This window comes from Suncus etruscus, chromosome 14 (assembly GCF_024139225.1).
Source record: "Suncus etruscus isolate mSunEtr1 chromosome 14, mSunEtr1.pri.cur, whole genome shotgun sequence".
NCBI classification, from domain to species: domain Eukaryota; kingdom Metazoa; phylum Chordata; class Mammalia; order Eulipotyphla; family Soricidae; genus Suncus; species Suncus etruscus.
The window spans coordinates 30,797,038-30,910,181 of record NC_064861.1 but is presented as its reverse complement, the minus strand read 5'-3'; the positions used below and the strand labels follow the sequence as shown (position 1 = coordinate 30,910,181).

The 113,144-nt window shown below is 42.9% G+C and overlaps 2 protein-coding genes and 1 non-coding gene across 5 annotated transcripts in view; 1 reads left to right on the top strand and 2 right to left on the bottom strand.

The window, feature by feature from the left end:
- Window positions 1-21,781, bottom strand: part of SAR1B (secretion associated Ras related GTPase 1B) — a 38,510-nt gene extending 16,729 nt beyond the window's left edge. The window contains exons 1-3 of one of the 2 annotated variants that reach the window (XM_049786787.1): window positions 21,678-21,781; window positions 1,850-1,925; window positions 293-412 (exon numbers count right to left, since the gene is read on the bottom strand). In XM_049786787.1, the coding sequence (XP_049642744.1) occupies window positions 293-412; window positions 1,850-1,907 (178 nt within the window). In that variant the 5' untranslated portion in view covers window positions 1,908-1,925; window positions 21,678-21,781. Of the gene's footprint in view, window positions 1-292; window positions 413-1,849; window positions 1,926-21,364; window positions 21,401-21,677 lie in introns of those variants that run through there. The other variant, XM_049786788.1, reaches the window with a different exon arrangement.
- On the bottom strand, window positions 7,785-7,891 carry LOC126029031 (U6 spliceosomal RNA). Its single transcript, XR_007502691.1, has one exon. It is a non-coding gene; the product is annotated as a U6 spliceosomal RNA (small nuclear RNA).
- Window positions 21,782-45,470: 23,689 nt separating the features above from the next.
- On the top strand, window positions 45,471-111,448 carry SEC24A (SEC24 homolog A, COPII coat complex component). Of its 2 annotated transcripts, XM_049786712.1 has the most exons (23): window positions 45,471-45,796; window positions 57,373-57,864; window positions 65,551-65,721; window positions 66,861-66,938; window positions 71,513-71,673; window positions 73,050-73,222; window positions 75,659-75,761; window positions 78,399-78,525; window positions 80,526-80,635; window positions 81,531-81,643; window positions 86,325-86,443; window positions 87,567-87,622; window positions 88,686-88,892; window positions 91,972-92,092; window positions 92,381-92,539; window positions 95,421-95,594; window positions 98,655-98,765; window positions 101,118-101,293; window positions 104,373-104,510; window positions 106,968-107,072; window positions 107,342-107,434; window positions 109,623-109,726; window positions 110,996-111,448. In XM_049786712.1, exons 1-23 carry the CDS (start codon window positions 45,697-45,699, stop codon window positions 111,108-111,110), a joined length of 3,306 nt encoding a protein of 1,101 aa, XP_049642669.1. In that variant the 5' UTR covers window positions 45,471-45,696; the 3' UTR covers window positions 111,111-111,448. The 2 variants fall into 2 exon arrangements, with proteins under 2 accessions (XP_049642669.1, XP_049642670.1); XM_049786713.1 differs by lacking the exons at window positions 88,686-88,892; window positions 91,972-92,092; window positions 92,381-92,539; ... (6 more) ...; window positions 109,623-109,726; window positions 110,996-111,448 and adding an exon at window positions 87,977-88,174.
- The last annotated feature ends 1,696 nt before the right edge of the window (window positions 111,449-113,144 follow it).

Genomic DNA, 113,144 nt, shown 5'->3' with positions numbered 1-113,144 from the left:
GCGATTTCTGAGTGTAGGTAGAGCCAGGAGTAACTCCTGAGCGCTGCTGGGTGTGACCCAACACCCCCCTCAAAAAGTGTTTTGAGTAGGGGTTGAGATTTGACTCAGCATAGAATATACCTGACATGGCCAGATTCTGGTTTTGACCCCATTGCAAAAATAGGCTATATGTTACTTATAAATTATATGTTAGGACATATATATATATACACCTATCTACTACTTGGGAGCTAGGCCACCTATTATTTTACCATTACTATTTTAGAAATGTTATATGAAGAAACATACTTACTAGGATGTAATGTTGGGACATGTTGTCCAAGTCTGTCATCTTTCAGCATGTGTAGCAATGTTGTTTTTCCTGCATTATCCAATCCAAGAAATACCAATTTACCAGTTTTCTTATATAATCCTGCAGAGTAAATTATAATTTGTCAAAATAGTATCTAGGGCCCGGAGAGATAGCAAAGTGGTGTTTGCCTTGCAAGCAGCCGACCAGGACCAAAGGTGGTTGGTTCGAATCCCGGTGTCCCATATGGTCCCCCGTGCCTGCCAGGAGCTATTTCTGAGCAGACAGCCAGGAGTAACCCCTGAGCACCGCCGGGTGTGGCCCAAAAACCAAAAAAAAAAAAAAAAAAATAATAATAATAATAATATCTAAAAGATTATCCAAATAAATGAGGGATTAGTGTTTTGGGGTCATACCCAGAGATGCCCAGAAGTGACCCCGATGATGTTCAGGAGGCCATATAGGTTTCCTTAGACTGAACCAGGGCGTTTGCCTCGCATACAGAAGGATGGTGGTTCGAATCCCGGCATCCCATATGGTCCCCCGAGCCTGCCAGGAGCAATTTCTGAGCATAGAGCTAGGAGAAACCCTGAGTACTGCTGGGTGTAACCCAAAAACAAAAAACAAAAACAAAAAAAACTTGAGGCTGGAGCAATAGCACAGTGGTAAGGCGTTTGCCTTGCAAGTGGCCTACCCAGGATTAATGGTAGTTTGAATCCTGGCATTCCATATGGTCCCTCATGCCTGTCAGGAGTGACTTCTGAGTGCAGAGCCAGGAGTAACCCCTGAGCACCGCCGGGTATGGCCCAAAACCAAAAACCAAACCAAAACAAAAAAAAAAAAAACCTCCAGTTGCTGAGTAAGCAAGTCTCTTTTAGCAGATTATAAGTGGCCATTTATGCTATTCACAGTGCTTTATGGGTGTCAAGAGAGACAGCACAATGGCTAAGTACGTGTTTTATATGGGAGAGGTCCAGATTTGATCCACAGTACTCTAGGGGCTCCTGAGCACAGATAAACATAATCTCAAGCACTAATGGTTGTGGTCCACAAAACAAAACAAAAGTATTTTTTAGAAGGGCCCAAAGTGAGATAGTACAACAGATAGGGAGCTTGCCTTACAGCTGACTTAGATTTGATCCCTGGAATTCCATATGGTCCCCTGTGCACTGCCAGGAGTAACTCGTGAACAATGCTAATAAGCATGGTCCCAAAACAAAAACAAACATAAAAATAAAACATTAAAAGTGTTTGTTTGATTTCAAAGCACATACGTGTGATTAATAACATGCTTTGGAAAAATAAATATTTCTATAAAAATCGAACTAATGTTGGGACATGACAGTTAGCAAAGCGGTAGGGCGTTTGCCTTGCATGCAGCCTATCCAGGACAGACAGACGGTGGTTCAAATTCCATCATACCTTATGGTCCCCCATGCCTGCCAGGAACGATTTCTAAGTACAGAGCCAGGAGTAACCCCTGAGCTCTGTCAGGTATGACCCAAAAACCTATGTATATAATTAATGTTATAACAACAGAGAACAAACTACCCAAATTACCTAAAAACTGTAGCACGCTGCTGAAACCACTGTAAATCCAGTCAAATATGAAGGACATATCCAAATCTTATGGGGTCTGGAAAAAAAAAGTGTTTTGAATTTAGTAACAACTCTGAGTAAATAAACCAATGAACAATTTTACTACACAGATTTAAACATTTTTATCCAGGGTGTGTTAACTTGAACTATATTTTTGCATGACAATAAAGCCATAAAAATACACTAAGTAGGGGCTGGAGAGATAGTATGGAGGTAAAGCGTTTGCCTTGCATGCAGAAGGTCGGTGGTTCAAATCCCAGCATCCCATATGGTCCCCCAAGCCTGCCAGGAGCGATTTCTGAGCGTGGAGCCAGGAGAGACCCCAAAGCACTGCTGGGTGTGACCCCCCCAAAAAAAAACAGTAAGTAGAGACTCATCTTTGTCCATAAAAGTAGCACACAAGAATTATGAGAGTCAGATCTAGAAAACATTGGTGAAAGAGGCACTGTATGGCAGTAAAATTAGCACCAATATTTTTTTTTTTTTTTTTTTGGTTTTTGGGCCACACCCGGTGACGCTCAGGGGTTACTCCTGGCTATGCGCTCAGAGGTCACTCCTGGCTTGGGGGACCATATGGGACGCCGGGGGATCGAACCGCGGTCCGTCCTAGGCTAGCGCAGGCAAGGCAGGCACCTTACCTCCGGCCCCAACACCAATATTTTTGTTTTGTTTTGTTTTTGGGTCACAAACCCGGCAGCGCTCCAGGGTAACTCCTGGCTCTATGCTCAGAAATCACTCCTGGAAGGCTTGGGGGACCATATGGCATGCTGGGATTTGAATAACCATCCTTCTGCACACAGGCAAACATGTTACCTCCATGCTATCTCTCCAGCCCAGCACAAATATTTTTTCATTGTGTCTTTTGTTTTGTTTTGTTTTGTTTTGTTTTGGGCCACACCCGGCGGTGCTCAGGGGTTACTCCTGGCTGTCTGCTCAGAAATAGCTCCTGGCAGGCACGGGGGACCATATGGGACACCGGGATTCGAACCAACCACCATTGGTCCTGGATCAGCTGCTTGCAAGGCAAACACCGCTGTGCTATCTCTCCGGGCCCACAAATATTTTTTAAATCTATATTATAAAAACCTATCTGTTAGGGCTAGAGAGACAGCATGGAGGTAGGGCGTTTGACTTGCATGAAGAAGGACAGCGGCTCGAATCCTGGCATCCCATGTTCTCCCAAGCCTGCCAGGAGCGATTTCTGAGTGTAGAGTCAGGAGTACACCCTGAGCACTGCCTGGTATGACCCCCCCCAAAAAAAGCAAAAAACAGGGCTGGGCGGTGGCGCTAGAGGTAAGGTGCCTGCCTTGCCTGCACTAGCCTTGGACGGACCGCGGTTCGATCCCCTGGCGTCCCATATGGTCCCCCAAGCCAGGAGCAACTTCTGAGCGCATAGCCAGGAGTAACCCCTGAGCGTCACCGGGTGTGGCCCAAAAACCAAAAAAAAAAAAAAAAAAAACAAACACACACACACACACAAAAAAAAAACAAAAAACAAACAAAAAAAAAAACAAAAACAAAAAAAACAAAACAAAATAACAACCTGTTAGGGCCTGAGAGATAGCATGGAGGTAGGGTGTTTGCCTTGCATGCAGAGGAACAATAGTTCGAATCCCGGCATCCCAGATGGTCCCTCAAGTCTGTCAGGAGCAATTTCTGAGCACAGAGCCAGGAATAACCCCTAAGTGCTGCCGGGTGTGACCCAAAAACAAAAAACAAACAAAAAAAACCCTATCTATTAAGCTGAAGTGAAAATGTAGCAAATCCAGATTCGATCTCCAGCATCACATGGCATATGGTCCCCAAGCATTAGTAGAAGTAATTCCCAGGTTTAGAATAACCCATAAGCATGACCCAAAACAAACAAATATGTTAGCATTTAAATAAAGAATTCTGCTTTTTTGATGTTGTTGTTGTTGTTTTTGTTTTTGGGTTGCACCTGGCAGCACTCAGGGGTTCCTCCTAGCTCTACACTCAGAAATCTCTCCTGGCAGGCTCGGGGGACCATATGGGATGCTGGGATTTGAACCACCGTCCTTCTGCATGCAAAGCAAAAGCCCTACCACCATGCTTTCTCCGGCCCCAAGAATTCTGATTTTTAAAAACTTCCTGGCTTTCTCTTTAAGCCTGTGTGCATCTTGTTTGCATTTCTCTATGTCTCTTTGCTTGTTTAACCTTCCCTTTCAGAGCTCATGTTCTCTTTTGTTTCTATTTTGTTGTTTTGTTTTTGGCCCCACTGGGAAGTGATCAGAGTTTACTTCTTTTCTCTGCATTTAAGAATCACTCCTGGTGGGACTTGAGGGATTAAACCTAGTACAGCCATGTACAAGGCAAATGCATTACCTGTTATACAATTTCTCTAGCCCCCCCCCCTCATGTTCTCTCTTGAACTATTCAAGTTCCTTCTCCTCTCCCCCTTCATACAGTGGGTATGGTGCCTGCCTTGCATGCAGCTGACCAGAGTTTGATCCCTAGCATCCCATATGGTCCCCTAAGCACAACTGGGTGTGCCACTCCCAAATAAATCAAAACAAAACTTGTCTTGCTTTATTAAGAAAAGATAACAAGGTGCTGAAGAAATAACACAGCACTAGGGTGTTGGCCTTGCACACCCAAGTTCAATCCCCAGCATCCCATATGGTCACCCCAGTCTGCCAGGAGAGATTTCTAAGTACTGAGCCAAGAGTAACCCGTGAGGAATGAGGCGTGAACCCAAAATGAAAAAAGTCATGTGTCAGAAACTATATAATTCAGGTTTGTGTCATCACATTCTCTGTCATTTCCAGTGATGAAAGTGAATTGCCTGATGAATTCTCAGAACAAATTTCTGTGGTTTGGTGACATATAAATATCGTTCAATTCAACACTGACATAATTTGTGTTTACTAAAGGAAAACAAAGCCTTTTATTTTTTTTAAACAAAACCTCTTGAGAAAAAATGACTACATACACAAAAGCACTTTTAAATAGGGGCCAGAGTGATAGCACACCGTTAGGGTGTTTGCCTTGCACGCAGAATGATCCAGGATGGATGGTGATTCGAATCCCAGAGTCCCATATGGTCTTTCAAGCCATGAGCAATTTCTGAGTGTAGAGCCAGGAGTAACCCTTGAGTGTCACCGGGTGTGGCCCAAAAACCAAACCAAACAAACAAAAAACCACACTTCTAAATAGTTTTGCTTTGTTTTTGTTTTGGGGGTCACATCAGCTGGTGCTCAGGGGTCACTCCTGGCTCTGCACTCAGGAACTACTCCTGGTGATGTTAAAGCAACATATGGATGCAGAAATCAAAGCCAGGTAAGGTGCAAGGCAAATGCTCAACCTGCTGGGTTATGGCTCTAGCACCAGCCCTGGATTTCTCTTCATCCTAGCAAATCTCTGTTTTGGGGCCATACTTGGCAGTGCTTAGGGCTTACTCCTAGCTCTGTGCTTAGGAATGTCCCCTCACTAGAAGTCAGGGCTTAAGGAACCATATACAGTGTTGGAAACTGAATCTGGATCCACTGTATGGAAGGCAAGTGCCCTAAATGCTGTACTATCTTTCTATTCCATAAAAGTAAAAACAAACAAAACCCACACACAAACTGCAAAGTTCATACCTTATACACATACACCAATACCAAATTATGAAATTATAACAGCATTTCCTTTCACTTTGGGGCCCTAATTTAGGTGATAGTGTTACCCCCTGTTTCAACTTCCACCTATCTCTTCGGGCTGGGAGGGGTCTGTGGTTGCTAATAAAGGGGGGTGCCTCAGGTGTAAGAGGAGATTCAGAGGTAGGGCATTTGCCTTGCATACAGAAGGAGGGTGCTTCGAATCCTGGCATGCTATATGGTCCCCTGAGCCTGCCAGGAGCTATTTCTGAGCATAGAGCCAGGAGTAACCCCTGACCACTGCCAGATGTGACCCAAAAACAAACAAAAAACAAAACAAAACAAATACCCAATTTACCATGAGAGGGGAGAGGGAGGAAGAGAGAGAGGGAGGGGGGGAGAGAAAGAAAGAGAAAGAGAGGGGGAGGGAAAGAGAGAGAAGTACCTATCCAGTGAACTGTAACATATCAAAGGAAGTTTAAGGAAGGGGAAAATTGGGGAACACCTTTGTTTTGGATTAATAGCTGGGTGTCATTTTACACGCCAGCACTTTGAACTATCTCCCTCATGTCCCATTGGAGCTTTCCAAACTAAAAAACAATTCAAACTCCTAGTCCTTTATTCCAGCACTTCCACTATTTAGGTCTTTCACATCAAAACCTCTGCCCAAGAGCCAGAGTGGTAGCACAGCAGAAGGGCATTTGCCTTGCACGCAGCTGACCCAGGACGAACCTCGGTTTGATTCCTGGTGTCCCGTATGGTCCCCAAGCCAGGAGAGGTTTCTGAGTGCATAGCCAGGAGTAACCCGAGTGTCACCGGGTGCGGTCAAAAAATCAAAAATCAAAAAAACAAAAACAAAACAAAACAAAAAACACCTCTGCCCAGGGGTCTGAGGGGAGGGTGCTTGCCTTGCATATGGCCAACCCAGATCCAATCCCTGACACCCTATATAGTGTCCCACCAGAAACATTCCCTGAGTACTATTGGATATAGCCCCAAAACTAAAAACAAACACTCACATAAACAAAATCTCTGCCCAGAGATAGAAAGTACTTTCATAAGGTGCTTGTCTTGCATGCAGCCAACCAGGGTTTATCCCTGGCATTCCATATGGTTGGTTCCCCAAGGCTCACCAGGTATGGCTTTAAGTGCAAAGCCAGGAGTAAAACCTAAGGGTTTACTTAGTAAATACCAGGTGTGGCCCCCAAACCAAAAAGTAATGATATTAATAAAACAGTGCCTTTTCTTTCTTCAAATAACACTTTTCTCCCACTATAGCTGTCTAAAAGGTTGCATTAAGCACTTGCCAGATGCTATAGAGAAATAAATTGTTTGTCTGGTTTTTGGTGCTACGGGCCTAACTCAAGGCCATCTTATATGCAAAGTGTGGCACAGTAACTCTAAGCTTCACACTCAACCCCAAGAAATGAGTTCTTACTTGAAATAGTCTGTAAAGGATAGATGAGGTGAAAGAACCATGGGGAGCCTAGAGAAGAGCATAGGGTATCAGAGCACAAGTCTTAGCCTTGCAAGTGTAAGGTCATGAGGCAAATTCTCCTGTCCCCATTTCACTAAGAAGGATCCTGGCAGCTGTGCTGTCTGTAGTCCTGGTGATGTAAGTGATTTCTGGCTATAGCCATGTGTAAGTAAATACCACAAAAAGGGATGCATCACTTATGGAGATTCCTTCACAAACTGGAAATTGAGCTTCCATGCGATCCAGCTATACCACTCCTAGGAATATACCCAAGGAACACAAAAATACAATACAAAAATCCCTTCCTTACACCTATATTCATTGCAGTGCTATTTACAATAGCCAGACTCTGGAAACAACCAAGATGCCCTTCAACAGATGAGTGGCTAAAGAAACTGTGGTACATATACACAATGGAATACTATGCAGCCATCAGGAGAGAAGAAGTCATGAAATTTTCCTATACATGGATGTACATGGAATCTATTATGCTGAGTGAAGTAAGTCAGAGGGAGAGAGAAAGATGCAGAATGGTTTCACTCATCTATGAGCTTTAAGAAAAATGAAAGACATTCTTAACAGTATCTCAGAGACAAGAGAAATAAGGGCTGGTAGGTGCAGCTCATGACATGAAGCTCATCACATAGAGTGATGAGTGCAGTTAGAGTGATGACTACACTGAAAACTATTATAACAATGTGAATGAATGAGGGAAGTAGAACGCCTGTCTCAAGTACAGGGGTGGGGGGGTGGGGAGGAGGGAGATCTGGGAAATTGGTGGTGGGAATGTTGCACTGGTGAAGGGGGTGTTCTTTTTTTTTTTTTTAATATGGAACACTTCACGAATTTGCATGTCATCCTTGCGCAGGGGCCATGCTAATCTTCTCTGTATCGTTCCAATTTTAGTATATGTGCTGCCGAAGCGAGCACGAAGGAGGTGTTCTTTACATGACTGTAATCAGACAACTATAATCATATTTGTAATCACAGTGTTTAAATAAAGATAATTATAAAAAAAAAAGATGCATCACTGATAACACCACAAGTAGAAAGATGTACAAGCGCTAGAAAGTACAACCTCTGGCAAGTATGTGTGTGATCACCACAGCAACCCTTGACAAGCACCACAACTACCAACTGTGGGTCTCAAGTAAGAGTGCTTGTCCAGGGGACAGAGTAAGAGCTCAACATGCTCTGCAGGTAGGAGGCCTAGGTTTGATCCTCAGCATGGCATGAACCCATGCACAAAGCTGGGAGTAACTCCTATACAAGAGGATGCACACACAGCACATGTGACTCACAAAAACAAACATAAAAGAGTGTGAGTACAGGTGAGCACTGGAACTAAAGGATGGAAAACCTGGAGGAGTACTGTGGCCGAGTGTGAGTGGCTGACCCCAGTGAGCACCATGGCCAGGAGAGTTTGCATTCCCAGTCCATCACTACAATCAATACCAACACCAACAAGGGAAAGGGAAAAAGGAGAATTTTAGAAAAGAACCAATGGAGGGGCCAGAGCAATAGCTTTGCATGCAGCTGACCCAGGACGAACCTGGGATCAATCCCTGGTATCCTATATGTCTCCTAAAGCCAGAAGCAGTTTCTGAGCACAGTCAGGAGTAACCCCTGAGCGTCACCAGATGTGACTCCAAAATAAAACAAAAGGGCTGGAGAGATAGCATGGAGGTAAGGCAGTATGCCTTTCATGCAGAAATTCATTGGTTTGAATCCTGGCATCCCATATGGTCCCCTGAGCTTGCCAGGAGCAATTTCTGAGCCTGGAGCCAGGAGTAAACCCTGAGCATTGCTGGGTGTGATCCAAAAACAAACAAACAAACAAAAAAACAAAAAAAAACCCAAAAAATAACAAAACAAAAAGAACCAATGGAATCTAGACTTCATAATGGAATCTAGGACTAGAAATAGCAGTGACAAATGAGAATTAAGAAAAAGAAGCCACCACATCAAAGAGTTGCAGAAATGTCAGGGTCGGCTTTGATGACAGGAGATAATTTAGAGCAATGGATGAGTAGTACAGAAAAGCCTTTAGTCAGTACTTAAAACACAGCAGAGCCAATCTCCACAATTCATTAACTATGTGACCTCGAATAGGCAACAGAAGTTTCTTCTCAAAAGTTTCACTACTTTGTAGAAATCAAAGGCACAAAGTGGAACTGAGGTTATGACTTATTGACAGAGCTTTATACCTCAAGTGTGTGAGGCGAGGCCCTCGGCTCGATCCTAGCACATAAATAAGTACATACATAAATTAATTATACCATTTAAGTAATAGTACCTGGTGTTCTTATTGTTACTGAAAAGTGAATGGAAAAGGATTTTAATAGGTAGGGGAAGTAAGAGCAGGTTCCACTTTCATACGTTTGAAAAGGGGGCCAGAGCAATAGCAAAGCAGGTAGGGTGCTTGCCTTGCACACAACCACCTCAGGTTTAATCCCTACCACCTCAAATGTTCCCCTGAGCATCCTCAGGAATAATTCCTAAACAGAACCATGGCCAGATATGGCCCAAAACAAAACAAAAAGTTTGAAATGAGAAATTTTCTTAAGAAAAGAAGGAGCTAGGGGCCGGGAAGGTGGCGCTAGCGGTAAGGTGTCTGCCTTGCAAGCACTAGCGTAGGACGGACCGCGGTTCGATCCCCTGGTGTCCCATATGGTCCCCCCAAGCCAGGGGCGATTTCTGAGCGCATAGCCAGGAGTAATCTCTGAGCGTCAAACGGGTGTGGCCCAAGAACAAAAAAAAAAAAAAAGACACCTAACTGTTGGGGCCGGGCGGTGGCGCTGGAGGTAAGGTGCCTGCCTTGCCTGCGCTGGCCTAGGACAGACCGCGGTTCGATTCCCCCGGCATCCCATATGGTCCCCCAAGCCAGGAGCGACTTCTGAGTGCATAGCCAGGAGTAACCCCTGAGCATCACCGGGTGTGGCCCAAAAAACAAAAAAAAAAAAAAAAAAGAAAAGAAAAGAAGGAGCTAAAAAAAAAAAAAGGAGGAGCTGAATAGTGTTGATAAGCTGAAGGGAAGGGTAAATGCTAATGGGGAGATAAAAAATAATAGAGAGAGGGCCCGGAGAGATAGCACAGCAGTGTTTGCCTTGCAAGCAGCTGATCCAGGACCTAAGGTGGTTGGTTCGAATCCCGGTGTCCCATATGGTCCCCCGTGCCTGCCAGGAGCTATTTCTGAGCAGACAGCCAGGAGTAACCCCTGAGCACTGCCAGGTGTAGCCCAAAAACAAAAACAAAAAAAAAAGAATTAGAAGAAATAAATCCAAAAGGGCAAAGTCTCGAAAGGAGTCTGGGGGAGGGGGGGGCTGGAGAGAAAGCATGGAGGTAAGGCATTTGCCTTTCATGCAGAAGGGCAGTGGTTCGAATCCTGGCATCCCATATGGTCCCCTGTGCCTGCCAGGGGCGATTTCTTTTCTTTCTTTTTTTTTTTTTTTTTTTTTGGTTTTTTTGGTTTTTGGGCCACACCTGGCAGTGCTCAGGGGTTACTCCTGGTTATCTGCTCAGAAATAGCTCCTGGTAGGCATGGGGGACCATATGGGACACCGGGATTTGAACCAACCACCTTAGGTCCTGGGGTCGGCTGCTTGCAAGGCAAACACTGCTGTGCTATCTCTCTGGCCCCAAGCGGCGATTTTTGAATGCAGAGCCAGGAGTAACCCCTGAGCAACTCAGGGTGTGGCCCAGAAACCAATCAATCAATAAAGTTTAAAAATAAATAAAGTTATTTTAAAAATAAATAAAATAAGGCCTGGAGAGATAGCACAGCGGTGTTTGCCTTGCAAGCAGCCGATCCAGGACCAAAGGTGGTTGGTTCGAATCCCGGTGTCCCATATGGTCCCCCATGCCTGCCAGGAGCTATTTCTGAGCAGACAGCCAGGAGTAATGCCTGAGCACCGTTGGGTGTGGCCCAAAAAACAAAAATAAATAAATAAATAAATAAATAAAACAGGATAGAAAATACAGCAGGTAGGGCACTTACCTTGCAAATGAATGACACAGGTTTGATCCCCAGCGACCCATATGGTCCTCAAGGCCCTGCCAGGAATGATCCCTGAGCACAGAGTCAAGAATAAGCCCTGGGGCCGGGTAGGTGGCGCTGGAGGTAAGGTGTCTGCCTTGCAAGCGCTAGCCAAGGAAGGACCGCGGTTCGATCCCCCGGCGTCCCATATGGTCCCCCCAAGCCAGGGGCGATTTCTGAGCACATAGCCAGGAGTAACCCCTGAGCGTCAAACGGGTGTGGCCCAAAAAAAAAAAAAAACCAAAAAAAAAAAAAAAAAAAAAAGAATAAGCCCTGATGACTGCTAGGTGTAGCACAAAACAAAAACAATTGATAACCAAAATAAATAAATGATAAAAAAAGGAGTAGTCCTCCCCTCCCAAAAATAAACAAAAAAGTATGCGAAGTATGTACTCATGTCCTTTGAACAATATCCCCCCACTAAGTGTATAGATTTCCAAAAAGTTGGCCAGTGAGAGTACAAAAGGTAAGGCACTTTGCCTTGCATGTGGGTGCAATGACCCTGATTCAAATCCCTGGCAACACCTGGGCTACTTCTGAGTACAGAATCAGGAATAGCTGCTGAGCATCCAGGGGTGTGACCCAAAACATCTCTTGCCTCCTAAAATGAGCGGTATAGTGTATATAGTACAGGGCTTAGTCCTGGCTCAGTCACTAGTGTCATACATAATCCCCCAAGAATTATCAGAAATGATTGCTGAACACAATCAATACTTCTGGGTTTTTGTTTTTTCTGTTTGTTTGTTTGTTTGTTTGTTTTGGACTATAACTAGTAATATTTAGTCATGAGTTACTCCTGGCTCTACTATCTGGAATCACTCCTAGCACTGCTCAGGAGACCATATAGGAGATCATATAGTACCCACAGTACTCCAACCCACAAAAGCAATTCTTTTTTTTTTTTTTTTTTGTTTTGTTTTTCGGGCCACACCCATTTGATGCTCAGGGGTTACTCCTGGCTAAGCACTCAGAAATTGCCCCGGCTTGGGGGAACCATATGGGATGCCGGGGATTGAAATGCGGTCCTTCCTTGGCTAGCGCTTGCAAGGCAAACACCTTACCTCTAGCACCACTTCGCCAGCTCCACAATTCTTTTTTTTTTTAATTTGTTTTTTGGACCACATTCAGTTGCACGCAGAGATTACTACTGGCTCTGTGCTCAGAAATCGGTCCTGGTGGGGCCGGAGAGATAGCATGGAGGTAGGGCGTTTGACTTTCATGCAGAAGGTCATCGGTTCAAATCCCGACATCCCATATTGTCCCCCATGCCTGCCAGGAGCAATTTCTGAGCATGGAGCCAGGAGTAACCCCTGAGCACTGCTGGGTGTGACCCAAACCCCCCCCCCAAAAAAAGAAATCGCTCCTGACTTTCATGCACAAGGTCATTGGTTCAAATCCTGGAGTCCCATATTGGTCCCGTCCCCCCCCCCCCAACCCCCCCCTCCCGTGCCTGCCGGGAGCAATTTCTGAGCATGGAGCCAGGACTAACCCCTGAGCACTGCCGGGTATGATCCAAAACCTCCTGGCAAAATAGGGGGACCATATGGGATTTCCAACCCAGGTTGGCTGCATGCAAGGCAAATACCCTACCTCTGCACTGTCACTCCAGCCCCTCAGGAGCAATTCTTGAATATAGCTGAGTGTGGCCCCAAAAACAAAACATAAAAAATAAAAATAATATAAATATTTACAAAACGTACCAAGTGGGGGCCAAAGTGGTGGCGCAAGTGCTAGGGCATCTGCTTTGCACTTGCTAACCTAGCACGGACCATGGTTCGACCCCCCACCCCCCCACCCCACCCCCGGCATGAGGAGTAACCCCTGAGTATCACCAGTTTGGCCCAAAAACAAAACACAACAAAAATGTACAGACCAGAATGGTGGCACAAGCAGTAAGTGCCTTGCACTCGCTAGCCTAGGACAAACCTTGGTTAGATCCCCCAGCGTCCCATATGGTCCCCAAGCCAGACAGCCAGGAGTAACCCCTGAGCATCACCAGGTGTGGCCCAAACCAATAAAACAAACAAAACCAAGTGCTCTGCTGAGATTGCAAAGCACCAGTCTACACTAACTGAAGTGAATGGAATTAAAGACACAATAGGATCTGGGGGAAAAAAAGATAAGGATAACAGAAATCTGAGAGTAAGAGACTGATAAGAAAGGCTGATGAAATCGGATCAGAACTTCAGGCTGAGTGGATAAAGCAGAGAAAGAGACAGTGTATGGAGCAGAGTGGGATCAAAAAGAACTGAGAAAATAGGGAAAAGGTCTTAGTAATAATGCAGGTGTGGATGCAGCAAAAATGTGAGAGAAGTGAAAGATGGGCTAAAGATGCCAGCAAAGTATAGAAAAACGTGGGAATTCAAAAATACAAGAAATGGGGCCAGAAGATAATCCAACAGACTGAGCACATGTTTTGCATAGTACTCAAGACCCAGAATAATTCTCAGATACCACGTGATCCTCTGAACACTGCTAAGGGCAAAACTGATCACAGAACTGTAAATAGAAGAAAAAAAAAAGAACTGTAAATAGCCCTCAGGCACTGCTTCAAGAAAGGATCAGGGAAGGCAAACTCTGAGGCCTGGCTCTGAAGTAAAGCTGAAGACAATTAGAAGTAGCTGTTAATATACACCATACACAGTAATATGGAGGTAATGAGGGCTGGAGAGAACAATGGGTAGGAACTTGTCTGACTTGAGTTTGATCACTGGCATCACATATGACACCAAGCACTGCCAGCAGAGATCTCCTAGCAGAGCCAAGAATAAGTGTCTCTTCTGCCCCCTCCCCCCAAAGAACACAGTATGGCTAGAATAAGTAATGGCAAAGTAAATGGCAAAGTCCTTGATAGGGAAGACATGGTAGATGAAAACTATGAGAATTAATAAAAGTAGAATGGAACAAGCCATGAAATTCCTGCATAAGGAGAATATAGTATGTGGAGGAAACTATTCTTTAGGAGACAATAAAATAGGGGCCAGCTGGGCCCGGAGAGATAGCACAGCGGTGTTTGCCTTGCAAGCAGCCGATCCAGGACCAAAGGTGGTTGGTTCGAATCCCGGTGTCCCATATGGTCCCCCGTGCCTGCCAGGAGCTATTTCTGAGCAGACAGCCAGGAGTAACCCCTGAGCACCACCAGGCGTGGTCCAAAAACCAAAAAAAAAAAAAAATAGGGGCCGTCGTGGTGGCATTAGAGGTAAGGTGTCTGCCTTGCCAGTGCTAGCCTAGGATAGACCGTGGTTCAATCCCTCGGCGTCCCATATGGTCCCCCAAGCCAGGAGCGACTTCTGAGCACATAGCCAGGAGTAACCCCTGAGCATTACCGGGTGTGGCCCAAAAATAAAAACAAAAACAAAAAAAAAGAAGAAGAAGACAATAAAATAATTACTTGGGGGGTTGGGCTACAGCTGGCAGCGCTCAGGGCTACTCTTGTCTCAGTGCTCAGAAATTGCTCCTGGCAGGCTCAGGGGACCATATGGGTTGCCAGTGATCGAATCCAGGGATCATACCCGGGTCTGCCCCAGGTTGGCCTTGTGCAAGGCAAACACCCTACCACTGTGCTATCACTCTGGCTCCAAAATAATTACATTTCTTTAAAATTCTAGTTTCTAAAACTCTAAGACATGCTACTAGTTGTAAGGTATTTTAAAGTCGGGGCCGGGAAGGTGGCACTAGAGGTAAGGTGTCTGCCTTGCAAGCGCTAGCATAGGACGGACCGCGGTTCGATCCCCGGTGTCCCATATGGTCCCCCAAGCCAGGGGCGATTTCTGAGCACATAGCTAGGAGTAACCCATGAGCTTCAAATGGGTGTGGCCCAAAAACCAAAAAAAAAAAAAGGTATTTTAAAGTCAAAACAAAAATGCCCAACCTAGGGGCCAGAGAGATAGCATGGAGGTAAGGCATTTGCCTTTCATGCAGAAGGACGGTGATTCAAATCTCGGCATCCCATATGGTCCCCTGTGCCTGCCAGGCATGATTTCTGAGCATAGAGCCAGAAGTAACCCCTGAGCGCTACTGGGTGTGACCCAAAAGAAAAAAAAATGCCCAACCTAAAAGTTATTTAACCACAAACAGATACCTGAGAATAGATTACACAACACCATGAACACACTATTAAGACATGTGAAGAGCAAAGGTCAAGAACAAGAAACCTATACACGTCAGCAGATTTATTTATTACATGAACAGCTAGCAGGAAAAGTCCAAATGAAGATTTACAGATTAGAAAAGTGATCTCTCAACATGAAAATCAGCACAGAGGGTATAATGGAACAGGACCTCTGCGATTACAATTAATTCTTAAAGCCTTGATTTATTTATAGGAAATGTTCAGAAAAGCAAAACTTTTAGTAGATTTAATAGGATGGATAGGGAGAACTGGGTATTTCTTTTTTGGGGTAATAAAAAATGCTCTGGAATTAGATGCATAACATTGCAAACATATTAAAAACACTAAATTACAAGTTTTATGAGGGTAATGTAATTAGTAAATTATTGTTCAATAAAGCTGCTATAAAAATTAAAGGTAAAGGGGCCAGAGAGATAGCACAGCAGTAAGGCGTTTGCCTTGTATGTAGCCAACCAAGGACAGACGGTAGTTTGAACCCCAACATCACAGATGGGTCCCCCCAGCCAGCCAGGAGTGATTTCTGAGCGCAGAGCCAGAAGTAACCCCTGAGCACTACCAGGTGTGGACCCCCCCCCAAAAAAAAAAGAATTAAAGGTAAAATTGAAAATATTATATAGGTGTCACTAATTTTTAAGTAATCAAGCACAACCATTTTGGTATGGCCTTTTAAAAGTGCACCTCAGGACAGGGAAATGGCTCAAGGACTTGAGCACATGCTTTGTATGCTGAAGGCCTTAGTTTGATCTGCTGCTGAACCTGGCAGTAGTTCCCCAGCACTGCTTAGTGTGTCCTTCCCACCAAGTAAGTTAAAAAAAAATAATTTAAGTGTACTTAAGGGCAAAAGAGACACATAGATGAAAAATATGGGCCGGAGAAAACTGGACGGAGAGATAGCACAGCAGTAGGGTGTTTGCTTTGCATGCAGCAGTTCTGGGACGAACCAGGGTTTGATCCCCAGCATCCCATATGATCTCCCAAGCCTGCTAAGGTGTGAGATATTTTTTTTGGGGGGGGGGGAGTTGGGTCACAGCCAGAGGCACTTGGGGGTTACACCTGGCTCTGTGCTCAGAAATCACTCCAGGCAGGCTCAGGAGACTATATGGAATGCGGGATTCAAACTAGGGTCCGTCCTGTGTTGGTCATGTGCAATGCAAACGCCTTACCACTGTGCTATTGCTCCTGCCCCAGGTGTGTGCCACTAGGTGTGGCCCCAAAACAAAAACCAGATAAACAAAAACCTTCAAATTAATAAATTTTAACATAAAAATTGTTTTGGTTTTCTCCACGACTGATGACACTCAGGGGTTCTCCTGGCTATGTGCTCAGAAATAGTTCCTGGCTTGGGGGACCATATGGGATGCCTAGGGATTGAACGTGGTCTGTCCTAAGATAGCTCGGGAAAGGCAGATACCTTACTACTTGAGCCACTGCTCTGACCCCTAACATAAAAATATTTTTTAATTTTTTGGTGAGCTATTAGAATTTTCATTTTAGGAAGTTTTTTCTTTGGAGGGGACACACTGCTAGTGCTCATAGTTTACTCCAGTCTCTGTGCTCAGGGCTCTAGAGCTGGAGGGTTTGTGAGACAATAAAGGATGCCAAAGATCAAATCCAGACTGGCTACTTATAAGACAAGCTCCTTCCTTACCTGTTGTACTATCTCTTTGGCTCCTGATATAATTTTGAGGGGCTTTTTTTTTTTTTTTTTTGGTTTTTGGGTCACACCCGGCAGTGCTCAGGGGTTACTCCTGGCTCTATGCTCAGAAATCGCTCCTGGCAAGCTCAGGGGACTATATGGGATGCCAGGATTCGAACCACGACCTTCTGCATGAAAAGCAAACGCCTTACCTCCATGCTATCTCTCTGGCCCTGTGATATAATTTTAAATATTAAGAACACCATCACTGTCAACTGAAAAGGCACTAGCATAACTTCTATAATTTCAGGTAAAGAAATGTCACTAGAGGGCTGGAATGATAGAAAGCGGGTAGGGTATTTGCCTTGCACACGGTCAACCCAGGTTTGATTCCTGGCATCCCATATGGGCCCATCCCAGTCGGCCTGGAGCGATTTCTTTTGGGTTTTTTTTTTTTGTTTGTTTGTTTGTTTTGGTTACACCTGGTGCTCTCAGAGGTTACTCCTGGCTCTGCACTCAGAAATCGCTCCTGGCAAGCAAGAAGTGAGGGCAGAGCCAGGAGTAACCTTGAGCACTGCCAGGTATGGCTCAAGAAGATAAAAAGAAGATGGGGCTGAAGAGATAACATGGAGGTAGGGCATTTTCCTTGCATGCAGAAGGACGGTGGCTCAAATCTCAGCATCCCATGTGATTCCCCCGAGCCTGCCAGGAGTGATTTCTGAGTGTAGAGCCAGGAGTAACACCTGAGCGATGCCAGGTGTGACCCAAAAACCAAAAAATAAAAAAAAAAGAAGAGGCCGGAGTGGTGGCACAAGTGGTAGGGTGTAGGGTAGGGGTATCAAACTCGAGGCCCGTGGGCCATTTGCGGCCCTCCGTACAACATTTTGTGGCCCGCGCCGGCCTTCAAATATCGCAGTAGTCGCGATTATTCGCTTACCGAATAACCTTGCACGCTAGCCTACGACGGGCCGTGGTTTGATCCGCAGTGTCCTATCTGGTCCTCCAAACCAGGAGTGATTTTGAGCATATACCAGGTGTGTCTCAAAAACAGAAAACCAAAAAAGAAAAGGAAAGGAGGGGCCCGAGAGATAGCATGGAGGTAAGGCGTTTGCCTTTTATGCAGGATGGTGTTTCAAATCCAGCATCCCATATGGTCCCGTGTCTGCCAGGGGTGATTTCTGAGCAAAAAGCAAGGAGTAACCCGAGTGCAGCCGGGTGTGACCCAAAAACAAAAAAACAAAAAAAAACAAAAGAAAAGGAAAGGAAAGGAAAAAGTCACTAGAAAAAAATTAATTCATTAAATTAAATTCATTATATTAAAACATGTATAAAAATTAGGAATTAAGTCTCTTCATGTCTTACAGAATCTCAAAAAGACCAATTAAGTATCTTTCTCTCTCTCTCTCTCTCTCTCTCTCTCTCTCTCTCTCTCTCTCTCTCTCTCTCTCACCCCCCTCTCCTCTCCATGTCTTACAAAATCTCAACAAGATCCTGTGCTTGACAATAATGTTACAGGCTTCAAACCAATGCTGCTTCCCTCTTTTTTATTTTTATTTTTTTTGGTTTTTGGCCCACACCCGGTGACGCTCAGAAGTTGCTCCTGGCTTGGGGGACCATATGGGAAGCCGGGGGATGGAACCGAAGTCCGTCCTAGGCTAGCGCTGGCAAGGCAGACACCTTACCTCTAGCGCCACCGCACAGGCCCCGCTGCTTCACTCTTAATATGGTTAAGACTTTCTTTCTTTCTTTTTTTTTTTTTTGGTTTTTGGGCCACACCCAGTAACGCTCAGGGGTTACTCCTGGCTATGAGCTCAGAAGTTGCTCCTGGCTTGGGGGACCATATGGGACACCGGGGGATCGAACCGCGGTCCGTCCAAGGCTAGTGCAGGGAAGGCAGGCACCTTACCTTTAGCGCCACCGCCCGGCCCCGGTTAAGACTTTCTAACCATAGACTTCTAACTTTTGAAACAATGCTATTAAAAAAAGAATAAAGAAAAAAGTGCTACAACTTAAAAAAATAAACAAAACATTATGCCCTAAATCAAAGCAATGCAACAAGAACTTTTGACTCCAGTACTCCACAAAAGAACAGGTGGGCTTTCTTTTCAAGTCCATGTTCATAACATGAACCTTGTTTGTTTGTCTCTTAAGTCTCTTTGCTGGCATTTTTCCACTCTGGAGAAGTCTGTGTTCTCTCTCAAATATGCTCTTCTCCCTTTTTCTTCTCTCATATATTTCTAAAAAATTTCAATAAAAACTTTGTCTCATCAAAAAGAACTGGTTGAGGGAGAAAGGTATGCTGGAGAGACAGTAGAATAGGGAGGGTACATACCATAATCTGCCTTGCACTGAGCCGCCCAGGGCTCTACCCAGCAGTACATATGGTGCCTCCCACCACCTCACACTAGCCCCGCTGTGAGTAGAGCACAGAGCCACATGAGAAAGCCCTGTGCTTTGGCAGGTATGGTCCAAACACCAATAAATAAATAAATAAAACAGGGCCCGGAGAGATAGCACAGCAGCGTTTGCCTTGCAAGCAGCTGATCCAGGACCAAAGGTGGTTGGTTCAAATCCCGGTGTCCCATATGGTCCCCCGTGCCTGCCAGGAGCTATTTCTGAGCAGACAGCCAGGAGTAACCCCTGAGCACCGCTGGATGTGGCCCAAAACCCAAAAATAAATAAATAAGTAAGTAAGTAAATAAATAAAACAAATATTTCAATTTTCCTTTTAGGGGGACTGGAGAGGTGGCGTCTGCCTTGCAAGTGCTAGCCTAGGATGGATCACAGTTCAATCCCCTGGCATCCCATATAGTCCCCCCAAGCCAGGAGCGATTTCTGAGTGCATAGCCAGGAGTAACCCCTGTGCATCAAACGGGTGTGGCCCAACCACCCCAAAGTTTCCTTTTAGGGAGGTAAGACATAAAACAAATCATTACAAAAATGATAATCTCAGTACTGAGTTTGCCTATACCAAATTAAGGGACAATCCAGACAGACATAAACAATGTCAGATCGAATCCTTAAACTACTTTTGAAATTGTTCTAAAAGTTACAGAGAAGTGAGACTGTCCCTAACTATTACTTAATAATTATTTGCTTGGTAATTTGTTTTTGTTTTGTTTTGGGGCCACACCAGGATTTATTCCAGTTCTGCATCAGAAATAAATTCTTGGGCTGGAGAGATAGCATGGAGGTAAGGTGTTTGCCTTGCATGCTGAAGGACAGTGGTTCGAATCCCGGCATTCCATATGGTCCCCTGAGCCTGCCTGGAGCGATTTCTGAGCTTAGGGCCAGGAGTAGCCCCTGAGCACTGCCGGGTGTGACCCCAAAACCAAAAACAACAACAAAAATAAACTAATTCTCACCAGTATTAATGATGCTCTAACATTTTTACAATGGTGATATCTTTCTTCCAAATGCCAGTGAACTGAAAGTTCAAACTACTTTGGTGACTGATGCAAATCAAATAAAATATTAGATGTACACATTGTTGTGACATATTAGCAACATTAATTATTGACAAATTTTAATCCACTGCATCTATAAATGAGAAATACTATATCCCTCAGGTGGAATGCTGTGTGCATTTGAGACAGTCCTTAATGTTCCTTTCTTATCTCCTTTCATTTAGTTCATGGCAACTTACCAACAGAGTATTTTTGTTTGCTTTGTTTTTTCTTTTTCTTTTCTTTTCTTTTCTTTTTTTTTTTTTTTTTTTTTTTGTGGTTTTTGTGGTTTTTGGGTCACACCCGGCAGTCCTCAGGGGTTATTCCTGGCTCCAGGCTCAGAAATTGCTCCTGGCAGGCACAGGGGACCATATGGGATGCCGGGATTTGAACCGATGACCTCCTGCATAAAAGGCAAACGCCTTACCTCCATGCTATCTCTCCGGCCCCTTTTCTTTTCTTTTGAGCCAGACACGGGATCATATGGGATGCCCATCCTTGATCTAAGGGGGATTGACCACCTGCTAAGCAAGAGCCCTACCCGCTGTATGATATACCCTTACTCCTCCGTAAGGGTATTTTTAACTTAGACGTGATTAATAGAGAACTTGAGGATAGATATGCAAACACTATTCGGCCTACTTTTCCAAGTTGAAATAATTTCCTCAACCGCAGTTTGCTCATACAAAGAACCCCCAAATCCCTGATAAGTTTGGCTCTTCAATATCAAAAGTTTTGGGTTTTTTTTTTGGGGGGGGGGAATCACACCCGGCAGCCAGGGGTTCCTCCTGGCTCTACACTCCGAAATCGCTCTTGGCAGGCACGGGGAATTATATGAGATGCCAGAATTCGAACCACCGACCTTCTGCACGCAAGGCAATCGCCTTAACTCCATGCTATCTCTCCGGCCCCAGTTATCAAAAGTTTTAACTCTTGTCAAAACAAGAAAAATCTGGGCCCGAGCCATAGATAACAACACAGCGATGGGGCGTTTGCCTTGCACAAGGCCAATTCAGGACGGATTGGGGTTCGATCCCAGGCATCCCATATGGTCCCCACTGAGCCTGCCAGAAGCAATTTCTGGGAGCAGAGCCAGGAGTCACCCCTGAGCACCGCCCCCAAAAATAAAACAAAATCTGGGTGCAAATTGTACCTCGTTACTGTCTCCCGCAAAGGCGCAAATCCCCCTTGCTCAACTAGGACCCGAGCTCGGGTAATGTCCCCTCTCCCACGAGGCCAGGCAGCCCGAGTGGTCGGTGTTCCGAGGACTGGCCGACAGCCGAGAGCCAGCCCGTCCTTTCCAGAAATAACACTGGGAGTGACAGCCGAGCTGTCAAGCCCAGCGGGACGGGACGGGGCCCGGCCTCCCCCGCGCAGCCAGGGGGAGGGAAAAGCCCCGAGTGGGGGACCCCAAAGCGCACCTTCTCCCCCAACCAGTTCAGTCGAGAGGAGACGCAGCCACTCACCTGCGCCGGGAGAGAAGAACGCGATTCCTCGCTGGCCGCCGGCTCTCTGCCGCCTCGGAGCCCTAACAGCAAAGCGCGATGGCGGCCGCGGACCCAAATCCCGTCGGCTCCTTCCGGGTCGGCGGTGCGGCGTTCCCGACGGTCCGCCAGACGCGATGCTCCGCGACTGCAGTTCCGCCGCTTCAAGGTTCCGCCTTCATTGCTTGGTCTGAGTGCTGCTAGGTCCCCGACCTATGCACGCTGGCCCAAGGTGCTCCAGGGACTCTTGGGCTAAGGCAAAGAAGGAAAAGATTGTCGTTGGTTTGCAGAAATGTTTCATGCCATATTTTTGAAAAAGACGATTTTAGGAAGCTGGTGTTTGGATTTCCAGCTCAAAGAAGCAAAATATGTTTTTTGGAAGTACAAGTTTCTTGAAGTCACATGTGTCAGATAATATATTGGATGCTGGGTATTGAACTTTTAATACGTCTTGATTCTGAATGTCTTTACTGATGAATTTGTTACCTAATAAAAGCATTACCTTTCTAGCTTTGTTTTTGGGTTGTTGTTGTTGGGGGGGGGGGGGCCGCAGTTGACAGTGTTCAGGTCCTGGTTACATGCCCAGGACCATTTCTGGCAGGCCTCATTGAACCATATGTGGTGCCAGGATTCAACCTGTTTCAGTCACATGCAAGGCAAACACTCTACTGCTGTAACATCTCTGCACCCCCCCCCAAAGTATTACTTTTTTTTTTTTTTTTTTGGTTTTTTTTGGGTTTTTGGGTCACACCCGGCGTGCTCAGGGGTTACTCCTGGCTGTCTGCTGAGAAATAGCTCCCGGCAGGCACGGGGGACCATATGGGACACCGGGATTCGAACCAACCACCTTTGGTCCTGGATTGGCTGCTTGCAAGGCAAACGCCGCTGTGCTATCTCTCCGGGCCCAGTATTACTTTTCTTAATGTGCTTCACTTATATTTGTTTATTTTTCAGAGGTGTCATTTATTTATGAATGTACCTATTAGGACAAAAAAAGACAAAGAAAAAATCATTTAGTAATAAAAATGTCCTTAAATAGTAATGTTTTCAGTGTGTAATATAACAAGATGTGTTTGTTTGTTTGTTGTCACACCCAGCAGCGCGCAGAGGTTATTCCTGTCTCTATGCTCAAAAATCATCCCTGGCAAACTCGGGGGACCATATGGGATGCCGGGATTCGAACCAATGATCTTCTGCATGAAAGGCAAATGTCTTACCTCCATGCTATCTCTCCGGCCCCCAGATATTAGTGATTTTTTTTTTTTTTTTGGTTTTTGGGCCACACCCGGTAATGCTCAGGGGTTACTCCTGGCTATGTGCTCAGAAGTTGCTCCTGGCTTGGGGGACCATATGGGACACCGGGGGATCGAACCGCGGTTCGTCCAAGGCTAGCGCAGGCAAGGCAGGCACCTTACCTCCAGCGCCACCGCCCGGCCCCAATATTAGTGATCTTAACAGCAGAGTTGTATGCCATTTTATGTCTGATCTCCATGACCTGGCATGTTGCTTCTCCATTGTCTCTTCTTGGGGTTGTACTTAATTTTATTACCATTTTCCATCCGGATTTCGCTGGGGAATGCAATAATTCTTTTTTTTTTTTTTGACCAAGATTCTAAAATCTTGTGAGAAAACATAGGGAAGAAATCAACTGCACATTGTCTAATAGAGGAAGCTAGAGAGAAGCAAGCCTCAATGGTCTAAGTAGGTATATTCAAATATTTTCTGATTTAGATGCAAATGTCATGACAGTGTTTACAAGATTGCTTTTCTGGGACCAGAGCAGGTAAGGTGTGGGAGACCTGGGTTTGATCCCTTGCATCCCATATATTCCCCCTAGCCTGACAGGAGTGACTCCTAAAAGCAGAGCCAAGAGTAACCCCTGAGCAATGTCAGGTATGGCCCCCAAAAAACAAAACAAACAAAAAGATTGTTTTCATGTATTGATGAATTGCAAACAATGCTTATAGCTAGTTCTCCCTCTTGCTTCATCCTCTTGCTTCCCCAATCTCCGGAAATGCCTCATTCTGAGTATGTTCTCATTTGACACCCCCACTTTTTTTTTTTATTTTGGCACACACCCACACTACTCAGAATTTACTTCACATTCTGTTCTCAAGGGATCACTCCTAGCAGAGCTCAAGGGACCATATGCAGTGTTAGGTGCCAAACCAGAAATTGTCCAAGGTAGATGCTTTAACTCTACTGTCTCTCTTGGCAAGTTGCTTATTTTTAAAAATCAGAACCAGGGGCCAGAGAGATAGCACAGCGGTAGGGCATTTGCCTTGTGCGCAGCCAACACAAGACGGACCCTAGTTTGATTTCCGGCATCCCATATGGTTCCCAGAGCCTGCCAGGAGCAATTTCTGAATGCAGAGCCAGAAGTAACCCCTGAGCACTGCCATGTGTGACCCAAAAAACAAAACAAAATAAAATAATAAAAATCAGAACCACTCTTTCAGATCTCTCCTCCCTAGCCAGCAAACTCCATTACTCTATTGAGGACTTAGTACAGATATCCTTCTCTTTTTGAAAATCTCCCCCCAACTTGGTAAAGCCTAGCTTAATAATTTCACCCAGTACTATAAAATTTGCCTTACAATTTCTTACTTACAATTATAAAATAAAATATATATATTTTTATAGTCTTGCCCAATAACAATTTCCTGAGGTCAAGTATTATGCTTGCCTTTTTTCTTCTTATCCCTATATTGACTGGTATACAATAGTTTCTCAGTAAATATGATTCATTCATAGAATGAAATGGTTTATACATAGGATACTCTTGGCTCTGTGTTCAGAAATAACTCCTGGAAGGTGCAAGGGACCATATAGGATGTCTGGAATTAAACCCAGGTTGGCCGCATGCAAGGCAATCGCCCTACCCTCTGTGCTATCATGCTGGCCTCCAGGACCAATTGCTGAGCAAGGAGCCAGGAGTAACCCGAGTGCTGCTGGCATGGCAAAAAAGAAAGAAAAAAAAAAAAAGAATTCATTTGTCTTAATGGGAGGAACTTGTTATTCCAGTATGGGTCCCCCCTCTACTCTTTTCCACTTTCCATTCACTGGTCTTGATTTCAACTTGCTCTAATAAATATCTTAAATTGGCCTTTGGACTGATTAAGATTGCAGCTTTTGTTCTAGATAGTCTATCTTTTCAAATATCCCTGGCAAGGCTTATCTATTTATTCATTTATTAAAAAAAAAACTTTAGTTGGTTATCTGTGAGACATTAAAAAAAGATATTTAAAAAAAGAAAAGAAACAGGGGCCAGAGAGAGAGATATTATAGCAAGTCAGGCTTTTGTCCTACATGTAAATTTGATTCCCCTATATGGTCCCTAAGCACTGCCAGAACTGATCCCTGAGGACAGTTCAGTTGTGTGTGATTCAACCCTGACCCCTGCCCAGGTGGAGGTGGGGAGATAAAGAGAATCAGGATTGGGAGATGGTTCAAAGGTTGGTGTACATGTTTTGAAATGGGAATCCCGGGGTTCAGTTCTTGGCACCGCATGGTCCTTCTAGCACCACCAGAAGTGACTCTCTAAAAAAGGGTCTGAAAGAAAAGCAATAGGATTAGAATTTATTGGTGGAGGTTGTAGCTGTTCAGTGGTAGAAAACCTTTCTTGCATATTTGGGGTCTTCAATTCTTAGCACTGCAAAAATGAAATGAGGTGGGGGTAACAAGTAATGGTAAGGAGACAAAGGAAAAGGGAAACACTATGTGTTATTGGTGTTAATATAAATTGATGTAGGGGCCCGGAGAGATAGCACAGCAGTGTTTGCCTTGCAAGCAACCGATCCAGGACCAAAGGTGGTTGGTTCGAATCCCAGTGTCCCATATGGTCCCCCGTGCCTGCCAGGAGCTATTTCTGAGCAGACAGCCAGGAGTAACCCCTGAGCAACGCCGGGTGTGGCACAAAAACAAAAAAAAATTGATGTAGGGGCTGGAGAGATAGCATGGAGGTAGGGCATTTGCTTTGCATGCAGAAGGTCGGTGGTTCAAATCCTGGCATCCTTATGGTCCCCCGAGCCAGCCAGGAGCGATTTCTGAGCGTAGACCCAGGAGGAACCCCTGAGTGCTGCCGGGTGTGACCCAAAAACCAAAAAAAAAAACAACAAAAAACAAAAATTGATGTAAACACTATGGAAAAGTAAAGAGTAAGAGCTATAAAGATATAGGGTCATGGAAACTATTATGCTTTGATACAGAGGTTTCTAAAACATTGTGGTGTTTTTGTTTTGCTTTGTTTTGTTTGGGGTCCACACCTGGCTCTGTTCAGGGGATCATTCCTGGCAGTGCTTCAGGAATAATATAGAGTGTCAAGAATATATGTTTTACACTTGATTTTGGCTGGAGATGCCGTATTTTCCGGTGTATAAGATGACCCCCTAATTTTACAGTTAAAACATAGGTTTAGGCCTATATTCGCTGTTAAGACAGAACGTTCCTGTGCTGCAACTGTATCTTCCACAGTGAGCCAATCACAACAAGCAAAGGTTCAGAGGTTCTACTGTAATAGACTTCCTCTCTGACTCTGGCGAACCTGAGCAGGCTTTTGACAGTGTAGATTCGGGGCCAGAACATTGTCTAATTTTGCATGCATAAAAAGCTTGCTTGGATTGGCTGAGTTAGAGAGGCGGTCCGAGCAGCCTGGCAGTGATTGGTGCAGGATAGAGTTGGAAAATTCGTTTTGTGTCAATATTCAGACAATTTTCGTTTAGCGGCATATTGAAACATTTTTCGGGATATACTCGGCGTATAAGACGACCCCCGATTTTCGGTTGACTTTTTTTGTTTCAAAAGTCGTCTTATACGCCATAAATATGGTGGTTAGCAGCAGATAAAGTGCTTGCCTGGTAAGCAACCAACATGGGTTTTAGGCCCAGCACCACACAAAGCCTCCGGTACACCATCTGGGTAGTTCCTGATCACAGAGCCAGGAATAATCCTTAAGTACAACCAGGTGTAGTCTAACCCCGTCCCACATCCCCCCAAAAAGAGATACTTGGTTCATCTCTAGTAACTGTTCCGCAAAAAAGAGAACTATCTAATGATTTGGCAATTCTTTTTTTTTTTTTTTTTTTTTTTTTTTTGGGTCACAACTAGTAATGCTGAGGAGTTCCTCCTGGCTCTGTGCTCAGAAATCCCTCCTGGCAGGCTTGGGGAGCCATATGGGATGCCAGGAATCGAACCCAAGTCCATCCTGGGTTAGCCTTGTGCAAGGCAAATGCCCTACCATTGTGCTATCTTTCTGACCCCATATTTTTTTTCTTAAATATTCTCATTACAATTTCGAAGTATGTAAGTCACAGGCCTCTTTGTTATACAGATCTACATCATTTTATTTATTTATTTATTTTTGGTTTAGGGGCCACACCTGGTGGCAGCACACAGGGGTTACTCCTGGCTCTGTGCTCAGAACTAGCTCCTGGCAGGCTCAGGGACCATATGGGATTCCGAGGATTGGACCTACGTTTGTCCTGGGTCGTCTGTGTGTAAGGCAAACGCCCTACCACTGTGCTATTGCTCCGGCCCCATGTTTTAGCAATTCTATTTCTAGGTATTTAAAAGAAGAAAATGAAGAATTAGCTGGAAAAGATCTACATACTTCATGTTCTTATTGCTTATTGAATTATAATCAGGCATATAGGCAATCTAAGTATCTAGGGATGAATAAGGAAAAAAAAATTTTTTTTTGGTTTTTGGGTCACACCCGGCAGTGCTCAGGGGTTACTCCTGGCTGTCTGCTCAGAAATAGCTCCTGGCAGGCACGGGGGACCATATGGGACACCGGGATTTGAACCAACCACCTTTGGTCCTGGATCGGCTGCTTGCAAGGCAAACGCTGCTGTGCTATCTCTCCGGGCCAGAATAAGGAAAATTTAAGTAAAATTTTTTATGTGCTCAGAAATCGCTCCTGGCTTGGGGGACCATGTAGTTATCAAACCACAGTCCATCCTAGGTTGGCCGAGTGCAAGGCAAATGCTCTACTGCTTGCACTACCGCTCGGACCCCAAATTTAAGTAAATTTGAATGGGCTATCGGAGATCTTGATTCTTGATGGACGCCACACACAGTATTCCAACCCCGGGGGGTTGGAATGGGTCTGGAGCAGGGTAGCTTGAAGAATTAATAATCAAAATTAGAAAAAAAAATCCAAGCCAGGCATATGGGTGAAAATGTAGAATGGAAAGGCTTCCAACTTCCTGGTTTAGGAGCCTGCCAAACCAACAACTTTTATCGTCATTCATTCCACCCCCCTGAAGGGCCCAGTAACTGACAAAGTACCTATATGGAACTAATGCAATCAAAGTAAAAAAAAAATCTTTTGGTTTTTGGGTCACACCCAGCAGCGCTCAGGGGTTACTCCTGGCTCTATGCTTTGAAATTGCTCATGGCAGGCTTGAAGAACCATATGGGATGCAGGATTCGAACTACTGGCCTTCTGCATGCAAGGCAAACACTCTACCACTATGCTATCACTCCAACCCCTCAAAATAAATTTTTAAATTCAAAACCCTTGGGTGAAGGGCTGAAGGAGTAGAAGTCTTTGTATTGGAATAAAATAAGGTTTGAACTTACAACTCTCAAATTTTTTCTAGAGGTTTTGAGCAGAGATAAATAAGGCCAGGTCTTATTGGTAAGCTTGGATAGGAAAACGTGGTTATTGTATTTTTGAAAGTTTTCTTTGGTATTGGAACGAAAGCTGAGAACTGGGATAAGGATGGTATGGTTGCAATTGTGCAGATGAAAGGTTGGATCAGGAGACAGGGAAATAGGGAGTCATGTGTAAGAAAGTATAAAGGTTGGTACCTTAAGATTTCATGTTGGTAACACAAGCAAAGGACATAGCAAAGTCCAAAGATTTAAACTGGTTTAGTAAGTCTACTTGTCTTTATCTCTACTATAATGACCTGACTGTAGGTTGCCATCATCATAACCAGGGATTACTCCTCTGTTTAAAATTCTTCAACTGCTTCCCAAAGCCAATAAACTCCTTATAAGGCTTATGCATGCACAACCTTATAAGGTTCTTATAACCTTATAAGGTTCTTGTGCTCTGGGCCCTTCTGTTTTTTATTCTGCCTTGCTCACCACAGCAAGTTTTTTCCTGACTCTGGACCCTTAGAAATGCTGCTCCCTTTCCTCAGAACTCTATTTCCTTCCTTTTTTTTTTTTTTTTTTGGTTTTGTTTTTGTTTTTTGGGCCACACCTGACTGCACTCAGAGTTACTCCTGGCTCTGCACTCAGGAATTATTCCTGGAGGTGCTCAGGGGGTCCATGTTGGATGCTGGAGACCAAACTTGAGTTACTGGAGATCAAACTTGGGTTGCTGGAGATCAAACCTGTGTTGAATCAGTGCAAGGCAAGAGCCTTACTTGCTGTGTTATTGCTCCAGCCCTGCATTTAAATTTGTTTGTTTGTTTGTTTTTGGGTCACATTCGGTGGCACTCAGGGGTTACTCCTGATTCTGCACTAAGAAAGCCCTCCTGAGCCCAGGCTCAGGGGACCATATTGGATGCTAGGAATTGAACCTGGGTCGTCTGGGTAGGCCACATATAAGGCAAATTCCCTACTGCTGTGATATCTCTCTGGCCCCCAATTTTTTCTTTTTTCTTTTTTGGTTTTGGGTCACACCCAGCAATGCTCAGGGGTTGCTCCTGGCTCTAAAATTGCTCAGAAATCGCTCCTGGCAGGCTTGGGGGACCATATGGGATGCTGGGATTCGAACCACCATTCTTCTGCATCAAGACAAAACGCCCGGGGCCGGGCGGTGGCGCTGGAGGTAAGATGCCTGCCTTGCCTGCGCTAGCCTAGGATGGACCGAGGTTCGATCCCCCGGCGTCCCATATGGTCCCCCAAGCCAGGAGCGACTTCTGAGCGCATAGCCAGGAGTAACCCCTGAGCGTCAAATGGGTGTGGCCCAAAAAACCAAAAAAAAAAAAAAAAAAAGACAAAACGCCCTACCTCTATGCTATTTCTCTGGTCCCAATTTTTTTTCTAATTTTAATTATAATATCATGATTTGCCAAGTTGTTAATAATATAGTAATTTCAGGCATTAATTATTCAAACACCAATCTTTGTTTGGTTTTGGGTCACACCCAACAGCGCTCAGAGGCTACTCCTGGCTCTATGCTCAGAAATCACTCCTGGGAGGCTTAGGGGACCATATGGGATGTTGGGATTCGAACCATGGTCCTACTGCATGCAAGGCAAGTACCCTACCACTGTGCTATCTCTCTGACCCCTCAAACACCAATCTTACCAACAGTGTCCCCAATCTCCCATCCACACCATAGTCTGCCTCCATGCAGACACAAATTTACTTCAAATTTCTTGTTTTAACACAACTTCAAATAGAATTATCAAAATTTAGATCAACAGAGGTAAATTTAAAATTATTGTTATATCTTACCATAGTGTTAAAGTGTTTTAAAGACATTTTCCTGGGCTGTGGTTGGTGCTAAAGAACTTTCTGTGTTACTGTTTAGTCTCACGGAGGTGGTAGATTTCTTTCTTTCTTTCATTCTTTCTTTCTTTTTTCTTTTCTTTTTCTTTTTTTCTTTTTTTTTTTTTTGGAGGTGGTAGAGTTCTATGTAACTTTCCCATCAGATTTCCTGTGATACTACTGGGCTGACACTACTATAAGAAGTTAAGGTGTCACACAGCAGTATCTGGCTACTCAGGTCAGAGTTTAAAAATCTAAAACAAATTCAATGGCTTACAAGTTTGATAAGGTTGACTTGTGGATCTCGGCCCTTTCTGTCAGAGGGTGTAAGAGGTGACATTGGGCTACTGCTGTTTATGCAGAAAGGGTAATCCATGCGCACGCACACACACACACACACACACACACACACACACACACACACACACACACACACACCACTTTCTGAGAATGCCACAGATGTATCAACCAGGACCAGACTATCTGAGAAGTATTGGCGGCCATTATTTTCTTTTCTTCACTTTAATTTTTTTGTTTGTTTGTTTTTGGGTTACTCAAAATCAGTGCTCAGGGGTTACTCAGAAATCGCCCCTGGCAGGCACAGGGGACCATATGGGATGTCGGGATTCGAAACAACAACCTTCTGCATGCAAGGCATGTGCCTTACCTCCATTCTATCTCTCCGGCCCCTCACTTTAATATTTTTTTCTCAACTGAAAACCATAGAAAAGACCTATTTCATTATGTTGTTTTCCCTTTTTTCCTTGACTAGTGTTTATCACAGTATCTGACATATAATTGAAGGAATTAAATACTTGTTAAGTAATAAATTAGCAAGTTGAATATAAAAATGGTTAGGTTATTGATCAGAAAGTAAGATAAAAAACACAGGTTTAGAGGGGAAATTTTATCTCTTATCTCAGTTACTGTGGTGCAAGGTGTTTGTCGAGGAGAATGGGGCAAAGAGACATATTTGGAGACAGAAAAGAAAAATAGATAGCATTTGATATTGTACTTCCATGCTGTTCAGTGGACTTAGGGCCTAACTAAAAGAGGATACTGTTTTTGCTATGGTGCAGGTTTGATTCAGAGCACACAACAATGTAATCTAATAATTAAGAAACTGAAAGAGATTTTTATATTAATGGGGCCGGGCGGTGGCGCTCGAGGTAAGGTGCCTGCCTTACCTGCGCTAGCCTAGGAGACAGACCGCGGTTCGATCCCCCGGCGTCCCATATGGTCCCCCAAGCCAGGAGCGACTTCTGAGCGCATAGCCAGGAGTAACCCCTGAGCGTCACCGGGTGTGGCCCAAAAAAAAAAAAAATAAAATAAAAATAAAAATAAAAAAAAAAAAAAAAAAGAAACTGAAAGAGGGTTGAGAGTAAGGCATTTGCTTTACATATGAAAGGCCCAGAGCTCTATTCCTAGCACCATTTGACTTCCTAAGTGCCAGGTGAAGCCCTAGTTGCCCCACAAGTATCATCAGTGCAACATCTATTTATTTAGTCAATTTTTGGGCCATATCCGGCATTGCTCAGGGGCTACTCCTGGCTCAGTGCTCAAGGGTAATCATGGCCATGTCTATGTCTAGGATTGCGCCCTGCATTGCTCCTGCATGCAAAGATTGTGCTCCAGTCTTTTATTTCCTGAATATTTGAGAAGGCCTTTAATTGACAACAACTAAGAAGAATTTAAAAGAATGAGAGGGGGCATGAGTGGTGGCGCAAGCCTTGCACGCAGCTAATCTAGGATGGATCTCAGTTCGATCCCCTGGCGTCCCATATGGTTTCCAAGCCAGGGACAATAATTGAGCATCACCGGGTGTGGCCCAAAAATCAAAAGCAAAAAAAAAAAAAAAAAAAGAATGAGAAACTTGGGCCCAGAGAGATAGCACAGCGGCGTTTGCCGTGCAAGCAGCCGATCCAGGACCAAAGGTGGTTGGTTCGAATCCTGGTGTCCCATATGGTCCCCCATGCTTGCCAGGAGCTATTTCTGAGCAGACAGCCAGGAGTAACCCCTGAGCAACGCCGGGTGTGGCCCAAAAAACCAAAAAAAAAAAAAAAAAAAGAATGAGAAACTGATAGGTTAGTAGGTGATAAGACCACTTGGTTACCTGAACCCTGTTGGGAACAACTCCTAAGCCATGTGCTTGAATTAGCTGCCAAGAATTGGCAGAATTGACTTGAAAATAAAACAACAAAAAATTATTAGAGTTGGCAGGATCCATACAGATTCTGACTCTCCTAAAGAAAGATCTATGCCGCCTATGGGAAGGGGTTAGGGAGATAATAAGTGAATAGAACACTTGCAGACTTGGGTTTGATTCCCAGCATCCCATATGTCCTCTGAACATCAACAGTAGTAATTCCTGTGTGCAAAGCCAAAAGTAACTTCTGAGGGGCCGGAGAGAAAGCACAGCAGTAGGGTGTTTGCCTTGCAAGCAGCTGATTCAAACAGATGGTGATTTGAATCCCAGCATCCCATATGGTCCCCCATGCCAGGTGCCTGCAAGGAGTGACTTCTGAGCGCAGAGACAGGAGTAATCCCTGAGAGCCACTATGTGTGACCCAAAGAACAAACAAAAAGAATAACCTGAGAACATTGCCATGTCTGTGGCCCCCAAAATGAAACAAACAAACAAAAAGACTGATCAACACAGAAGTTGGAGATAGCACAATGGGTTAGGTACTTGCATTGCACACTACTACTAACTGGTGTTTTATCCTTATCACACCATAGTCACTTGAGCACGGCCAGGAATCATCCTTGAGTGCACAGCCAAGAATAAACCCTGAGCACCACTGAAAGTGTCCCAAAAACAAAACCAAGAAACATAACCCAAAAAATAAGAAAATAAAGATCAACAAAGATACAGATTACATAACAAAGGTATACTGTTCCATAGTGTGACATGTCCCTAAAGTCCTAGTTTAGTGATATAGTATAGCTGACCTGGTATCAAAACCTGGTATCCTTGGGGTCAGAGCGATAGTACAGTGGGAAGGGTATTTGCCTTGCAAAGGACCAACTCAGGATCAACCTCAGTTCGATCCTCAGCACCCCACCTGGGTTCCTGAGCCAGTCAGGAGTGATTTCTGAGCAAAGAGCCAAAGTAATACCTGAGTGTGATTAGGTGTGGCCCCAAAACAAAAACAAACTAGCAGCCCATATGGTCACCCAAGCCCACCAGAAGTTATTCCTGGGATGTGAGGGTAATCTGGCTAAGACATCTGTTCACCCCATTGATCACCAGGGTTGATTCGGCTGATCTGGCTGGCTAGGTGGGTGTCCCCTTCCTCCCCTTCCATGTGCATCCCTCCTGAAGCTGCTCTCTCAGTCGAAGAGAACGGCCTTTCCTGAATAGAGATGGACCGTTCTTCAGTTGAGGGTATACAAATAGCTGCACTCCCCTGCTAGAACCTTCAAACAAGCTCCCAAGGTCCATTTGTAGGAGAATGTAGGTTAGTCAGGCTTCCAAGACTCCAGACACATCCAAATGAGGCACTACACGTGGCAGTCTGTCTTTCTTTAAATAAATAATAATAATAAAAAAAGTGAATCCTGAATGCAGAGCTAGGAGTAACTCCTGAACATCACTGGATATGGCCAACAAACAAACAAATAATATGCACTAACCTGATAGAAAAGAACTCCAGAAAATTACCAGGACAACATCAGTATTATGTGCTACAGTGGAGGAATGATAGTAAAGCAGGCCAGACACTTGCCTTGCATGCAGCTGACCTGGGGTCAATTCCTGGCATCCTATATGGTTATCTGATTCTGCCAGGAGTGATTCCTGAGTGCAGAGCCAGAAATAACCCCTGGGCACTGCCAAGGGTGTCCCAAAAACAAAGGGAAAAATTTTGCTATAATGGTATTTATTTATTTATTTGTGAAACTGCCCCATATTAATTACCTTTAATAGAAGGATGTTTTTCATCTTAAAGATTGGTGGAGAAGTGAGACTTTGAGAAGTTCATGGAGTAAAATTTTGCCTATCTGTGTTGTTTTTCATATTTTTCTATTTCTTTTTTTTGGGAGGGCACATCCAGTGACACTCATTGGGTTACTACTGGCTATGCGCTCAGAAATCACTCCCTGGCTTGGGGTACCATATGGGATGCCGGGGGATTGAACCATGGTCCTTCCAAGGTCAGCCGCGTGCCTTTCACTGTGCCACTGCTCTAACCCCATCTTTTTTTATTTCTAAATTAAAATAATTTTAAACTTGAAAAATGTTAAGTTCAGGGCCAGAGGATTATCACAGTGAGGAGGGCACTTGCCTTTCATGTAGGCAACCCAGGTTCTATTCTAAGCATCCCTATGGTCCTCCAAGCCAGCCAATAGTAGCTCGCTCTTTTCTTTTTCTCTTTCTCTCTTTCTTTCTCTCTTTCTTTCTCTCTTTCTTTCTCTCTTTCTTTCTCTCTTTCTTTCTTTCTTTCTTTCTTTCTTTCTTTCTTTCTTTCTTTCTTTCTTTCTTTCTTTCTTTCTTTCTTTCTTTCTTTCTTTCTTTCTTTCTTTCTTTCTTTCTTCTTTCTTTCTTTCTTTCTTCTCTTCCTTCCTTCCTTCCTTCCTTCCTTTCCTTCCTTCCTTCCTTCCTTCCTTCCTTCCTTCCTTCCTTCCTTCCTTCCTTCCTTCCTTCCTTCCTTCCTTCCTCCCTCCCTCCCTCCCTCCTTCCTACCTTCCTTCCTACCTTCCTTCCTTCCTCCCTCCCTCCCTCCCTCCTTCCTACCTTCCTTCCTACCTTCCTTCCTTCCTTCCTTCCTTCCTTCCTTCCTTCCTTCCTTCCTTCCTTCCTTCCTTCCTTCCTTCCTTCCTTCCTTCCTTCCTTCCCTCTCTCTCTCTTTTTCTTGCGCACGCGCGCTTGTGTGTGTGTGTGTGTGTTTGTGTGTGTGTGTGTGTGTGTGTGTGTGTGTGTGGTCACACCCAGTGGCACTCAGGAATAAGTCCTGGCTCTGTGCTCAGAAATTGCTCATGGAAGGGTCGAGGACTATATGGGATGCTGGAGATCAAACCTGGGTCTGTCCTGGGTTGGCCACATGCAAAGCAAATGCTCTACTTGCTGTGCTATCGCTCTGGCCTTGTGAAGAGTAGTTTCTGGGGCCCGGAGAGATAGCACAGCGGCGTTTGCCTTGCAAGCAGCCGATCCAGGACCAAAGGTGGTTGGTTCAAATCTCGGTGTCCCATATGGTCCCCCATGCCTGCCAGGAGCTATTTCTGAGCAGACAGCCAGGAGTAACCCTTGAGCACCGCCGGGTGTGACCCAAAAACTAAATAAAATAAAATAAAATAAAAATAAATAAAATAAAATAAAATAAAAGAGTAGTTTCTGAGCTCAAGTCAGGAGTAACCCCTGAGAGCTATTGGATGTGACCCCCAAAACAAAACAAAAAACCCAAATCAAAACAAAGTGGTAAATTCTATGAAGAAAAAAGTGAGTAAGAGGGACTGAGCATGAGCAGAGATAGCATGCTGTTGCCCTTCTCTAAGTTGTTTTTTTTTTTTTGTTTTGTTTTTTGTTTTTTTTGTTTTGTTTTTGGGCCACACCCGATGGTGCTCAAGGGTTACTCCTGGCTCTCTGCTCAGAAATCGCTCCTGGCAGGCATCGGGGACCATATGGGATGCTGGGATTTGAACCAACCACCTTAGGTCCTGGATCGGCTGCTTGCAAGGTAAACACAGCTGTACTATCTTTCTGGCCCCGCTTCTATAGGGTTTTTAGAGAACACCATATCAATAAGAAAACATTTGAATAAAAGCTGAAGGGGTAAGAGATGAATCTACAATTCCTATTTTTCTTAGTTAATTTTTTTTTTGTTTTGTTTTGATTTTTGGGTCACACTTGGCAGCGCTCAGGGGTTACTCCTGGCTCTACACTCAGAAATCGCTCCTGGCAGGCTTGGCGACCATATGGTATGTCAGGATTTAAACCACTGTCCTTCTGTGTGCAAGACAAACGCCTTACCTCCATGCTATTTCTCCGGCCCCTACAATTCCTATTTTGAAAAAGTGCATACTAGCCCATGGGAAGAAGTACAAAAAGGAAGTTTGTGCATGGGGTGCTAGAGAAATAAAGAACAAGTGTGTGAAATAGTGTGATGAAAGAGAGGTCATGTGGAGCTTTAAAGATTATGAATATGAATTTGGATATCACTTAGTGAGATGGGGAAAGCCATCGAGAGAAAATTTAACTCGATGAAGCGACACAGAAAACAATTACAATTTAGAAGTGTAGGAAATAAAATGGAATCTGTATTTAGGAGTGAAATTCAGTACGTCAGTAGAGGGAAATAGGGAAGATTGTCCCAGTGGTTCAAGATGATGAAAACTATCCTGAGTGGGCAGTGAAAATATCAAAACCCTATAGAGAGCTGGGTAGGTAGGTTGTGGGAGAGCACTTGCCTTGTGTATATGAGGGTCTGAGTTCCATCCCTAGCATCATAAAAACAAGAGAACTACATTAAAAAGAAAAGCTTTGGGCTGGAATGATAGCATAGCATTAGGGCACTTGCCTTGCAAGCAGCCAACCAAGGACCAATGGTGGTTCGAATCCCGGCATCCCATATGGTCCCTTATGCCTGCCAGGAGCTATTTCTGAGCACAGAGCCAGGAGTAACCCCTGAGTGCCACTGGGTGTGACCCCAAATAAAAACAAAAAATAAAAAAAAAGCTTTCAGATTTTCTAGATTTGCTTGCTCTGTATGAGATGAACATATTAATGATGCAGCTTTAGATATACCAACTTTAGTTATAAACAGATGTCCTAGCAGAAGACTGTTTTTAAAATAGAGCCACAGGGGGCCGAAGAGATAGCATGGAGGTAGGGCATTTGACTTGCATGCAGAAGAAAGGTGGTTCAAATCCGGCATCCCATATGGTTCCCCGAGCCTGCCAGGAGCAATTTCTGAGCATAGAGCCAGGAGTAACCCTTGAGCATTGAGCACTGCCGGGTGTGACCCAAAAACTATATATATAGTGAGAAAGAGAAAGACGGGGGGGGGGGAGAGAGAGAGAGAGAGAGAGAGAGAGAGAGAGAGAGAGAGAGAGAGAGAGAGAGAGAGAGAGAGAGAGAGAGAGAGAGAGAGCGCCACAGGACAGGAGCAAAGTATAGTGGATAAAGGGCTTGCTTTTACATGTGATCAACCCAGGTTTAATCTTCAGTACTCTCTATGGTTCCCTAAGCCCAAAAGGAGAGATCCCCTGAGAACTGTCAAATGTGGCCCCAGAATAAACAAATAAAGCTGAGTCACAAGAAGATTCAGAACAAACTTGTTTGTAATTGAAACCTTTTATTTTGGGGACCGGCGCGGTGGCGCTAGAGGTAAGGTGTCTGCCTTGCCAGCGCTAGCCTAGGACGAACTGCGATTCCATCCCCGGCATCCCATATGGTCCCCCAAGCCAGGAGTGACTTCTGAGCGCATAGCAGGAGTAACCCCTGAGTGTTGCCGGGTGTGGCCCAAAAACCAAACAACAACAACAACAACAAAAAAAACCTATTTATTTGGTTTAAGTTTCTAATATAATTAAAGGATATACCATCATGGCTGCATGTTGAAAAATAAACAAAACTGATCCTGTTGATCAGTTATTTATTCAATAGATATGAGGAGGCAGGCAGAGAGGCCCCATAGATGATTACATTTGTATAGATACAAACTTTATTAGGAATTCCAATCTTCCTCTCTAAACAGGGGTCCTCAAACTTTTTAAACAGGGGGACAGTCTCAGACCATTGAAGGGCCATATTATAGTAAAATAAAAATTATGAACAAATTCCTATGCACACTGCATAGATCTTATTTTGAAATGAAGAAATAAAACGGGAACAAATACAGTAAGTGGTCCATGGACCATAGTTGAGGACCATTGGAATAATCACATTTAATGGAATGATCTCTATATAATGCTGTCTTCATATGGAAACATTGTTTTGGAGGGCCACACCTGGTGGTGCTCAGGGGTTACTCCTAGCTCTGCACTCAGTAGCTCTGCATTCTTGGCAGTTTCTTGGGACCATATAGGATGCTGGGGATGGAACCTGGGTTGACTGCATACAAGGTAATTCACCACCTGTTGTACTATTGCTCTGGCCCCTATTTTGATATACTTTTTTTTTTTTTTGGTTTTTGGGTCACACCTGGCGATGCTTAGGGGTTACTCCTGGCTGTCTGCTCAGAAATAGCTCCTGGCAGGCACGGGGGACCATATGGAACACCGGGATTCGAACCAACCACCTTTGGTCCTGGATTGGCTGCTTGCAAGGCAAACGCCGCTGTGCTATCTCTCCAGGCCCATTGATATACTTTTCTTAAACAGGATTGAAGACTGAAAATAACACATAAACACCAGATACATCTATATGTGGTAGAAGGCTCCTGTTGTTCTGGAAAATGATGGTAAAAGATAAAAAAGAGGGCTGGAGAGATAGTACAATGGCTTTGCATACAGGTGACCTGAATTTGATCTTCAGCACCACATATGATCCCTCTTTCCCCACCAAAAAATAACATCAGTACTTTAACAACTGGTAGTAATGATAATAATTTTTCTTTACATTTATATGGTGAAGGATTTGACAATGCAAGATGTACTTCTTTTTATTTTAAATTATCTTTATTTAAACACCGTGATTACAAATATAATTGTAGTTGTATGATTACAGTCATGTAAAGAACACCCCCCTTCACCAGTGCAAGATTCCCATCACCAATATCCCAGATCTCCCTCCTCCCCACCCCGCCCACATCTGTACTCAAGACAGGCTTTCTATTTCCCTCATTCATTCACATTGTTATGATAGTTTTCAGTGTAGTTATTTCTCCAACTGCACTCATCACTCTATGTGGTGAGCTTCATGTCATGAGCTGCACCTACATGGAAAGATGGGGGAAATAAGGGTTGGGGCTGAGGCAGTAAAAAATTAGAAATGAGCTTTGTAGGGCAGTATCAAGGTCACAATACAAGATGGATATTATGCATATATAAACTATATGCATGCAATACTATCAACAGGAGACCAAGGAGAAAAAATTTCCAGTGACTTTCCCAACATAAACCAGTGCTAGAACGACCCGCCCTCCTCCCAAAGTGCATTCCCATTACTGTAGGGAGAGGTAGGGGGAAAGCCTGATGACCCCTATAGAGCCCATCTGGACTAGCACCCAGGGAAGTCCTGGAGTCCAGGGAAAAAAGAGAGGGACGGATGGGGGCCTGCCAAGCATCCCAGCACTCCTCAGGCTAGGGAGAAGGCCTCTGGCATGGGGACTCCCCAAACCCCATACCTGGGAAGAGCTGGCCTCCAGAATCAAAGGGGAAACTGGAAGCCAGATATTTGCCCAACCTCCTCCCCATGTACCTCCCCCCTGAAGTACGAAGGGAGGGGGGAAGCCTGAGGACCCCAAAGAGTCCACCTGAACCCACTTCTGATCATCTGAGCCGGCACCCAGGGAGGGCCTGGAGTCCAGGGGAAAAAGAGGGGGACAGCTGGGGGCCTGCCAAGCCTTCCAGCACTCCCCAGGCTAGGGAGAAGGCCTCTGACATGGGGCCTCCCCAAACCACATACCTAGCAAGAGCTGGCCTCCACAATCAAAGAGGAAACCGGAAGCCAGATAGCAAGATGTATTTTTTTGGGGGGGCACACCCATTTGATGCTCAGGAGTTACTCCTGGCTAAGCACTCCCTGGCTTGGGGAGACCATATGGGACGCCGGGGATCGAACTGAGGTCGCTATCTTTCCTTGGCTAGCGCTTGCAAGGCAGATACCTTACCTCTAGTGCCACCTTCCTGGCCCCAAAATGTATTTCTTGATATAAAAATAACTTTAAAATATATGTCATGATGGAGTCAGAGAGATAGCACAATGGTAGAGCATTTGCCTTGCACACGGCTGACCCAAGAGGAACCTCAGTTTGATCCCTGTCATCCCATATGGTCCCCCAAGCCAGGATCGATTTCTGAGCACAGAGCACAGAGCTAGGAGTAACCCCTTCGCACCGTCGGGTGTGACCCAACAACAAAAATAAATAAATAAAATTATGCCAAGATGGGCCCAGAGAAATAGCACAGCAGTGTTTGCCTTGCAAGCAGCCAATCCAGGACCAAAGGTGGTTGGTTCAAATCCCGGTGTCCCATATGGTCCCCCGTGCCTGCCGGGAGCTATTTCTCAGCAGACAGCCAGGAGTAACACCTGACCACCACTGGGTGTGGCCCAAAAACAAAAAAAAAATTATGCCAAGATAGGGGCCGGAGCAGTGGCATAAGCTGTAAGGCTTTTGCCTTGCACGTGGCTTACTTAGGATGGACTGCACTTCAATCCGCTGGCATCCCATATGGTCTCCAAAGTCAGGAGTGATTTCTGAGTGCATAGTCAGGAGTAATTCCTTAGCATCACTGGGTGTGATGCTAAAAAGAAAAATTATGCCAAGATAAATCAAAATTCTAGCTGATATGTGGTTTGGGCATTAGCATTACTGGCTTCACTAGATACTCATTGGACAATAGTGCATCCTAATAAAAGGATAGTTTCACCTAAATTATTGTCATTATTTATTTCTATTATTATTTTGGCACCCCAGTGGTGCTGAGGGGTTACTCCTGGCTTTGTACTCTGAAATCGCTCCTGGCACATACGGGGGAGCATATGGGATGCCAGAAATTGAACCACTATCTGTCCTGGGTCGGATGCTTGCAAGGCAAATGACCTACCGCTGTGCTATCTCTCCAGCCCCTAAATTATTATTTTTTCTTTTAGGGGCTATAGCCATGGTTGGTCAGGTCAGTGCTCATATGTAGTGATGGGGAGTGAATCGGGTTCAGCTGTATGCAAGTCAAACACCTTGCACTCCATACTATCTGTATAGTCTCTCCTCTAAATTATTTTGGTACTTTGGTTTTTAGGCCAAACCTGGTAGTGCTCAGGGCTTACACCTGTCTCTGTGATGAAGGATTATTTGTGGCGATGCTTAGGTGGTGACCATTTGGGATCCTGGGAATGGAATTCAGGTTCATACCCACTATACTATCTCTCCAGTTGAAGACCTAAATTATTTAATCAATTTATTTATTTTGGGGGGAAGCACAGCAGCACTCAAGGGTTACTCCTGGCTCTGAGCTCAGAAATCGCTCCTGGCAGGCTTGGGGACCATATGGTAAGCTTAATTGCTACTCTCTCCTAAAGGTAGGAAAATGAGAAATCATTGTTTTCCTTGACAAATGTGGGTATAGTTTTTTATTTTGGGGCCACACTTCGCAGTGCTGAGGGACCACACCTGGTTCAGTGATCGGCAGTTGCTCCTATTGGTATTCAGGGGACCATGAACCTGGGCCTCCTGCATGCAAAGCACATGGTCAGTTCAGCTCATTAAACCATCTTTTGAACTTAGGGCTTCACATATAATTGGTGATGTATATAATTGATTGTTGAATCACATTTGGAACCTCTCTTCAATGTCTGAAAGCTGATTATATTTAAAATAGAAAAAAATGTTTGTTTGTTTGTTTGTTTGTTTGTAGGCCATACCTGGGGATGCTTGGTTTATTCCTGGCTCTGCACTCAGGAATCACTCCTGGGGGACCATATGTGATGCCAGAGAAAAACCATGTAGATCACATCGCTCAGGTCCATAAAACAATTTAGGAAAGAATTAAACATTGGTAATTTGTGTAACAGCAATTTAGGGTATAAAACATTTTAGAAAAAAAAAAAAAAACATTTTAGATAGGGGCCGGGCGGTGGCGCTGGAGCTAAGGTGCCTGCCTTGCCTGCGCACGGACCGCGGTTCGATCCCCCGGCGTCCCATATGGTCCCCCAAGAAGCCAGGAGCAACTTCTGAGCGCATAGCCAGGAGTAACCCCTGAGCGTCACAGGGTGTGGCCCAAAAACCAAAAAAAAAAAAAAAAAAACATTTTAGATAAAACATTATTATTGGTAAGTATGCTGATTTAACCAATGAATTTACTCTCTGTGTGTGTGTGTGTGTTTGTGTGCCTGTGCTCTCCCAATGAAGTGATGCTTAGGGGTTACAATTACCTCAGTCAGTGTTGAGAGCCCAAGAAATATTGAGGATACAGCTATTTGAGCTATTTCCCCATCCCACTTATTTACTCTTTCAAATGCTTGACCTTCTCCACTAAGTCTCTGAACACACATTTATTGTTTAAACTGAACAAAGTCCAAAAGAATTAGTTTTAGCTAAATTAAACCTCTATGCCAAGGTCAATAAGCCAACATTGATAAGGAGTTTCATTTTAATTTATTTTGTGGGGGTGCACAGCTGGCTGTGCTCAGAGATTATTCCTGGCTCTGTGATCAGAGATCACATCTGGTGGGCTCTAGGATCATATATGAAATTCCGAGAATCAAACCCAGGCAGCCAAGTGCAAGGCAAATGTCCTGTTGTACTACTACTGTACTATTGGGTTCAGACACTATACAATACCTTCAGAACAGCCAGAAAGAAAGCCTTGACTCCTCTTAGCCATGTAGGAATAGTCCCTAAACATTACTTGGTGTGGGCAAAAACAAATCAAACAAAATCTAATGTAACTGAGAACAAGCCAAAGAATTTTTGTTCTTTTGAAGTATGTCCTTCATTGATTTTTTTGGGGGGCGGGGGAAACTACACCTGGCAGTGCTCGGGGTTACTCCTGGCTCTGCACTCAAGCATTACTCCTGGCAGGCTCTAGGGCCCATATAGGATGCTGGGGATTGAAATCTGGTTGGCCATGTGCAAGGCAAACACACTACCTGTTTTTGGGTCACATCCAGCAATGCTCAGGGGACCCACATGGGATGGTGGGGATCAAATCTGGGTCATCTCATGCAAGACAAGCACTCTCCCTGCTGTTCTATCTCTCTGGCCCTAATTTTTCTTTCTTCTCTTTCTCTCTTTTTTTGGGGGGAGGGGGTCACACCTGGCGGCACTCAGGGGTTGCTCCTGGCTTTGTGCTCAGAAATCACTCCTGCAGGCTCGGGAGACCATATGGGATCTGGGAATTGAATCAGGGTCTCTCTGTGTTGGCGTGTGCAAGGTAGACACCTTACCGCTGTGCTATCTCTCCAGCCCCATCTTTTCTCTTACTTTCTATCTTGAAGTATTGAACCAGGGTCAGCCTCATGTAAGAGTACCTTACCCACTGTACTCTCCAACCTGAGAGATTTTGTCTCAGAAAATGTCATTTTCTCCCTGAGGTCTATTTTTTCTTTTAAATACCAGAAGCAAAAATGAAATAAATAAATAAATACCAGAAGCAAGTATTTGTGTATCTTCTAAATATTTCCTGGAAGATATGTCTTGGGATAGTAATAGGGCTAGTCTAAATGAAAACACTGTGATCAAAGGTATCATTTTTATTCTTTTTTTTTTTTTTGGTTTTTGGGCCACACCCAGTAACGCTCAGGGGTTATTCCTGGCTATGCGCTCAGAAGTTGCTCCTGGCTTGGGGGACCATATGGAACGCTGGGGGATCGAACTGTGGTCCGTCCAAGGCTAGCGCAGGCAAGGCAGGCACCTTACCTCTTGCGCCACCGCCCGGCCCCCTCATTTTTATTCTTAAGACGCCTTTGTGATTTTTTTTTTTTTTTTTGGTTTTTGGGTCACACCCGGCATTGCTCAGGGGTTACTCCTGGCTGTCTGCTCAGAAATAGCTCCTGGCAGGCACGGGGGACCATATGGGACACCGGGATTCGAACCAACCACCTTTGGTCCTGGATCAGCCGTTTGCAAGGCAAACGCCGCTGTGCTATCTCTCCGGGCCCCACGCCTTTGTGATTTTACCTTGTACAAAATAATTTTGTTTAGTTCACACAAATAATATTTTTACAATGATTATGAGGCTTGGATGAAATGTAGCAGTTTATATCCTTGCTGTTTGCTTTCAGGTTGAACAGAGCGTTTCAGTTTTGTTCTTTTGTATATAATGTAATATTTCACAGGCAGTATTTGATAGGAAGGAAACATACTTCACACTTCATAGTTACTGAAGCCTGTTTTATCAATAGTATGAATGAATCTGTGGTTTAAAGGAAACCTTTAGGGTTTCTGGGAGACAATACAGTGAATATGGATTTGATCCTTGGTATTCCTGAGCACCATCGGGTGTAATTCCTGAGTGTAGAGCCAGGTGTGGCCCTAAAACAGAAACAAAAAGAAGAATATTAACACCAGCTCATACAAACCTAAGTAGGATGAAGGTGGTTGATTCCCAAGATTACCAATAAACTATGCTGCTTTAATCGCTCCAGTTTCGGCGTGCCCTTGGGCTTTAAAGTAAAAACAAAACCAAGAGAGGAAATGTGAATGTTGTTACCTTACTGTAAAACTCTCAGAAGAGGAAATAACAGATACGTAAACGAGCTGCTCAATGTGCAGTTAATGAACTCTTGAGTGACTATGCTCTGACTCAGCGAGTTTCAAAACTGGTCATCACTTCTGGGTGCTCCACTCAGAAAGCAAAGTCCTCCATCTGATTAGACTTTTTTTTTTTTTTGGTTTTGGAGCCACACCCGGCGGCACTCAGTTCCTCCTGACTCTGTTCAGAAATCACTCCTGGCAGGCACGGGGATGGGGGGGACCATATGGGATGCCACCAGGATTCGAACCACCTTCAGTCCTAGGTTGGCTGCTTGCAAGGCAAACACCCTAAAAATATCTCTGTGCTATCTCTCTGGCCCCCTGATTAGACCTTTTTATTTTTTGGTCCTGATTAGACTTTTAAATACTAATTACTAATTAGTTACTAATTATTTTTAAATCCTTGCCTAAAAAAAAAAAATCCAAATCCCCCAAAAACCAGCCTTCTTTCCAATTGACAACTGGAAAAAGACGACATGTTCGTAGACAGACAGAAGATAGAAGTCGGGTCGACTTCCGGGGTACAGTCGAGTCTCAAGGCGTGCACGATGACACCCCAATAGGGGAAACTGCCACCTGCCAAAGACAACCACTCCAGGAGTTGAGTTATCGCAGCTCTAAGGAACTCGGGCCTGATGACGTAAATTCAGGGCGACGGGGAGTGACTCCCGTGTCCGTGACGTCACTTCCGGACCGCCGTGGGAGCCGGTGACGTGGCGGGCGAGGCCGAAACACGTCCCGGCAAGCGGCTCGGGACGTCCGAAACTGTGAAGTGGCCTCGGGGCAAACCCCGGAACCCGCGGAGAGACGAACCCAGCACAGCGACAGCGGCGGCGACGTCGGCGGCGGCGGCGAGCCCGGAGCCGGAAGTGCCACGTGTCCGCACTGCGCCTGCGCGGCGGGCGCTGACAGCGGGCACTTCCGGTCTCGGCCTCCCTCTTCGGCTCGGCTCGGCTGGGCTCGGCTCGGCGGCCGCCTCCCCTCGCACGCAGCCCGGCTTTCCGGGCCGGCTTCTTCCTCCATCAGCTCCCAGGCTCGGCCGTGCCGTGGCCGCCGGCGGGGCTGGGAACGATGCCGCGCCACGCCTAAGGCTGAGCGCGCCGCCCTGGCCCGTCCTCACCTTGCGTTAGTTCGAAAGTCGCTCGCTCGCTCCCTCTCGCCTCGTTGCAGCCCCGACCCCGGCCGCCAGCGTCGTCATGTCCCATCCTGGGGTCCCGGCCCCGGGCGGCGCGCCCCCCGCCGGCCCGCAGGCCCAGAACGGGGCCGCCTTGGCCTCGGGGTCTCTCTACGCCAACGGTAGGTGCCGCCGCGGCTCTAGTTGAACTTTGGTTGCCGCTGCTGGAGGCGGCCGGGGAGGAGAGATCGATTGCAAGGAACGTCGGGGCCTGGGTCTGCTTGCTCCGGGGGGCTCCTGCTGCTCCCCCATTCATTCATTCGGCAGCCGGCGAGCCTAGGGCACTCGGCGTCTCCGTGGCGAAGGAGACGAGACGGGCCTGGGACCAGCCAGCCAGCCGGGGTCTGTTTACGTGGCCTGGGCATACGCATCCCCGCACCCCCAATGTTCCCAAAGTCCCAATTTGCGACTTGCTTTTGGTTTGGGGGGGGCAAAGGGGGTGTCCGACTTTGAATTTGCCAAGACGACTGCTTTGGGGGTGTGTGGGAGTTTGCTTCAGTGAGGCCTTGCGCATCTAAACCAAAACCCAACCCTTCCTTGAATTGTGCTTTAGGTCATCCGTCCGGGTCAGGGTTTATGGGTTGTTTTGGGGGCCTCGCCCTCCTGGAGCTCAAGGGGTGACTCCTAGGGGACTTATGAGGACCTTATGGGGTGCCCGAGATGGAACCCCGGGCAGCTGCGTGTAAGGCAAGCTCACTCCGCTCAGCTCCCTTTCTGCTGTGCCTCTTGTTTTCGGTTTCTGAAAGAACCAAGTCTTGAGTATGGAAGTTTGTGGAGATGTTTGTGTGACTTTACACAAAATATATAAAACGCTCTTTGTTTTGCTTTTTTGCTACTTTTGAAAGTCCGACTGCTTTGTTGGGAGTATACAGGTGTCAAAGACAACTCGTCTTTTCTTCACCAAGTGCCCAATAGTGTGATTTGCCAAAGCAAATCAGTTGATCTAACAAACACATTTTCTGCCCTCAGCCTGTCAAGTTATTAATTTGCTTAGAGATTTATTTTTTGTTTATGGAAGGAAACAAAGCTAGTAGAATGCTTTAATTAATGTCCAGTTTGAAAGTATAGGCATCATTTCACTAAAATGACTCAATCATCTGTTTTTTTTTTTTTTTTTGGGGGGGGGGGAGCATAGTTGGCAAGCGCTCACGTGTTACTCCTGACTCTGGGACCATATGGAATGCCTAGGATCAAATCAGGGTAGGTCTCCTGCAAGGCTAACATTCTACCCGCTGTGCTATAGCTTCAGCACTCTTGACTCGTTTACATTTTCTTAGAGAAGATTACTGTTCTCTTGACAAAGAAGGCTTTAAAAAACTTTTAAAAATGTCTGAGTAGGCAGAAGAATAAGTGTGGGTGAGCCCTGAAATGGTGTTAATTGACCCATTGTGCCCTCAATTTATGGTAGAGATTTAAGAAATTACATTCTAAACTAATTACCAATATGTTCATTAAAGATGAATTAAGTTTTAGAAATAGTTTAGGGTTAAAAGTAGATGTCAGTGGCTATAGCTTTTGCTGATCTATAGGCACTGCCCTTTCTTCATGAGCTTTAAATGGCAAATCTATAATTATAGTTAGCTCACATGAAAGTTTAGTTTTCATAATTCTGAAATGTTAAAGGCATTGTGTTATTGAGATTTTCTGTTTTGGGATATAATTCAGGTCAGCTGTGTGCAAAGCAAATGCCTTGCCCTCTGTAATATCTCTTCAGGCATCCCCTTTTTATTTTATTTTATTTTAATACTGTTTTTGGAGGTTTTGGACCCACAGAGCTACTCAGTGGTTACTCCTGACCCTATGCTTAGGGGTCAATCCTGGTGCTATTTGGGATACCATATATGGTGCTGGGGATTGAACCCAGCAGGTGGCTGCATGCAAGGGAAGTACCTTATTCCCTATACTCCTCCTAGTGCCTCCTCTCTTTTCAGATATTAATTATGAGGTACTTAGAGATGTAGCTCAGTGGCCTAATGGGCTCATGCTTTGTGTGCAAGAGATACAGGTTCGATTTTCTAGCATGGTATGGCCCTCTGAATCCCAGCACCAACTGGGAGTAGCCCCTAAACATTACTGGGTTAGGCCTCAAAATAAAAAACAAAAAGTAAGTTAAGGGCCTGGAGAGATAATACAGCTGGTAAGGCCCTTGTTTTGTATGCGGTCGCCCTAGGTTCAATCCCATATGAGCTCCTGAGCTCATCAGGCATCATTCCTGAGTACAGAGCCAGAAGTAAGCCCTGAGGACTGCCAGTGACATTTATTTTGATCAGAAAAAAAGAATGTCAAAATTTTATCTAATTTGTTTTGTTTTGTTTTAGGGCTGCACTGTGCTGTGCTCAAGACTTATATAGAAATTTTGTTTTGTTTTGTTTTGTTTTTTGGGTCACACCCAGCAGTGCTCAGGGGTTACTCCTGGCACTACGCTCAGAAATCGCCCCTGGCAGGCTCTGGGGATCATATGGGATGCCGGGATTTGAACCACCGACCTTCTGCATCCAAGGCAGAAGCGCCTTACCTCCATGCTATCTCTCCGGCCCCTTATGTAAAAATATTTGTATTTGTAAAATTTTTGGGGGGGGGCCAGTGAGGTGGCGCTAGAGGTAAGGTGTCTGCCTTGAATGCGCTAGCCAAAGAAGGACCTCGGTTTGATCACCCGGCGTCCCATATGGTCCCCCAAGCCAGGGGCAATTTCTGAGCGCTTAGCCAGGAGTAACCCCTAAGCATCAAAGCAATTTCTGAGCCTGGAGCCAGGAATAACCCCTGAGCACTGCCGGGTGTGGCCCGAAAAACCAAAAAAAAAAAAAAAAGAAAAAAAGAAAAAAAATATGTTTGCGGGGGTGGTTTGGGTGACACCCAGCAGCACTCAGGGGTTACTCATGGTTCTACACTCAGAAACCACTCCTAGTAGGCTCAGGGGACCATATGACATGCTCGGATTCAAACCACTGTCCTTCTGCATGCAATGCAAACACCCTACCACCATGCTATCTCTAGCCTATTATAGAAGTATTTTTTTTTGTATAAATTTTTTTTGTTGTTGTGGTTTTTGGGTCACACCCAGCAGTGCTCAGGGGTTATTCCTGGCTCCAGGCTCAGAAATTGCTCCTGGCAGGCATGGGGGACCATATGGGATGCCAGGATTCGAACAGATGACCTCCTGCATGAAAGGCAAACGCCTTACCTCCATGTAATCTCTCCGGCCCCTGTAGAAATTTTTATGCAATTTTTTTTATAGAAGTATTTCAGGAATGGGCTGGGGATCAAACCCAGGTCAGTTTGCGTACAAGGCAGATACCTTACTTGCTGTGCTATTGCTTTGGCTCCATGAGTAGGCATTTAATTTTTTTTTTCTTTTGGTGTATCTGGAGATTGAACCCAGGACCTCACACTAGCCACTTGATCTCATAATTTTTTTATTTGGGGGGGGGTTATACAATGGTGCTCACAACTTTTTCTGGCTCTGTGTTCAGGGCTATGGGGACCTTCTGAAATTATTGAGATCCGAACCCTATTTAGTAGGGTTAGTAGGCAAGTGTCCTACCTACTGTACTAGCACTCCAGCCCCTATTATTTGGTGGGGAGCTCTGGGCAACATCCAGTGCTCAGAAGTTATTCCTGGCTCTGTACCCAGAAATTACTTTTGGCAGTCTTGGAGACATATGGTATTCCAGGGATCAAACCTGGGTCTGCCACATGCAAAGCAATCACTCTTTCCATTGTACTTATCCCTCTGGCCCCAATCTTTTTTTTTTTTTTTTTTTTTTTTGGTTTTTGGGTCACACCCGGCAGTGCTCAGGGGTTATTCCTGGCTCCAGGCTCAGAAATTGCTCCTGGCAGGCACGGGGGACCATATGGGACGCCGGGATTCAAACGGATGACCTCCTGCATGAAAGGCAAACACCTTATATCCATGCTATCTCTCCGGCCCCTGGCCCCAATCTTAATATATTGTTAGATTAAAGCCAAAAAAAGTAATAAAACCCTTTTCATTTTTCTATCAGTTGTATATTGCAGTGTCAAATTAAATAATTTATTACACATCAAGATGTTTCTATGGTAGATTGTTGCATTGTTTATAATCTAAGGTTTGTCTAGACAGATTTTTGTCTCACACAGATTTATGTACACATTTCCTTTGCAAATATTGATCATGAAACTGCAAGTTTATTTGAACTGGCAGCTATTCATTTCCATGTATTATCATGTAATGAGACTAAAGGCAAATAATGACTCCTGGTATGGGGAACCCCTTTCATTATGAGGATGGGTAAACCGGTGGTGGCTTAGGGATCATTGAATGCTGGGAATTGAACCCAGGCCTTCTGCATGTAAAGCATGTGCTCAGCTTATTGAACTCTTGTCCACCCATGACTTCCACTTTTGTTGGTTTGTTTATTTTGGGGCCACACCCTGTACTATTGTTTGGACCCAAAGTTCCACTTTTAATCAGATACTCTATTTGCTAAACGGTGGGGGGGGCAGTTAGTTCACTGTCCCTCAGACCATTGACTATGGTAAAAACAAAACTTACAAACGAGGGGCCAGGCGGTGGCGCAAGAGGTAAGGTGCCTGCCTTGCCTGTGCTAGCCTTGGACGGACCGCAGTTCGATCCCCCGGTGTCCCATATGGTCCCCCAAGCCAGGAGCAACTTCTGAGCTCATAGCCAGGAATAACCCCTGAGCGTTACCGGGTGTGGCCCAAAAACCAAAAAAAAAAAACACTTACAAACGAATTCTTATGCACACTGCATATATCTTATTTTGCAATGAAGAAACAAAACAGATACAAATACAATATGTGGCCCTCGGGCCATAGTTTGAGGACCACTGCTGAGTAAGCCCACCAGGAGTAGGACCTCTTAGGGTAGAGCAGTGCTTCTCAATTATTTTCTGTCATCCCCCTAGGAAGAAGAAAACATTTTTTGTGCCCCTTGTGCGACTGTAAATAGTATCTTTATTAAGAAAAACTTTAGGGGCTGGAGAGATAGCACAGCGGCGTTTGCCTTGCAAGCAGCCGATCCAGGACCAAAGGTGGTTGGTTCGAATCCCGGTGTCCCATATGGTCCCCCGTGCCTGCCAGGAGCTATTTCTGAGCAGACAGCCAGGAGTAACCCCTGAGCACCGCCGGGTGTGGCCCAAAAACCAAAAAAAAAAAAAAAAAAAAAAAAAAAAAGAAAAACTTTAGCCTGCAAAACAAAAGTATCTAAAATAATTTGAGCTGATTTTTTAATCAGAGGTGATGTCTGGATTAATGGCTACAATGAGCATGTTTTGCAATGCATAGTTTTTCTTTTTTTTTTTTTCTTTTTCTGAAGGAAGGAAGGGAGGGAGGGAGGAAGATAGGAAAGGAGGGAAGAAGGGAGGGAGGAAAAAGGACAGAAGGAGGAAAGGAAGGGAGTGAGGGAGGGAGGAAGGAAGGGAGGGAGGGAAGAAAAAGGACAGAAGGAAGGAAGGATAGGAGGAAGGGAGGGAGAGAGGAAGAGAGGGAGGAAGAAGGGTGGAAAGGAGCTTTGTTGATGCATAGCTTTTCGAAGCGGGGTTTGAAGCAGGACACAGCAACTCTCAGCTCCAAAGACACACAGAGACATAAACACGGGGCTTAGTTTGTTATGACAGTGTTTGCCGAGGTCAGATGCGCCCACCTTTACAGAGACTTGCACCCTCGGGGGGGGGGGGCGTGCTCCACTATTTGAGAAGCACTGGTGTAGAGTCATGAGTAAGTCCTGAGACCCCGAGTGATCCCCCAAAACAGAAAACAAAAACATAGTTGGGATGGATAGTAAGTGATATAAGGTGCTTTCCTTGCACATACCCAATCCTGAAGGCTGCTCCAGGAGCAATCCCCGAGCACAGTTAAGGGTGGTCCGAAACCCAAATAAAGCATAAACAACACACACATACACACACACACACACACACACACACACACACACACACACACACACGTGTACACACATACACACACAGTCATTCCTTTCCTTTTCCATGGTTTTAGTTACCAGGATTGGAAAATACTGCACACTGTAAGACACACACACACACACACACACATACACACACACACACACTCATTCCCTCCCTTTCCATGGTTTCAGTTACTGTAAGATACACACACACACACACACACACTTATTCACACACACACACACACACTCATTCCCTCCCTTTCTTCCATGGTTTCAGTTACCAGGATTGGAAAATACTGCACACTGTAAGATTTTTTTTTTTGGGAGGGGGGGTCACACCTGGCAGCTTTCTGGGGATCATATGGGATGCCAAGATTTGATCCACTGTCCTTCTATATGCAAGGCAAACAAACGCCTTCCTTACCTCCATGCTATCTCTCCGGCCCCACTGTAAGATATTTTGAGACACTTCACATAACTTTTTTTTGGCTTTTGGACCACACCCGGTGATGCTCAGAAGTTACTACTGGCTTTGTGTTCAGAAATCGCTCCTGGGGCCGGTGAGATGGCGCTAGAGGTAAGGTGTCTGCCTTGCAAGCACTAGCCCAGGAAAGATCGAGACAGTGGTTTGATCCCCTGGCGTCCCATATGGTCCCCCCAAGCCAGGGACAGTTTCTGAGTGCTTAGCCAGGAGTAACCCTGGAGCATCAAACGGGTATGGCCTGAAAAACCAAAAAAAAAAAAAAAAAAAAAAAAAAAAAAAAAAAAAAAGAAATCGCTCCTGATTTGGGGGATCATAAGGGACATGGGGAATTAGAACCCTGGACCCTCCTAGGTTAGCTCGCACAAGGCAAGCACCGTACTGCTTGCGCCACCGCTCTGGCCCACTTCACATAACTTTTGGGGGTCATATCTGGCAGCGCTCAGGAGTTACTCCTGGCTCTGTGCTCAGAAATCGCCCATAGCAAGCTGAGGGAACCATATGGGATGCAGGGAACCAAACTGGGATCCATCCCTGATCAGCACGAGGAAGACAGATGCCCCACTGCTGTGCTATCTCTTGGGCCCCACTTCACATTACTTTTATTATAGTAAGTTGCTATAGTTGTTATATTATTATTATTATTATTATTATTATTATATATTTCATACTATGCCTAATATATGAATTAAAGTATTTGGGGAATAAGAAGCTCTCATAGGTATGGGGTACCATGCTATATACACAGTTGCAGACAAGCAGACCTCTTTATTGGGGTTCTTCGAATGTAACCCCCTACAAATACAGGGGGACTTCCTTAATGTGTGTATCTCCTCTAGCTTGTAGATCTTGTAAATGCAGGAATGCTTTTTGCACTTCATCCTCTCTACCTCCCTATGTGGTACATAGCACATTTGGGAGGGGGGCGTTCATACCCGGCAGTGCTCAGAGGTTACTCCTGGCTCTGTGCTCAGAAATCTCTCCTGGCAGGCTCGGGGAATGATGCCAATATTCGAACCACCGTCTGTCCTGGATCGGCTGCATGCAAGGCAAATGCCCTACCATTCTACTTCTGTGCTTTTTCTCCAGCCCCATAGCACTTTTTTTTTTTTTTGGTGGGGCACACCTGATGATGCTCAGGGGTTACTCCTGGTTATGTGCTCAGAAATCTCTCCTGGCTTGTAGGACCATTTGGGACACTGGGGGATCGAATCGCCTAGAAAATGGAAAATCTTTCCATCTGACTTGCTGGCTTTATATTTTTTTGAAGATTTCTTTCAATCATTTATAATGCGTACCCACTTTCCAAATATAAACTGTTTTTTTTTATTTTTTTTTATTTTTGAGTCACACCTAACAGCGTTCAGCAGTTACTCCTGGCTTTGCGCTCAGAAATCGCTCCTGGCTTGGGGGATCATATGAGACACTGGGAGATCTAATCGCTGTCTGTTGTAGGCCAGTGCCGGCAAGGCATATGCCTTACTGCTTCGTGCTACCACTCCAGCCCAAATATAAACTTTTTTTTTTTTTTTTGGGTCATACCTGGCGGTTCTCAGGGTTACTCCTGGCTCTACGCTCAAAATCTCTCCTGGCAGGCACGGGAGACCATATGGGATGCCAGGATTTGAACCACCGTCCATCCTGGATCAGTTGCTTGCAAGGCAAATGCCCTACTGCTGTGCTATCTTTCCGGCCCAAATATAAATTTTGTTTTTGTTTTTGTTTTTGTATTTGGGTCATACCCGGCAGTGCTCAGGGGTTACTCCTGGCTCTATGCTCAGAAATCGCTCCTGGCAGGCTCGGGGAGACCATATGGGGTACTGGGATTTGAACCACCATCCTTCTACATACAAGGCGTTAAACACCCTGCCTCCATGCTATCTCTCTGGCCCCAAATATAAACTTCTTAAGTAGTATAGATGCATACTAAAAATATTACATATAGTACAGTGGCTAGGGTGCTTGCTTTGCACACAGCCAACCTGGGTGCAATCCATGGCACCCTGCATAGTCCCTGAGCCTGCCAGGAGTGATTCTGAGTGCAGAGCTAGAAGTAAACCCTGAGCACCACAAGATATGGCCCCAAAACAAAGTTAAACAAAAAAATGATACGCCATATGTAGAAAATATTGGCAACATAGTAGTATACTTTAGAGGATTGCTTATTTGTGCTTGTGGCTGACTGGCATTTTTGGTTCATTGCTGCTTCCAGCATTGTGAAAGAGAATTGCAGAGCTAGAATGATAGTATAGTGGGCAGGACTCTTGCCTTGTACATGGCTGACCTGGGATCAGTCCCTGGTATTTCATATAGTCTCCTGGGCTCACCAAGAATGATACCTCAGGGGCCGGGCGGTGGCGCTAGAGGTAAGGTGCCTGCCTTGCCTGCGCTAGCCTTGGACGGACCACGGTTCGATCCCCCGGCGTCCCATATGGTCCCCCAAGCCAGGAGCAACTTCTGAGCGCATAGCCAGGAGTAACCCCTGAGCGTTACTGGGTGTGGCCCAAAAACCAAAAACCAAAAAAAAAAAGAATGATACCTCAGTACAGAGCCAGAGTACAGAGTAAGTCAAGTACAGCCCTCAAATAAATAAATAAATAAATAAATAAATAAATAAATAAATAAATAAATAAATGAAAAGGCATATTGTCTAAGAAAAAAGCTTAATACTGAAAATACTGTTTTAGAGCAGAAGCTTTTCTTCTCACCTTCCCTTCCACTATCCCTCCCTCTCCCTCTTTTTTTTTTTTGTGGTTTTTGGGTCACACCCGGCAGCGCTCTGGGGTTACTCCTGGCTCTATGCTCAGAAATTGCCCCTGGCATGCACAGGGGACCATATGGGATGCCGGGATTTGAACCGATGACCTCCTGCATGAAAGGCAAATGCCTTACCTCCATGCTATCTCTCCGGCCCCCTTTTCTTCCCTCCTTCCTTCCTTTACTTTCTTTCCTCCATTGCTTTCTTTCCATCCTTCTTTCCTTCCTTTTTATCCTTTCTTTTCTCCCTTCTTTCCTTCCTTTTTTCCTTCCTCCTTTTCTTTCCTTCTCTTCTTCCTTCCTCTTTTTCTTCATTTATAAGGGCCTTAGTTCTGTGCTCAGGGATCACTCCTTACATTAAAGAAAAAAAGAAGATACTGTTTTAGTGTTGGGAATCAAGTCTAGGGCCTCATTCAATGCAAATGCTCTACCATCGAACCACATTCCTGGCTTTCAAAATACTATTTGTACTTAGTGAATATTGCCTTAATACCATCCTAAAGTAAAAACATTGTAAGCCAATCCAGTTATCATAACTCAGCCATCTATAATCCTCAACTCTTACTTCATTCAAAATACTTGACTCAAGTCCTTTCTTTTTCTTCAATACTGACCATTTTTCAGAATGCCTTTTCATGACCACAAACTATGGTGTGTATTGTTCCTTATTTGGGAACTAGTGACACTCTTTTTCATAGGGTTGACTCATCTTTCTCTATAAATTGTTGGGGTTATGCCTGGTGATGCTCAAGGGCTCAGTGGTTTGATATTTTTATTCTGTCGTGCTGGTAGTTGGTGTAGGAGGAAATGTTAGGGCTACACCCTGTAGTACTCAAATTTAACCCAGGGTCTCACATGTAAGCATGTGCCCCACCATTTGAGCTGCACTTCTGCACCTACTCCTATCCTCTTTCTCTGTTTTTGGGTTATATTTTTTTAGTGTTCCAGAGATATTCCTGGCTCAGTCCTCGGGTCACTCCCTTATAGTGCATGGGCTATGCATTATCAGGATTGAAGCCCACGGCTTCCACACATAAAGCATGCTTACTGATCTTTTCAGTTTTGTGTTACTACTTTTTGTTTGCTTTTTAAACTTTGAGTTTAAACTTTATGACTATATCTATTGGTACTCAGGATTAATGTGTTATTTAAATATAACCAAGCATATTCTTGTAGTTGTAGTTCAGTGGTAATGTATTTGCCTTGCATGTATAAGCCCTAGACTAGATCCCCGTTACTGAAAAATAATAAAAATAAGTATACATTTGAATTCATTCTTTTTTATTGTTCTTGGTTTTTGGGTCACACCCGGTAGCACTCAGCGAGTTATTCCTGGCTCTATGCTCAGAATTTGCTCCTGGCAGGTTCTGGGGACCATATGGGATGCCGGGATTCGAACCACCGACCTTCTGCATGCAAGGCAAATGCCTTACCTTCATGCTATCTCTCTGGCTCCAAATTCATTCTTAATGGAACAGGTTTTTTTTTTTTTTTTTTTTTTTTGGTTTTTGGGCCACACCCGGCGGTGCTCAGGGGTTACTCCTGGCTGTCTGCTCAGAAATAGCTCCTGGCTGGCACGGGGACCATATGGGACACTAGGATTCAAACCAACCACATTTGGTCCTGGATCGGCTGCTTGCAAGGCAAACGCCGCTGTGCTCTCTCTCCGGGCCCTTAATAGAACAGTTTTTTTGTCATTAAATTGTCAAATTGTAGGGCTGAAGTGATAGCGCAGCAATAGAGCGTTTGCCTTGCACTCAGCTGATCCAGGACTGACCTCAGTTCTATCTTTGGTGTCCCATGTGGTTCTCTCAGCCAGGAGTAACCCCTGAGCATCACCAGGTGTGGTCAAAAACCAACAACAACAACAACAAAAAAAAAACCCGTCAAATCGGGCCAGGGGTGATAACACTGCAGGTTGGGAGCTTGCCTTGCATGTGGCAATCCAGGTTTGATCCTTGTTACCCGGTATGGTGTCCGGGAGCACCATCAGGAGTAATTCCTCAGCATCACTGGATGGGGCCCAAAAAAACCAAATAAAACAAAAAAGTATCCCTGGGTGTAGTCCTGGAGGTACCCATGTACTGGCCCAATACTACACCCTCAATCTCTTATAGTGAATTGCTCACTAGTTTACTGAGAATTGCCAGGTACCCCTCCTTGCCATATATATTTTGTGTATGTCTGAAGTTTTTCTTGAACGTTTATATGTAATGCCAAGGATAGAACTGGGTATCAGTTGTGTGCAAGGCAAGTGCTTTCACCTCAGTACTATCTTTTTGTCCTTTTTTTCCCTCCCATTTTAGCCATTTGGTTGGTGTGAGATGTATCTCATTTTGCTTTTGATTTACATTTCTTTCATGACTAATAATGTTAAGTGTACTTGAATGTGCTTACTTGTCACATATATCATCTTTGAAAAATATTTGAATTATGGCATAAATCTTTTGCTCAGTTTTAAATAGAATTATTTGATTTTTTTAATTGTTGAGTTGTATATGTATATAAAGTATTACTTTGTTTGCATCACTAATTTTTGATTTTCTTATTGAAAGGTCCTGTTCAAAATGCACTGTTATCTTCACAAGTGCCAGTGAGCCAAGGATATAGTTCTCAGCATCCAGGATCCTACCCTCATCTAATGCCAGCAAAGACTTTGAATCCAGTTTCTGGACAGTCTAACTATGGTGGTTCTCAGACTTTTTCTCCATTAAATAATTATCAGGGACCTGGACAGACTCTTAATAGACCACCTGTGGCTTCCAATCCAGCGACACCCTCACTCCATAGTGGTCCTGTTCCTCGAATGCCACCACCAACTTCTCAGAATCCAGCTGCTACACCAATGCCTTCTGGTAGCTTTCTCCCTGGAGTGAATGTACCACCATCTTCGAATTGGCAATATAACTATCCACCCCCAGGATCACAGACAAATCATATTCCTCATGCATCATCCCAAACAACAGTGTCTGGGAATACAAACTTTCAAAGTCATCAGTATGTTTCTTCTGGAGAACCTTTGCTTCAAAACAACTTCATGAAACCAGGTAGAGGTCTTAACATGCAAAAATGGGAAACTCTGTTACATTGTTTGAATTCATATTTCCTTTTTTTTTTTGGTTTTTGGGCCACACCTGTTTGATGTTCAGGGGTTACTCCTGGCTATGCGCTCAGAAATCACCCCTGGCTTGGGGGGACCGTATGGGACGCTGGGGAATTGAACCGCGGTCCGTCCTACGCTAGCGCTTGCAAGACAGACACCTTACCTCTAGCGCCACCTTCCCGGCCCCTTGAATTCATATTTCAAGCCTTTAAAAGTTATGAAAGGTTGGGGATGGAGAGGTAGTATAGTGGGTAAGGCACTTACCTTACATGTTTCTTTCTTTTCTTTTCTTTCTTTTTTTGTTTTTGAGCCACACCGAGCAGTGTAACTCCTGGCTCTGCACTCAGAAATAGCTCTTGGCAGGCTTGGGGAACCATATGGGATAATGCCAGGAATTGAACCCTGGTTGGCTATGTGCAAGGCAAATGCTCTGTCCTTCTGTGTCCTTCTGCTCCCCCAGAAGTGATTATTGAGTGCAGAGCCAGGAATAATTCTTGTGCATTGCCCGGTAGGGCCCCAAAACAAAAACAAGAAGTTATGACAGACTAATGGAGTTAATTTTGTCTTATTTGCTATTTGTTTATGTGCCTTACCCAGTTCTGGTTGGGGAAAACTCCTGGATTACTATTTCAGGGGTTGATAACTGTGGTGTTCAACAAACCTAACAATTCTGGGGTTTGAACTTGGGGTTTCTGCATGCATAGCATATATACTCAGTCCTTGCAACCCTTTGAAGAAAGGTGACAAAATATTGCCCTTATATTTGCTCTGGAGTTTGCCATTTATTTGTTTCTTCACTATGCCTGGGATACACCTGAGGGACCCCGAACCTGTGCCAGGTCTTTATGTCAATGTTCAGGGTGTAAGGTCCCATTGCACTACAAGATTTGTGTGTTTCCATCGCTATTAGATAAGAACTTATTGGTATGTATAGTATTTTCCCGTTTTAGTGTGCCTAAGCAAACAAGAAGAAATAAAGCCACGTGGCGTTATCAGAGTATATGGGGGCGTAAGAACACGTCCAACAATACCCATGACTTGGTTCAAACATAAGCATTAAACTGGGGGATTCTTTCACACCAAATTCTATATTGAGCAGTTTACAAAGAGAAGATAAAAAAAAAAGGGGGGGGGGATCGTCACTGTATAAGAAAATATTCAGCAAAAGTTATAGCCGTCAAAGTAAACACCCATAAAATGTTGAAAAGACATACGTGTCCTTTTTATGCCTTTTGGAATAGTTGGGTGGGTGTTAACTCCAGGGCACCACTTTGGTCTGTGACTTAGGACTCTACAGTACTTAAGTTAGAAAGGGTAAATGAGGAGTAATGATGATAGGGGTTAAGGAAGTTAAAGAGAAAAATGATCTTTTGTAGGGGTATGCAAAAGGGCAGAGTACAAAATGGACATTCTGCATAAACAAAAACATAATTCAATGATAGTGAGTACTATTAAAGTATCTTGTGTGTGCGGGGGCTTTTGCCCCTGTGCGATTTTGAAAATATAGACTGGAAAGAGATTACCAGTGACTTCAAGAAGTTGGGAGGCCAGAAGTTCAGAGCCCCACCCAGACCCTCCCTAAGGAGCTGAATGGATAATGGGGGAAAGCCTAGGGAACCTTCAAGCTCCACCAAGGGGCCCAACTCACCGGCTTGCCCAGGCATGTGGCCCAGGGAAGCCCTGGAGATCTGAGCGCAGTGCCGGGAGTAACTCCTTAGCACTGCTGGGTGTGACCCAAAACCTACCCACCCCCCAAAAAAAACCCACACCAAAAAACCCCACATGATCTATAATCTAAAAGTTTTTTGCTATGCCAGCTTTTGCCATAACTGTAGCTCATATGTGGTGAGAAAGACATATACACCAATACCATAATGTTTGATGGTTTTATGTAAAAGAAGGGTTTAGGGGGACCATGAATATAACTCCAGTAGTTGAATATTTGCCTAGCATATCCTGGGCTCAATTTTTGATTTTGGTCTCAATAGTTGGAACCAGGAAAGAAAGTGGGTGGATGGATATATGAGGTAATAAAATGATACTAAAGTATATGGTTATCTTATATTATGATAGCTTTAAACTAATTCTTTAAAAATTATGACCCATTTTTTAAATTTAATTTATTTACTTATTCATTTTTGGGCCAAAATCTTGGGTTCTCTTGGCTCTGCACTCAGAAATCGCTCCTGAGGGGCCAGAGCGATAACACAGTGGTAGTGCATTTGCCTTGTGTGCGGCTGATCCAGGACAGACCTCAGTTCTATCCCCGGTGTCCCATATGGTCCCCAAGCCAGGATCGATTTCTGAGCGCATTGCCAGGAGTAACCTCTGAGCGTCACCGGGTATGACCCAAAAACAGAAACAAACAAACAAAAAACAACAAAAAGAAATTGCTCCTGGCAGGCTTGGGGGACCATATGGGGTGTCGGGATTCGAACCACCGTCCTGCATGCAAGACAAATGCCTTACCTCCATGCTATCTCTCCTGCCCCTGATCCTTGATTTTATGTGCCTGGTAGTCTCTCAGTACTGATATATATCTAAATCTGTATGTTAATCTCTTTTACAAGTCAGGATGTTGCTCAGTGGTAGAACACTTACATTTCTTTTTTTTTTCTTATATATTTTTTTTCTTATATATATTTATTAAAAGTAAAAATGACATTTGTATGGCAAACACTTACATTTCAAGTGTGAGGCTCTGAATTCCATTTCTAGCACTGCATGGTTCCCTGAACACCACTAGGAATGACCCTTGAGCAGTGCTGGGTGTGGCCTGTCATAAATAAACAATAAGCCAGAAAGGGCCTGGAGAGAGTACCATATGTAAGGTGTTTGACTTGCATATGGCTGACCTGGGTTTGATCTCCAGCATTCCAAGTGTTTCCCTGTGTACTACCAGCAATGATCTCTGAACACAGAGCCAGGAGTAACCCCTGAGCATTGTCTGGTGTGGCACTCTGCATCCAATAAAACCCCCCATAAATAATATAATGATAACTTAATTATTATTTGGGGGGTTGGGCCATACCTGGTGACACTCAGGGGTTACTCCTGGCTATATGCTCAGAAATTGCTCCTGACTTGGGGGAACCATATGGAACATTGGGGATTGAACGGAGGTCCGTCCTGTGTTAGCTGTGTGCAAGGCAAACACCCTACCACTGTGCTATTGCTCTGGCCCCTTTATAAATTAATTTTTTGACAGTTTCAGGGGAATGACTCAGTTGTAGAGCTCATGCTTTGTGTATAGGAGGCCCTAGATTCAATCTCAATTACCAAAATAAAGAGGGCTGGAGAGAGTACAGAGATTAAGACACTTGCCTTGCATAAAGCCAGCCTTGATTTGACTCCCTGCACCAATAGGAAATATTTCTGAGAACAGAGCCAGATGTGACCCCCCCAAATCACACAGACACAAAAGAATATATTTTTTTCTTTTTTCTTTTTTTTCGTTTTCCTTTTGGTTTTTGGGTCACACTGGCATCGTTCAGGGGTTACTCCTGGCTCTATGCTCAGAAATCGCTCCTGGCAGGCTCCGGGGTGCATATGGGATGCTGGGATTTGAACCACCGTCCTGCACGCAAGGCAAATGTGCTAACCTCCATGCTGTCTCAAACCTGGTTCAGCTGTGTGCAAAGCAACTGCCTATCTGCTACCAGTGATGGCTGACCTTTTTGAGCACGAGTGCCCAAACTGCTGCACAAAACCAAAGAATTTCCTCAAAGTGCCAGCATTTCAATTAAACCTTAACAACAAGATTTTAGTATCTAAAAGCTCTTTATAAATTTTATAAACTTATTAATTGCAGATTTTCCCGCGTGCCACAGGTTGCCATTGCCATAGCAGCTATACTATCTTGTCCTGTTCTTTTGGAGTGGGGATGGAGCACACCTGCTAGTGTTTAGGTTCACCCAGCTCAATTGTTTTTTATGCTGGGTGCACTATGAAAGGCTTTGTATTGAAGTCTTTAATATTGAAGTCTTGAGTGCAAAACGGTTGAGCTTGCTGGCCTCCAGTAATGAAATTTTTTTCTCCCCTTAATAGTCCAGCTTTTAGTTTCTTCACATTAGTCTTAGCAAGTAATTTCAGAAATGCAGGATTCCGGAATTCTATTTATGGCAGGGGTCTCAAACTCGGGCTGCAAACGGCCCTTCGTACAACATTTTGTGGCCCTGCCCTAGAAGAATCTTTTTTTGTTTTGTTTTATTTTAGTTGTTTGGGTCACACCCTCCAATGTTCAAGGCTTACTATTGACTTTGCACTCAAAGATCACCCCGACTTTGCCTCCTGCAGCCCCCAGGTAAATTGAGTTTGAGACCCCTGATTTATGGGGTGGGAGGATATATAGTCCAAAAGCAAAAACACAGGAAACAAAATATTTGTTTGAAAATATAACATACTTTGTAACATTCTGATTTTAAAATGTTTCTAATTCTTTAAAAAGTCTCTGTAAGCTGATTTGTATTATGTTAAAAATTGTTCCTTTTTGTGGCCAGTAGTGTATTATGCATTCTCCTTCATGCTGAGTTGTCATGTACCTTGATCTTTGGTTCTTTTGACTTGTGTGTATCACTATAGATATGTGGGAGCTTCTTTGATAAGGGAGCTGCTGGGCAGTAATCTTTGACTTTACTTTGTTCACAGAGCACTGATTAGTTAGTTGGTAGCTATAAAATTCAATACTCTTTTTTTTCAGATTGAAAGTTTTGGAGAATCATATTGTAGTAAACCCTGTAAATATATTTCTTTTTCTTTTTTTTTTTTTTTTTTTTTTGGTTTTTGGGCCACACCCAGCAGTGCTCAGGGGTTACTCCTGGCAGGCATGTGGGACCATATGGGACACCGGGATTCAAACTAACCACCTTGGGTCCTGGATCAGCTGCTTGCAAGGCAAACACCGCTGTGCTATCTCTCTGGCCCCATAAATATATTTCTTATAATTTCTTATTATTTAACTTATAAATTCAGAAGATTTTTTTAAAGTCTTGGAATGAAAAATTAAATTACACTGATCAGTGACTTTGTAGATTTTGACTGTGGCAAATGAGTAGCTGGAACAATATTGCTTACGTGAAAGAATAGCTAACTATGGATTTCGAAACTAATGGTCTTTTCACATTAGGGGCTAAAAACTCAACAGTTAGAGCATAGTCTAGTAATCTCTGACTTTACATGTCTACCCACACACTCACAGCCAGGTATGTGACTCTGGTGATCTTTCAGTTTTTAATCACTGGGCTGACTATTGCCGGGATTGGTTACTATTTTAAAAAAAAAAAGGAAAGGAAACATGTTAATAAGAATAATTGCTAATATTTGCAGTATTTTGATAAAATTGAGATAGTTGGTATTGGTAGAAAAATAAAATAGGGACTAGTAAGAGAACATCATGGACTTAGCTGTGCACATGCTTTGCATGCAGGAGACCTAGATTTGATTCCTATTTTCATATGTTCCCCAGCACTGCTGGGAGAAATGTCTAATGCAGAGTTGAGTAAACCTACCCCTACCACACTACTGGGTATTGCCAAAATCAACCCACCATAATAAACAAGCTATCAAAACTAAAAAAACATGCTACTAAAACAATGAAAGAGAAAGAAAGAAAGACACGTGAATGTCCAAATAACTGCAAGTTTTTGAGTGGGTTGTGTAAAAGCATTACAGTAGTCAGACAGAATATAGGTATCAAGTAGGGTGCTTGCCTTGCATGCAGCTGACCTGTGTTCAAATTCTGGCATCTTATATGTTCCCTGAGTCTGCCAGGAATGGTTTTTTTTTTTTTTTTGGTTTTTGGGTCACACCCAGCAGCGGCACTCCTGACTCTATGTTCAGAAATCGCTCCCAGCAGGCTCGGGGGACCATATGAGATGCCAGGATTCGAACCAACGACCTTCTGCATGCAAGGCAAACACCTTACCTTCATGCTATCTCTCCAGCTTCTAGGAGTGATTTCTTTCTTTTTTTTTTTTTTTTTTTTTTTGGTTTTTGGGCCACACCCATTTGACACTCAGGGGTTACTCCTGGCTATGCGCTCAGAAATCGCCCCTGGCTTGGGGGGACCATATGGAACGCTGGGGACCATATGGAACGCTGGGGGATGAACCGCGGTCCGTCCTACACTAGCGCTTGCAAGGCAGACACCTTACCTCTAGCACCACCTTCCTGGCCCCAGGAGCAATTTCTTAGCACAAAACAATGAATACTCCTGAGCACTGCTGGTGTGGCCTAGAACAGAAAAACAAAACCCAAAACAATTCAGTACAGGTGTTCAGGAATCCAGTAATCTGCTCTGTAGTATATTTGGCCCATGGGTTAGGTGCTTCATTCTATAGTTCTGGGTGCTTCTTGGGCCCCTAATAATATATTTAGGGGTCATCCGTGCCACCTCTTGCCATGCTTAGTTTGGGAGGGGTATATATGTGGTACCAATGGGAGGATCAAACTCAGGAACTTGTATATATAAGGAATGTATGCTACTTCTTTTAGCTGTTTCCCTCATCCTAGAGAAACAATTATGTTTGAAGGTATTGATTTTAAGGGGCCAGAGAGATAGTACGGTGGGTAGAGTGTTTTGCAAGTGTCCCACCAAGCTTCAATCTTTGCACCCCTTATGCTCCCCCAAACACCACAGAGAGTAATTCCTGAGTGCAGAATCAGGAGTAACTCCTGAGCATCACTGGGTATGGCCCAAAACAACAACAAAGGTATAGACTTAATATATGTGCTGTCAAAGTGAGCACAAAAAAGTTATAGGCTTAAATTTAGGATCATTTCCTAATTTTCAAGTTTAGGAAGTATCTTTATTATGTTATTTAGCCATTATTGAAAGTAAATTACTGACTATGTAAGATCACATAGTATGCAAATTTATAATATTTTGTTTTTGTACCAACACAATATAGCAGTGTTTTCTGGCAGTCCTGTAACCAAACTTGGTTTCCATGCATGCAAAACATTGGTCCCAGCTCTTTGAGACATCTCCCTAGCCCTGTAATCTCCTCTTGTGCCCCTGAAATTGTTTTGCCATACCCAGCTGTGCTTAGGGTTTATTCTTGGCCTTGCACTCAAGAGTTACTCCTGGTGGGTACAGGTGACCGTAGTCCAAGAGGGGCCTTAAAGCCTGTAATACTGCTTTTTCCTCTCTCAGCCTTGTTTTTTGTTTTGTTTTTGAGCCACACCTGGTGGTACTCAGAACTTACTCCTGCCAGGCTTGGGGGACCATTATAGGTTGCCAGGGAGTGAACCTAGGTTGGCAAGGCAAATGCCCTACCCACTATACAACCCTCCCCCCCAGCCCCAATCATTTTCATTTTTGGCTGAGCTGGTTTCAATTCCAGGATCTGCCACGTGTAAGGTAAGTGTCGTGCTTATTTTGTCTCTTTGTCCCCTTGATGCTTATTTTATATTTATAACTGTTTCAATGATTGGTAAGAAGCATGGTAGGAGGAGAAACTTGGAAATATGATGAGTATGTATATACATCTAAAAGTCATAAACTGTAAAATGAACAGTTTTAGTAACTTGTTGATTATAACTAAAATGTTAACTTTGAAATTGCTCAGATTTGGTGAAAGATTTCTCTTTTTAATTGCTTGTGACTTGTAAAAAAACAATGTTTCCATAGGTTCTGTACCTCCTTTAGTGAATCCACCTCTACTCAACACTTTTCAACCAGGAAATCCCTCTGGGCCCCCTCTAGCTGGAGGACCATCTCCAGTGAGAGCGCCTCCTCCTCAAAAATCATCACAAAAGGTTGTGTCCCAAGCATCATTTAATTCAGCTTGCAATCCAGAAGGTAAGTCCAGCAAAACCCAAATCAAATCCTAAAATTTTGACTCAGGAGAGAAGAATAATTAGTATCTGACTTCTGTATATCTGCACACTTAAAAAAAGTGATTTGGTTGTTTTGTTTTAGTTTAATTTTTTGAGGCAACACTCAGCAATGCTCAGGGTCCACTCCTGGCTTTGTAATTACTAATCACTCCTGGAGGGGTTCTGGAGCCATATGGGATGCCGTCCCTTTATCCCCCCCTTTTCTTCCCCCCTCCCTCCAGATTCTTAGGGGTTACTTCTGGCTCTGCACTTAGGAATTACTTCTGGAAGTCTCATGGGGGCCATATTGGGATGCCAGGAAGTGAACCTATGTTGGCCATGTGCCAGGCAAATAAATGCCCTACCTGCTGTACTATCTCTTTGGCCTCTGGAATTGAGATTACAAAATTTTCTAATGATGCGACTAGAGAGGTTAATGCTTTTGACTTATGTGCTGCTACCAGTTTTGATCCTTGACACCAAATATTATCACCTGAGCATTACCAGTAATGAACCTCTGAGCATCACTAGGAGTGGTCCCCTCCAAAAAAGCCCCAAAACTAATGAATTCTAGTAACCCTATTTTGGGCTATGTGCTAGAACTTGGGCATCACTATAATAGTTGTCTTGGTTGCTGTACAGATTTAAAAATGATGAACAGGTTAGGGCAGTACTGGGGAATCATGTGATACTTGAGGTTAAACTTTGATATCATATGTAAAGCATGTACTTAAAAGGCCTTTCATTTATCAGCTAACCCCTGTTAAAATTTTATTTCAGTATTTAGGAATTTTCTTGTGACCTAAACCAGTGGTCGGCAAGCTGCGGTTCGTGAGCCACATGTGGCTCTTTACACTTTTTTATTGCGGCTCTTCTATGTGCTGGGTGGCTCCAGGAGTCAGGACTCTGCTCCTAGCCTCTGTCAGTGCACACCCTGTGTAGCTCTCAAAATAAATTTCAGTTGTGGTTTTGGCAAGATTTGGCTCAGTTGAAAAAAATGGTTGCCCACCACTGGCCTAAACTGATTGAAAAGTTAAGTTTTATATATTAGCTTAACTCTTACAGAAATTATACTATTTATTCTAATTTAACTCTTAATAAATTTTTTAATTAATTTTTAAGGTATTACACCAAATACCAATAATGGATCTATGGTGGTTCACAATAGTTATGATGAAATTGAAGGCGGTGGATTCTTGGGTAAGATGCAGTAAAATATTTATTTTAAAAATTTTATTATTTTTAGTGAAGAAAAAGTATATATGTATTTATAAGTATAAATATATCTGCTGGTGCTCAGATTATTTCTGGTTCTAAGCTCAGGGGGTTCTTCTTAATGGGTTTGGGGACCATATAATATCTTAGGGATTATACCTAGGTTGTCTATGTGCAAAGCAAACCCTTAGCCACTATACTAGCTCTCTAATCCTGAAGGAAAAGTAGGTTTTTTTTTTAATTCATTTTTTTGGGGGGCACACCTGGTGATGCTCAGGGGTTAGTCCTGGCTATGCACTCAGAAATTGACCCTGGCTTTGAGGGACCATATGGGATGCCGGGGATCCAACTGAGGTCTGTCCTGGGTCAGCCACGTGCAAGGCAAACGCCCTACTGCTGCGCCACCACTCTGGCCCCCAAAGTAGGTTTTTTTTTGGGTCATACCTGGATGTGCTCAGGGGTTACTAATGGCTATGCACTTAGAAATCACTCCAGGTGGGCTCTGGGTACCATATGAGATGCCAGGTATAGAACCTGGGTTGGCTGTGTGCAGGGCAAATGTTCTACCCACTGTACTATTGCTATGGTCCCCGCAAAAATAGTTTAATGAAAAATTTACTCAGAGAAATATGAGAGGAGAGAGAATGAGAGATAGATGTTTAGAAGAGAACACAGGTTTCTCCAGAGTGGGAAGACCTTGTAATAAAATATTTAAAATAAGGGCTGGAGCTATAGTACATCAGGTAGGACTCATGCCTTTCATGCAAAGGCCAATCTGTGTTCGATACTCAGCAACCTAAATATTCTCTGAGTCTTACGAGAGTAATTCCTGAGTGCTACTGGGTGTAACCCCCAAACCAAAAAAGAAAACAAAAACCCCACCAGTCATATAACTTAAAAAAAAAAAAGCGCTCACAGAAAATAAAGTTTTCTAATGTCATGAAGCAGTACTAGCTGTTAGCATTTTGGTCCATGTACATTTGGACTTTTTTTTTTCAGTGCTAGTAGTATAACCTAGGGCCTTAGGCATGCAAGGCAAGTGTTCTATTACTGTACCACATCCCAGTGCTTTGCTTTTAGTGGTTTTGTTACCTTTTTTCCCCCTTTCAGAATTGGGATTGTGGGCTTTATTATTATTATTATTATGCACAAAGATAGAATATATATCTTTAAGTTAATTTAACCAGTTGCACAGTTGTTTGTTTCCCATTAGAATTTTAGTCTAAAGACAAAGCTTAGTACATGATATGAAAGTAAATGAGCTGGAATCTATTATGCTGAGTGAAATAAGTCAGAGGGAGAGAGATAGACGCAGAATAGTCTCTCTCATCTATGGGTTTTAAGAAAAATAAAAGATATTTTTGCGGGCCGGGCGGTGGCGCAAGAGGTAAGGTGCCTGCCTTGCCTGCGCTGGCCTTGGACGGACCGCGGTTCGATCCCCCGGCGTCCCATATGGTCCCCCAAGCCAGGAGCAACTTCTGAGCGCATAGCCAGGAGTAACCCCTGAGCGTTACCGGGTGTGGCCCAAAAACAAAAACAAAAAACAAACAAACAAAAAAAAAAAGATATTTTTGCAATAATCCTCAGAGACAAAGAGAGGAGGGCTGGAAGGTCAAGCTCATGACATGAAGCTCACCACAGAGAGGTGAATGAAGTTAGAGAAATAACTACACTGAGAACTACCCTAACAATGTGAATGAATGAGGGGAGTAGAAAGCCTGTCTAGAGTACAGGTGGGGTTGGGGTGGGGAGGAGGGAGATTTGGGACATGGTGATGGGAATGTTGCATTGGTGAAGGGGGATGTTCTTTACATGACCGAAACCCAACTACAATCGTATTTGTAATCAAGGTGTTTAAATAAAGATTTAAAAATATAACAAAGACAGGGCCTGGAGAGATAGCACAGTGGCGTTTGCCTTGCAAGCAGCCGATCCAGACCAAAGGTGGTTGGTTTGAATCCCGGTGTCTCATATGGTCCCCCGTGCCTGCCAGGAGCTATTTCTGAGCAGACAGCCAGGAGGAACCCCTGAGCACCGCCGGGTGTGGCCCAAAACCAAAAACAAAACAACAAAAAAATATAAAGACACTATTAGAAGAGATTAAAATATAAAAAATAGTAAATGAGTTATTATCAATTTACTTTCTTTTCTTTTTTTTGGTTTTGGGACCATACTCTGTATTCTTTAGGGGTTACTCGTGGCTCTGCAATCAGGTCACTCCTTACAGGCCCGATGGGTAGGCATATAATATGCCCAGGATTGAACCCTGGTAATCCAGTGCAAGGCGAATGCTCTGTTGTGGTATCACTCTGGTCCTTTAGTTTTACTTTAAATGCTTTTTAGGGGCAGAGCAAGTACAGCAAGTACTTGTCTTTCCAGTAGCTGAGCCAGATTTTATCCCAGGCATCCCATATAGTTCCCTGAACAACTCCAGGAGTAATTCCTGAGTGCAGAGACATTGCTATCATTGCTTGGTGTGGCCCCTAAACAACAATATTTTGAAAAATTATTTATCTTTTTGGTTTTGGGTCAAACCTGGTAGCATTCAGGGGTTACTCCTGACTCTATGCTCAGAAATTGCTCCTGGCAGGCTCGGGAACCATATGGGATGCCGGGATTCGAACCACCGTCCTTCTGCATGCAAAACATGATGCTATCTCTCCAGTCCCCCCCAAATTACCAATTTTGGGTCAGAGAATATATTGTTCTAGGATTAAGGTGTTTGCCCATTTTGGTTTCGAATACTACATATGGTCATCCTAGCACTGCCAAGGGTGACTCTTGAACACAGTCAAAAGTAAAGAATGGGGACTGGATCAATAACACAGTGATAGGGTATTTGCCTTGTACACGGCCAACCCCAGACGATCCCAGTTCGATTCCTGGCATTTCATATGGTCGGTCCCCTCAGCCTACCAGGAGTAATTTCTAAGCGCAGAGCTAGAAGTAACCCCTGAACATCTAGGTGTAACCCCCCCCCCCCCGTCCAAAAGAAAAGCATGAGTATGACCCATAAATTAAAAATTATTTTTAAATTTAGTTTAGGTAAAATGGCTATAATAGTTATGGTTTTAACTTAAATATAATAATTACTATTTATAGTTTTGTTATTAGAACTTAATTGCTGGGCCGAGCAATAGTGCAGCGGTAGGATGTTTGCTTTGCATGCAGCTGACCCAGGATGGACCTTGGTTCGATCCCCCATGTCCCATATGGTTCCCCAGGATCAATTTCCGAGCACAAAGCTAGCAGTAACTCTTGAGAGTCATTGGGTGTGTCTCAAATAAACCAAACACACACACACAGACACACCCCCCCACACACACCCCTTAATTACACTTTTATCACTATCACCTTCACCAAACTTACTTTTTTTTTACATGTTTCACTTAGAATTTGCATATGCTAGTTCTTTTTTGGGTTGGTTTCCGCCATACTAGGTGACTTTCAGGGGTTACTTCTGGCTATGCACTCAGAAATTGCTCCTGGCTTGGAGGACCACATGGGACGCCAGGGGATTGAATAGCGGTTTGTCCTAGGCTAGCGCACACAAGGCAAACGCCTCATGGCTTGTGCCACCGCTCTGGTCCCTTAACTAGATTTTTTTGTGTTTGTTTTTGGGCCACACCCAGCAGTGCTCAGGGATTACTCCTGGCAGGCTCAGGGCACCATATGGGATGCTGGGAATCGAACCTGGGTGCCTGTATCAAGGCAAACGTCCTACCTGCTATGCTATTGCTTTTGTTCCAGTTGCCCCTAAACTAGATCTTTTTTTTGGGGGGGGGGTCACACCCGCTGGCTCTCAGGGGTTACTCCTGGCTCTGTGCTCAGAAATCTCTTCTGGCAGGCATGGGGGACCATATGGGATACTGGGATTTGAACCACCTTTGTCCTGGATTGGCTGCGTGCATGCAAGGCAAATGCCCTTCTGCTGTGCTCTCAGGCTCCTTTAAAAACTAGATCTTTTTTTTTTTTTTTGGTTTTTGGTTTTTGGGCCACACCCAGTAACGCTCAGGGGTTACTCCTGGCTATGCGCTCAGAAGTTGCTCCTGGCTTGGGGGACCATATGGGATGCCGGGGGATCGAACCACGGTCCGTCCAAGGCTAGCGCAGGCAAGGCAGGCACCTTACCTTTAGCGCCACCGCCCGGTCCCTAGATCTTTTTTTTAAACTAGATCTTAATTATGGCTAATAATGAGAGCTTGTCTTCTACAAATCTGATAAAATTTTAATTCACCTGTTGATTTTGGAGATAACATTTCTAGAATTTAATGAATATATATATATACATATATATATTTATACATATATATATTTTTTGAGGGGGATGACACCTGGTAGTGCTCAGGGGTTACTCCTTGCTCTGCGCTCAGAAATTGCCTCTGGCAGGCTCAGGGACCATATGGGATGCTGGGATTCAAACTACTGTCTGTCCTTGGTTACTGTGTGCAAGGCAAATGCCCTATCACTGTGCTATTGCTCCGGCCCCTTTAATGAATATATTTTATTTAAAATATTGTGGAGTATAAAATATAACTTAAAAATTACCTTGTTTATAGCAACACCACAGGTTCCTAATAAGAATCCCACAATGAGCCGAAGTGTTGGATATTCATATCCCTCCTTACCACCTGGTTATCAGAACACAGCACCACCTAGTACAGCTGGAATGCCACCCTCTTCCATGAGCTATCCAAGTGGGCCACAACCCTATTCACAGGTAAACTTTGTTTTATTTTGGTTTTGCATAGTTTGTTATTTTTTTGTCTCCATGTGATGCTTGGGGACTACTTTCTTTTTTGGGGGGAGAAGGGGTTTTGGATTTTGGGCCACACCCAGCAGCTCTCAGGGGTTTTTCCTGGTTCTGTGCTCAGAAATCGCTCCGGATAGGCTCAGGGGACCATATGGGATGATAGGAATTGAACCAGGGTCCATTCTGGGTTTGCCAGGGGCTACTTTTGATGATGCCCAGGGATGGAACCCAGGCCTTCCAGATTTGTGGAGTGAGGGTTAGGTGGGAGTTTGGGGCACATGTGGTGGTGTGGTGCTTAGGGACTCCGAATTGCTTCTGGAGGTGGTAGAGGAACCATCAGTGCTAGGAATCTAACTTGTGTTAGCCCAGGGGTTTCAAACTCATGACCCACGGGCTGTTTGCGGCTCTCCATACAACATTTTGTGGCCCGCGGCCGGCCTTCAAATATCACAGTATTTGCGATTATTCGCTTACCAAATAATCGCAATAAGAATCGCATTAAACATTCGCATACCCCAGCAGTTTCGTTCGGGGTATGCAAATGTTTAATGCGATTTTTTGCAATTTTTTTTCTTACTAATGCGATTTTTTTCTTTTTGTTTTTGGGCCACACCCGGCAATGCTCAGGGGTTACCCCTGGCTGTCTGCTCAGAAATAGCTTCTGGCAGGCACGGGGACCATATGGGACACCGGGATTTGAATCAATCACCTTTGGTCCTGGATCGGCTGGGCCCCGCTAATGCGATTTTTTATTCTGAATATTCAGTATGCAAAATCCCTTATGTGGCCCTGCCCCACCCTGACTTTGCCTCCTTCGGCTCCCAGGTAAATTGAGTTTGAGACCCCTGGGTTAGCCACATGCTCAGTAAGTATTTGAGCCCCTGTTCTATCTATTTAGACCTTGACTTTGTAATTTTTTTTCCAACCTGTTTTTACTTCTTGGCTTAAATTGCAAATGTTAAAAGGTTTTTGTTTTATTGTTGGGTAACATCGGGTATTGCTCTACTTCTGGCTATGTGCTGAAGGCTGCTTTTGGCAGTTAAATAGTTAAATATTTTTGGCAGTGGGAATCAAACTCAGGCCTTCAGTATGCAAGGCTTACAGGAAAAATTTTAAGAAGGTTTAAAGAATGGTCTCCCCCCAGTGTTATTGAGGATAAGTGACATATATCACTGTATAAGTTTACGGAGTACAGCATGATGCTTTGATTTACCATTTTGTAATATTTATTACATAGTGAGAACTATGATTCAAGAGCTTTGCTGTATTTCTGTTCCTCATACTATTTTTTTCTAATTGAAGTCCTTATAAAATCTGTTTACATTGAAATATATGTCATTTAGACTCCCTTAGGTGCTAATCATTTAGCTGCAAGCATGAGTGGATTAAGTCTGCATCCAGAGGGTTTAAGAGTCATCAATCTACTTCAAGAAAGAAACATGCTTCCATCAACAACTTTGAAGCCTCCAGTTCCAAATTTGCATGAAGATATCCAGAAACTTAACTGTAATCCAGAGTAAGGCTTCAAATAACATTTCTTATTAAACATTAAATGTTTCACTCATTCTAAAAGCTTTCTAGATTTTTTGAGCTAATTTGTTCTGAACAAACTTTTAGAGTACAATAATTTATACAAGCAACTCTCCATGTAAAAGATAGCATTGTTAATTGCTTATTTGAAGTTTTAATGTTCTAAGTCAAAAATAGTGTTAACATTTCTGAGTTGATTGCTTTCTTTTTTGGAAGGGGGAGGGAAGGTGTCACACTTTGTTCACTCAGTAGTTACTCCTGGCAGGACGATTAATACTGGGTCAGCTTCGTGCAAGGCAAAACACTCTACCTGAATAGCTCCAGCCTAAGGATTGCCACTCTTATCAGTTCTTTTGTATGCTCTTGGGCCACTTCTGGTGGCACTGAGCTCTGAGCTCATAAATCACTCCTGGAAGTTTCGGGAGACATTTTGGGATGCCTGGGATTGAACCCAGGTCCATCCTGGTCAGCCACATGCAAGGCAAATGCCCTACTGCTGTGCTATTGCTCTGGCCCCTACATTTTTAAAATTAAAAAAAATTTTTTTTTTAATTTTAAAAAACTAGTCCCTAGTTCTAATGTGATAATGATATTTATTATTGTTCAAAAAATACAAGACATTGATTTTCTGTATTTGCTCAAATTTATTTTATTATAAATATATTTTTGGACTGTAGCTGGCTATCTTCAGCGCTTCTTCCTCTTGGCTCTGCATTCAGGGATCATGCTTGAAAGATCATGTCTCTGAAGGAACCATGGGGTGCTGGGGAATTAACCCAAGTTGGACACATGCAAGGCAAGCACCCTATGTACTATGCTACCAGTCCAGTTCAGAATTGTTCAAGTTAAAAAGATTTTTTCTGACAAGTTTTATAATCTTTCTCTCATAAATTCACTTTAATTTTAATTGTATGTAATGAAGACTTTTTAGTAAAAAAAAAAATTTTTTTTTTTTGGTTTTTGGGTCACACCCGGCGGTGCTCAGGGGTTACTCCTGGTGTCTGCTCAGAAATAGCTCCTGGCAGGCACGGGGGACCATATGGGACACCGGGATTCGAACCAACCACCTTTGGTCCTGGATCAGCTGCTTGTAAGGCAAACACCGCTGTGCTTTCTCTCCAGGCCCGTAAAATTTTTTTTTTGGCTTTTGGACCACACCTGGTGATGTTTAGGAGTTATTCCTGGCATACGGTTTAGAAAGCTCCTTGGCTAGGGGGATCTTTTGGGACACCGAGGAATCGAAACAGGTCTGTCCTGGATTGGCTGCATGCAAGGCAAACACCCTACCACTATGTTATTGCTCCGGCCTCTACTTTTCTGTTTTGTTTTGTCTTTGTTTTTGGGTCATACCTGGCAGCGCTTAGGGGCTACTCCTGACTCTACGCTCAGAAATTGCCCCTGGCAGGCTCTGGGACCATATGGGATGCTGGGATTCAAACCACCGTCCTTCTGCATGCAAGGCAAACACCCTACCTCCATGCTATCTACTTTTTAAATTTTTAAATAGCATATATTTGGTTTTTCTTTTTTGTTTTTGAGCCACACCCAGCAACACTATGTGATTACTCCTGGCTTTGTGCTCAGAAATTATTCCTAGCAGGCATGGGGGACCATAATGGGTTGTCAGGATTGAACCTGGGTTAGCAGTATGCAAGGCAAACACTCTTTTGGCCCTGAAATTTCTAAATAGTCTTTAGAATCTTCAGTAAAACTGAACATTTCAGTAATAAAAATAGATTTTGCAGACTTGGGTGATTACTTGTAATCTTGTGTAACAGATTATTATTATTATTATTTTGGTTTTTGGGCCACATCCAGAGAGGCTCAGGAGTTACTCCTGGCTATGCGCTCAGAAATTGCTCCTGGCTTGGGGGAAAATGTGGCGGGGGGGGGTGTGTGTCAAACCAGGGTCTGTCCTAGGTTAGCGCATATAAGGCAAACGCCCTACCACTTGTGCCACTGCTTCGGCCCCCAGATTATTTTTTTGTAAAAAAAACAAGTCGTTTGGTAGTCTGAACTTTATTTGTTTATTTACATGTTTTCCTTAGTAGTCTAGACCAGTGTTCCCCAAAGTAGGCAATACTATATCCTTTCACCACCACCAGGAGTGTGGTAGTGGAACAGTACAGGACAGAGGTCTTAGCATTGTGCATTTGGGACCCACTTCATGTTTTTGAGATTATGAAGGTATATTTTCAGGGTGCTGCTGAGTGATTTAAACACAATGGAGAAGAGACTTTAATCATATGATATAGGATTGTAACCATCTACCCATTCTTTCTGAAAAAGAAATTGAACTGGATAAATTTTGAAAGGGCTCATTTGTCATCTGATAGAATGTTAAAATGTATCTTTTAAATCTTTATTTTTGTCCAGAAATAATCATAGGAACAACTGACACATGGTTTTTACTTTGGTATAGGTTATTTCGATGCACGCTGACTAGCATTCCTCAGACTCAGGCCTTACTGAATAAAGCCAAACTTCCTTTGGGACTTCTGCTTCATCCTTTTAAAGACCTAGTGGTATGTTTCACTAGTGAAAGCAAATACAGAAAATTGTCTTGAGGAATTTTCTACAATAGTGCAAGAATCACATAAAATTTGTTTGAGCTATCTTTAGGAAACCATTGACATGCACCATGCATTTACTTATAATAAATTTCAGGACCACTTTCAAAACAAGGTAAAATATATTGTGGAAAGTTCCAAGCAGTGTTTGATAGACTAGAAAGTCCAAATGGGAATATTTAGATAAGCCAGAACATTTTAAAATGTTGTAAATTATTTACCCATTAAGGTACTTTTAACTCATTCTTCCAGATCCTCATTTCAAAAACAGAATAATATATATATGTTTTTCTTTTCTTGAGAGAGTCCTCCCAAGTAGTGCTCAGGGGGTTTGGGAGCCATGAGGTCAATCAAGCCAGATGGTTGAGTGCTTGAGCCTGCCTGGTGGTGACAGCACTGCTTTGGCACAGTCATGCCAGGAGCCACTGTAGCTATACTTGGCAGTGCTTGGGGCCCAGATGGTTCCAGATATCAAATTCTGGCTTCGGTTTTTGCCATTCTTTTTTTTTTTGGGCTACACCCAGTAACGCTCAGGGGTTACTCCTGGCTATGTGCTCAGAAGTTGCTCCTGGCTTGGGGGACCATATGGGACACCGGGGGATCGAACCGCGGTCGGTCCAAGGCTAGTGCAGGCAAGGCAGGCACCTTACCTTTAGCGCCACCGCCCGGCCCCCGGTTTGCCATTCTTGGAATAAAATTTGTTGCTTCTTTAAGAAGCTGTCCAAAACAAGATGTCCTTCCATTTTTGTCTTGACTTTCTGGGGCATTGGCTGATGGCAACTATTCTGAGAAATCACTGCATACATGAAATCCCATCCTTTCAGTAAGACTGGAATGCTTTTACTGATATTTGTAATAAGATCCTTTTTGTGTAAAATAAGCTTTAAATAGTGTCATGATTGCAGTGTTTAATTGAATATTTTAGAGTGATTTAACCTCACCTTTGTGACAGGCTTTTTGTTGTTGTCATCAGGAATTGAACCCAAGGGCTCACACATGCAAGGCAAGCGCTCTAGTTGAGCTATATTCACTGGGTCCCACTCCTACCCCCTTTTCAGTAATGTTTCTGACTTATTTTTATTACTATCTTTATATTTTAAATTTATTTTTGTATAGTTATTTACTGAAATTCAGGGTATTGATCTCAGGGCTTTCCATATGCAAGGCAAATAAATGCTCTGCTGTTGAGTTTCCTCCCTGTTGCCCACCCCTTTTTTTCTGACTTAATTTTATTATTAGCAGCATTATTTATATATACTTATTATGGTACAGGGGATTGAATCCAGTCTCCACATACAAGGCAAGTACTCTATGAGTTGCATCTCAGTACTCAACCCCTCCCCTTTTAAAAATAGCTAGATATTTGTTATTTTTATTACATTTTTAAAATTATTTGTTTGCTTTTTCATTTGTGCTGGGGGTTAAACCCAGGGCCTCATACAACTAAGACAAGTACTGTATTACTGAGCTATATCCTGGTCTCTCTGCAGTTCTAAAAGAACTTAGTAGACTTTTTAATGTAACATTAAGAAATTTTTTTATTTCACTGGTTGAGTATTTTAGAATGTTTGATCTTTATTTGCAACTCATCATAAAAAAAGTATGCTGTAAATTTATGTTGTTTTTCTAGTGTAAATATTTGAGAAAAATCAATGTGTTTGACTTGTTAGTTATGGGAAATTCCATGGTGAAGTATCACCAGGGCTATACCAAGTGATAGGAGAGGGTAGAAGGTATAGGTATATGGGTGAGATGGGGAGTCTGTCTATTTGGTGCTAGAGATGAAACCTAGTCTTACACTTGACTCAAGTCCCAAACCCTCAAATAAGTTTGTTTTGTTTTTGAGCCACCCCTGCCAGTGCTCAGAGATCACTCCTGGTGAGCTCAGGCGACCATCTGGGTGCTGGGGAGTGAACCTGGGTCAGCTATGTGCAAAGCAAGCTTCCTATCACCGTACTATTGCTCTGGCCCCAAATAAATATTACTCCTTATTCTACAGTCAGGATTTACTCCTGGTGGGGCTCAGGAGGTCATCTGGAATTCCAGGATTTGAATCTGGGCCAGCTGCATGTAAGGCAAGCCCCCTAACCACTGTATTATTGCTCTGGCCCCCATAATTTTTTTATTGTTGTTGTTTTGGGCCATTCCCAGCAATGCTCAAGGGTTAATCTTGGCTCTAAACTCAGAAATACCACTCCTGTAAGGCCCGGGGAACCATGTGGGATGGTGGGGATTAAACACTGTGCAAGGCAATGTGCTCTGGCCCCTGGGTGCTTTTATTTTTTTTTTAATTTTTTTTGTTTGTTTGTTTTTGGGTGATACTCAGTGATGCTTGAGTTACTCCAGGCTCTGTGCTCAGGAATGACTCCTGTGGAACTTGGGGGAACCATATGTAATGTGGGGTATTGAACCCAGTGGTTGGATTCAAGGCAAGCACCTTACACATTGTACTATTGCCCTTGGATACTTCCCTTTACTTTAGTTTTTCTCTCCAAAACTAATATTCCAATAATTATTTGAAAGATTGATTAATACTTGACATTTAGACATGACTGTCACTGCCTTTAAAAAATTAGTTCTTTTTTTTTCCAGCAATTGCCTGTGGTTACCTCCAGTACAATTGTGAGATGCCGTTCCTGCAGGACTTACATCAATCCTTTTGTCAGTTTTCTTGATCAAAGGAGATGGAAGTGTAACTTATGCTACCGAATCAATGATGGTATGCTTCTTTTGAAAGATTTTAAAACTACTTGCATTCTAGTGAAATCAGCTAAAGCAAATGTGAAGTTTTCAAAAAATCCCCAAACATTATTTACCTATAATCCTTCCACTTAGAGGTAACTTCTGTTTAAGTTTCTTCATTATAAATTATTATATACTCTTTATTTCTATTCAATTCATTCTGTTTGGGTTAGAGAAGCGAAAGAGTATGGCAATATCATGATAAAAATATGGGTTAAGATCTATAATACAATGGGTAGGACACTTGCCTTGCATACGGCTAACCTGGGATTAATCCCTAGCTTCTGTCTGACCACCAAGTACTGGTAGGAGTGATTCCTGAGTACAGAGCCAAGAGTAACCCTGAGCATCACTGGGTGAGGCCCTAAAATAAAAACCAACAAAAATAATAAAATCATTGTTTAGAAGAAAATATTAAATTTTGGGGGAATAAGGTAAAATTTTAAAAAATGAAGCATTATATATTTGTTAGAGCAAAGTGAGTGTATAGTAAGAACATTCTTTTTTTTAGTAACTCAGGAAATGTAAGTAAAATTTTCATTATTATTTTGTTTGTTTTTGTTTGATCCCTCTACCTCTTGGTCCTCAAATCCTATCAGGAGTGAACCTGAATATGGAGCCAGGAACAGCCCTGAGCATCACTGCTATATAAGGGCTATTTTACTCCCCCCAGTAATATAATTGGCACTTAATGTTTTCTATTTCTTTGGAGGAGGGTTTGGTATCTTTAGGCCACACTGGGTGGTACTTAGGGCTTATTCTTGGCTCTGCACTCAGGAATCACTCCTGAGATTGCTTGGGGGAGTTGGGGTACTGGGGATTAAACCCAGTTCAGCCCCATGCATGGCAAGTACCTTACCCGCTGTGCTATCACTCTGGCCCCAGTTATCATTTGTTGTTGTTGTTGTTTTTTTTTTTTTTTTTTTTTTTTTTTTGTGGCCACACCAGGCAGTACTCAAGGCTTATCCATGGTTCTGTGCTTAGGAATCACAGGGATGCTCAGGGATCCTGACATGGCTTAGGTACCCTATGGGCTGCCAGGTATTGAACCTAGGTTGACTCCGTGAAAGGCAAGCACTTTTTCCCACTGTACTCTTTCCAGCTTGTTTTTTCATATTTTCAAGTTGTTAGGTAAGCAGTTTTTGCAAGAATCAAAACAGGATATTGGTAGAGAGGTAAAGAAAAATTGTAGTTATTAAAGCAAGCCATGCATAGGGACTGACATTCAGTATGTAGGAAAATTGTATAGAAATAAAGTGTATTCATGCCTTGATATTTAATCTTGGGCTAGAGAGATACTACAGTAGTAAGGTGCTTGCTTTATACCAGTTCTCAAACTTTTTAAACAGAGGGCCAGTTCACTCAGACCATTGGAGAGCCGGACTATAGTTTAATAAAAAAACTATGAACAAATTTCTCTGCACACTGCACATACCTTACATACCTGATTTTAAAGTAAAAAAACAAAATGGGAACAAGTATAATATTTAAAATGAAGAACAACTAAAGTTAAATCAACAAACCTACCAGTATTTCAATGGGAACTACAGGCCTGCTTTTGTCAGGGCTGTAGTTTCAGGACCCCTGCCTGAGATTGAGAGGAGGAATTGAGAGAAGAGAAGGAGGGGAGTCAGGGAGTGCAGTGCACATCCAACACATGCCCAAACCTGGGATCAGTCGACTGCTAAGCAGAACAGGCAGTGGCATCAGAAACACCCAGTAGGCTGGATAAATATCCTCAGCATGTTGCATGTGGTCGGTGGGCTGTAGTTTGGGGAGCCTGGCTTTACACCCAGGTGACCATGTTTGTTTTCCAGTACTGGATATCGTTCCCCTGAGTACAGCTGGGTATGGTCTCCTCACCAATTTGATATATATTGGATTATTTATAAATACTTAAATTAAGGAAATATCAGTTTTCAAGCATATTATAGTTAATCTTTCAGTTTTATCATTATATGTTGTTAACTTACATAGTTCCTGAAGAATTCATGTACAACCCTTTGACCAGAGTCTATGGAGAACCTCATAAAAGACCTGAAGTTCAGAATGCTACTATTGAGTTTATGGCTCCTTCAGAATATATGGTAAGAACTCACATAAATAAAAGTTTAAAAGGTATTTTTTGTGTGTGTGTATTTTATGGGCCATATCTATCTGTGCTTGAGGCTTACTCCTGGCTCTACCCTGGGAAAACTTCTGACTAGTCTTACACTTCTTGGTTTTAAATAAAGATAATTTGGAATCTTTCAATTTTAAAATTTTATTTTGACCATATGATATTCAGGTGTTATTTCTAACTCTGCACTCAGAAATCACTCCTAGGACTGCTTGGGGTACCATACGCGATGCCAGGGATTGAACCTGGGCTGGCCGCGTGCAAGGCAAGCACCCTATGTGCTGTGCTATTTCTCTAGCCCCAGACTTTTCCATTATAAGCTTGTGGGGTTTTATTGTTCTTTTATTTGTTGATGTCCAACATCTGACAATGCTCAGGGCTTATTTCTGTAAATGCACTCAGTGTTTACTCCTGGTTCTGTACTCAGGAATCACTTCTGGAAGGATTTAGGGGACCATATGTGGTGCTGGGAGTTGAATCCCCTTTGGATGCATGTGAAGGCAAGCACCTTTCCCACTGTACTGTATATCCAGCTCCCCAGATTGGTGACTAACAACCCCTGAGAATCACTGAGAGTGGCTCAAAAACAGAAACAAACAATAAAAAGATGTTTCTCAAAACATAGCAGTTTTTCCTTTGTTTCCTGCACCTATTCACGCAGGAATTGCTGCCTTTAATTGCCGTGTTCACTAGGACTTGAGATGCTTGATCATTGTGTTCATGTGCTTGATTGTGGTGCTGGCACATAGTCTCTGCTTAGCCCATAAACAATATTTACTGTTTGGCTGCACGTGACCATGACAAATGTTAATTGTCCATTCAGTCCTCTTATGTGTATTTAATGAGATGTTTCTCTTTGTCAGTTAAGACCGCCTCAGCCTCCAGTTTACCTCTTCGTGCTTGATGTGTCCCATAATGCAGTTGAAACTGGATATTTGAATTCAGTTTGCCAGAGTTTATTGAACAGTCTGGATTTGTAAGTATCTTAATTCAGCAAACAGTTCAATTAAAAAAAAAAAAAGAAAAATCAGATAATTTTGTTCTAAAAGTTAAATTAAATTAGTTAACTTTAGGTCTTGTTTTGTTTGGGGGCCATACACAACTATGTTTAGGATTTAATGAGTTTTTTTTTTTTTTTTTTTGGTTTTCGGTTTTTGGGTCATATCCAGCAGCGCTCAGGGTTTCCTCCTGGCTCTACGCTCAGAAATTGCTCCTGGCAGGCTTGTGGGACCATATGGGATGCCAGGATTTGAACCACCGTCCTTCTGCATGGAAGGCAAATGCCCTACCTCCATGCTATCTCTCCGGCCCCTATGTTTAGGGTTTAATCTTGGCTCTGTACTCAGGAATCATTCCTGGTGGACTCAGGGAACTATATGGGACGTCAGGGATTGAACTTGGGTCACCTGCATGCATGCTTCACGCACTGTACTATTTTGACCGAAAGGCCTTGTTTTCTTTTTTGGGGGGTGGTGGGGTGGGATTTGGCTTACACCTAGTAGTGCTCAGTATTACTACTGACTCTCACTTAGAAATTATTCCTGGAAAGGTTAAGGATCAGACTATATATGGGATGCTGGGATTGAACCCAGCAAAGCAACTGCCCTACCCACTTCTGCTATCGCTCCAGCCCCAAGACCTTGTTTTCTGTTTTGTTTTTGGACCACACCTGGCAGTGCTCAGGATTACTCCTGGCTCTGTGCTCAGAAATTGCTCCTGGCAGGCTTTGGGGACCATTTGGGATGCCTTGAATTAAACTCGGGTTAGTCCCGGGTCTGCCACGTGCAAGGCAAATGCCTACCTATGTGTTATGGCTCCAGTGTTATGGCTCCAGCCAGGCCTTATTCTCTCTTTTTTTTTTTTTTTTTTTTTTTTGGTTTTTGGGCCACACCCGGCGATGCTCACTCCTGGCTGTCTGCTCAAAAATAGTTCCTGGCAGGCACGGGGGACCATATGGGACACCGGGATTCGAACCAACCACCTTTGGTCCTGGATCGGCTGTTTGCAAGGCAAATGCCGCTGTGCTATCTCTCCGGGTCCAGGCCTTATTCTCTCTCTTTTTTTTTTTTTTTGGTTTTTGGGCCACACCCGTTTGACGCTCAGGGGTTACTCCTGGCTATGTGCTCAGAAATCGCCCCTGGCTTGGGTGGACCATATGGGAAGCCGGGGGATCGAACCGCGGTCCTTCCTTGGCTAGCGCTTGCAAGGCAGACAGACACCTTACCTCCAGCGCCACCTACCCGGCCCCAGGCCTTATTCTCTTAAAGTTACTTTATTTACATTTTTTATTATGGAAAAAGTCAAACCTATTGTAAATAGAAAAAATCTCTCCCTCAGCTTCATTATTTTCAGCTCTTCACTATTCATGCTTCATTTAGTTACAGATTTGTCTGGCACAACTCTTAGCCAATATAACATTTTATCATAGATACTTGAACTTATTTACTTATCTTAATAAGTGCTCAGGGCTTACTCCCAGCTCTATGCTAAGGGATTTCTCCTAGCTTAGGGGGCACATTGGTTGTTGGGGATTGAACCCTGGTTGGTTACATGTCAGGGAAGCACCCTATCTGTTATACAATAGTGTATACTATGGTGACCCAAAACCAAAAAATATACTTGAGATAATATTTGTATACTTAGTATAATCAAAATCTAACGTATTCTCGTTGTATAATGATGTGTTTAAATTAGTTGTGCTATGTAGAAGAATGCAGAGAACCAAATCATGAGAAATTCACATTGGTGAAAAAAGTATCTATTTACTTGCTAGTCTTCTATTTAAGTTTTGAGTCTACACTTAACATTGTCAGGTTCATGGGCTACTTCTGGCTCTTTGCTGAGGTGCCACTCATGGTAGTACAGTTTTATATGAAGTGCTATGTACTGAACTGAAGTTGGATTCATGCAAGCATGTGTCCTAAAGAGTATCTCTGACCTTTTTGCTAGAATCTTCAAAATCTTTAAAAAAAAAAAATGGGACTGGAGAGATAGCACAATGGTGGTAGGGCTTTTTCCTTGCATGCAGCCGACCCAGGAACAATGGTGGTTCGAATCCCGGCATCCCATATGATCCCCCGTGTCTGCCAGAGTGATTACTGAGCAGATCCAGGAGTAACCTCTGAGTGCCATTGGGTATGGCCCAAAAACCAAAAAAAAAAAAAAAAAAAAAAAGAAAAAGAAAAAAAAAATCTTTAAAACATTTTTTATATGGACGACCCTAGATGGTAATTCAAATGGGCCAGAGACTATTTGCAATGCTCATCCCTGGAGTTTTGGTCTTTTTTTTTTTTTTTTTTTGGTTTTTGGGCCACACCCGGTGATGCTCAGGGGTTACTCCTGGCTATGCACTCAGAAGTCACTCCTGGCTTGGGGGACCATATGGGACACTGGGGGATCGAACCGCGGTCCATCCAAGGCTAGCGCAGGCAAGGCAGTCACCTTACCTCTAGCGCCACCGCCTGGCCCCGAGTTTTGGTCTTGTTTTGTATTTTAGAGCTGTGATGCTTAGACCAGGTAGTGCCCTAAGGCCTCCAGAATTAGTCCTGTCAGGAGGTGCTTAGTAGGCCATGTGATTGCTGAGGGGTTGTAGGTATAAATTGGGTCCTTTTGCATGCAAGGCTGTTGTTAGCCCTTTAAGTAGACCTTCTGTTTCAGTTTTTGTTCTTTGTGTGGGGCAGGAATGCTCAGTGATTGCTCCTGGCAGTGCTTGGCTCCCAAGTGCAAAGCTTGTACTTACTGTTATAGGTTATATATGAAAATTCAGTCTTCTGGGCCGGAGAGATAGCACTGCAATATTTGCCTTGCAAGCAGCCGATCCAGGACCTAAGGTGGTTGGTTCAAGTCCCAGTGTCCCATATGGTCCCTCGTGCCTGCCAGGAGCTATTTCTGAGCAGACAGCCAGGAGTAACCCCTGAGCATCGCCAGGTGTGGCCCAAAAACCAAAAAAAAAAAAAAAAAAAAAAAAAAAGAAAAGAAAATTCAGTCTTCTGATACAAACCTGGATGAACCATAATGTAATTTAGCTTGTCTTTTTTCCTTTTGTAACTGTAAACACCTATACTTCATTTCTTTAAACAGGTTATTTTGCTTCCCTTAAATGTATATTATATATTAATGTTCTATGATGTTTAGATAGAATATACACACAGAGTATAATAATAATTAGAGATAATATTTAGAATAAAATAATTTTAGAATATATACTTAGAATTTTTATTATTTTAATTAGTTTTTGGGTCACACTGGTGGTATTCAGGGCTTACTCCTTGTTCAGAAAATACTCCTGGCAAGATGGGTTACTTATACGGGGCTGGGAATCAAACCCAGGTCAACTGACAAGTGTAAGGCAAGTACTTTATCTGCTGTACTATTGCTCTGATTCCCTCTAAACAATAGTACCTAATTTGAAAGAAAGTAAAAAAATTTTTTTTTTTTTTTTTTTTTTTGGTTTTTGGGCCACACCCGGCGATGCTCAGGGGTTACTCCTGGCTGTCTGCTCAGAAATAGCTCCTGGCAGGCACGGGGGACCATATGGGACACCGGGATTCGAACCAACCACCTTTGGTCCTGGATCGGCTGCTTGCAAGGCAAACGCCGCTGTGCTATCTCTCCGGGCCCAGAAAGCAAAAAATTTAGTGGGCCTTCCAGTCAGTGTTCCTGGATAATACTTGGCCAACTGGGTTGGTGTTTCAATGATAAGGCTGGAAGGTGCCGAACTGGTCATACCTGGTGATGGTGACGTTTAGTGACCTTCATGATCACAGCAGTGGGTTGACTGAGAAGGGATCATGTGGTGATGGTTAAATGAGAGAGTGGCTCCAGGACTCTACCTGGGGGTACTTGGGGAATATAGCTGGTTTGGGACTTGGTTCCTAACCCATGCAATGCATTGAACACTGAGCTATCTGTCACCCCACACCACTAATTATATATATATAAATCAACTCAGCAGTGCTGGGGATTAAGGTTAGGGCCTTGGTATGTTCTAGGCACATGCCCTACCTCTTGAGCTGTATTCCTGGCCCTTTAGGAACTAAAATTACATTGCTTTTAGGGATTTTATTTTCTTATTGGGGTGTCATTGGCTTATAATAAATAATAGTGTAAGTTTCACGTCTTTTATACTTTATGCCTTTTTATTTGTTTTGGGGCTTGTGGGCTATACCTGAAAATGCTCAGGGGTTACTCCTTGTTAGGCATTAAGGAATTTTTCCTGGAAGTGCTTTGGGGACCATATGGGATGCTAGAGATAGAAAACAGGTTTGCTGTGCGGAAGGCAAGTGTCGGAACCAGTATATCTTTCTGGCTCCTCTTCCCTTTTTTGGGAGGGGCTTGGAGCCACACCCAGCTATGCTCCAGGGTTACTCCTTACCCTATACACTGTATTGTCTCTCTATTTCCTTCCTCCTCATCTGTTATCCACCATCCAATTGTTAGAATCTGAGAGTAAGTTATTTGTGAAATAAATTGTGTAGTTTTGTGTATAACTTTTTCATATACTTTAAACAATCTTATTCTAAGTGATTTATATAACTTTATATAGGCATAATGAGTTTGAGCTATTCTTTTATTCCTAGGTTTTCTGGCTAGCTTTTACATATTATTTATGTATATTTAGAAATTTTAATAAAATATTCTTCTGAATTTGTTTTTAGGCTCCCTGGGAACACTAGGACAAAAATTGGCTTCATAACTTTTGATAGTACAATTCATTTCTACAGTCTTCAGGAAGGTCTTTCTCAACCTCAGATGCTCATAGTTTCTGATATTGAAGGTATATTACTTAAAATAACTGAAGTGCCGTGGTAATGTTTAGATTTATAAATATTTGATATATTAATAGTGAATGGTGTAATTATACCATTTAAAGAAAATTTTAAGTAAAAAAAATTACAAGATGATTGAAGTTATAAGAATCTTTCAGTTCACTCCCTTACTCATTCATCACCACTCCCTGTTTCTGCCCCTGTGGTTGTTTCTACTGGTGAGAGTTTATTGTAATATTATTTTTGATAAATGATGAAATAAAATGAAAATAAATATTGATATAAAGTGAATTCTGAACAAGGTAGCAAACATTAATGTTGAAGTACTGAAAAGTTTTTTTTTTCCTTTCTAATTTACTCTTTAAAAAATATTTGCCAATAGGGGCTGGAGAGATAGCACAGCGATAGTACGTTTGCCTTGCTTGCAGGCAATCCAGGATGGACGGTGGTTTGAATCCCAGCATCCCATACTGTCCCCTGGGCCAGCCAGGAGTGATTTCTGATCGCAGAGCCTGGGTAACATCTGAGCACCGCTGGGTGCGACCCAAAAACTAAAAACAAACAAAAAATAGAGAAGAGACATGAGACTAATAGGATAAAATAGAGAAGTTAGAAACAAAATTTCAGGCCGGAGAGATAGCACAGCGGCGTTTGCATTGCAAACAGCCGATCAAGGACCTAAGGTGATTGGTTCTAATCCCGGAATCCCATATGGTCCCCCGTGCCTGCCAGGAGCTATTTCTGAGCAGATAGTCAGGAGCAATCCCTGAGCACCTCCGGGTGTGGCCCAAAACCAAAAACCAAACCAAAACAAAACAAAATGTCATATGATTTTTGTTGTTTGTTTTTTTTGACAGTAGACACTGCTTAGGGCTTACTCCTGGCTCTGCTCTCAGGTCACTCTTGTCGGAGTGAAGAGGACCATATGCATTGCTGGGGGTTGAACCTTGGTTGAGCGCATTGAAGGGAAGCTCCCTACTCACTGTACTATTGCTCTGGCCTACATTAGACAGTATGTAATAATGTAGAAGATGATGTGGTTTAATTAGTAGTATGGGGATGAATATTGGTATTATGAATCTGAAACATCTTTTAAGTATTTTTAAAAGGAATATTTATGTATTCTTTCAGATGTTTTCATACCTATGCCAGAGAACTTACTAGTAAATTTAAACGAGAGTAAAGAGGTAAGGATATTTCCCTGTCTGATTTGTTTATTCATATTTTTGATATGAACTTTACATAAAAATTTGCTTCTTTCTGTGACATTTTAGAATGTTAACATTTTTATATTTGTTGTTAAAATTGATCATATGGATAGTTCTTGAGTTTTTCCTTGAATTATTATTAAGTAATAAAAAGCACTTTACTTCTAGTAAGGTAGTAGATAGTCCTATTGTATAAAGGAGGAAAACATGAAAGAAACCTGCCATACAAGCTATTTGGGAAATCGGGAGGGTTGCTGAAATAAGACTCTGGTCACTACTTAGAAGCACTTTAGCGAGGCTGCTTTCAGTGCCCTTTGCTTTTCTGATCCACAGAATATCATTGGGGTCAGTTCAGAAGAAACTCTTATTACCTGCCTGGAAATTGCCATGACATAATACAGTGAGAGGTGAACAGAATGTGTTTAAGGGGGGGATGATGTCTACCCTGTATATGCATATATGCCATAGGGCTAATGTTTTAACTAGCAAGTCTGTGGTCTCAGCTGTTGGCAGTGGTGAATTCACCGTAGAGTACACATTTTTTCCCATTAACTATTTCTACAAACTAACCTGAAGAGGTATTTTTTTTCACATTTTTTTCTTTTATAGTGATATAAATAGTTGGCAAATTTACTGGTTCTCTTAGATTTTGCAATAGGTAAAGAGTTAAGCTCACTTTGGAAGTGAAAAGAACAAAGTGTGTAGAAGTGATTGAGAAGGCATTAATGCAATTCGAATCTCTATACCTGTGATAGTCCTTTGGCTACATTTTGGACTTATAGTCTTGCTGGACTATAGCATGTGCTTAAGAACTGTAGCATGTGCAAGAACTGTAAGGCACAAATTTTGATATGTCTTGTTTGACAACTTATAATGTTGACTTAAAATAGCTTTCTTGTTATTTGGCCCAACTTCGTTGTTTCTTGTACTGTTTGTAGATCTCTGACCACATCATGTCTTGTCACTTGTATCAGCTACAGACATATTAAAAGCATTTTCTAAAAATTATATTATGTTTGAGTTTCTTGCTTTATTTCACAAGCTTGTGCAAGATTTACTGAAAACTTTGCCGCAAATGTTCACCAAGACCCTGGAGACCCAGAGTGCCTTGGGTCCTGCACTGCAGGCTGCCTTTAAACTGATATCCCCAACGGGTGGTCGAATGACTGTCTTTCAAACACAACTTCCCACTCTTGGCGTAGGAGCCCTGAAGCCACGTGAAGAACCGAACCACAAATCATCTGCTAAGGTAAGAAAGTCATTAAATGTATATTCTAAGATGTTCAGAGTATGTGTTGCCCAAAGAGAGCATTGTATGCATGGATTTTTGCTGGTGCTCTGTGACATAGATTATAAAACTGGTTTATTAGGATTTATTTTTCAGGGCCTGGAGATATAATAACAGTGGGTTAGGCTAACTAACCCACTTTGAGCCCTTAGACTTATGCACTTTCAGGAGTAAGCCCTGAGCATGGATAGTTGTACCACCAAAACAAACAAATGAGTAAACCAAAAAACTTAAAAAACAATTTTTTTATTTTTCAGTTATGGAAAAAGGAATATAAACAAAAGCATAGGCGCTAGAGAGATAGTATGGGGTTTGACACTTCACAAGCAACTTGACCTATATTCAGACCCTGACATCTCATGTAGTGCCTTAGCACCTCCATGAGTGATTCCCCGAGAGCAGAGCCAGGAGTAAGCCCAGAGCACAGCTGGGTATGATTCCCTAAACAAAGAACAAAAGACCACTTGCCTGTGGCTGACTCTAGTTTGATCCCAGGCACCACAGTTAATTCCCTGAACACAGGTAAGTGTGCCCCTGAAGCTAAAAGAAAAACAAATGGATAAAATATTTTTCTTTATACATGCATTTTTACTTTATTACATTATTTTTTACCTCTAATTTTAATTTTAGATTTACCTTTAAGTTTAGATTGGGGCGGGGGTTTGGGTCACCCCCAGCAGCCCTCAGGGGTCACTCCTGGCTCTATGCTCAGAAATCACTCCTGGCAGGCTCGGGGGACGATACGGACTGCTGGGATTCAAACCACTGTCCTTCTGCATGCAAGGCAAGTGCCTTACCTTCATACTATCTCCGGCCCCTAATTTTAGATTTTTTATTAGGTCACTTGCTTTGTGTGTGTGTGTGTGTGTGTGTGTGTGTGTGTGTGTGTGTGTGTGTGTGTGTGTGTGTGTGTGTGTGTGTGTGTGTGTTGTTGTTTTGTTTTTGGCCACACTCGGCAGTGCTCACGGGTTGCTCCTGGCTCTGCACTCAGAAATCACTCCTGGCGGGCTCAGGGAACCATATCGGATGCTGAGATTCAAATCCAGATCTATCTTTGGTCGGCTGCATGCAAGGCAAAACGCCCTACCGCACTACTGCTGTGCTATCTCTCTGGCCCTTGGTCACTTGCTTTTGATAAGAATATCTTGGCTTGGGGCCGGGAAGGTGGCGCTAGAGATAAGGTGACTGCCTTGTAAGCTCTACCAAGGAACGGACCTCGGTTAGATCCCCCAGCGTCCCATATGGTCCCCCCAAGCCAGGGGCGATTTCTGAGCACTTAGCCACGAGTAACCCCTGAGCGTCAAACGGGTGTGGCCCAAAAAAAAAAAAAAGAATATCTTGGCTTGGGACAAAGAAACTGAAGTAAAAATATGATTTGGTATATTGACTGTCATGGCTTTTGAACTATTTGTATTTATGAACTTGGCTAGAGGTGTTTATTTTTCAAAAGAATATGAGAGTGTGTTGGACAATGAGTTAGTGCAGAGGGCTAGAGTGTCTGCTTTGCATGTGAGACCCTGGAATTCTTGACCCTATATGGCTCCTGAGCCCAGCTGAGAATGACCTCTTAGTTCTGAGTAGAAAGTAGCCTCTGGTACTTCTCATTGTGGCCCAAATTCCCTTATTCCCACAAAAACAACAAAGAAAATTATGAGGGCATGGCCTTACCTTTTTATGTCGTTTTGTTTTGACCACACCTGTGATACTCCTGGCTGTGTACTGAGGAATTACTCCTGATGGTGCTCTGGGATCAAACTGAGGTTGGCCACATGCAGGGCAAACACTACCCACTGTACTCTTTTTTTGCTGTTGTTTTTTGATTTTTGTTTTTTTGGGCCACACCTGGAGAAGCTGAGGGGTTACTCCTGGCTTTGTGCTCAGAAATAATTCCTGGCTTGGGGGATCATATTGGACACCAGGGTATCGAACCGTGGTCCGTCCTAGGTCAGCAGTGGCAAGGCAAATGCCCTATCGCTGCACCACCACTCTAGCCCCTCCACTATACTCTTGCTCTAGTCCCTTTTTGTTTCTTCATTTTATTCATGTAAGGGAGCCTCCCAAGCAGTGCTCAAGGGCTTCAGATTCAGAGACTCTTGGTGATATTTGACCAACAGGGCCAGATGGTGCAGTGCTAGGGCCTGACTCAAGCCCATTGGTCATTGGCCACTCTGATGGTACTGGAGGGATGGGCCAATGTATGTTGCACTGAACACTGAGTTATCTCTCCAACCTCCATGACCATATCTTAGAATGATCATGGAATCAATCTTAGTATTTTGCTCACTTTAGTTTATTATTGTTAGTGTTGTTCGGGGCTTCGATCATGGTTCTTAGTCTACTCCCAGCTCTGTGCTCAGGGGGTTATCAATCAAGCCCTACATGTGAAGCATGTGTTCCAAACCATTTAATTTCTGATCCTCTGTTCCTTTTTTACATGTTATTTGAATAGATATTTAATTTCTTTGCCATTTTTGGTGGAGTTAATTTTTGGTTGTACTTGGTGATGCTTCAAGGGCTGTTTACAGTGACCATGTATTATCAGGTATAGAATCCAGACTCCTGTATACAAAACATAGACTCCCTCCCTCCCTCCCTTCCTCCCTCCCTCCCCATTAACTAATTCTTGGCTGCAAAGATAGTTCTAGTGTTAAGATGCACACCTTGTTTGGTGCTGACTACTATTCAGTCTCTGGTACCACATGATCCTCTGATCATTGTTAGACTTTGTCCCTGAAGACCTTCCTGCACCATTGGTGGCCCCGTTAATCTCTGGTACTGCAGGGCTCTAGCAGCACTATATTATTAAAACCCTCACACTGAACTGTTAGCATCCTTGGCTGAGTACTGGGAGCATTCCTGGGGGAAATAAGACAGCAAAAAATAAAGTTCTTGATCAGTGTATGTTACTTACTAAAAAAACAAAAAAATGTACAATACCAAAGGATTTAGTAAACTGCCTAGATACTTGGATAGATTGCTATTTTTTGTTTATCTTAAATGTATCAGTTATATATTTATATTCATTTTCTTTTGTTATTAGGATATCCACTTAACTCCATCCACTGACTTCTATAAGAAATTAGCTTTGGACTGTTCAGGTCAACAGGTAGCTGTTGACTTATTCCTTCTCAGTGGACAGTATTCTGATTTGGCTTCTTTGGGTAAGTGACTTTTTCTTTAATGTTTTTTTCCCCCTCAAATGAATATAATAAGGATATTTATGATGATATTTTAAATATAGGACAAAGTAAAATAATTTTCTCTTCAGACAATCATTCAATTTAGTTTTTATAAAATAAATGTATCTCAAACATAACAGAAATTTTGTATTACTGTTTAGAGAAGTAAAATTTTGGCAGTGCCTTGGAAGCTTATAAAAAAGAAGTTACCTTAGTATAGTAGTTATCAGAAGACTGTATAAAGGAGTTGTGTGTTTTATTGTTTTCTAGGTTGTATTTCTCGGTATTCAGCAGGTAGCGTCTATTACTATCCCTCTTACCACCATCAGCACAACCCAGTCCAAGTGCAGAAATTGCAGAAGGAACTACAAAGATACCTCACTCGTAAGATTGGCTTTGAAGCAGTCATGAGGATTCGGTGCACCAAAGGTGAGAGTACTGTTTTTTTTCTCATGTACGTAGGAGCAAATATTTCTCTTAATACCAATTAACATGTATTTTTCATCTAGTTCTATAGTCCAAATAAAGGAAGGAGGAGTTCTGGCTTTGGATTGAGGGAGAAACCATGGAGCAAAAAGTGTGGGATGCCATAATCATCCTTTCCTGACTGGCTTGCCTTATTATTCACTGTTACCCTGCTTCTTCAGACCCATTGTCATGGAGTTTAGAAATAAAATGTGTGGGGCTGGAGAGATAGCATGGAGGTAGGGCGTTTCCCTTGCATGCAGAAGGGCAGTGGTTTGAATCCCGGCATCCCATACGGTCCCATGAGCCTGCCAGGAGTGATTTCTGAGCTCCAGGAGGAACCCCTGAGCGCTACCGGGTGTGACCCCAAAAAACAAAAACAAACAAAAAAAGAAATATGTTGTGTGGGGTGATCTCACAAACTAAGTGTTTTGTTTTACACTATAGATTTGGCGGTGTGTGTGTGTGTGTGTGTGTGTGTGTGTGTGTGTGTGTGTGTGTGTGTGTGTGTGTGTGTGTGTGTGTCTCAGACCCAGAGGTGCTCAGGGCTTACTTGGCTCTACACTCTGCACTGGTGGCTTTGGGGACCATTGGGATCAGGGATCAAACTTTGGTTAGTTGCAGGACAAATATGCAACCTGTTGTACTATCTCCAGCCCCAGATTTTCTTTTTCTTTTTCCTTTTAAGAGACAGGGTCTCGCTATGTTGCCCAGGCTGGAGTGCAGTGGCTATTCACAGGCCTGATCTCACTACTGTTTAGCACGGGAGGTTTGACTTACTTTGTTTCCAACCTGGGCTGGTTCACCCCTTCCTAGGCAACTTGATGGTCTCCCACTCCCAGAGGGGTCACCCTATTGATGCCTAACTTAGTGTGGACACTCGATCGGCATACAGCCCAGAACTCCTGGACTCAAATGATCCTCCGACCTCAGATTCCTGAGTAGCAGGGACTACAGGTGTGCGCAAACACGCCTGGCGAGATTTAAAAAAATTTTTTTTTTGGGCCTCACCCAGTGACACCCAGTGGTTACTCTTGGCTATGCACTCAGAAATTCCTCCTGTCTTGGGGGACCATATGGGACGCCGGAGGATAGAACCACGGTCCATCCTAGGCTAGTGCGGACGAGGCAGATCCCTTGCGCCACCGCTCCAGCCCCCAGATTTTTTTTTTATTTTTAATTTTTATTTTTAATTTTTTTTTTTTTTTTGAGTAACAGCAGGCCGCGCTCAGGGGTTACTTCTGGCTCTATGCTCAGAAATCGCTCCTGGCAGGCTCAAGGGACCATATGGGATGCCAAGATTCGAACCACCGACCTTCTGCATGCAAGGCAAACACCTTATCTCCGTGCTATCTCTCTGGCCCCTTCAGATTTTCTTTACTTGAAAACATTTTTATAGTCTCATAGATTACACAATTAGAGAAGAGCTATGGATGTGGTTCAGGTGATAGAGTGCATGTCTGTTGTGGGCAGGGCTCTGAGTTCTTATCTTGGTACTACCAGATGTAGGGCTAGACAAATAGCTCAACAAGCTGCATGCAGGTCTAGTTTCAGTCCTAGTCACTGCAGTCTCCTAAGCAACAACAGAAATGACTCCAGGCACTGAATTTGGGATACTGTGGGGTATAGGGATTCCTTTGCCCCTACACCCCCTAATTCATGTGGGTGATGCCGGGTATCCTACAGCCTTTTACACTGAAACATATCCTTGGTTCCTGAAGCAACCATTTTTTTAAGATTTAAATGTGTGGGTTTTTTTTTTTTTTATTTTGGGCCACATCTGGGGGTGTTTTTTTTTGTTTTGTTTTGTTTTTTTTTTTTGCTTTGATTTAGGGAGCCACTTCTCGTTGTGCAACACCCTGCAATGCTGAGGAATCATATGTGAAGCAGGGTCAAGCTCGTTTTAGTTTAGTTTAGTTTTGTTTTTGGGCCACATCTGGTGGTGCTCAGAAGTTACTCCTGGCTTTACCTACGCTCAAGCAATCGCTCGGGTTCCCATATGAGATGCCAGGAATCGAACTTGGGTTGGCCGGGTCGGCCATGTGCAAAGCAAATACCATAATGTTGTGCTGTCATTCTGGCCCCAGGAAAGGGGGTTAAGACCAATCTGTGGGGTCTGAGCAATATATATGTAATATATAATATTAATATAATTAATACTATGTTAATATATTTATGATATGTTATATATTATATAATATAATAATTACTTAATATATAACAATAGTACAGCAACTAGGATGCTTCTTTTGCACATAGCTGACCTGGACTTTATTCCTGCCATGTTGTTTCGCAGGCATGGTCAGGAATGATCCCTAAGTGCAGACCAAAAAGTAAGCCTTAGGGCTGGAATGATAGAGAAGAAATAGTATGTTCGTCTTGCATGTGGATGACCCAGAACAGACTCAGGTTCAAATTCCGGCATCCCATATGGTCCCCTGAGCCTGCCAGGAGCGATTTCTGAGTGCAGAGCCAGGAGTAATCCCTGAGCACTGCCGGTGTGACCCAAAAACAAAAATAGATCTGATCTGTATTTTTATTATTATAAATTAAAATATTGTGGGGCCAGCATGGTGGTGCTAGAGGTAAGGTGTCTGCCTTGCAAGCGCTAGCCTAGGACGGACCACGGTTCGATCCCCCGGTGTCCCATATGGTCCCCCCAAGCAAGGAGCGACTTCTGAGCATCACTGGGTCTTGCCCAAAAACATAAAACAAAACAAAAAAATTAAAATATTGTATATAAGCCTTTAAATGTACAATCTACTCTGCTAAAGTAATAAGCATTGAATGTAAAATTTCGTATGTATGTATATGTAACTCATTTATCTAAATTTTTCTATTGTAGGTCTTTCCATTCATACCTTCCATGGGAACTTCTTTGTTAGGTCAACAGATTTACTGTCTTTACCCAATGTAAATCCAGATGCTGGGTATGCAGTCCAGATGTCAGTGGAAGAGAATCTCACTGACACTCAGTTGGTTTCCTTTCAGTCAGCTCTCCTATATACATCCAGCAAAGGTAAGTCGTTTCTTTGTGGCAAAAAAAACACCCAAAAACAACCAAAACCAAAAACATATAGTATGGGCTAGAGAGATAGTATGGTGTTTGTCTTTGCACACAGCTACCCTGGATTTGATCCTCAGCATTCCATATTGTTCCCAGTCTACCACCAGAAGTGATCCCTGAGTGTAGAGCCAGGAGTCACCCCTGAAACACATCTGGGTGTGTCCTCCTGCTTCGCCCTCACCTCAAAATAAAACAAATCACCAAACAAACAAAAAATACCAAGAAAAGCATATATACTCTTGAAGCAAAAACCTGGAAGTATACCTAAACATTTGCTCTAGCCCTAGAAGCTTTTCCGTGGCTCCACAAAGTAAGCTTTTTTTAATTTGGTATTTTGTGATTTCTGATCAATTCCCTCCTTTGTGGAGGAAGTTAATTTCTTTTAGGGGGCCAGAGGGACAGCACAGCTGTATGACATTTGCCTCGCACGCAGCTGACCCAGGACTGATGGTGGTTCTAATGCTGGCATCTCATATAGTCCCCCAAAATTGCCAGGAGCAATTTCTGAGCACAGAGCCAGAAGTACCCAACCCCTGAGCACCACCAGGTGTGACCTAAAAATATAAAAAAAAAATTTTTTTTCTTTTAAGCCAAAAATATATTCCAAATTTTTAATTTAAGATTTAATTACTAATCTTAAGAGTTTTGTTGCTATGTCTTATAAAACAGGGAATTAAATTTCCTTTTGATTTTTTTTGTTTTTGTTTTTGGGTCATGCCCAGTGACCAAATCACTGGTTTGGGCCAAGCACTAAAACTCCAGTGCAAAGTATCACCCCAAGTGACTCTCTGACACATTGGAGCACCACAAAAATGAGCCGGGCGGTGGCACTAGAGGTAAGGTGCCTGCCTTGCCTGCACTAGCCTTGGATGGACTGCGGTTCGATCCCCCGGTGTCCCATATGGTCCCCCAAGCCAGGAGCGACTTCTGAGCACATAGCCAGGAGTAACCCCTGAGCATCACCGGGTGTGGCCCAAAAACAAAAACAAAAACAAAAAAAATGAGTAAGCTAAAAATGGCTTTAAAATAGTATTCAAAGAAAAAGAGGGGCTGGAATGATAGTACATCGGTGGGGCATTTGCCTTGCACGCGGCCAATCCAGGTTGGACCCATGTTCAGTCTCCAGTATCAACCCTGAGCGTCATCTGGTATGGAGCCCCCCCAAAAAAAAAAAAACAAAGGAAAAGGTATATTTCAGGCCAGAGAGATAGCTTAATAAGCTGAGTGTGTGCTTTTCACGTAGGAGTCCCAGGTTCAGTCCTTGGCACTGAGGCTGATAGAGTTCTGGCATGCTGTCGTTTGAATATGATACACTTTCCTTTCAAAAATCACTTGTTAAGGGGCTAGAGCTATAGCACATTTTATAGCATATAGCTTGTGGCTTAACTGGGTTTGATCCTGGCACCTCATATGTCCCCCGAGCCTGCCAGGATTTCTTTTTCTTTCTTTCTTTATTTTTTTACCTGCCAGAATTTATGAGCGCAGAGCCAAGAGTAACTGCTGAGTGTAGCCGGTGTTGTCCAAAAACAAAAATAAATTACTTGCACAAAGGGAACATTGATAGAAATATGAAACTTAATAATTCTCATTTACTGTTTTGATACTACCATTACTTTATAATATAATTAGATTTAATTCTAATTAACTTGGGGAACCATATAGGATGCCAGGGAACGAACCCGGGTCTGTCATGGGTCAGCAGCATGCAAGGTAAATTCCCTACTGCTGTGCTATCCCTTCGGCCCTAATGATTTTTCTAATTGACTTTATTATAAACTTTTAGGGAGGGGACAATCCTGCCAGTGACCCAGCTTGGAGGGAGGGCATATGGTGACTAGGATTGAATCCAGAGCCTCAAATATGCAAAATCATGTGCTTTACCATTTGATCCATATGCATAGCTTTAAAAAATACTTTCGTTGGGGTCAGAGAGATAGCATGGAGGTAAGGCGTTTGCCTTTCATGCAGAAGGACAATGGTTCAAATCCCTGTATCCCATATGGTCCCCCGTGCCTGCAAGGGGGCGATTTCTGAGCGTAGAGCCAAGAATAACCCCTGAGCGCTGTCGGGTGTGACCCTCAAAAAACTTTTATTTTTGGGGTTGAAGTGAAATAGCACAGCTGTAGGGCATTTGCCTTGCATGTGGCTGACCCAGGTCGGACCTGGCTTCAATTCCGGTGTCCCATATGGTCCCCTGAGCCAGAGCAATTTCTGAGCGCATAGCCAGGAGTAACCCCTGAGCATCACCGGATGTGGCCCCAATCCCCAACAAACTTTTTTTTTTAATTTTTGTTTTCTGGTTTTTGGGCTACATCTGGTGATGTCAGTTCACATTCAGGAATGACTCCTGGCAGTGTTTGGGGAACCATATGGAATGCTGCGGATCAAACCCAGGTCAGCCAAATGTACCCTCTGTACTGTCACTCTGGTATTTTAAGAATAGTTTTTGAGGGGCCAGAGTAATAGTACAGTGGGTAAGGTATTTGTTTGCTTTGCACATGAGCAACCCAGGTTCAATTTCAGGGATCCCTGAGCTTAGCAGGAGTGATTGCTGAGCACAGATCCAGGAGTACTGCCCCAATGCCACTGGGTGTGGCCCAAAATCAAAACAAATGAACCAAAACAAAGTTTTCTAGGGACCTGAGACAGTACATAGGGTAGGCAATTTCCCTAGTATGCGCTGACCCACGTTCATCCCTGGCACCTGATATGGTCCTCTGAGCACCTCCAGGAGTGATTCCTGAGCATAGATTCAAGTGTGGTTTTTGAGCATGTCAAGTTTTCCCAGGGCTGGAGAGATAGTACAGTGGGTAGGGCATTTGCCTAGTGTACAGCCAACTTGGATTTGATCTCTGGCATCCTATATGATGTCTTGAGCACCTCCAGAAATAATTCCTGAATGTGGTGCCAAGAGTAACCCCTCAGCTTTGCTGGCTGTGGCCACCAAACAAAACAAAACAGAACAACAAATCTTGCTGTGTCCCTTAATGTCCTTTTTTTTCCTCCCCAAAGGTGAAAGGAGAATTCGTGTTCACACTTTGTGTTTGCCAGTAGTTGCATCTCTGAATGAAATCTTTCTTGGAGCTGATGTTCAAGCGATTTCAGGATTGTTGGCCAATATGGGTAAGAATTATTATCTTATTAATAACATTAATTTATGATTAATAATAGCATACATATAACTGTTTTCTCTTAACATTTTTTTTGGTTTTTGGGTCACATCCAGCGGCACTTAGGGTTATGCTCCTGGCAGACACGGGGGACCATATGGGATGCCGGGATTCGAACCACTGTCAGTCCTGGATCGGCTGTGCGAAAGTCGAACACCCTACCGCTGTGCCATCGCTCTGGCCCCCTCTTTTAAATCTTTTTAAGGATTTTAATGTTTTGGATTTTATATTTGTCTATTAAATTATTTGAATGAAAGGTAAACTTAAGTTTTTCGGGTTGCTCTTTTTTGTTTTATTTTGTTTCTGGGTTTTTTATTATCACACCAGTGATACTCAGAGGTTGTTCTTGGATCTGCATTCAGGAATTATTGCTAGTAGTTGAAAGGGCAGGATGGGGAAATCTACAGGATTTGAACTGAGGTGAGCTGTGTGCAAGGCAAGTGCCCTACACACTCTACTATCTTTTTTTTTTTTTTTTTGGTTTTTGGGCCACACCCGGTGACGCTCAGGGGTTACTCCTGGCTATGCGCTCAGAAGTCGCTCCTGGCTTGGGGGACCATATGGGACGCCGGGGGATCGAACCTCGGTCCGTCTCCTAGGCTAGCGCAGGTAAGGCAGGCACCTTACCTCGAGCGCCACCGCCCGGCCCCCACTCTACTATCTTTCCAGCCCCAGTAAGGTATTCTTTTTGCAGAGAGGAAGGACTACATCTGACATTATTTAGGCACTACTCTCAACTCAGTGCTGGGATCATTATCCAAGGTTTTAGGGCAACCATGTGGTGCTATCTTCCGGGCCCCAACCTTAAATATTTTAAAAATAAATTGAGGGGCTCAAGAGATAGTAGAGTGGGTAGGGGGACTTGCCTTGTACTTGACCAATCATGGTTTTACTAACCCCAGTAACTCATATGGTCTCCAGAATCCACCAGGAGTGATCGCTGAGCATAGAGCCATGAGTAAGCCCTGTCCTACTCCTTCCCCCAATAAATCAGTTTAAAATCTTTTTTTTTTTTTTTGGCCATACCCGTTTGATGCTCAGGGGTTACTCCTGGCTAAGTGCTCAGAAATTGCCCCTGGCTTGGGAGACCATATGGGATGCCAGGGGATTGAACCGAGGTCCTTCCTTGGCTAGCACTTGCAAGGCAGACACTACCTTTAGCGCCACCTCGCCAGCCCCAGTTTAAAATCTTGTCTTTGTTTGTTTTTGGATCACACCCAGTGACCCAGCTAAGAGTTCTCTCAGCTTATTGCAGAATGGAAGTCTGAAGAGAAATTTTTAAGAAAATTTAGAGCTGGAGAGATAGTTCAAGATTAAGATACATGTGCCATGCCTTGCATGTTGGCTCAGGAATTACTCCTAGAGGTGCTCAGGGGGCTAAATGGGATGCTGAGGATTGATCCCAGGTTGGCTACGTTCAAGGCAAACAACCTACCTGCTGTGCTATCACTTGGCCCTATAATTATAATGGGCTTTTTGTTTGTTTGTTTTTTTGGATTTTGGTTTTTGGGTCACACCCATCAGCACTCAATGATCACTCCTGACTCCATGCTCAGAAATCGCTCCTAGCAGGCTCGGGGGACCATATGGTATGCCAGGAATCAAACCACCGTCCTTCTGCATGCAAGGCAAATGCCATACCTCCATACTATCTCTCTGGCCCCTACAATATAATGTTTTAATAAATTCTACCAAAATGTTGTTTTCTTATTTAGATTTAATGTTTTTCCATTAAGATACATAAAGGTTGAATTACTTTTCAAATTGTTACATAGGAAATAGAGTGGCATTCCAACTTTAGTAGAGGTTACAGTTTTCAAAACGTGTACTTTTGATTGCAGTTTAACTTGTAATAAATGGAGAAAGAATTTGTGTAATTAAAGAAAATTTTATGCTGGCATATTATAGGAGTTAAGGTACTTGCCTAGCTCATGACTGACTCCAGTTCATACCTGTCATCACTTCAAGAGTAATCACTGAGTACAAAGCCAGAGTACCCCCTAACTATACCGAATGTGGTCAAGTCCCGGCCCCTCCAGAATTTGGGGGGTTTATTTGTGTGTTTGTTTTGGGCCACACATGGTAGTGCTCAGGGATTTTTCCTGGCTCTGCTCTCAGGGATCACTCCTGTTCTTGCTTAGGTAACCATAAGTGGTCAAGGCTTGATTGGCCATGTGCAAGGCAACTTCCCTATGTCTGTATTATCTCTCTGGCACCCGACCCTCTGGAACTTATTTCTTCTGTGTTAAGGAATGGGATAAACTTGTATCTCTTTTTTTGCTTGTCTCTCTCTTCACCCTGTTAGCTGTGGACAGATCTGTGACAACCAGTCTGAGTGATGCTCGAGATGCCCTGGTGAATGCTGTCATAGACTCTCTTTCGGCTTTTCGCACTTCAGTCCTAAGTAGCCAGCAGCCTGGACTCATGGTTCCTTTTTCTCTGAGACTTTTTCCACTCTTTGTGTTGGCACTCCTTAAACAGGTAAGAATATCAGAACAGTAAAAATATCAAAGCCAGTTAAATTTTTGGAGGATAGGAATCTAAACTCTTAAATGAAAGGACTTTAAATAAATAAGTTATATATGCAATATAATATAGGCCTTATTCAGCAAATAGTCAGATAGTATGTTTTTAAAATGTAAGCTATAAGAAATTTTCCAATTTTTCAGAACAAAAAGTTATATATATATATAATATATATATATATATATATATATATATATATATATATATATATATTTGGTTTTTGGTCCACACCTGGCGGTGCTCAGGGGTTACTCCTGTCTGTCTGCTCAGAAATAGCTCCTGGCAGGCACGGGGGACCACATGGGACACCGGGATTTGAACCAACCACCTTTGGTCCTGGATCGGCTGCTTGCAAGGCAAACGCCGCTGTACTATCTCTCCGGGCCCAAAAAATTATATATTGCCAGAGTGAGAAATTGCATGAATCTTTCTCTTCTTTTGGATCTTTCTTGCTATCCTACATACTACTTAACTACATGCTACTTTTCCCGTGTGGGTCTCCACCCCCAATTTTGGACTGCACCTGACAGTGCTCAGTGCTACTCCTAACTCAGTGCTTGTGGAATTGTGTAATGTTAGGCATTGAATGTAGTGCTTCTGTGTTAAAGAATATACTCTTACAATTTGAGTCATCTCTCTGGACCTCTACGCTTTAGCATTTTTGGTTTTGTAAAATTATTTTTGCCACAAACGGAGTGCTCAGGAGCTTTTCCTACACTTGTACTCAGTGATCACTTCTACCAGTAATTGGGGGGAGGCATATGTGGTGCTGTGGATTGAACAAGAGTTTGTCACATGTAATGGCAAGTAAGATAATACCTCTATATTCTCTCTCTAGTCTCTACTTCTTTATTTTAGATAAGGTTACCAGTGTAGCTGTTCTTTGGACTATATTGAACTTCCTTTTTTTATATAGGGGTGGGGTAGGGTTATTTGGACCAGATTCATCCATGCTCAGGGGGTTACTCCTCATTCTTCACTCAAGAATTATTCCTGGTGGCCTTCTGAGGAACATATAGGGTGCTTGGGAATTACTGTGTGCAAGGCAAACACGCTACCTGTTGTATGTACTATATCTCTGGTCCCACTTTATCCTTGGCTTTAAGCTTGGATGCTCTCTTTGTATTTAGATCCTCCCCCCCCCTTTTTTTTTTAAAGCAACATAGGTTTATTTAAAGATCTATGAAAGGAAAGAAAAGGATACTGTATATGTTCAAGAGAGAACTATGGGCTTCTCCATTCTGGAGAAGGTCATTAGTACACATCCCAGGTTGAGATGATCTTCCCACCATCATGGAGAACATGGCCAAAATAAATTAAGAGTTATATGTCTCAGGCCACAGAGATAGTCCAGAGGTACTAACTGTACCTGAGCATTGAGGTAGAAGTAAGCCATGAATGTAGTGGTAGCTGACTATGGCACAAAATAGAATTAGGAAAAATTAATATCTTAGGTAGAGATATAGACAAATCCCCAAAATGGAGGTTTTTAGGGTTTATTTATTTTTTTATTTTGGGGTTTTGGGTCACATTCTGTGGCAGCACTCAGGGTTTACTCTTGGCTCTGTGCTCAGAAATCGCTCTTGGCAGGATTGGGGGAGCATATGGATGCTGGGAATTGAAGCCAGGTCCGTCCTGGGTCATCCTCATGCAAGGCAAATGCCCTATTGCTGTGCTATCACTCTGGCCCAGGTTTTCTTTATTTTTATTTTTTACTTTTTATTTTTTTGGGTTTGAGGCTACACTGTGGTGTTCAGTTGCTATTTCTGACTCTACGGTCAGGAATGATTCTTGGCAGTTCATAGGGTATGCAGTACCAGGGATAGGTCCAGAATCACCTGGTCTCCCTAGCACTGCCAGGAGTGATCCACACTCGCAGAGCTGAGAGCTCGCCCTAAGGTACCGCTGAGTGAGGCAAAAAGAACACAAGGGCCGGAGAGATAACAAGGAGGTAAGGCGTTTACCTTGCATGCAGAAGGATGGTGGTTCGAATCCTGGCATCCCATACGGTTCCCCGAGCCTGAGTGATTTCTGAGTTTAGAGCCAGGAGTAACCCCCGAGAACTGCCGGGTGAGACCCCCCCCCCTCCCAAAAAAAAAAAAAAAAGAAGAAACCAAAACATAAAAATCGCTTCTGGCAGGCTCGGGGACCATATGGGATGCTGGAATCAAACTACTGTTCGTCCTGGTCAAGTGCAAGGCAAATGTCCTACTGCTGTGCACTCCACTAATCATTTTTTGTTCTTCATTCGTGTCTTTTTTTTTTTTTTTTTTTTAATGTGCCGTATATCTTTATCTTTTGGGGCTTGGGGACTGCAAAAACAGTTTCTGAAGGCCACTTTTGTTAATATGCAGCCTGGGTAGTATTAAAGGGATAACTCATTGAGCTGAAACTCATGCTTTGAATGCTGGAGCAATCTCTAACCCTAAATGGTTCCAGCACTGAGCTGGGAGTAGCCCTTGAATAACCCTGGGAGTAGCTACTCCTGGCTGGAAGTAGCCAGGATGTGGCCAAAAACCTTCTCAAGTTGGTGCTTGTTATATTACTGTCATTATACAGTATACAAAGCATTCTTTTATTTTGTTTTGGAGCTATACTTAGTTCTCATAGCTTATTCCCAGCTCTGCACTTTGGGGTTACTTCTGGTGGTGCTTACGGTACCATATTAGATATGGGGATTAAAGCAGAGATGGTCACTTGCTGTCTATTATCTTGCCCTGATGAAAGTGTTTTGGATTAGATTTGTTTCTGTGGCTAGTGAACAGATAACCAGTGTCATCGAATCACTTTGATATGGTGAAGTAATCAATGTGTCAAGATAGGTTAGGATATTGCCACACTTCAATGCAGATTTATTAAGATTTCTTAAGATTACTTTTTAAAGAATAACAGTAAATTTGCTACTTTTACTTGAAGGTATTATTTAAAATTGATACTTCTATGTGACGATTTCCTTATATTTGGTAAGTTTTATATCTGTTTCTTAAATAACTCCCCTCTTTCATTTTGCACGTGGGGTTTGTTTTTGTTATAGAAATCGTTCCAGACTGGGACAAATGCACGACTAGATGAGCGCATTTTTGCAATGTGTCAAGTGAAAAACCAGCCTTTGGTCCACTTTATGCTCTCAACTCATCCCAGTTTGTATAGAGTTGACAATCTCTCAGATGAGGTATGATTGATTTATTTTTTAATGACTTTTACTTGCTTGTTTTTATAAGTACGATTTATTGAAACGTAGAAATGAATAAAAGTATGATTATAAAAGCTTTATATTCTTTGCTGGGTCTCTTAAAATAATTTTTGTTTTGTTTTGTTTTGTGTGTGTGTGTGTGTGTGTGTGTGTGGGTGGGTGGTTTTGGGGTCACACCCGGCAGTACTCAGGGGAAACTCCTGGCTCCATGCTCAGAAATTGCTCCTGGCAGGCACGGGGGACCATATGGAAGCCGGATTCGAACTGATGACCTTCTGCATGAAAGGCAAACGCCTTACCTCCATGCTCTCTCTCCAGCCCCTTAAAATAATTTTTGATTTAAGTTAAAATGCCTTTATTTCTTGAGCTTTTACTTATTTATTTATTTATTTATTTATTTATTTTTAAAGAATACAGATTACAGATCCTCATCAGTATTCAGAGGGTTCTTGCCATTCTGGGTTTGAACTCAGGCTTCACACCCGGCAGTGCTCAGGGAAAACTCCTGGCTCCATGCTCAGAAATTGCTCCTGGCAAGCACGGGGGACCATATGGAAGCTGGTGCTCTAATTGAGTCACATCCCTGGTTCCTCTATTTATATAAACACATTGATATGAAAGGAATAATATGAGAATGAAGTTATATCTGAACATCTTAGTCAATATGTAGTATGAGATCTTGAGCTATAGAAGAATATTTATATTCTTTGTTTTTTTTTGGGGGGGGGGTTTGGGTCACACCCGGCAGCACTCACGGGTTACTTCTGGCTCTGTGCTCAGAAATTGCTCCTGGCAGGCTCGGGGGACCATATGGAATACCGGGATTCGAACCACCATCCTTCTACATGAAAGGCAAACGCCTTACCTCCAGGCTATCTCTCCGGCCCCAGAATATTTATATTCTTGGTATATTCATTGGTAGAGTATATGCCCTGCATGAATGAGGCCAGTACAAAAAATAAAAAGGAGAGAAGTGGTACAATTATAATAAGTGTGATAATGTTAAATTCTGAAATTGAATATTAGGATATATAGATTCGCAATAATATCTTAGTTAAAAACCTTTCAAAGTTTAAAGAACATGTTTAAAGGACATGTTTCCTTTGAAATGTTTTCAGTAATAGTTTAAGAATTATTAATAAGAATTTTACTTTGGGGCCTGGAGCGGTGTTTGCCTTGCAAGCAGCCGATCCAGGACCAAAGGTGGTTGGTTCGAATCCCGGTGTCCCATATGGTCCCCCGTGCCTGCCAGGAGCTATTTCTGAGCAGACAGCCAGGAGTAACCCCTGAGCATCGCTGAGTGTGGCCCAAAAACCAAAAAAAAAAAAAGAAGAAAAGAAATTTACTTTGTGTGGGTGGTGGGTGGTGGTGCATGCCTGGCTATGCTCAGGGCTTACTCCTGGTACTGTGCTCAAGGATCACTCCTGGTGGGCTCTCAGGGATCTCGAACTCAATTTACCTGGGGGCCGCAGGAGGCAAAGTTGGGGTGATCCTTGAGTGCAAAGTCAGTAGTAAGCCTTGAACATTGTGGGGTGTGACCCAAACAACTAAAACAAAACAAAACAAAACAAAACAAAACAAAAAAAAGATTCCTCTATGGCAGGGCCACAAAATGTTGTATGGAGGGCTGCAAACAGCCCTCGGGCCGCAAGTTTGAGACCCCTGCCTTATAGGGTGTTCAGAATTGAACCCGGGTTAGCTGTGTGCAAGGCTCTGGCCCTGAAATTTCCTTATTGGACTTCATGGCAAATCAAAAAGAACTATTACTCTTGTTGCACAAAAATCATTCTTCCCTAAGAAGGGGTATGTGAACTAAAACAGTCAGCTATCAGACTTGATATGGATCTCCCTGTCTTCATTTATTTATTCATTCATTCAGGAAATAAGAATGTTGACTACAATTATTAGTTTTTTTAAATTATAGTTAAAAGAGTTGTTTGGTTTTATTGTGATTCTCAGTGATTTAAGAATATTTCTTGGGGCTGGTAAGGTGCAAGCACTAGCCAAGGAAGGACCGCGGTTCGATCCACCAGCATCCCATATGGTCCCCCCAAGCCAGGGGCAATTTCTGAGCACTTAGCCAGGAGTAACCCCTGAGCATCAAACGGGTGTGGCTCGAAAAACCAAAAAAAATATAAATAAAGAATATTTCTTTATATATTTAAAAAAGAATAAGGCCAGGGGCTAGAGCAGGTGGTGTAAGCCTTAAGACAACTGCCTTGCCCACGCTAGCCTAGGATGGACCGCGGTTCGATCCCCCAACGTCCCATATGATTCCCCCCAAGCCAGGAGCGATTTCTGAGTGGATAGCCAGGAGTAACCCCTGAGCATCACCGGGTGTGGCCCAAAAATGAAAAGAAAAAGAGTAAGACCAGATAGTTTATCACTCCACTAACTTGTTGCTCTATCTACTTTCAATTTTTGGCATTGCTTTAGGGAGCACTCAATATCAAAGATCGCACTGTACCTCAGCCGCCTATCCTTCAGCTCTCAGTGGAGAAGCTCAGCAGAGATGGAGCTTTCCTCATGGATGCAGGCTCTGTGAGTCTTTTTATCAGTCCTTCTGTTGTACACCATATTCCTTCATTCTATTTAATCTCTTCCTTCCTGATTGTATTTTTATATCAACCATCTTTATCCTTCATGGTGTTTTAATGCCAAGCATAAAGTTGGTAAACGGTAATTATTTCTTAGTTCAAGATGCTGATTATTCAGTCTTACTAAACTTACTAATTGTTTTGATCTTTTAAAACACACTCATTGATTAAAATGAGTCAACAGCTATCACAGAATAATATTCTTTGTTTCAGGTATTGATGCTTTGGGTTGGAAAAAATTGTGGACAGAATTTTCTCCACCAGGTTCTAGGAGTGGAAAACTATGCATTAATTCCACACAATATGGTAAGACACTTAATAATAGTGATTATAGCAGACACAAAAGACTTTAAATATGCAGAACATAAAAAACATGCAAAACATGAATATTATTTTTTGGGGGCCACACTCAGTACTGCTATGGAGTTATTCCTGGCTCTATGCTCAGAAGTTACCCCTGGCAGGCTTGGGACCATGCTGGGTCTTGAACCTGGGGCAACCACACACAAGGCAAATGCTCTACCTTTTGGGCTATCGTTCTGGCCTTGAATATTACATTTTGAAGTTGATATTAGATTATTTTTTCAATGTTCAGGATATTATTTTCTTTTCTATTAAGAATACTCCCTTTTGTTTGTTTTTGTGCCAAAACTGGTGAAACGTACTTTTTGGTTCTGCACTCACAACAGTGCTGGGGGAATCATATTGGGTGCCAGGGATTGACCTGGGTTGGCCATTCAAGGAAAGTTCTTTACCTGCTATATTAGCTCTCTAATATAGCCAAAAATACTCATTTTATATTTAAAAGGTATTCATTAAGTTATTTTGCTTCCATTTACTTATTTATTCTTTCATTTATGACAGTATAGTATGTATGTATGTATTTATTTATTTATTTATTTATTTATTTATTTATTTATTTATTTATTTATTTATTTATTTATTTATTTATGGCTTTTTGAGTCACACCCAGCAGCTTTCATGGGTTACTTCTGGCTCTGGGCTCAGAAATTGCTCCTGGCAGGCTTGAGGGACCATATGGGATGCTGGGAATTGAACCAGTTCAGTCCTGGGTTGGCCATGTGCAAGGTAAATGCCCTAGCACTGTGTTATCACTTCGGTCCTGTTTTTTTAATTGTATTTAAAAACAAAGTTATTAATAGTTGAGTTTTAGGCATCAAATATTCTAGCACTAATGTCACTGCCAGTGCCAGCTTCTTTTTACCAGTGTTTCCAGGTTTATTCTCTCTTTTTTGGGAGGGGGGCTCATACCCAGCAGCACTTGGGTTACTCCTTGCTTGGGCAAGGCATGAGACTGAGTGCTAGTTTTTAATATTTGCGTTACATTGATGGTCTGTGCTACTAAAGTTAAATATTGAGAAGTTGTCATATTTGACATAAGTGAATGAATAAATGAATGTATTCCATAGGATGTTTTTATAGGACAAGACTCTTTCCTTGTTGTTTTTTTTTTTTTTTTCGGGCCACACCTGTTTGATGCTCAGGGGTTACTCCTGGTTAAGCGCTCAGAAATTGCCCCTGGCTTGGGGGGACCATATGGGACGCTGGTGGATCCAACTGAGGTCCTTCCTTGGCTAGCACTTGCAAGGCAGACACCTTACCTCTAGCGCCACCTCAATGGTCCCTCTTCCCTTGTTTTTTTGATAACCATAGTCAGAGACACACTCATTTGTGGTTCTTATGCACCTTGGGTATGGAGCTCTTTTTAGGTTAAAGATCTGATAGCAGGGTTTTGTTTTTTGGTTTGTTTTTGTTTTTTCACACTTAACCATCATGTTTGCTGGGAGTTGCACACTTTCATTGCATTGCTTTCATCCAGAGGTCATGCTTTCGTATTTGTGGTGCATGCAAATTGTGCATGTCAAGGTCACTATGGTGCTGAGATATTCAGCATTGTTTACACTAAGCTTATATATCTGTATTTGTGGTCATAGTAAGGACCATGCTTGATGCATGAGGGCAGTACAATCAGTAAACGCATTACATTTTGCTGGAAAGGCAGGCACTTTGCTGTAGTGCCATCCCTGCAGACCCTGCTATGGCTCTTTTTATGGAACAACAACTGAACAAAGTAGGTGAGACAGATCAAGTGATCACTTAGGGGCTGGAGAGATAGTATAGAGGGTAGTGTATATGTTTGACTTGTACACTCTCAACCTGGGCTTGATTCCAGGTACCATATATGGTCTCCTGGTACCCCATACAGCCAGGAATAATTCCTGAGTGTAGAGCCAAGAGTAATCTCTAAGCATCTCCAGGTGTTACCTAAAAACTAAAACACCCGAATAAATAATAGAATAGATCACTTACTAGAAAATATGGTATGCCAAGCTTGTGCCTTTCCTCAGATTTCTGAAAATCACTGTAGTGCTATGAGATGTCGTGATTCATACACATGATCGAATTTGAACAGCTCTGTAGTTAATATTAAATATTAGAGTGAGTTAAATGTTACCTTTTTATTTTTAATTAGACAGATCTTCCAGAACTTGATACACCAGAATCTGCCAGAATAATAACGTTTATCTCTTGGCTTCGAGAACAGAGACCATTTTACCCAATACTTTATGTGATACGGTAAGTTGAAGTTTTCATTTGCTGGTACTGAAACAATTTGACATTTTAAGAAGCTACCTTTTGTATATCTGCTTGTTTGTTTTTTGATACCACCCTGCAGTACGCAGTCCTTACTCCTGGCTCTGCACTCAGGTATTATTCCTGGTGGTGTTTGAAGGACCATATGGAATGCTGGGAATCAAATTCAGGTTGACTTTGTGCAAGGCATTCGTCCTACCAGCTGTACTGTTTCTCTGGCACTAAGCACACCTTTTTATTTTTATTTTCTTTACGTTTTTAGGCCACATTCAGTAGTGCTCAGGGGTTACTTCTGGCTCTGCGCTCAGAAATAGATTCTGGCAGGCTCGGGGAACCATATGGGATGCCGGAAATCAAACCAGAATTCATGTGGGTTTGGATGTGTGTGTGCAAGGCAAACGCTCTTCCGCTATGCTATTACTCCAACCCCCTAAGCAGATCTTTTAGAAAAATATATATAGGTTTTTGGTTTTGGGGATACCTCCTGTGGTACTCCTAACTTTGTGTTCAGAAATTACTCCTGACAGGCTCAGTGAGCATAAGGGATGCCAGGGATTGAACTCAGGTCAGTTGTGTACAAGGCAAACACCCTACCCATTATAATATTGCTCTGGTGCCTAAATAAATAAAAAGCTATTTTTATTTGTCTTTGGTTTTTGGGCCACACCCGATGACACTCATGGGTCACTCCTGGCTATGCACTTAGAAAATGCTCCTGGCTTGGGGGACCATATGGGATGCTGGGTATCAAAACGTGGTCCGACCTGGGTCACCCGCATGCAAGACAAACACCCAGGGCCCGAAGAGATAGCACAGCGGTGTTTGCCTTGCAAGCAGCTGATCCAGGACCTAAGGTTGTTGGTTTGAATCCCGGTGTCCCATATGGTCCCCTGTGCCTGCCAGGAGCTATTTCTGAGCAGACAGCCAGGAGAAACCCCTGAGCACCGCCGCCGGGTGTGGCCCAAAAAAACAAAAAAAAAAAAAACAAAAAAGACAAACACCCTACCACTGTGCTATCACTCTGGCTCCGAAAAACTACTTTTAATTAATAGTATACAATTATGCTTTCTATTTTAGTAAAAAAGATTTTGTCAACTAAATATTTTCATAATGACCCCTCCTAATAGCTCCAAATGAGCTATTTGTTATGGCGTTGTTATACTTAACGGTGCATGTAAAAAGTCTTTTAATAAGTTTATTTCATAAAATAATTTTTGTTGTATTCAATTATGTTTATCTTTTATTCCTAAGGGATGAGAGTCCAATGAAAGCAAGCTTCCTTCAAAACATGGTAGAAGACAGAACAGAATCTGCATTATCATATTATGAATTCCTTTTGCATATACAACAACAAGTAAATAAGTGAACACCTGAAGATGTTTGAGTTAGTTGTTTAAGGAAAGTCATAATCATGCACAAGGAGAATGTGTAATACTTTCCTTTTCTATTAGGTTTGTGGACTAATGTGATAATTGTATGTTCTCACTGTGATTTCAACAAGCGATAGCCAATAAAGGACCACCACAGAGAATCAAGCATACAAATTTAAAATACTGTATTTTAAAAATCAGAGTATAGCTATATATGATTTAATACCCTTTTTTATTTGCTGCCAATTATATTTGCATTGTTATGGGTTAAAATAAGATGAGACAATGTTGCAGAGGCAAAGACATTTTGTAAAATAAAGTCTTCTGTATTCCAGTTGTATATTTCTCATTTTTCCTGAATTTTGGGCTGCTACATTTAAGACCTCACAAGACTAAGTGTTGCAGGGAAGTTACAAGTCCTTGATAATGATCTTTTTAAAATAAAAACATTTCAGAAGTAAATACTATGTAGAAAAACTATAATTTATTTCCCATATCCGGTTTTTTTTTAATGGACAAAGAAAAGGATCACTATAGTAACTAAAACTAGAATAAACTAATTAAGCTTGAGAAGAATATGAAATAATACATTCAAGCTTTAAAATCTGTCAGTATTTTCTATACTTGAACAACAAAGTCACTTTTATTTGAAGTGGGAATGATGTTCTAAGTTGACTGCAGAAGATGTAGACACCTTCTTATTCTGCAGTGAAGAGAATCTGAGCTCTCTTTGTTATACATCATATACATCAGGGCTGGCAGTGATAACAGGGAGATGAAAAAATTTAGTTATCTTGATTCTTTATGTGGGTATTATTTGGTATATTTCTGCTCTTTGATGTTATGTTGGTGAAATGAGGAAGAATTCAAAACCTTAAAGATTTCTTAAGTACTGTCTTAAAAGCATTGGCAACATTTTTCTAAGGAGTTAATTAAATTGGGCTGGGACTATAGCTCAGTAGTAGAGTGCTTGCCTTGCATGTGTGAGGCCCTGGATTCAACCCCCCAGCATTACATACACAGAGAATTAACAAGTAAATTGAAAGCCGCTCATAAGAAATATTTATTTTTGGATATTAAATCTTTTTAAAGCATGAATGCTGCTGGGTGTTTTGGGGGGTGTTAAGATGATAAAATCCAACTTAAGGAGATTATGAACAAAACATAATTTCTGAACATACTCGAGTTGTTTTCTTTGTTCAGAGAAGTATAGTAAAAATTATTTAGTGGATTTTGTTTACAAATGGATAAACTATACATTTGTATGTTCAAAGTGCTGTGACAGAGTATCTTTTAAAAAGTTTGGCCTGGTTTTCAGAGATTTATTTTGTCTGTATGAACTTCTGAAAGTAAAAGATGTTCATGTGTAATACTTGATGAAGAGGATATTTTTTGTTTTAATGGGTTAGAAAAACGTTTACAATCTTGGTCTCACATGGTCACCAATAAAATAGTTACTTTGAGGTTTACACCAATCTGAGCTGACTTTAATCGAGCTGTTTTATATAGGGAAGAAGTAAGTCCCACACATTACTGCCTGCTGCCAGATTATAATAATTGTCATTTATAAAAATAGCATCTCCCAACAATTTAAAGGATTAGAGCACATGCTTTGCATGCGTGCCTGGTTTGTTCCCTGGCACCATATGGCTGCACTTCTGAGTGGATACAGACTGCGCCAAGTGTGGCCCAAAAACAATAAAAAATAAAATAAGAATATCATCTTCCTTAAGCAGTATTAAAAGTTTATTTTCAGTATACAAGTTATGCAATGAACTGGAAAATTTCTTGAAAGCAGCTTAATAGGAATTAACTTTCAAATTGTAGGAAATAAAAACAATATACATTTTCCCTTTTGAAGAAACAGAGTAGGTACAATGCACTGAAGTTTCTTAAAATAACAAATTATCTTCATAATGTGAATTTCTTATGTTGATATTTGTCAGTTCTTTCTTAATAGTAGTAAAGAATCTTCCAGAGGGAAAAGTTTGTGCTTGAGGGACAGTAATCTTTCTTTTCCTCACTTTATT

Coding starts and splice junctions, on each gene's coding strand:
- SEC24A (XM_049786712.1), top strand. CDS start 45,697: ATGTCCCATCCTGGGGTCCCGGCCCCGGGCGGCGCGCCCCCCGCCGGC. Junction 95,595..98,654: donor CCTATATACATCCAGCAAAG/GTAAGTCGTTTC, acceptor TCCTCCCCAAAG/GTGAAAGGAGAATTCGTGTT. Junction 109,727..110,995: donor CCAATACTTTATGTGATACG/GTAAGTTGAAGT, acceptor TTTATTCCTAAG/GGATGAGAGTCCAATGAAAG.